The sequence below is a fragment of the Gymnoscopelus braueri genome, assembly GCF_963280865.1.
Source record: "Gymnoscopelus braueri genome assembly, chromosome: 12".
NCBI classification, from domain to species: domain Eukaryota; kingdom Metazoa; phylum Chordata; class Actinopteri; order Myctophiformes; family Myctophidae; genus Gymnoscopelus; species Gymnoscopelus braueri.
In genome coordinates this window covers 19,467,629-19,610,871 of record NC_137614.1, presented here as the reverse complement: position 1 = coordinate 19,610,871, position 143,243 = coordinate 19,467,629, and the positions used below count along the sequence as shown (strand labels likewise).

The following is a 143,243-nucleotide window of genomic DNA, read 5'->3' as shown; positions in this document are numbered from 1 at the left end:
CGCGTTCGCGTGTGGCTAAAGCTCGCTCCTCCGTCTTCACTTGATTTCCTGAACGAACCTGATCACTGAATGTAGCGCTATTGTTGAAGGCTACTATCCCTTTCAACACATTTCAACACACTTTTAAATTGAGTGACTGTCTGTAGGCTATTTAAATTTGACTCTGCATGTAATCATGGGTAAGCGGGCGGACAACGGGTCCATTATTTGAGGCGCGGTTCTGGTTCGTATTTTGAAATAATCACGGCTGACGGGGCGGTCTACGTATCTGATTATTGACGGACGGGGCGGGCGCGGGTTCTCAAAATTGGACCCGTGCAGGACTCTGCTCCGCAGCCTGTGAATGATCCAAGCACCACCAAAGAAGAGTACACCCAGAAATCACGTGATCGCAACCAAAAAAAAGCTAGTTTCCATTCATGCTAAAGGATTTATAAAAGTAATTTTTTCTCGGTTTTCAGTTGTTTTTAGCCAAAACAAGCCACATTGAACTGGCCATAGCTCCGGAATAGAGGATCGCGACCGGCCATTACCCCCCCCCCCCCCCCCCCCCCCCCTTGATTCTACCGGACCCCCGTGCGTGTAATGAGACGATCTCCGTGGTGCGGGCCTGTCATAAATATCAAAAGTCCCTAAAAAGCCAATCTTAATTACTTCCTGTCCAACGAAAACATATTGCGTGATGACATGCGTAGATTGACTGTCATGAATATGAATGAATCTTGATTTCATTCACCTGTTTGATTCCCATAGCTCACGTTCCTCCAAACACACCTGATATTACAGAGCTACTCCATTTTTTATCTCATTCAAGATGACGTCCAGATGTATTACGGTGTATTACTAATTTCAAACATAATCAGCACACTAAAATATGTATCTGAAAACAATTTAGGTTCGAAATAAGCAACGTAGTAATAAACACGCTTCACACTGGCCGTCTCTCTCCCTTGGGCAGCATGAGCGGCAGGCTACAAATGCTAGTCCTCTGCTGCACACAGCTGCAGTGAGTGAGATTCCATCGTTTACATAGCCTGAAGGGATGCGACCTTCTGATTGGTTGACCAGATTGAGACGACATTTCAAAGTGAAATTTCGAAATAAAATGACAGAAAAAGCCATTTCACCACGACTTTAAGTGCAGTGGTACTTACATTTTAGTGTTTTGAAGAGTGCTCTGCGTAGGGCTTTTGTGAAACTTTCCTGTGGAATTGTTTTTTATGTAAGGTTTGATGGTTGTACCAAGCCTTCCACCACTGGACCTGCGTAGACTTTCAACTAGCCTAGTAGGATCTATTCTAATCACAGCTGAGTGTCAACCTTCTGTGTCCCTACTTACTGTGTCCTCTCTCAACACACAAACTATGACTTTCTGTTCTTCCTGTATCCATTATGTTTCCATAGTGTGTACAGACAGAGATGGATATATACACACAGACCTGGGTTAACTCACCCAGGTGACTTGTCAGAAACAAGGAATTGCATCGCAGATATCGGCTGTCTTAGACCTTAGTGTATTATTGAGCTTAGCTAAACTTAGACTGTCTATAGTTGTATCAGCAGGCATCATCCTATTCTCTGATATTTTAGATGCAGGCATCTTACCTTATGCCAACAAGCCTTTGTATGTGGTCTTGTTCCACATTGCCAATGACTCCTCACATCTTTATGTGTCTGTTCCTGTGTCCTACAGACACAAACTATGTGAAATAATTTAACATTACTTTGGTCATGTTACTGTAAATCAGGGGCACCATATAACCTCAACCAGGAAGTCGAGTAGTTCTGTCATCTCATTCTCTCTCTCTCTCTGCCTCTCTCTCTCTCTCTCAGGAGCTGGAGAGTCAGGAAAGAGCACCATTGTCAAACAGATGAGGATTCTGCATGTCAACGGATTCAATGCAGAGTAAGTATGATCAATACCCGCGATTTTCTATCCATTACCCGTTAAATACGGATAAGGGAGCTGGCGCTGTCCCTAAACGCTATTCTGCACCTGCTATACCCGTTCTCCGTTATGCCGACACCGTTATTTGCGGGTGGAGGTGTGCCCGTGGGCGTGTTATTGGTATATCCCCAAATTGCTATTCTGCCCACACACACGGGTGCAGCTTTGGGGAAAGCGCACAGCGGATTCTAAAACCACCCGCAAGAGCGCACATGGATTCGTGGAGACGGCCAGGACGCACAGCGCGCACCTCTCTCTACTAGGCTATTATTGTCAACAAATCTCTGTGATTTTAATTTTACTATAATCAGCAGAAGGGAGGGTGTCAATTCCTTGTGTCAATTGTATTTATATAAGATGTCTATTTAAAGAAGACAATTTGTGCATCGCGCAATGCAATGCTCCAATTTACACACGTCAGTTTTATTCATCGAGCAGGAAATAATGAACTGATAACAAAAATATAAAATTCTCTCTAATCAGTAACATGTAGGTGATACTTATGTCTATCAAATGTGGTTTTATTGAAAGGCTATTAAAGTACAGAGCTTAGAAGCCAAACATCGGGTGGGTGTGCTCCATGTACAATCCCCACAGTGCGGCTGCAGAGTTGTTGCCAGAATTTGCGAGAAATAAGCAACCAGGTCTATGAAAACAATCCCAAAAGAAGCGACTATAATAGGCCACATGAGCACTTCAAACCTATATATGTTGTCCATTAAACAATTTATATATGTTGGCTATTTGAAAATAGACGATCTACAAGCTCACAACCGTTCTACCATTATTTACACGCAACTTCAGAAAAACAAGCCCAATGTGGCTTATAATAATCAGACCAGGCAACACTGCAGACAGGGAGATAGGAGAGCGTATATTGGATTGGGGATAATGGCTAGCGCAGTCTTCTCTTAAAGGTAATGGCATCTGGCATGGTGATTGGTTTTATCATTGTAACGCCCAAACCACACCTATGCATAATGTAACGGGTAGCGCAGGTGTTTAGCGGGTAAGGGAGGTGTCCCAGAATAGTAACTTTTGCAGGGTAATGCCCCTTGCCTAGTCCTAAGTCCGATATTAGTGGCTTTAGCAACTTGAACCTGGAATAGCTACCTAAATATCCTGTTTCTGGTTAGTGTGAGAAACATCCCTCAGCCATGATGTACAAGTACACCCCTTGACATGATGCTAGTATGTCGCAGGAACTTACCCCAATCCAACCCTTGATGCTGAGTGCCAAGCAGGGGGGCATTAGGTCTCATTTTTATAGTCTTGGTGTGACCCAGAATCGAACTCCAACCTCCCAATCTTAGAGCGGATACTCTAACCACAAGGCCAGTAGGCCACTGAGCTGGTCAATTAATACCAGGGAGTTACCAAGATGGTTGTGTAGAATTTAGGGATTTTGCAATGCTATCCTGGCCTATTTTCACAACTCGTACTGTACTGGTTCATTGTCCTGTATCTTTCATATCTCCTCTACTCTTTTGCTCTCTTTAGCTGTCTGTCTGTCTTTCTGTCTCTCTCTCTCTCTTTCTCTCTCTGATCTTCACTACCTACCTGATATGGTAAAGATTGATTGATTGAGTATTTTATTAACGATTTGCAAAAAAAGCACAGAGGTACAGTTCATACAAAAGGATGCTAAAAGGTTAACCGAAGAAAGCACTATGACTTGTTTCCATTGGGATCCTGTGTATACAATTCAAGATGTAATGTATTCAGATATTAAGATTATTTTCATGCTGGTGCCCTCTCTCTTGACCACTAAACCCAAGAATTTGGTAAGAAATTCATGCAGATTTGACTTGTGACATTGACTTGTGACAAGTGCTGGGCCAAATAGTTTTTGTAAACATTAACAGTAAGGTTTTAGAAGATTATCTTTGGTAGGTTTGTCTGCGGCCACTTTCTCCACTGTTTCAGCCAATACATTGAATTTAAATGTCACCAGACGTATCGATAGGCCGAAATCTCAAGGCATTTATCTCCACTTGTTCCAGTGTAACTGCTCAGTGGAAAAAAAGTTTCAACTGGCTTTCAAAATCATTTTGCCATGTTTTACAGTATCCCTGTGTAGCAAGCAATGGTGGGGGACCCATCCATCTCCAGGAAGATTCAAATGTACACCAAACATTTTTCAAATATTTAACTGTAGGATGCTACATGTAGTCATTGTTTAAGTAGTCATTGTTTAAGCAGACCGCATGTTTCCCAACCTGGGGTCTGGGCCGGTAGTCCAACATCTTTCATTAATCTGCAACTAGTCTGTGCCTATATGTTGTTAACTGACATAATTAATAATGGACATAATTGTTTATGGCTCTTGTGTGGGTGTTGGTGCTGTGTCTGTGTCTGTCTGTCTGTCTATGCACTTCTTTGTGTCTGCATCTGTGTGCTTCTTTGTCTGTTTGTGTTTAGTGGATGTGATTAAAACGGAAGCATCTTGGTTAGACTAGAAAATCGGCACCTGAGGCATACAACGGCGTGTGACACAGCTCGTGACTTCACAATGCTTGTGTGTCGAGTGTTTGTTCATTAACAAGACACACAAACACATAACTACAGGTGCTCAAAATTCAAAGGGGACACAAAAGTGGAACAATATTTTAAAACATCATACACTAACATAATTTACACATAACCTGTTGAATTATATATCAACCATATTCAAACAGAATTTTTTTAATATAATTTTTGGGGCTTTTCTGCCTTATTTGGATAGTACAGTGTATAGTGACAATGGGGTGAAAGGCACGCAGCAAAGGTCATCGGGCTTGGGAATCGAACCCACGACTTGCTGTCAGGCTGCATTAGAGCCTTTATGTGGTATGCGCCTTAACCACTAGCCCATCGGTGCCCCGTAACATGGAATTTAAGACGAACCGCATCGTACTACAGTATGATAGGTCTGGTACCAGTATCCAGACTCCCAGGTGCTTTATATTATCATTAGCCAATGATTATTGTATGTGTGTGTGTGTGTGTGTATATATATATATATATATATATCTTTAAATTGTCACTGAAATATTTGCTGCCTGATGAAGACCTATAAGGTCGAAACGTTGCGCCATTAAATAAAGTACGTTTTGGGAGCTTTAAACCAGTATGTGAATGTTTTACCTGCTTCTCCTTGATTCTTGCCTTGATGTCCAGCACCTGGCCTAAATATAGGTACAAGATGTGCACACCTTCTCCTCTGTTAACAGTATCCAGAGTGACATGTATAATATTGCTGGCCATAAATAAATAAATACAAATACACTTATATACACGTTATATCTCCCACCCTATGAAACAATACTGAGATGAATTGTGTGTCGATGTTAAGCCCATGAATATTGTGCTGTCATTCTAATGTTTATATGTAAGGGCTCAGACCACACATGGGCATACACACACACAGGACCAAGATGCACTGAGAAGGCACACACAAAACTTTGTAATGACCCATGTGATTTTTAATGACTATCAGGTTGAAAATGTAAACAGGGCCTTCTCATTCTCCCTCCTAACACAATAAACAAGAGGGTGAATCTGACTGGCCAATGCTGGACCTCTCTCTTTTTCTCTCTCCGTGTCTGGGTCTCTCCTTTTCTCCTTGTCTCTCTAGTGGGGGCTATTCTCCGAATCTCCGTCCTCCGGCATGGACTTTTTCTCTCTCTCACTCTCAAACCATATCTTTCTTGCAGGCTCTATCTAGTGTGCTTGCTGTTTCCTTCAGCTTGTCGTTGTTGCACTGAATGTGAATTTGTGAGTATTTTAGGGCTGGTTCAATGGAGGGAGTTTTAGATCCCGGACCAATGTGGATGGTGAAGGTGTGTCCTCTCCTTTTCATAATTTTATGGCATGGCTTTGCAGTAGGCTAGCTGTCGGTAATTAGGTTGGTAGGGCTGGCTATCGTTTGGGTCTAATCGTTGCTAAACCGGTACTTTGAAATTGATGCTGGTGCCTACAGTATACTGATACTCTTCAATTAATAACAAAAAAACAACCCAAAAGGGAGGGGGGGGGGCAATGACATGTTTTTTAAATTTCTATTGCCACGGCAAATTTGATTGTGGCATTCTACTGTATTTAAACTGTTAACAGTTGGAGATTAAGGAGATCTACAAGCTTGCTTACTAGTAGTCACACGTTTGTTGCCTGTAATGTCTGCTTTAGAGCACTAAGGGGCGAATTGACAGCTCAGACATTAAGTGGCACCAAAACGAATCACCGAAATCTCCGTTGTGATTCGGTTCAGTAGGTACTGGAAGTTTCTGTACTCATCCCTAATGTTCTGTCTGTGTGTGTCCGGAGCTAATCTCACAAACCGAGTGGATCTGTGTCACATTTCTTGTGCACACTGCCAGTAGGCCAAAGAAGCACCTCCACATTAGTTTTTCTTTTATGTTTTATACCTTTTTTAACCGCATGAGATATTTAACTTTCATTTTATTATGGAAGTGAATGGGGCTCGGTCGGATCAGGCTGAGACCTTGCCTAAATTTGGACTTAGGTGTGATAGTCACAGGCTGGCCACATGAAGTCCAAAATCCTCATGCCATGCCAGTCCTATGTGGATCCCCACGATCCACTTTCTGATTTTCTTTTAATTGGACATTAATAAGGCCAAGAGGTAGGAAGCTTTTCCGGATTGAAACAGGGCAGCAAGGTGCCGGACGAACCATCTTAACCAGTACACCATTGACACTGCTGCTGATTTTTATTGTAATCTGGGAGCAAAACCCTTTTGCATGGCTAAATTTGAATCACGTTTTAAACATTCAGACAGTTAATTTGGGGGATTTCGTTTTTAGACTAGTTCTTGTCAGTAGTCTGTAGTCTACTCGACAGTAAATATGAAAATCATAGAAATATAATCCATTGTGTTGAAATCTCATATTTGTGCTGATCTTATCAGTACATTATTGTTGGTCTGATTGCTGAGACTGTATATATGTGAAAGACCAGTATTGGCCAATCACCGCAACAGTTGTGTGTGTGTGTGTGTGTGTGTGTGTGTGTGTGTGTGTGCGCGTGCACGTGCACTCAGTGCCGCACATGGTGTGTGTGCACGTGCACTCAGTGCCGCACACACATGCACATGTTGTACTTTAGTATAAAATTCTATCAGACAGGGCATTCACGCCTTTACTTTATGCTGTCCAGCAGTATAGTTTACTGCAGTGTTTCCCAGTCTAAACCAGTGGCTCAGGAGTACACAAAAGTAGGTAGCGAGGTGCTTTGGCTTTGATTTTTGGGGTTTATAATTGTGTACAGATTCTAATGCACTTTATATTGTAAAAATAATCTGAAAGTGCTGTACATGCTTGCTGTGCAATACCAGATTTAAACATGAGCCCTACCAGGGGACAAAAAAGAAACCATGGTTTACTAGAGGAATACTGTTATTTAATACATTGTGTTCTGACATGGCAAACTTCAGACCCTCAGTCAAAAAAAATTGAACTACTCGTCTAGGTGATACATAAAGACATTATGACAAATCCCATCTTCATTACTTAAACAAAACCTGTAAACCGTGCATGATGGTCTATCCTCACTCCTCAGCTCAATGTAAAATGATATATATTAACTGCTATTACCGATTGCTTTCTTTAGAAATGTTTCTGCCACAAAGACACCAAATAGGTTGTATAAACACCTATCATTTAGTTGAGAGATAATTACCACACAAACATGGCATGGCGGTGAAGGTCTGTTTACACTTCCCAAATCAAAAACAAATTCTATGTATTGTGCTGTAGTTTACTGTCACGTGCCATCAACACATGGAACTCAATTCCTGTACAAGACTGAACACAAAAACAGAAACGTAGTCCATTATAAGATGAGGTAAGAGCAAATGTGTCAATTTGGCCATTTTATTGGCCAAAAAGTAGGTAAAGCAGCAAAGAGAAGTAGAATATTACAACATATAAAAAAATCTCAGCACTTTAAACATGAGATAAACTACTCTATCTCCTAACTTTACATAGCTCTCCTAAGCAATACTTCTTTAGGATATGATACAATATAAAGCTTATCGTCCACACGTGGAAATGTGTCTATTGGTGGTTACTGGTGCAGCTGCAGTTTAGCAAGAGTATAAAATACAATAATTATCTGGTACACTGTAAAATTGGGAGTGTTAATTAAGTATAAATGCAAGCAAATGGAACCATACATTTGTGCGCTCTTGGAGTTACAAATGGATAGATTAATTACTGTGTAGAAAGACCAGTGCTCTGACCATGTGGTTAAGACCCCATAAACCTCCTGGTTTTGGAATGAGTTCTGAGGGTGCATTTTACCGGTAGTTGAACCTATAGATTGTAACATGTTAAAAATATTCAAGCATCTTCTGCAACAATATGTCAATGTCAATCTTAATGTACTTAACTCTCTCTCTCGGTTATAAAGTTGTGTATTTTGTACCTCTTAATTTTCCTCCAAGCTGTGTTAAGCTTCTTACGTTGCTGTGTTCTGACAGACACAGAACTCTGTATGCAATGTGTGCATCTGTACTTGTCTTGGCCATTAAAGCTGTTTGTGCTTTGGTACTGATTCAATTTCAGGCAGAGTTCTTCAACCCTGGTTCCCAGGAGACCCCTTGTACTGATGGTTTTGTATCCTACCGGGAAGTTAATTGCATTCCCCTGGCCTACTAGGTCCCTAATTAGACAGCTAACATGACATGGGTGAATACAATCAACTTCTCCCTGGTGGCATGAGAAACGAGGCGCTTGTTGAAGAACCTGGTTGTTGGGTTCTGATGAGACTAGTGGTGTATAGAGAGAGTGGCGGAATTCCACTCAATCATTTCCGAGAAATAGTAATAGCTGGTGGGCTATTTGAATGCATTATACAGAAAGGCAGAACTGTGATTAGAAGTCAGTAAATGCATTGATATAGAATATTTACCGGTATACAGTATATCACACCGACGCATATGTGTATTTACATTCCACTCAATCATTTCCCAGAAATAGTAATAGCTGGTGGGCTATTTGAATGCATTATACAGAAAGGCAGAACTGTGATTAGAAGTCAGTAAATGCATTGATATAGAATATTTACCGGTATACAGTATATCACACCGACGCATATGTGTATTTACATCGATATGTCATAAAAAAGAAATTGGATAATATTTGAATGTTAACAGGTACTGTTACCTGCCTTGTTGACATATTTTAAGCCAACATTACTTTTTTAATTTGGCTAATGAGCATATTGCAGTTTTTTATTGCTTTAAACGTCTTACCTTTTAAAAGTGCACCACAAATGGTCTGTTCTAAAGCTAATCTAAATCTACTGCAGTAGCGTTTACTTCTAACTTCCGGGAACTGAACGGAAGCGCCATGATCCTGAAATTGCTGTGAAAATGTTGGTTATTTGGAGTGAACGGAGTTGTTGTCACCACTCTGGTTCTGCTGTATTAATGCCATATTTTGAACCTCACTGAGCATCTGTTTGTGTCTCTCTTTGTCAGGGAGAAGAAGCAAAAGATTCATGACATCAAGAATAATATTAAAGAGGCCATAGAGGTGAGTGACTGGCAAAAAGGTATGCAAGCATGGATACCACTTTAGTCAGTAAAAAGTTTTAAAGGGTTCATTAATGGAGTATATAGTTGGTGTCAGATTGAAAACTTGTATGTCAAAACCTTTCCTTTTTCATTATTTATATTAAATTAAAATAGTGAAAATAGCAGATCTATAAGCTCATAAGGTATCGGCTATTTTCACTACTTTTGTGTGATACTCATGCATGACAAAGCACGGCATTCATTTATGGAAAAACATAAAAAGTTGAAATATGGAGATGAAGGTTTCTACCCGACAGCAACGATATGCACCTATAAATAGGTGTGCCCACCAATGTTTGTGTGTGTCTCTTATATGAATTTGTGTGTGTGTTCAGACCATCGTAACGGCTATGAGTACACTCACCCCACCAGTGCGGTTGGCCTGCCCTGACAACCAGTATCGGATTGAATATGTCCTCAACCTTGTCAACCAGAAAGACTTTGAGTTCCCATCGGTGAGTACACACACACACACACACACACACACACACACACACACACACACACACACACACACACACACACACACACACACACACACACACACACACACACACACACACACGTATTAGCAACAAAAGGAATTTAGTCGAAGCAGCTCAAGTAATAACAATAGTGGTGGTATCTGACTGTAGTAGTTGCATGTGTAGTACTTGTTGAAGTTGTAGCAGCAGCAGCAAATCATACTAGTAGTAGTAACAGTAATAGCAACAGTAGTAGCTTAAGTAGTAATAGTAATAGATGTAAGAATAGTAGTGCTATGGCGCAAGTAGTAAAAATAGCAGCACAGCAGCAGTAGTAGTAGTGTTTGAAATGTGCTATGCATATTATGTTTATAAGTTAAGTATAATTAGTACTATCATAGTATTTGGTATAGTATTATCATTATTACCATTAATAATATCCAGTAGCTGACCGGATTGCGCATCAACCACATAATCACAACGTCCTCCGTTTGATTTCGGGGGGAGACCTTTTAGTGCATGTCCTTCCCCATCTCATTCTCCCGTCAGTGTCCTGTCTGTCTACTATCCTACTGATGTAAACAAAAACTGACTCAGCAAAAATGTATTTAAATTATAGTAGCAGTAGCAGTAGCAGTAGGTTTGTCACCAATAGTATTTGAAGCAGCATTTGTTGTTTGTCCTACACCTGGGAACTTGGATGTGCACTATCCTTTCAATGCACTGTAGCAGAAACTCCCATCATCCCAGGTCTTAACCCCATGACAATGGTAGAGGTGAGGTTTGAGGTATACTAATGACCTGCTATATTCTAGCTCTAGGGTTAGGCTGAGGGATTTGGCTCCCTGTGGAGTGTTCCCATTAATCTAATAATTGACTTAACAAACTGTGAGGTCAGAGTGCTGCTGTTCATTTACAGTTACCTTTGGCTGGCTTGAATCCTCACTCATTTCCTACTTTACATAGAAGTTGTTTATCTCTAATAATACAAACGCCTTAAAGGGGCTGGCGGAGTTTGGTATATTATCGTTTTCTCTGTTATGTTGCAGCTATGTTCTAGCAGACCAGCTGTCCAATTCCCGACAGTAAATAAATACATCTACTGATGCACAAACTTGGACACATCATCAGTGTTGTTTCCTGGAATCACTGGGTGTTTCGGGTCTCGCAACAGACACCCTCCTCCAGGCGACCCGACCGAGGCTGATCAGACCCCGGTCTGTGTCCAAGTGGCATGCTACAGCCCCTACTGTCTCTTGAGGGGAGTAGGAGACAGTGCTAATGAGGGGGTTGGGGTTTAGGGTGGCAGGTGAGATGTTAACAGCAAGTTTTGGCGACACTAAGAGGCTCTAGGCACTGTGGGTTGACTCCGGGCCTGGCTCCTCCTTTGTCTGACCAGAAGTGGGCATTCTTCTGTGCGTTGCGTCGTCATCATTGCTGCTAGGCAAAAAGGTCTCATTCTACCTTGATGGATTTTTTAAAACCCTCCTTGCAGGTTTTACTGCAGTCTGTAGCTTTTGGGTTCTTCCTCTCAGAAGAAATGGTTTGGGCTGCCAACCCACTCCACCCCGGGTCGCCGTCTCTCCGGCCGTCCTCTGTCTCTCCAGATGTCACCACGCTCTTCGTGGTCGTCACCCAGTCTGTTCCTGGTTGTCACTGGTACATATTTAGCCGAAAAATAAATCATACCTTTAGCCTTTGCATCGTGTACTTTTCATTGTTCAGGATACATTTGTATTAGTTGTTTGGGCCATATTTTGCCTCAGTAGCACTGGATGCCTTACGGCACTTTGCTGCCTCCCACAGGTCAGGAGTATAACGCAAATCAAATATAATTATTAATTAATATTGGATAAACTGCTGGTGAAATAATGCGGAAAATAAATTAATATATCTATAGGCCTATTATAGCTTTTAAAAAGCACGAAATCTCGGTGTGTGCGTGTTTGTAGTATTTTAATATTACGTCATTTTCCATCAGGCACAAATGAGGTCGATGCGGATCTATACATCGGATGATATAATGCGGTTGGATGACAGATGGATAATAAACGTGTACACGTGGATTAGGCTGACGAAAAAGCCCATCCGCGCATCTCTACTGTATCTTTCTCCGATGTGCGGGCCAGGCTACTAGAAGTGAGGGCCACGTAGCGCCCCAGACCTCTAGTAGTGTACAATAGAAGATTCTTCTTTTATTAACTAATGTTTTGCTTACATTTTTTTATAATGTTTTGCTGAAAGTGAGCTAAACACAGCCCTGTCCACTTGAACACATAAAAGTTGATTGATTGAAATCAGATACTTATCACTTTCAGTTTACTTCATTTTACTATAAATACTGATCTTTAGGAGGACAAAAAAGGAATGTTTACTCCCTAAAGCGCTTGACCTATGATAAAGAAAGACTGTAAAACATGATGGGTTTGCTGGGGGGTCAAGTCTAAGTGTTCATTATAAGTTATTTATAAAATATTTTATCCATTTAAAAAAGGCACATAGAATTTGAGCCTAGGCAAGCAGGTGATATGTAAGGGTATGGGATGATCTAGAGGCAGGCATACACGTATGTATGAGTTGTCTGTGATCTTACACTTTAAGCATCTTCATTAATTTATTTATACATCAAGTCATGCTGCTGACACTACAGCTTTTTACAGTACAGCGAGCAAAGCATTCAGCGTCTTGCTCAAGACACATATCTGTGGTGAGCATCAAACCTGTGTCTTTTCACTACCGCTAAGTCTCCCTGCTGCCCCAGAACATTCCACATATGCCTAGTTGTTGGGAAACCATTACTGGTTTGATTGTTTTATTTGGAAGCATTTGTTTGTTTGGTCGACTTGTTTGTCAAATGCAAGGCCCCGTTGTAAATCAGGAGGATGGAGATTGGGCATTTGTCCTTTTTGCTAGGAAAAGGAAGCTTGATAGTATGAGGCAGAGCATCAGTAGTAAGCATCTGGAATACTTGATGCACACTGTGGTGTGTGTGTGTGTGTGTGTGTGTGTGTGTGTGTGTGTGTGTGTGTGTGTGTGTGTGTGTGTGTGTGTGTGTGTGTGTGTGTGTGTGTGTGTGTGTGTGTGTGTGTGTGTGTGTGTGTGTGTGTGTGTGTGTGTGTGTGTGTGTGTGTGTGTGTGTGTGTGTGTGTGTGTGTGTGTGTGTGTGTGTGAACAAGATCCTCCTCACTTTATCCTCACTTCCAGTCAGATAATGTGTAACATTATTTCAATTATGTGGTTGCCTTTTTTGTTGACCCAGCTATGTATCTCATTCATATTCTACATTCTACAAAGTCTGTATGACTTTGTGTGTCATAAATCAGTGTACAGAGAGGGAATGAGAAAGAAAGAGAGGGTGAGAGTAACACTGAAATGCAAATAGATATATCCACTCTGAAACCAGGAAGTATCTTGTCTGGCCTGGATTAGACCCTGTGAATGGCCATTACTACCACAAAGTTCCTGTTGCTTAACTGAAACAGGCAACATATAATAGACAGACACTCATGAGACAATTTAGTACCTTTTTTATTTCAGTAAACCATGAATTGGTATAGGACAACTGACTTGAACCAAAAATGGGATAAGAGCAAAAAACACTACTGCTATGAGTCGTGCATGGACTTGAGAAGTTGTTAATTATTTGTATCGCTCTCGGACTCTTTTGAATAGAAATCGTAGTAAATTATTTTCATCAGGACTAATAATTGTGATTAATAGTTGTTATCACACCTACCAGCAAATTAATCGGGGATTACCTTTTAAGCCATTCTGAGCCATACTCATCCTGCATCTGCTCGCTTGTTGTATAAATCACTCTGGATGCGATTATGAGCTAAATTTGTCAAATTTGGTATTAAGCGTACAAATAATGGTGCAGCCCAGTTGGTTTAAAGTGAGCTGTTCCAGTGAGTTTCCTCTGCCCTACTGGTATGTGTCTCTGTCTCCCTCCACCACTATTTACCTTCTCAGACATGTACACAGGCCCCGACCAGGCACAACGCACACTGCATGTGGTGTCAACAAAGCTGCAGTACTAGACCACTAGGCCCTCAGTCACATTCTACGGACGACAGACAAACTCCATATGCTGCTTTCTTATAATCACCCATAAGAAGGGAATTTGCTATGGCAAATTATGTCTGCATACTGTATTTACTATATATACACAGAGCAACATCTGTACATCTTGAAGGCTTGGAAAGTGCTGCATAGTCAATACAATCATATATCCTAACTATTAATAATTATGTGCACACAAACATAGTAAATTTGCAGGCGTGCACTGCACACATTCTCTACTTTTTTTACTCCTTTGATGTGGCTAATGTACTGTAAGTCACTGTCATTGAAGTAAGCAACAGTCACAAATATTTATACCTAAATGTTATACACCTTCTCTGCCACCTCTCTCACTCTGTATGCCTCTATCGCTTACCCACACCCATGCCTTCTTCCCTATTTACCTCTCTTTCACTCATCTCACTCCCTCTCTCCGTCCCTCCTTCCCAGGAGTTCTATGACCATGCGAAGACACTGTGGCAGGATGAGGGGGTCAAGGCATGCTATGAGAGGTCCAATGAGTACCAGCTCATCGACTGTGCGCAGTAGTAAGTAACCCTCGCAGCTGCATGACATCTACACCCACAAGACGTCTTGTGGAAGTTCTCTACTTCGTTCTTAGACAAGTGTTGGTTTAGTATTCATTCTAGCCATTTGGTCTGGTGGACAGATCTAAAGGTGTGTCTCAAACCAGTCCCTAGCTCATTAACCAGTGAACTCCCGTCCCCAGGGAGTCATGTCCCAATGCCAAAATAATGAATGGACTAGAACAGTATCTCCTTAGAGAATTCTTACAATGCAACATAAAAACCAGTAAGCGTCTTTGCTCACTATCCTCACTGACTGGAAGTAACAACTACAATTCCGCTAGTGGGTACACTCGTTAAATGGCTATCGTGGGCATTAACATACCGACTGGTGTAAACTAATGCACCCACACTTGATGAATGTAAAATAACTTTTTTTTTAATATTATTGCAACTACATAAAAAACAGGTTATCCATTTTATTATTTATTTTCAAGGTACTATACCCAACTTGGGGAGCTATCCAGCTGATATTGTTGATGTTGCATTCTTATCAGACCTGATAATTTAAAGCACCTGTGCTGGACTGCCTCAAAGTCCTATGACACATGATTGAGTGTCCCAATCTTCTATGAGTCAGTAACCTAATCCCAAAATCCAATTCAGTGTGGGTGAGTTACTACCAACTGAACTAGAGACCGGTTTGAGAAACAACATGAGTGTGACACCAGGTATTTACTATTGAATAATTGATGTTCCGATGTGGGCGCACATCCAAACCACTGTAAATTGCTGTTGATTGATTCCCATCGCCTGGGAGGTGTTTGGGGGCGCTGATGTGGTGTAGGATAATAAATGACGCATACATATAAGGAGCTACTACTGCGCAGGTGTACGCCCGTGCACGCTCGCGGCTGTGTTATTTTCTGAGATGCTCGTACCCCTGAACGCGCACATGAGTCGCGGACACAGTAACAAACTGACTTTGGACATCACTTTCAAACACTCTGTTGTTAAATGATGCATTCTCACTTTGTGAGACGTGTGCTACAGAAACGGCTAATTATTGTGTGTGTGTGTGTGTGTGTGTGTGTGTGTGTGCGTGTGCGTGTGTGTGCGTGCGTGCACATGCAGCTAATGGATGGCTGGATATTGCACATCGTACTGGTTACATTGTTTTCATGTAATTTTCCGTAATCTGTGTATTGGTCTCTCGCGTGGAAGTGTGTCTGTGACCCCTTGTCTGGCAGATTGCAGCACTTTAGTGTCTGTGCATTCTATCTTGCAGAGATGACTCTACTACGGAGATGAGCATAAATGACAGCATGTTGTGGCCACCAGAGTTTATGTTTGTGTGTTTATAATTGTTTGTTTTAAAATCACCAAACAGCCATGCACCTGCTTACATCTCTGACATTCTGATCCCTTCTACCCATTACTGTAATCTCAGATCAGACAAATTGTTAATCCCCAGGACAAGGCTTGTAATGGAAGGCAATAGGGCTTTTGCCGCAACTACCACTGGGAATGGAAATTAGACCGGCTACCTCAGTGTCCACTTTTAAAAACTCATTTATGTATAATGTCTTTTAATTAGAGGAATGGACACCTAGTTCTACAAAACAGGTGTATTTACTATTTTGTGGTTGCTTATGTTGGGAAACGGCCTTAATTCATCACCTTTTTTTTTACCCACAGCACTATTACGTCCAAGAAGCGTTCATCCATCACATCTCTGTTATTTCATATTCATTTTATTAATTTGACTTCATGATTAGACCCCCCCCCTCCCCTCTTTCTCCCACCTTCCTTGATTCATTGACAACCCTGTCAGAGCATCTTGTGGGTGGCCCACTTTCAGATCCCATACCACTAGTTGAGCAACTGGTTTAAAAAGCTTAGTGCGAGACTGATGATGAAAGGGAAGCACAGCAGGCTGAAGAGACTATTTGGATCTGATTCCAGGCCAGCAGATATGTTTGTTCTAGGACTGCAACTATCAATTATTTTTGTTGTGATTTTTCTATCGATTAGGTTTTAGATTCCTCGAATAATCTTTTTTATATAGATTTGTAAAATAGTTGAAATGATTAGCCACTTAAGTGATATTTTATACTTAAAAATAGTGAAAATCACTGATCTACAAGCTCACATCAAATATTTGGGATTGATTATAAATCAATCATTAAATATTGATTATCAGTTATTTTTTATAATCAATTAATTTGATTACTTTGATTAATTGTTAACACCCCTAGTTTGTTCAGTTTGTTCTTGTTCCTCTAAATCATGGAAGGGATAGGGAAACACTACTCATATGACCACTTATTTTTTATGGAAAATCACCTGAGGCCACGTGTCCACCGGAGAAAAAAAAGGCTCTATAGAAGTGAAGCAGAAGCAAAAAAATGGAACAACTTAATGCTAATGTCTAAACTTGACAACAGGTTGGCAGGTTTTATTTTTTATAACAAATCTCTGGTGGACACTTGGCCAGCTCTTTTTGCTGCCCAGCATCGTGGCTAAGACAAGCTTCCTACTAGTCTTGTGGTTGCAGGGTATCTGAGCACTTGGAGGCACTGCAGCACTGTACCATTACTTGAAGGTCACAACTTCAAAGCTAATCAACAGTTAAGTTTCCTGTTGAAGTGTCCTTTTAGCAAGATACTGGACCCCTACCTGCTGCTCAGTTATTGTGAGTCACTGTTGATAGGAGTGTCACCCAAATGCCTAAGGTCTGTAACATATGCAGTATGACAAATACTTATGGGCGTGGCTATAATAGTATTTTTTTTCAAGTGATTAGTACGTGTTCGACAGTTTTATGGTAGTATGACAACTTTTATAGTAACTTTCTTAGAAGGCAAGTTATTATTTGGTAGCATCAGTCAGTCAGCTTCATTGAAATATATCATACATCAGGGATGGAGAGATGAACTGGTTCATTATTAACCATATGGTTAAAAATGTCATGGTTTCCAAACGGTAAGAATTGTATAAGTTATGTATATAGTATATTCAGCCATGCATTCCACTTCTGGCACATGTGCTGTGCCATGTGACGCATTCATGGATTCTGGATTTGTTTCTGTACGCTGTGGCTCGGTTTCAGATAATGTTCTCAGAACCTACTTTCAGCTCTGCTCAAAAGGTAGTACTAACCTGAGTTCTGAGAACACATGGGAGGAGCAAGCAGTATTGTGGTTTTGGATTGGTCAAGCTGAGATAACGACACTGCAACTAGTCACTCAAGCAACACGCAACACTGCCATGAACCAAAGGCAGAGGAAAGCCAGCTTACAAATGTACTTTCTCATACCAGAGCCTTTACTTTGTCATAAAATTTACTTCAGAGAATATTTAAGGCAAGAAATCTGTGCAGATTTAGAATATTTCCTCATTTCGGAAAACGAATACGGTACCTATTTGGTCCGACTATTTAAGAGATGACCACAATGGAAGTTTTTCACAACTTGCTAAACGGGATGTTTAGAGAATATATAAAACAGATTGATAGCATTGAAGAACCACTTAATGGACATGGCGTGTAAAACAGCTGTAATTTGAGCCAATCTGCAATTCAGTAATTACATTACAGTCAGGGCTTTCACCAACTAGTCGACTAGTCGACACTGCAACTAGTCACTCAAGCAACACGCAACACTGCCATGAACCAAAGGCAGAGGAAAGCCGTAGGATGGCATTAAAACAATGCCCCCCCCTTAAAAAAAATATATATATATATATATTTATTTTTTATTTTTTATTTTTTTAATGTAAATTTCGACTAGTCGACTAGTCGACCAAGTACTAGTCGACTAGTACTTGGTCAAATGAGTCGACTAGTAAAAATCATTAGTTGTGAATGCCCTATTACAGTCATTTAGCAGACGCTTTTATCCAAAGCGACTTATAGTGGATGAACTACGTCGGTCGGTTCTCGAGATACATGAACTACACACACACACACACACACACACACACACACACACACACACACACACACACACACACACACACATAAAATCATTTAACACAATTTGTTATGGCTATTCCCTGCTCATGCATAATACATTACTGATAATAAATAGATCGATAATATCATAATCAATCTGTGAAACAAAGGTATTTCCTCAGACTATAATTGTACCATCAAAAGCTCACACATCCCTAGTATGCATTGAGTGACAGTCTTGGAATTGTTTTATTAATTAATACACCAAATGATACAATTAAGGGCATGCAAGGACAGACAGTTAGGAACTACAAAGTTGTGAAACTTTTATTGTCCACCATGTGAAAATGTGCCTTTGTTTTCACCACAAAATACATAACACATAGTACATACACTAAATATAAGATATTTATAAAACCAAGCAATGTAAAGCACATTTAGGGGATGTTGACCTAGCTTGCTCAAAGTGTCTGGAGTACCACTCTGTACCTAACCTCGCATCACCAGTCTTTCCACCTCGGAGGAAAGCCTGGTCTGCGTTACTAAAGACCCATATGATCCGGTCTAGGCCACGCCTACTGAAAAAAAAAAAAAGAATCCTCTTTCCGGATTCTGCCCATCCGGTTTTGCGGTGCCGCTTTGTTTTGGTTCCCCAATCCCTATTTAAATGGAATAGAATTTCCCCGTGGGATAATACAGACGCTAAATAGTCTCCGGATAGTGCACGCACATTTACATTTTAAAAAATAAGCTAAACTATGCCGCATCAAGGATTTTATTAGGACGGACCTATTTTGGGTTGAGACGTCTTTCCGGTTCTGCCCATCCGGCCACTTTTTCTTTTTTTTACTTCCGCTCCCGACCGGATCATATACCCGAAAAGGAATGCTGCCCAGGCTACTCTGTACCCTAGACTAGACGTAGTCATCATGTAGGTGTGGATACTAGTTTAATTTAGGACATTAATAGCGATTGCAAGAAAACAATTTCTTAAACATATTTCAATTTGCCCTTGGGTCAAGGTTTTTATTGTTCATGCGCTTATAATCTAGCCTGGTTCCAGACGAATCTGCCTTTGCAAAATCGCATCGCACTTTAGCCGTCGGCAGATTAGGTCTGGCCCCCCTCCATAGAGATTCCATTTCTCTCCCTCCGCAGTAGTGCGGAACCAACCAGGGCCCAGTATCCAAATGTGGGCGGGCTTATCACCTTATTTGGAGCAATGACGTACAAGGAAGCACTGCTCTTATTGGTTCGTGAACAAGGAAGCACTGCTCTGATTGGTTTAGGTCTAACCAATAGAGTCTGTTTGGATCTTTTTGTAACCGCCCCTTGGAAAAAAATCTATCGTTGATAGGGACCAGACAGACTAATATCCACGCAGTGTGTCGTGTGATATTGTCTGGCCACGCGAGGCTACTTATAATCAGCTGTGGCAACATTCAGGAAAGTGAAGTTCTTTTTCTTAGAGCCTCCTCAACAGTGTGACAAAAATAACAAACACAATAACAAGAGTTTTGGAGTGAAGAAAATTCAATTAAACAAATTCAATAAAAATGAAATCACATCTGCACAACTGTAGATTGTGAGGATGTAGTCCTGTACCATCTATCTATATACATACTGTATAATCTATAACATCTACATATAATCATAACCTCTCACTGAGGTTAAATGCTCTCACACACAACTTATTTTACAATACACTGATTGAATTACAGTAAACCTGATAAATGGGCAGCATAACCTGAAGTATAGTTTTGTGTCATCCCACACACCGCAAAACACACACACACACACACACACACACACACACACACACACACACACACACACACACACACAATAGCTTATATGTACACTGACAACATGCAACAGCATCTGACTACGTATGTGTCAACACTGCCACCTGTCTTTTGCCCTCTCTCACTTCCTCTGTCTACATTTCATATTATGAAGTCTGTGTTTGATTTTGTTTTCTTTTTTCAAATGACAGAATGTGCGCATGTACTTTGAAAGGGTTTTGTTGCCTAATGAGTCATGAATCCTCCACACAACAGAGATAACAATCAACGCTGTCATCTTCGATTGGGGAAAAACAAGGACAAAAACACCAGAGTTGGAGTTAACAAAGTTTTCATGAACCAGCAGTGACTTGCACTGCTGGTGACTTGCACCCCAAACATGACCTGTCCCCTCTGAAGACAGAGGGACAGATGAGGGGAAGGATTGGGGGGGGGGGGGGGGGTGATGACTGTGTAAGCGTAGGTACACTGCTAAAATTCAAACTGTTTCGCTTTTGAGCAGTGTTGAACTACTGTTCTCATGAGCTTCGAATTAGTGCTTTGTGTTGTATTTTGAACAGTGTAGGGAGACGGTAACCCCCAGGTGATGTAATTGGTACAATCCAGGAGTTTGTTCCCTCCATCTGTCTTTAACACACAAGCTCAAACCCAGCCCTCCCTTGCTTTTTTCCCTTTCTGACATTTCTCTTCTCTATCTTTCTCTCCCTCCACTTAACCCAGCCTCAATCCATGTCTTTCGCTCACTTTCAGTTTCCTGCTGAATCTCTTCATTCTTCTCTCTCTCTCTTTCTCCTTTTTCTGGCTCTAGTCCAGCAGACTACACAGTAGATTGGGAGCTGATCGGGCTATTAATAGTAGCTATGGTTGGGTCTCCATGGTAACCGTGCTGAGGAGCTATTTTTGAAATCTGCTCTGTAATGTCAGATAGACACCAGTACTCTATCATTCCCCCCCCCCCTCTTTCTCTCTCTCTCTCTCTTACTACTGCTGTTTTTGTCCATGTTCCTGTGTGCTTTCTTTTTTAACTCACACACACACACACACACTCACACTCACACTCTCACACACACACACACACACACACACACAAGCATTTTCTCTTTCCTGCTTTCTCCATCTCTCCCTAGTTTCTGTCCTTCTTTTTTTGTCCTGCCTCTCTTCTTCCTTGCTATCTCTTATTCCTTGTTATCTCAAACTTTCCCTTTCCCTATTTTAATAAATATCAAAACAAAATAAATGAATGCTAATTACATTTAATAATTTACATTCTCTTTTAAGATTACACTGACTTTGGGGGCAAATAAGCACTGTGACTTCCCTTGTGTGTTCAGCATTCATTTAGTCCACTATGTGTGCACCAATGCTAAAACCTATTGTATGTTGTAGTGTTCATGTTAAGCGGAAGCTACAAGCTAACATGGTATAATCTCCATTGCATTAGCATATCCACTCTGGCACACGCCATTTCTGTTGCCATAACAAATAAGTCCACCTTAACATATGCGCACGTGTGTGTTGAGGTTGGCGTGTGTGCCAGCAGTGATGCATGTACGGGAACATAGACAGACAGAGAACCACACACACACACACACACACACACACACACACACACACACACACACACACACACACACACACACACACACACACACACACACACACACACACACACACACACACACTTTCTCTCTCTCTCACACACACACACACACACACTCTTTCCATTACCTCCTTACCTCTCCATTCCCTCTGTAATTCTCTGTTTCTATTCTCCCACAGCACAGGCATTGCAGCCCTCCTTCGTTGTACAAAGTAAAATCCTCAGTGTTAATATTTGTTACTCAGAATGTACAATAACTAAATGGACCCTTAAGTTACAGGTCATTTGTATACTCTGATAGCGACTCTAATAACGAAAATTGCCAATCTATAAGGTAACAACACAGATGTGATGCGTGGTGAGCTTGTAGATAGGCTTGTAGGCTATTTTCTCTATTTTTGGAAGTATTAAATAGGGTGGTTAGATTAACACTCGGGATTTTAAAGTGTATCTGGAGTTGCTCCGGAGAGATTAAAAATTTTAAGCACTATGAGATGGTGTTGTGGTTACATCCCTGCCTCATATACCCTTGTTGGCCAAGGATCAAATCCTGTCAGGGCTTTTTCTCCTGTGCCTGGATTCCCTCATCTGTCAGAAAAAGAATACTAGATATGGTGATTAAAATCAATCCCCCGTGTGAATTAAGCAGTGCCTTTGATTAGTGTATTTCATTGAGCTACAGTATATACAGTATAGGACTTGAAGCAAATCACAGGTGTTGCAAATACTGCTAATTAAAGGTCAAAACGCTGCTGGTGTCTCTCCGTGTGCGTTGTGTGTGCATGTGCTTTGGCGCTTTGCCTTCTCATGTGTGCATGCGCGCCGTGTCTCTGTGTGCGTAGTGCTAGTGCATCATGCATGCATGTGCGTTCGTGCTTTGGCTTCTTCCTGTGTGTGCGTGCACGCTGTGTCTTTCTGTGTGTGTGCGTGTGTCATGCATGCATGTGCGTTCCCGTTTGGTAGGATGGCGTTTAGAAGTGGCGGGCGTGTGTGCGTGCACGCATGCCAACCAGTGTATGTGTGTCTTTTTAAGTGGCTCTGCGGTCCTGTTTGTGTGGTAATCACTTGCTAAGCAGTTGCAGGTGTTCGTGCTCATGGAGACAGACATAGTTGCATACATACACACAGTCAGTTGTAGAAGCGGCTGGGCCACTGCTTAAAAAATAACGCACAAATTAATTACATTAAATTTTTTTTACCTCAAATGAAGCTAGCATAGCAGTGAATATTTGTAAGAAAGAATGGAGTTTGTAAGGAGTGTGTTTATGTCCAGTACTTACCATCCTTTTTCCTTTATCTCTGCAGCTTTCTGGACAAGATTGACATAGTGAAACAGAATGACTATACTCCCACAGATCAAGTGAGTGCTAAATTAAACTGATGATAATGTACTAAACATCAAATATGGATATCCTGTGTTTTGCAAATATACTTATCATATCAAATGTTTATCATATTTTAATCTTTTATTGTAACTTCATTTGTTAGCAAGGGATTCTTCTCAACAATACTTTTTCATTAGGATGCTGTATAAAACACCTTTCACTCCAAATTGAAAATAAAGATATACAGCCTAAATAAATACAATAGTTAAACTTCAGTATTTTTCCCACATTGTCTCCTTTTAACTAAACGTGAAGAAACTGTTAATTGGAAGCCAACCCCAAGGACTTGAAGATTCATATTACGCACTTATGTACCCTTTTTTTCTCCTTTTGTTTTACCAGGACCTTTTGAGGTGCAGAGTATTGACTTCAGGTATCTTTGAGACAAGATTCCAAGTGGACAAAGTCAACTTCCAGTGAGTAAATAAAAATTAGTGACACATACATCTAAATATTTGTCTTTAAAACCCTATTGAATCAATGGTTCTCAACTGAAATAAGACACACTGGCATCTGAATTTTGAAATAAAATTATTATCAATAGTTACTATCTTTATTTGTCTATTTATTTAAGCTTTCATAAGCATTTATGCAAGTAGACACCTGACAAGGATTCACATGTAATTTATTTGATCTGTATATCCCACATTGTGATGTTTTCTCTGTTCTCTTCATAGCATGTTTGATGTTGGCGGCCAAAGGGATGAACGCCGGAAATGGATCCAGTGCTTCAACGGTACATTTGATTGATTGGTTGATTGATTCTATGTCTAAATTCCCCCCCCCTTTTAACACATTGGGTGCCAGAGGTTTATTAAAATATTATACGTTCAGTGCCTGCTATTCTTCCATCCACTTACGTTGATACGTTTCGTGCTGTAGAAGCCCCGACGCGGAAGTGCATGTAAACAAAGCGTGCGTGCGAGACGGCGGAGGGTCCCGACTAACGCCTGGAACAATAATATTTCTAACGCGATCCTCCATTGCAGAGTGATCGCCGATCGAAAACGGCTTGCTTCCACCACGTTAAAAAGAAATGGAGATATTAAGCTTTTAGTCAAGGAGTTAACATTGGAAAGGCCGACCGGAAGGATTTTTGACATGGATCCACATCCGGCCTCTCCTTCTCAGAAACTCCTTGGATGATCCCAAAGTTTCGTTAGAGCGCCCCACGTGGGCCCCACGTATAAAAATAAAATTGGCTCAAAAACGGTCCGGACCGTTTTCGGCACTCCTCGTTTGGATTCTCAAAAACGGTCCGGACCGTTTTTGGCACACAATGTGTTAAACCCAACTTCTTTCTCTGATTCTTCCCTTCTATCCCACTCTCTGAGAACTCTCTCTCTCTATCCCCTCCACTCTTAAAGGGTATATACACTTTTTATTTTTATGAAAACTAATAATAATAAAATGATGTAACCACAGAGCTTTTTGTATTTGCGAAGGCTTTTTAAAAGCATTGACTTTCGCAACGGAAAATTACGTGAAAAAATGTATTAAATACATTTGGGGGACGTCAAATTATACGTAATTATTGGTTTGTCCTCTGTGAGCCGTAAGGTTACGGCAGCCATTATCCATCCGTTTCAAGCACTTTTTACCAAATATATTCTTGTAAGTCAGCCATCTTTTTTTAGGATGTTCCAGGCTACATGATTGCTGCCATGATGCGTTTTTTGAGCGGAGGAGTGCTTTGAATATCCTGTCCAGAGTGCTCGCACGCAGCGTTTATTGATGCCCGCCATGTTCAAACCTATCAACCGTTGCTGTGCTCAAACTTCCTGTCATCTGCGTTATTAGCGCAAATAGCTTATAGCTGAAATAACGTAATGAGCCTTACAAAATGCAACATCTAGTGGATGAATGTTGTCTAGTAACCCTTTAACTTTGTTTTTAACCACTTAAACCCTTGGTCTACAAGCTCACAATGCATAACGTTGCGATGCGTTGTGAGCTTGTAGATTGACGATTTTCTGCGAGGTTTCCCCCCAGAATAGGAATGCTAGGGTTCAAGTGGTTAAATGTCTCTTCATCTGTTTAATTTGTTCTAATCTTTCTGTGTTTAAAAAAGAAGTATATATATTATTTTCTATCACTGATTCTACCTTTCTCTCTGTCTCTCACCTTCTACTCCTACAGATGTAACAGCCATTATTTTTGTGGTGGCCAGTAGCAGTTACAACATGGTGATCAGAGAGGACAATCAGACCAACCGTCTACAGGAGGCCCTCAACCTCTTCAAGAACATTTGGAACAACAGGTGAACTTAGAGTCAAATATTTGTGTCAAATTTGTAATGGACCCACTTTCTACAGGCAATGAAATTACACTTTTTCGTTGAGGACAGAAGCTCAATGTCCCTTTTTAATTGTTTTATCTTCTGTATCCTATGCTTTGCAGGTGGCTGAGGACAATTTCTGTCATCTTGTTCCTCAATAAGCAGGACCTGTTGGCAGATAAGGTGCTGGCGGGAAAGTCCAAAATTGAAGAATACTTTCCAGAGTTCTCTCGCTACACCACACCGGACGATGGTGAGAGGCGACAGGAGTGGAGAGCAGAAAGGATTGATAGAAAATATAACAGAAGTTCTAACAGATGGCATAGAATGCCCACCCAGAGTATTGTTTAGCTTCAATTCAATGTGTCAAGTGTTATTTTCTGGGGGGGAGAAGAATGTTTCTGGGAAATAATGTAACTCTCATTTGTAAAGTAGGGTGGCCAGATGTCCCAGATTGTCCAGGAAAGTCCCAGTTTGTAACTCCAGTCCTGACAAAGTTTTTATAAATATTAATATGACCCCGTTTTCACCACCTGTTCCAAATATGACCCAGTTTGAAAGAATGTCCTGTTATTACCCCTTAATCTTAATCCCATTGATATATAGAAGTACAGGTCTGTAACAGTTGGTTGGAATATGCAAATATTTACCTCATATCTTTTTTGCCGTGTGACATTAAGACTTGTGTGTAAATCTGTGCATGTGTTGTACAGTCATCTGTGCTAGTGTTTGACAGCCTTCTATGGTTCTGAGATTTTAACATCTACTGTACCTGAACATCATATGGATAGATAAACCGATAGACAGACAGACAGAGTAACATAGATAAACATGCAAACCCAATTCCTGAAGTAGCATGCAGTTAGTGCTGCCAGCCACAAGAGGTCACTCTGGCCACTCAATCTCTACAACAAGCCTCAAGAGACTTTTGAAGCTGTTTTAACCACTTGAACTACTTTGTCGTATAATATCTAAAATAGACGATTTACTAAGCTCACAACACTTCACATCACGCCGTGTTGTGAGCTTGTACATCACAGCGTGTTGTGAGCTTGTACATCTGAAACATTCTCAAAATATGGATGCAAGGTTTAAAACCGCTTTGCCTTTGTTTTTGTGTTTTTTTGCATACGACTTGTTTATTGCTTGCTTTTTGTGTTAATTGTAAGTATGATTTCACTGATGTTTTGAATTGATTTCACTGATGTTTTGAATATCAGTCTTTATGATCATTGTATACAAAGGCTCTCTGATCATCCTGTCACTCCTCTCCTGCAGCAACACCAGAGCCAGGCGAAGATGCACGGGTCACAAGAGCAAAGTACTTCATCCGAGATGAGTTCCTGGTAGGTTCCGAGGAAATCTGTATCATTTGCTTTTGAGAGCATGTGTGAATTTACTTTGTGACAATTGCCTAATTGTGCCTAATTGAACACAAGCAGATGTGAGTGTTTAGCGTGTGGAAGAGTGTACAAGTGAGTGTTTTATCAACGACCAAATCTAAACATTGTAGATAGTCTTTTTGCACACCTACAAAGGACAGGTGTGTAGGAGAGGAACAGGCATTGTTGAAAAAAAGTAGTAGTCCTGCACACTGTCTTCACTTACAAAGCAATTTATTGCAATACAATGTTTCAGTCAAATGACTCGAGTTAAATCTAAACAATTAGCGACAAATTCAACATTGGCACCTTTTTGTCTCCGCCAGGCCGAAGGCGTGGCCGAGACTATGTTTTGCCCCCTGTCCGTCTGTGTCCGTCCTTCCGTCTGTGAACGGCTGATCTCCGGCACCGTTGGCCCGATAGCCGTGAAACTGTGCACACACACGCCCTGCATCCCAGAGCAGAAGTTTTTCACATCGGCCTGTTATAGCGCCACCAGGAGGCCGAGTTTTGCTGTACAATGTTTTTTTTATTAATCCTACAGATTTTGTCCAAACATCACGCAAATCGGTACACAGTGGCCCTCATTTATCAACGGAGCGTATAAACCGGCTTATATTTTTCCATATATTCGGCCGTACACCAACGTCGAAGTCACATTTATCAAAGGATCCTATACAGCCGATCCTAGCGTATATCAGGTCGGAGCTTTGATAAATCTCACGTCTGAAAACAAACGTCATTTAAATAACACACGTTTAAATATTCTCAAAACGCCCCGATTTTACGACATGAAGATTGAAGAACCAGAATACGACCAAAGACATCCTCATGAAAAGCCAATAAGAAAGAGTTTCCCCCGTTCGCCTCGCCACACACGCACACGCCCCTCTCTCTCACACACACACACACACACACACGCCCGCCCAGCTGTGTTTTTCATGTAATCCGTACCGTAGCGGTACAATCTTTGTCACGTAGGCTTGTAGCCTACATGAATGACATATTATGATACCAATCACATCGCCATGAATGGAATACGTTTGTATATTAATTTATTTAACCCATACCGAGCAGTGCACAAGCAGTCGTGTAGGATATTCCCCGTGAGACTCGGACGGGCGGCAGTGATTCCGTGTGCTTAATAAGAGATTGGAGCGTCGGGTTTATATCCTTAACCCAGCCAGGTTGTAGTCTTCAAAACTCTCTATGACATAACTCCATAACATAGGACAAGCTACTGTAAGTTTGTACACCTCACTGTCCATGAAAAGATCGTCGGGAGTCCCGAAAATGCGCTCGCAGAAGCGCTGTATATTTTGAAAATAGCAGATCTACAAGCTCACAATGCGTTGCGATGCAACCCGTTTTTGAGCTTGCAGATCTGCTATTTTAAAATAGCCAATGCAACTGAATGACAGTTTGTTTAAATTACTTTATAAAATGTTATATTTTCCCAGGGATTATTTATTAGTGTAGTAGATATACATTTAGGAGTGGATTATGTGTCCAGATACCTGTCAGACAGTCAGACAATGCTGCTCCGCAGGTCTACAATGGAATAAACGGGTGCAGCCAACGTCAACAACTGGTCTCGTCCAGACGTGAGATCTCAGCGTATGGTAGGATGAAGCCCACGTCAGGATATATTGATAAATGCCGAAAGGTGCGGTGATCTCGCCGTACGCCCATTATTTGGGCTGCACCGCGTTGATAAATGAGGGCCAGTATCTCTATTGTCATGTTATGTGATCAAGACGAATCTGTCCGATTTTTCATATTCCATCCTGATTGGCTAACCTTGGCTTCCAAAGTTTGCAGGAGTGGTCTGTTTTGAACAAAATGCCCCAAATCATGAACGCAGCGTGTGATTGCCGTGAAACTTTGCACGCACATTCCCACAAGGCCAAGGAAGAAATGCCACCCACCAGGAGGCCGATTAAAAATAATAATGATATTACTCCCACACATTTTTTTCCAAATCAATACACATTATCTCTATAGTCATGTGATCAAGACGGATCAGTCCGATTTTTCATATTCCGTCCTGATTGGTGAATTCCGAACATTGCTGGCCCACATTAACCAACCTGACCTGGCAGAGACCTGTGCTCCGAAGTTTCACATCTTTTTGCCCTTCATAAAAACACTACCGCAAATGCATCCTGTCACATGAAGTCTGCAAAATGGCTTTACAGGCTTGCCACAGCTTACACACTGAGTGCAACTATACAGGCAATATATAGGGCTCCGCCCCTCCAGCATGAAGTATGGGAATAATGTCCACTGTGTGAATGTGGCCAATTACAATATCAGTCTGCTGGTAGTTTAATAAATTGTCTCAATGTGTTTTTTTGTACAGAGGATTAGCACAGCCAGCGGAGACGGGAGGCATTACTGCTACCCCCACTTCACATGCGCTGTCGACACGGAAAACATTCGTCGCGTCTTCAACGACTGTCGAGACATCATTCAGAGGATGCACCTCCGGCAATACGAGCTCTTGTGATAAGGAGAGGAGAGGGTGTGTGGCCAAAAGGAAAACGACAACAAATGAAACCGATTGAACTTTGAACCCTGAATCCTGAACTCCCCTCTTCTGTGGCAGTAACAGTACATGCTCTTTTGTTGAGGGGGAGCGGAAATACACACACACACACACACACACACACACACACACACACACACACACACACACACACACACACACACAGACTCTGAACTTTATTTCTCTGGATCCTGGAACCTCCCGTGGCTCTCAACTCTGATGCAGCCTCCCTACCTACAGCAAGAAGAGATATCATGATGGGAGTGTGGATTTGTGTGTTGGGGTGAGGGGGGATACACAAATGGATTCTCATCTCTACCAATGACCCCTCAGGCCAAACTCCTCTGACTGATGTATGCTGATTTGACCCCTGCGCGCATCCCTGCTGCAATCCCGGAAGGTTTCTGATCCTCAGTTATTTCATCTAATCCCTAAATACCATGATGGCTTAGATTTAAATGGAGGGGAGATGTGTGCGAAGACTGTTTAGGTGGAGATTAAATTTAAAAGAGCTACTACTTCTACATTGCAACCTGGAAAGAGATTACTGTTGAAATACTGCATATAGAGAATTATACATCACATAAAATGAACTAAACTCCACTGTATTTAAAACAAGCACTGTGCTCAGGACTTGAACTGATTTCATGGCGCACACACACACACATACACATGCAGTTTGAACACACAGATCCCTACCTATGACACATTCACTTCACTTGCACACACACACACACACACACACACACACACACACACACACACACACACACAAAGAGTCGTGCACTCATCCACCGCATCTGCACACATAAAAATTATGGACACAATGCTTTTTACTGGACCGCATGGCCGTTGGCCCCACCATTGGCTGCCTGTGAGTCCTCCTGTAGCAGCCATTGAGAGACTAGTTGTCTGGCTGTCTGCACATAGCACAGTGCATTGAGATCGGCTAGACTTCTACAGCCAAGCCCCGGGAAGAAGCAGTGTTAACACGGAGACTGACAAAGGACCATAGAGGGGTGTGTTGTGAACAGTAAGCCACGGGTGTTTCAGGAAGTGGAACAGGGCCAACGCTGATGTGAATTTCTTTTTTTTTCTGGTTTCTTTTTTCTGGTGGAGTTTGGACATCATTTTCAATGGGGCGATGATAATCGTTGCTCCCCTGACTTCTCTTACGGGATTGTTTTACCACCTGACTTTGCCTTGTTGGTGGTGCAGCAAAAAAAGTGAAGAGGGATATATTAAAATTAAAAGAGAAAACGCCAACTTTTACGGAACTCAAGTAACGGAGTGCAAAAAGCATCCTTCTACAGTACAGTACCATATAAGTTAAAGAGAACTCTCATCCTGTCCTGATTGACCTTGTTTTACTGTCTCCACAGCTGTTTCTGTCTGTGTAGACTTTTGTGCCCTGTGCGCTTTTCTTTCTTTAGCTGACTCTTTGTCTCTCACTCATCTACTCCTACCACAATCCCCCCCCCCCCCAACACCCCCTCTATTCTTTAATTATTTTCCTCTGCTGATGTTCCTCTCTCGCGGTCCCTGCTGTCTTTTTACACTGTCCCTCAACACAACCCATTCCTTCCCTGCATCCTTGCTTTACTGGAAACAGTCTTTTATTTTAGAGAAAATTATAATAAACATTAAATTAAAAATAAATAAATATGAACAGCAACACGAAATCGGACACTAATCTTTACTCACTTTCCATCTCTCCAACCTCCCTGCTTTCCTCCCTTCCTTCTTCCCACCACCTCTCCTCCTCCTCACTTCCTTCTTGTCTCCTGTGTATGTCTGTCTTTACTTTACTGCTGATTGATTATTCTTGTACAGACTGTAAAATGTATTATTTTGTACAACTTTATTGAAAAAAAAACTTTTAGAAGATCCCTGTGCCTTGATTACGACTGTATGTGTGTAATGAGCTAAAAGTGGGTGTCATACTGCGCTGTATAGCTTGGCCAACTCCCCCCCCCCCCCCCCCTTACCTATCTCCTTCCTGTTCTCCCTCCACGTAGTGGGAGGGGGAGCAACAATTCGTAGCTAATGAAGTCTTAAGCATAATTTATACATCGGTAGTACGGCTTGTCGCTTGCCGGCAAGAACTGTCAACTGTCTCAAGTTAACGTGTCGTGCTGCTTGAAAATCAGTTATTGGCGGCAAGTGACACCGTCATGCGATGAAGCAAAAATTAAGCTTTAAGCATAGTTTATTCTTTGGTGGAATTGCCGCTGAACAATGTGTCGCTCGATAAGAATGACATTTATTTTTGTCAAACGACATGTTGCATGACATTTCTTCACCAAAACATAATTAGGCTATATTTCTGTCCCTTCACCCTGCAGCCCCACCCTCACCCTCCCCCCTCTCTTCTCTTTATGATTTAAATGTCTATTTTTGGATCCATATACCCCAAAAAGATAAATATATGAAATGTATATGGGTTTTAAGAAAAAAAAGTATTTTATTAGAATCAAATGAATCTTGACAAATTGTACACTTGATAGTGTGCCTATTGCTATAACTTAAATCCTTTCAACTGAAGTTGTGTTCGGGTTTCTTCTGTTCTGATCCCGTACCATCCGCAAAAGACATTTTGATGGGTTAAATGGGAGATAAGTGTTTATTCACCATTTATTATTTCATTCTCTTTTTTTTAGCTTTAAAGTAAAGGTGATGAGAAATAGTCCAAATGCTAAACATTGCTTGTTTCTACAATGATCTTTCTTTATTTTTTCTTTTGCTAAAGGAAGACAAAACGACTACGATAAGAAAAGACAGAAATACAGTTTCATTTCTTTTCAATTTGGGGTGGAGGGGGAATCCTCCTTCCTAGCTTTGCACAACTGAGGCGGCCTGTACAGTATTAAGCCTAATTTATACTTTGTCTTATAACCTTGTTGCTCATGAAAGTACTGATTTTCATTGAACGACACGGTCGTGCGACACTTAGCAACTCTCTCACTTCAGTGCCCTAGTCTTCATTTACTGTGTACATCAAATATGGGTCTCTACTTTCTGAATGGGAGCTCTGAGAAATAAAGGTGTTTTTTTTTGGTGCAGACAGTAACAGGTCTGTCATTACACACGTGCACACACAACACACACACCTCTGACAGCAATATTTTATGACTGGACATGGTGTGATACACCCCCTCTCAAACCATACACACCCAGGCATACACACCCAGGCACTTCTTATATTCAGCCTTTTCCATCATAATTGTAATTGTGCACTTATATAGTCTTCATTTTGCAATTTCAGTAAGGTGTATTGGTTTCTGTTATAGAATAACGAGTTTTCTGTTAAATCTTCTTAACCATATAGCACAATAAATATGAGGAATCTGATAAAGCAAAGACATTGGCGCCATAAACATTATGGTATAGATGCACTGACAATACAACGAAACAGGACCATTGATGCGATTAATAAAACTGATATTAGTCATTCAACAGACGCAAGGGAAATGTGGATGGCAGAATGGACATGGAGGAATGAACCAAGCTACTGTAGGTTATAAATCTGCATTAACATTGGCTCACGTAGTCTCACTGTTACATGTGTGCCATAGCCCTAAGCTCTCATTCAGCCTGGCTAAATGAAGAATGCTGTGTCTAAAATATTACAAATAAGGATCTGATTATAACGATCCACAGCAATTTAACACAAGCCCCATAGAAAACCCCTGATACAACCTCAGGCAGGGCATTATGAAATGGTGAATGATCACTAGACTATACTACTGCACAAACCTAAAATATTGAGAATAGCCCCTGTCTCCAAATCGGAAATCCTGAATTAAAACCAATCAGTTAATTTGAATTACATATTAGCAATATTTCTTCAGGTCTCTGACTCATTAAACAATACTTCTTAACTGCCCCTATTGAGTAATTGTTGGTCATTTTGATGGTGTTATATATATATAGGACATTAACTCTAGCCATACAATAAGTTACAGGTAGAGTAGTGAATCCAAGCAGGGTTTCACAAATCCTATGATTTGACAAGAGATGCAAGATGCCTGATTCTGTTGCTGAGACATCTCAGCCCTACCCCTACTAATGATCAGTGAACTAACGTTCTTCCCGTTTGTTGTTTCATCATCATATGGTAGCACTAATTACCAGTGATTGATTGATTGATTGAATACTTTATTAGAAGTTTGCAGAAAAAAACACATGATGGTACAGTTCAACACAAGGTCAGACAGCTAATAGGAATTTAAAAAAAACAAGAAAGCCATTGGCTTGTTTCCATTGGGGTCCTTTGTACTCAATTCATAGTGACGTTAAAAGAAAGACAGATATACACTACTATGCAGAACATCCTAAAAACAGTTTAGAAACAAACAAGAAAAGTACTCAGATATTTTAGTGTAAAAGTAGGAATACCACAATATAAAAATACACTGTTACAAGTAAAAGGCCTGTGTTCAAAATGTTACTTTAGTAAAAGTACAAAAGTATTGGCATCAAAATATACTTAAAGTACCAAAAGTAAAAGTACTAAAATGTTTGAAAATAGCATCTCTACAAGCTCACAAGGTGTTGCATCACGACCGCATTGTGAACTTTAGATGGCTATTTTCAAATAACCTATGCATAAAATAGGGCTAAAGTGGTTAATGTATGTTTTATAATATAATAACTTATATCTGCAAAGTAACTAGTAACTAATAGTTTTCAAATAATAGTGGAGTAAAAGTACAACATTTGCCTCTGAGATGTAGTGGAGTAGAAGTAAAAGTATTGAAAATTGGAAACGCTCCAGTAAAAGTAAAAAATACCTCAAAATTGTACTTAAGTACAGTACTTGAGTAAATGTACTGAGTTACTTTACACCGCTGCTAATTACCTGTCAAAACATTTCACTTTAGTAGTGAAGTGGCATTAGGGTTTAACTGGTTTCATTGATACAACTGCCAAACAAGTAATCAGCTGATTGACATCCCAAGCGACACGACACCCGCCCCTCATGTGACGTAACCCGGGCTCCTTCCCGTTCTCTCTGCTTACTAGCTGGAATAAAGATACCAAGGATTCGACAGTGATGTCATAACTGTCAGACTCGGGCTAATTTAGTTGCATGACCGTTTGCTGACAAAAATAACGCATTTGTCTGTCGAGCAATCATTTGGGGGGTTTGTGTGAGATTACATTAAATAAGGATACAGTACTTAGTTAGTTAGGTACGTTAGTTACCTCCTTGCCTCACCAGGCTTTCTGAGGTACCTGTGCAAAGCCTGGTTCTATTCACTGCTCAGTGCTGCTCTGGCTTAGACTTATCCGGTCTAGAGCCCGCCTAGGCACCCACTGTATCCCATAAGTTGCTGTGGTCGTAAAAGTACTCAATTTTTTAACTTAAAAGTATCAATACTGCAATGGAGAAATACTCTGTTACAAATAAAAGTCCTGAATAAAAAGAAAAATACTTGAGTAAAAGTCAAATGGCCGAAATGTATATAGGGCTGAAGTGGTTAATGTATGTTTTGTAATAATAATCAAAATCTACAAAGTAGTGGAGTAAAAGTACAATATTTGCCTATCCTCCACCAAAAAAAAACATACCTCAACATTGTACTTAAGTACAGTACTTTAGTAAATGTACTTACGCCATAGTTATAATATCGACTTACACACACAGTTTCTGTCTCTGCTCCAGGCTGGATCTCAGCCACGCGTCCTATAAACTGTGCGACGTCACCAACCAATCCTTGGCATCTTGACTCTCGAGTACAGAGTGTTAGCATTAGCCAGCCTAGCCCCCCAGCCCCAGCTGTCGTTGGCAGTCCAGTCAGTCAGTGGTGCGTTTGTAATCACACCCCTCCTCCTCCTCCTTCCCCCCAGCGAGCCGAGGACGGGTTGTAATCTTCGGGAGCTAAACTTAAACACAGAGAGAGGCGGTTCCCGATTGTTGTTGTTCTCCCCGCAGCAGAGTCCCTCCCGACCGACCGAACTAACTAAGCTCTGGGACATGGCCAGAACAGAACAGGTCCTGGTGCTAGAGCCACAACACGAGCTGAAATTCAGAGGTAAGAAGAACCAGGGGGAGGAGGAGGAGGAGGGCAGTCAGGGCCCTGCTGCTGCTGCCTCTGCTCCCACTGTGTAGTGTTGCCTCTCCTCTCCAACTGAACTGAACCAAGTGCCAAGTAGCTCCAAAGGCTATAGCTTCTACAAGACAAGTGTCAATGACGGCATGTTGGGCACATGTTCAACGTTAGTTCTTTAGCATTTGGGTGAAACATAACGACCATGGTCACTGTGTGCGTGTCGCAGGCGTTGGTTTTGGTGGCTAAGTGGCGATGACAGGTGAAACGACGCTATGGTCTTTTTTAGCTCGATGCTACACGTAGCTCGTTAGCACCAACGCATATATATGCGTTGGTGCTAACTAGCTACACGTAGCATCGAGCTCAAAAGAGCTAACTCATTAAGCTAGCTGTCATTGCACCGTTCAAGGCAGGCAGGCCCGCCCGCCCCATTTCTTTAATCCAGCCATTTAACTATAATAACATTTAACTGTGCATATGATATTCCACATGCCTGTGTCCGAAAGAAAACATCTCCACTTGAACTACTTAGTAAGATAGTGTTTTGTGTTGTAGCAAGCAACCTAACGTTATACCAGCATTTTCTACTACCAAGTGGACTGTTAACAATCATCTATTTCACATTTATCAGCTGACGAGCTATGTCTGAAGTCTTAACAGTTATTATATAGCTGTGCTGGCATCCTAAGTTCTACGCCAGTTATATGTGTTACACCCATCAGGCCTAAATGGGTACAAAAACCGTGCCTGAACGCCCGGTTGTGTCAGGAATAATTAAAACTATCTTTGTGGTTGTGAAATCATTGTTTAGGGTGTGATTGTGTTGAAATGGGGCAGATGTAGTCTGTAGTGTTGCCCTCAACTCAATAGAGGCATGTTTACAGAAGATTGATGCCTATTCTTGTATCTAAAATATAAGGCAAACGGGTGCATCCATCCACTGAGTTACTCAAGACATACATGGGCATGGCACATTTTTTCAGTATTAACTAATTGGAACTAAAGGTAAATTGTATTATTATTTAAATAGATTAGAATAATTTTATGTTGAAGTATTCTCAGCTTTGGTCCGTGAAAGGACAGTGTATTAAATACTGTCTGCCCTCAGACATGGTATTCAGCAAAAAGGAGGTCTTAGCACATCAATGTTGCACAATACATGCTATTGAAGACTATATTTAGTCAAAGTTACAGTTTGCACTGTGCAGTATGAAGTAATTATGTGCAGTTATGTTTCTCGTGTAATAAAGAGGTACAGAAGCCACGCATATTCTATTCTCCTCTTACTATAAACACCTGCCTGCCTACAAATGCACATATTCATCCTAATAGATGCATAATAAGCCCTGCTCCCTGCCTAGGCTCCATCCCTTTCTCTCAAACCAATCCTGGCACACAGCCTTTCCAATCACTGCTTTGATTTATATCTTGTAAACTGAGCCATGCACTGGATGTACAAATGCAACCACAAAACAGGGGGGGGAGTGTGCAGTCACAAAAAGTTAAACCCACAATCACTAATGACATAAGAAAAGTGTAAATGAAAAAATATTTACATTTCTTATCAAAGTTTTGAGATGATTGAAATGACAAACACATTTTGCCTGTCAGCAACTAAACAAGTTTCTAACTTTGCTTTTACACACTGTTACCCTCATAGTCCCTAACACTGTTATATTATTGTCTGTGTTCTGTACTCTGCAGGCCCCTTTACAGATGTTGTCACTGCCACCCTGAAGCTCGGTAACCCCACAGATAGAAATGTGTGTTTCAAAGTCAAGACAACTGCACCTCGCAGATACTGTGTGCGCCCCAACAGTGGCATCATTGACGCTGGAACCTCCATCAGTGTTTCTGGTTTGTAATTAATTACTCTTGTAAGACTTATGAATACAAAAATAAATGATAATGGTAATATAGCTCTGATTCCCTTTTAATGTTATGGTTTTTACACATTTTTAGTATATAGTAGTAGTACAACAGTATAATACAGGGTTGGGCCAAAGTACTTTATAGGTGGAAGTCCAGGTTGACTAATCAGATTCCTTTCCGCAATGTTAGTCACCTGGCATACATTCCAAAACACCCTGAAATTAGACATTTCCTGGCATAATGTGTTTCTAGCACTCTAAAATGGGACTTTGTAATCAACTCACATTATTTGTCATGATTTCTTTCTGTTCTTAGGTAAACAAATGAATAAATTAAAATGTAGTAACCTAATTCGCTACACCGCAGCATTATTGTCATGGAAAACAACAGAATTATTACCGAACCTTTATAACCCCAACCTTTGCACTGGTTCAAGAATAATTATCTGGGGTTCCGGTGATGACGTCACACTGAGAGGGTTGAAGCCGCTGAGCTCCCGAGACGAACCCCCTTATGTTTTAATTTGCTAACTACTATCTGAACCAAACCAACCATGTTGTTTGTTAAATAGTCTCTGACTATGCCGCTCAAGACTGGGATGGCAGACGCGGCCGATAAACTTCAAAAGAATAATTATCTGAATCCATGCAGATGAATAAAAATGCAGTTTGACTAGTTTGCTATTCTTAGTTAGCAGGTTAAGATATGATCTACTGTACATTACATTCTAAACCATAGACTGACCCTCCCCTTTACAGGTTATGTAATACCTTTCTTATTGGGCAATACAGGAAGTTAACACTGGGGCTTTAATGTCCTGCTTTTCCTGTTCCTCTGTTGTTATCGTTCACAGTTATGCTACAGCCATTTGACTATGATCCCAATGAAAAGAGTAAACACAAATTCATGGTGCAGTCCCTGCTGGCCCCATATGACATGACTGACATGGAGGGAGTGGTGAGTAACTGCACAGACATTCAGTTATAATTAACATAGCGTTTAACCCTTTTTTAAAGCAGCATTTACAAAGTGGAAACTGGAATTGACTGCTCATGCTAACATCAACAGCTTAAAATGGGAAGAAGTAAAACAATCTGTGTGTGTGGCCCTGAGCCCAGGTACAACATGCAAATATAAAGAGGCGAGCACAATTTGACAATTGGAAATACCTGCTGATCAATTGACCCTGGCACTGCTCTCTGAGTCACTCCCCCTGGCTCCACCCTCGGCAGTCTTAATTGAGTGAGAGTTCACAAAATGCTAATAAACAGATTAATTTTGGGGAAAGTGAATAATTGGCGTCCTCACTCCCTTCATATGCCAATTGTCACCCGTGTGCAAGTTCAGATTGATAGGTGAACGCACTGAGGAGAAAAATGGATCAGAAGGAAAGAAGGACAGAACAGTTTCCTCATTTTATATTCATCAATCTGAAAAATTAACCATTACCAGTATTCTAAATTTGAATACTTTTTTACAGACTTTTTTGCAAGTCTTTCTGCAAGACTGTTGTATCATGAATCAATCAATCAAGAGAAAGAAAGACATCTTTTTTATTTCATGTTTAGCTTCTGAGATTTTGTGTTGAGTGTTCTTGACAACCAAGTCTTCATTCTTGTCCACAGTGGAAGGAGGCTAAACCCGAGGAGCTGATGGACTCAAAGTTGAGATGCGCATTTGAGATGCCGCTAGAAAATGACAAAACTGTAAGTAGATGGACTATCCCTTGGCCCATGCATCCATACTGTGTACATGCCGCATGATGCTTCACTGTCATTTCTTACCCCTTATGTTTTATTCGTTTTATTTGTTTTGTTTTTTCCTTCGGTTTTACCTTCCTAGTGTTTAGTGCAAGCAGGCTTGTCATTCAAAATTCACCAGCAAATCCTCTCAGTAGATGTCCCACTCATATCAGCATTGTTGAGTTACATGGTTTCTTTTGTGCAGTTTTTCCCATTCATTATGATTTTATCTTCGTTGTTTTCTTCATTTGTTTCTCACTCTCATCTCCACTGCCACATGCATGTCTTTGTCTTCTCCCTCCTCCTCCTCCCATATCCCTCCTCTTCCTCTCGCACCTATTCTCCACCTGTCCCCCCTCCTCCACTCTCCGTCCTCCCCCCCCCCCCCCCCGCTCTCTGCAGCAAGTGAAATCAGAGAGTGAAGGCATCCAACCTGTGTCCTCCTTCCCCATTAAGACGGAGCACTCGCCTTTGCCCAAGTCAGCCAGTGCCTCTCTGGATGACGGAGAGGTGAAGAAGATCATGGAGGAGTGCAAGAGGTTGCAGATGGAGGTGCAGCGGCTACGGGAAGAAAACAAACAGATCAGGGTGAGACACACAGACAGGCTGGTGCAATCAATCCCTCACTCATTCCCTCACTCACCCTCACATGCTTACTCACTCACCCTCACTTACCTCCCTTATTCATTCCCATATACAAGTTAGTGCACTCTATCCCTCAATGGCTCCTTCTCATACCCACACCCAAAGCTGTACATATGACTGAGGCATGCGCCAGTCAGAATCCTGAAATTGTGGCGTGTTCAACCCATGAAGTCTGAAACTTGTATCTACTGACTATATAATACTTTTTTTTTTACATAAAGGTCAATGGGAATCTGGTGTGGATACAAAATCCTTTGGGATCCTTGTATCCTCTGTATCCTTGTATTAAAAACTGAACCAGGCTACCAGAAGAGGGCAAATGGATCCGGGAGGGACAGCGTGCTTATCCATGCTTTACCCCATTTCACCTCTTATTTTTTTAATAATGTACACTGGACATCCCAACCATTAAATAGATTGGATGTAAAACCTGTTACACAGTTAATGTTTTTTCAGCTTTTCTTTGGAGCTTCATATAAAAATAAAATGCATAAAGTATGACACCAGACCAAACAGATTCAGTTAAGAGGGAATTCGCAATGTTTATTTTCAGATAACAAATTGCCGTTAATTTTAAGGCAGGCAGGCATTGATAATTATTAACTTTTTCTTATTAGTAACATACGGTAAGCTGTTCAGTGTTATATGTGATTTTTAAAGTTTTTAGCTGTTTGTTAGAAACAACTACTGTAGATCCATGACCAGTACATCCTCCAACCAACTGTTTTTAATTTTGCTACTAGAAAGATGCACCCCCCTGACCTCTGCTCTGTCTTTCCTCTGTGTCCGGTAGGAGGACGATGGACTGCGGAAGAGAAAGGTGACATCAATGGCCACTCCTCACTCCAGCTCCATGGCGACATCCAGCATGAGGGAGGAAGGTCTAAGCACCCGTATACTGGCTCTCTGCGTGCTCTTCTTTGTCATCGGAGTCATCATCGGCAAGCTAGTCCTGTAAAGTTAGACGGATGGACAGACAGACAGATGGCATGCTCGGGAGGACAAGAGATGATAATGGTGATGGCGGCGATGATGATGTCTTCTCGGTTTATGTTTGTTTATTTTATCTTTGTTTTATTTTTTAGCATTTATGGCAATATCACAAGGGTTTGTTTGAGTAGTGTGGAAAGTATTTAATGTTTAAAAGGAAACAAATGTCAAAACAATACATAAGAAAGATTCAAGTGAATCGCGAGTAGGAACAGTTTCATTACAGAATTACAGGTCTTGGTCATTAAATGTTTTATTTTCTATTTTTCTTTGAAATATCACCATCTCTGCTTTCGTCTTTTCTTCCGTCCATCCATCCCTCCTCGATTTCCATCTGTCCCAAGTTTGCAAAGACAGAGACAGTAGATAATGGAGTGAGTAAGGGGAGCGGCTATGCTCCCTCCGGTTGAATGTCTCACTCAGTCTTTCCTTGATTCCTTATCTAAACCTCTTTAAGTCTTCACATTTCCTGTTTCAGAAGACATCAGGAGAGGCGGTCCAGTGATTCTCTCCTGAGTGTTTATCTTCCACGTAGTTCTGATGATGCGTAAAGAGACAGGAAATGCAGGGAATCCACGAAAGACAAACATATTATCTATTAAAAAAATGTGTTCTATAATGTATCTGATAAAAACGGTGTGAGCCAGTAAAAGCCATGGTTGTGTTCGTTTTTCTTCATTTGAGCTTCTACACAAGTGTCTCTATCGCTGTGTGTGTGAATATTTTAACCGGAATGTCTATTTGTACCCAGGTGTAAATAGCTTTCTCAACACAGTGCAGTAATTTGCACCTGAAAGTCTAATTGTGAATGGTCAATTTCAGGCATTTGAGGGTTAAGAGGGTTATGCCTGATTTATACTTGTTTGCAGCGTGGTGTGTTGTGAGCTTGTAAATCTGCTATTTTTAGTGCGCGACACCGGCGTGCAACTAAGTATAAATCACCCTTTAGGGTTTGCACACATTACAATGTGCGCTGGGATATAAATAGTTGAAGTTCTGCACCCAGCTGCATACTGCATGCATTACTAGGAATACCTGGGTGCAAATATACAGTTTTAACTGTCAATTGTTTTTTTTTGTATTTTTTTTGGTTTCTTTCATTTAAGGAGAGGAAACCAGAGAGATGGTGAATTTACAGGCTGCTGTTGCAGATAGAGAAGTAAGGGAATGGTTAACGTAAATCATATTACCAAACAGATTTCCTGTACACAACAGAAGAAAATGGGGTGTTACCTAAAAATAAAATCTTGAGTATCTGTAAAGATCAGCCCTGATTAGAAAAAGTCATTTGTTTGTTGATTTAGTTTTTCTGTTTAATTCAGTCATTGAAATTTTTACTTGTGTGCTGCACAGTGAACTAGTTTAAATTAGATTAATATTAAGCGGCAGTGGATTTTTCAAGGTGTCTGATTTTCTCATTTTAACGTTTGAATTTTCAGACTGTTGATATTTACTTCCTCAGGTTGACTAAAGAAATGGCACCAGTAAAAAAAAGAACATACGTTCTTAGCCCCTCATCTTAAAACAGTGGACTTTTTATGCAAAACCAACTTGAACATTTAACAGTATATGACTTTACAGTGTATAGGACACTAGTTTTGGCCACCTCGTTTATTTCTGCCCATAGAGTATTATACTGTTTGTGTTCCAGTGCATTATAGCAGTTTTTGTTTTTTACATATCCACTATATTTTTGTTGTTCATAATATACAAATGCACTATATTCAAATGTCCACTGAGCTTACTGCATGAAATGATCTGGATTTATTCTGCTCTCATTTGTTGTGTTTTGAAACTTATATAAGCAAAACAAAAAAGATTACCGTCTTCTGAAAAAGGGACCATCTTGTGTCTGATTTATCAGTGTGTTCTCCCTCTTTGTTTTATTTTATTAAATTGGTTTTCCTTTCTTTTTTGGGCTGGTTATTTTAGAGCAAAGACGGTATAGTAGTGTGTTGCCGCCTTGGCTATGAAATGCCAACTGAGCAACCAACTGTTATGAAGTATTTTGTTTTGTTGCCTGAGGGAGCATGGGGGATTGGAGATGTGGGTGGCAAGGAGGAGGACTGACTTGTGAATATACACTACGTTAAAAAAAAAAGCAGCTTCAGAACACATGCAGGCACACACAGTCACAATGTAACCACAAATTAATTGGATACTGTTTTGTATGTACATAAAAATAAAAATGGAATTCAAAACATAACGAGCAACGTTATTAACAAAATGTAGTCAAAAGAAGATAAAGCAACCATTATGGATCCTGTAGCATCATAATGAATTAAAATACATAAACCCCCAACTACTTGTTGTGGAAAGTTTACTTTTTCTTTTTCTTTTCAATTTTTTTCTACCCATGGAAGGGGATGGTTTCAGCAGTCCTTAGAAATTATTTTTCAGTTGAATCCACTAAAATTGCAATATTATGTCCTTTGGTATATTAATCTGATAGCGCATAACCCATTAAGCATCTGTGTCATTTTAGATTTATTTGGCTATTCAAAAATAGCAGATATACAAGCTCAGATGTATGAGCTTGTATATCTGCTATTTTTGAAAAATCAAATCAAAGATTTGTGCAAATCTTTGAATAAATATTTTTTTAAAGCGAACATTTGTAACTCAATTAAGTCTTTGCTTCTGGGGGTCCCTGGAACAAAATATTTTGAGATGGGGGGGGGGTGGTCCGTGGCCAAATACATATCAGTTTGGGTGGTCCTTGACATGAAAAAGTTTGAGAACCACTGATGTAGCAACATATGTTTTCCAGAAAACTGTTAGGATTTAGAGGACATTTGTAGAATCGGCCTCAGGTCTTTAAGGGTTTATGTTTATGGCTTTCATATTGCTGAAAGTGGTCAGACCATGGTTATTTATCCAACAGGGGGCGACAGACCAGCGACGAACAACGCCCACCCGACAAACAATATTGCGTCATCAGGCCTTATCCAGGAAGTAGAAAAAACAACAAATTCGGGGCCAGGGCGAAGTGTCAGAGTAGCTTAGTAGCTAGATCCATTTTCCACGCGTATTTCGACTATTTCCTAGGTTTTGTAGGTTTTGTGTTGTTGCCTCAGAGATGTCTTTGTTCGCTAAGATGTTTGGCGGAGGGGGAAAGGGAGGAAAGGGACCGAGTCCACAAGAAGCGATCCAGAAACTCCGGGAGACAGAGGAGATGCTAACCAAAAAACAGGAATTTCTAGAGAAAAAGATAGACCAGGAACTGCTCACCGCAAAGAAGAACGGCACGAAAAACAAGCGAGGTGAGATATATATGTCAAACATCCAATACTTTGCCCAACATTTGGCTATTAAAGCACCCAGTGGAACACAAGTAAGCCACTGGACAACTCTAAACTCGATCTGTCATTTAGCATCAACATGCTAGCTAGCTGCTAACTTTCACATCGAGCGACCGTGAGACTGTATCCCGTCTGAGGCTCGTTGTTTACCGGCTGTTGAAGCACCCGAGACCCCGGTGACGGTGGTCGTCGGTGTTCAGCTCACATTACACTGCACTGTTATAAGTGATCGTGTTTGATAACTTTGCGATGTGAATACAGAAACGTGATGCTGTTATCCTGTAGCCACGCGGATTTAACCGCACAGGTTATTATTTGTAACATTAAAATAGGGCTTGTTTGACTGTTTTTATACAGTCAGCTGTTATAGACGTTAATTGAGAAGTTGTTGTCACGGGGTGATCACACAATAATGAGACCAGTGTAACGTTCTGACTTAACCTGGGAAGTTTAATTATAAAAGCATGTGCTAGTTCATGGACATTGGGCATGATAAATGACCCACTGATTTACAAACAACAAAATGTTGCTGTTACATTAGTTGGAATTATTTATCGATAATAACTTTCATTGCAAAAAGTAAAACACATTGAAAAGGCCATCAGTTAGGAATTAAAAGACTTCCCCACCCCTTTTTATCTTGTATTTTGTACAACATGTGGCTTTGGTAGTGTGTATACCGTCCTAACCCATCTTGTGTACATTGCCCTAGGACTGGGTATTTCCTTCCTAAGCCTTACAAAGTTCAACAGAATGACTCATAGTCACACTAGCAGACAGCCACACATTTTCCATGATAGCCCTTTAACTATGTCATGGTCACCTGATCATGGCCTGGCAAGTTTCTATTTCCTGATGTTGTTATCAGTTCATCAATTATATATTTATTACTGCATGTCATGTGTTCATGTTATGTCACTCCACAATTGTTGGAATACAATTAAATTCCCCTAACTTTTATTCTGAACGTGTTGAGCAGGTAAAACCTCCATCTGCTGACTCCAATGTAGCCCTCCCTGTAGCTGGCCTAGCATCAAATTCACCTGGTGGCTCTGAACTGTCTCTGAACGAACAAACAAAACAAAACCCACTTTCCTGTTATAATGACGGTGACATGGAACTAGGAAGTTCCCTTTTTCCAAACTGGATGGATAAAAGTTAGGCCAGAATCATTATCACTCTGGTGTCAAACTAAAGGATTTTGCATCACACAGAATGTTCGACCAGCTCAGGTTGTCATGACAACACACTGGCCTCTCCTGTCTCAGAAAATGACTCTCTTCTTGTTCTGACTTGTCCTTTGCTGTGAGTTATTTCACCCACACTGAAGGCTAAATCCCTGTCACTGCATCTTTATTAGCTTACTAGTTTACCGGCAGTCATTTGCATCTCCCCTCAACATTCAATCAAATTGTTAATCTAATAGTCAATCTATCTGTCTAGCTACTTGTATGTCTGTCTCCCTTTAACCAGCTACAGTATCTGACTGGCTCTCTCCATGTGTCTATTCTAGGGCTAGGCGATATGACTCAATAGCTAGATTATTTAAAACTTATTATGATTAATGATTTTCTTCGGCTATATTTTTTGTACACCACCATTGTACAACGAAGTATGACACAGGGTTAGGTGGTTAATCAGACAAATAGATTTAGTCAAATTTAAACAATCTATTAGAATTTTCCTTGTCAATTCGTTGATTGTATAGGAAAAAAAACGTTCTCCTCGATTATTCGTTTATAAGTCGGTTATTGGTTCTAAATATTGGTTTCGATATATTTTTGGTTAATTGCCCAGCCCTACTATTCACCCATCCATCCGTTCATCTTGTTTGTGTGTCTGGTGTTGTTCCCCTGCAGCGGCTCTGCAGGCCTTGAAAAGAAAGAAGAGGTATGAGAAGCAGCTGAGCCAGATCGATGGAACACTGTCCACCATCGAGTTCCAGAGGGAGGCACTGGAGAATGCCAACACCAACACTGAAGTGCTTAAAAATATGGGCTTTGCTGCCAAGGCCATGAAGTCTGCCCATGAAAACATGTAAGAGGGAAAAGAGAGTTACCCATCTTTATCATGGATGCGGTTGCTTGCATGAATGATCGATTAATTTGTTGGCCAAGTGATTTATTCTGGATTGGATTGGATTTCTTTTTATCTGTCCCTCAGCTATAGACACTGCGTGAATAGTTCCTCTACATGTTGCTTCTTTGGTCTGTTACTCCTTTAGGCGCTAATTAATCGTATATTTCATTAGAGATTAGGGCTCAATGTTTTACAACCGAGATCATATGTATGTATGTGTCCCATCTCTAAGGCATTTTGACAGGATATATCAGGATAATGTCAATGTGTTACAACTAGGCCTGAAAGTATTTTTGACCCATATGCAGTAATACCACACTAATAGACAGCCTTCAGGTTGAAGGTAATTGGAATCAGTGAAATGATTGCATGAGTGTTAAATGTCCGAATTTGCTTCGCACATTTGTCATCGACTGTATAAGTCGTAAGCCGAGGCATCAGGCCCATAGGGCAGGAGCCTATCTCCTGTTTCTGTTGTGTGAGGCAGCTTGATGTACAAGTACACCCCCCCCTGGACATGACGCCAGTATGTCACAGGGACTTGCCCCCAATCCAACCCTTGATGACCCAGCCCTGTATGACCCGACCGAGGATCGAACTCCGACCTCCCAATCTCAGGGCGGACACTCTAACCGCAAGGCCACTGGTGTTGACTGGATATTATAATAATAATAATAATAATATGATTGCATTTGAAATGCGTTTCATTTATTTCTAACGATGTAACAATATTGTCGCTATCGCAATACCGTGGTAAGAAAAATGTTGCGATATCATTGTGGGCCCGCAAATAAATGTATTGACCAGCTCCTTTCTTAAAGGCGGTCGCTTTTTGCTCTATGCTGTCGCCTTCGGTAATTTCTCATAGGATTTCATGTAAAAAGGCTGTGCTTTATTAAAAAAATATTGAGGAAAGTGTAAACATTCCCTTATAACTCCACCTCGTTGTACGCATACCGCAAGTTCCTGTATCTGAGTCCAGCTCAGGACCTGTGTTGCATGTCTACCACTCTCCTAGATTGCTTCACTATAGAAAGTGTTTTAATGTACAGTAACATTAAGCTTAATTTATACTCCTGTCACGTGGTGGTGTCGTTTGCCAAGAAGAACTGATCTTCAAGCTAACAATATGTCGCATCCACGACTTGGCTTGAAAATCTGTTCTCCTTGGTTTGTTAGTAGTATAAATTAGTCTTTAACCTCCCATGCTGGTGTTCGTTTCAGGGACATTGACAAGGTCGATGACCTCATGCAGGACATAACCGAGCAACAGGAGTTGGCTCAGGAAATCTCTGATGCCATCTCAAAACCTGTGGGCTTCGGAGAGGAATTCGACGAGGTAGGAAAAGCTTTTCAGGGCTGTGTTTTAGTTTTTACAGTCATAACTTCCATAGTTATTACAACGAAAGTTGGAGGTGCCACTTGAAATGGTTTAGAAAGCTAAGAAAGTGAAACAAATCTCACTTCAGTGGAATTATCATAATCCCACACCTCATTCCTACTCCCACTTTGAATATCTGTCTAAATATTGTCCTTCGATGAGGTGACCTCCTAGCCACCGCATCAACCTCAGTTTTGAATGTGCTCATTCAGAGAGCCACAGTGAACGATGGCATGCCGGCATCCCTGGATATTGCAATAACAGATACTAGGATAAGTTGCCAGTCAATAAAGTAGGTAGAAGTATGTAGTAGTAGTCTTAAATGGGTAGTCCCAATGGCTACTGCTGAAATATTTGGACCAGATTAAAGCTAGTGAGGCTATATCTAACTTCGCCCCAAGTGTCATGTGATCAGTGAATGCAATACAAAAGAGGGTGTATGAGGATTCACCTGTTTAGCAGGTGAGTCAGCTTACCATGTTTACTGTAGTCCGTGGTTACTCACAGTTCAACCTCTGTACCACAATGTACCTCACCTCCTTTTGTAAATTATGGTGTGGTATTAACGCCCAAGATGGGTTTCTTACCTCTCCTTTACATACACTGTATAGATAGAAATTTGTATTGTATTTTAACATTTGTATGAACACAATGAAATGAAAGAAATTGAGCATGTTGGGTGAAAAGTTGAATAAAAGTTTGATTAATTACTGTAGATGTCTTATAGCTATTAATTAGACAAGGACAACAAAACATTGGCATCATAGGGTGTGCTGGTGTCTCACCCAGTTGGTATACATACTGTAGGTTCAGACCTAGTGACTGATCATCATAATGATAATAATAATACTCTTATTTAGAAAGTGCTTTTCAAAACATGGTTACAAAGTGTTTAACAATAACAAGATAAAACGACAACAGTCAATTAAAAGCAAATGGTAAGATAAAAAACAATAAAACAAAGTGAGCCAGAGATGTGGATGAAGGAGTCATGACTTAGTATGTCACATTTTATCCTGTCTTTCTTTCTTCTCTTTACTATTAGTGTCAAACAGCATAAAAGCATACTAAAGGTAGTGATAGGGAATGATTTATAAGTGGTGTGCTGTGTGGTCCTCAGGATGAGCTGTTGGCTGAGTTGGATGAGTTGGAACAGGAAGAGCTGGACAAGAACCTGCTGGAGATTGGTGGGACGGAGAATGTCCCGCTGCCCAATGTGCCTTCCACCTCCTTACCCGCCAGACCTGGTGAGAAACATTATTATTATTTAACATTTTATTCAATTCATACTGTGTAACTTTTTTAATTAAACAAAGTTATTTTTGATAGCATCTTTCACTGTTATATTCTTCACACAACTTCGAAGAAACTTATCTAAGCACAATCTTTATTCATGAGCATCTGCCCCTGACACACGTGCCAAAATGACCACCAGAAATCTATTTATTTATGTATTTTGTTTCTGAGTTGCTCAGTCGGTAGAGAACTCGCCTTTAGAACGAAAGGTCCAAGGTTTGATCCCGTGCACTGCCAACTCAGCGTATGAGTAGCATGGCACTTAGTCTCGCGTGGCCAGACTGTTGCCTCCCACAATTTTCAAATGTTTCCGGTCATACAGTCTGGGACTCGGAAGCTCTGATCATGATTAGAATATAAACCGGATGTGAAGCCTCCTCCCCACTTCCGTTTCGTCTTTACAGTCGCGCAAATTTATCCTAATATAAATACAAATCATCTAAGTATATATAGCTTGCTGCTTAGCAGAAATGGAAATTAAAAAATAAAATGTAAAGATATTTTAAAATATATTTTCGTGAACGGAAGTGCCAGTTTCCTCTATCGTATTTCAGAGTTGTAGTTCCAGACTCTATATAGCATTCAGAGATTGTGGAATAGTTGTCTGGCTACGCGAGGCTACATGGCACTTAACAGGGCTCCCTCGTAAAAGAGATCTGGTATCTCAATGGGATTTCACCACTATAAATAAAGGTTAAATAAAAAGTATTGCGGCAAGTACTGGGAGCTGATGGTAGGTGTTGCGCTCCACCTCAGCAATCCATCTCCCAGGGGTCTAGCGCATTGAAAAGGGAATAGACACCATCGCTCTCTGCTGATGCCAATTATAAGCCGCTCTTCCCTGCTACTTACTTATGTGTTGAAGTTCAAAAATAAGAGGCTTTGGCTGATTGAATTGATGCTGTCACTATCTGTCACATTTTTATGTTTTTATTATATTTATGAACTAGATTTGTGTTTGTAATTTGTAATTTAACTATGATAATTAGTACAGCCACATGTACTTGCTATTTATCCACAAGATGGATTTATTCTATAATGTGTCATTAACACTCCCTGTATTGTTCACACCCTGCCTCATGTTCTCGTCCCCAAATGAACTAATAAGCACCTCCAGGTTTTTGTCCTTATGAGGGTGGGTAAAGTGTTAGTTTTGGAGGGTCCATCAATTGTGCTTCATTTTATTATCACTTTGTGTTTCTTGTTATATGGATTGCATTGCACCATAACATACAAGTAGTTCAGACTGAACACTACGGATATTGACTCGAGAGTCAAAATGTCCAATTCATCAGGATCCAACATTACGAATGGAATTAATATGCAATCTGACAACAATGTACTGAAATCGCTCACATTACGCATTTGGCTCAATTTATACTCAATTGCACGAAGGTGAGGACATATCTTCAAGCTAACAATGTGTAGCATTGCATTGAGAGCTTGAAGATGTCTTCTTTGTGGCAAGTGAAGTGACATCATCATATGGCGGAGTAGGTATTAGGCATATTATGCAATCTGACAATTTATTGAAATAGCTCACAAACATTGTGCATTTTGTTTCCCCACAGCCAAGAAAGAGAAAGACGAGGAAGAGGACGACATGGAGGATCTACAGCGCTGGGCAATGGAGGCCATGTAGACGCGTACATCACATACAGAGAGAGAAGACATTGTGGGAATGAATGGACTTATGGGATATTGAGTGTGGTTGTTTTGTGTGTCTGAGGAGAGCTGATCATCTTGTAACACTACAAAAAGTGGCAAAAATGCTGTAGAGTTATACCTTTCCCTCCCCTTGGCAACCCAAATCCAGAGAACAGACACACCCAGTGCTCATGAGAGTATGTCATGGTTATTTTTCAAAGCTATAAATGTAGCTTGATAAAATCACTTAAAGTTTGTACCCTTGATTACAATACAACAGTAACACTCCATGGCCCAGGCGTCAGACATCAGCTATCGTGCTAGCCACAGAAATCATATTTATATATGATTGATGAACATAATATTGTGGTTTCCATGGTTTGACAATTGAATTACGGCTAGACTATTGTCTAGGTTGGCTATAGACATGTTGTTGGCTCACATCACCGAATGCCAGAAGAATTTCATGGGAATTGAAGCCCTGAAGGGCCTGTATCTGACATATACGGTATATTTACTTGTCTTTGTTGGCACTGAACTAGCTGGATGTTTCAATAATAATAATACTAATTACTCCTCACACTCTGTTTTGTTAATTTATCCTGAAAATGGGATGCCAACTGAGCATGCACAAGGTGGATAAGAAGCTATAAACACTTAAGATGTAATACAGAGTTTCCCCAAATTTATCATACTGTTTTTTTTACAGGCTTCATCCTCGTTCCCCTGCCTCCTGTGCTACTTTTGTCAGCTTCTAACCCCAAACCCCAACAAACATCCTCACCAGTGGTTGTTATTTGGTGTAAATATACCCCAAATGTTCTTTTTATTTTCTATTTTTGCTGACATCGAAGGGTTTTGTTCATGTTGTGTGACGCATGCAACAACAGGACATCATAACACAGTTCTCACACACCGCACGGCTAGTAAAAGAGATACTATATTAACCCAACCCCTGCATCCTGTTGTCTGTCTGGGTCTTTTGTTTTCTTTCATATGGATTTTTATTTTTCAATTTAAATTGTAAAAAAACAAACGTGTCACACATTAATTTCATCGAAGTTGGCGGTGGTTTATATAAGATGAAGATAGTCTACAATATCAGAGTTTTGGATTTGAGGAATTGACTTTTACTTTTTCAGAAACATGTTGTACATTTTTTACATAGAAAAACATGTAACACAAGGATGGGCAAGCATGTTTGCATTTCTATGTTTTATTTATCCAGATGAGAATATTATTTGGAAAAATCATTAAAGCTCTCAATTCTTTTACAGTGGTGGAGGCAATTTTCTTCTCGTATTTTCATCATGTGATATAATTAATGTGTAGACTATGGATTAAAATGCCAAAAATTGCATTGCATACAATAGTATTTCCTAGGCCCCGTGTTGGAAATTGTTTGGGATCTTTGTAACTTGCCCATAGCCCTAATGTGATAGACTGTCAGTTAAGCACAGTGATTACTATAATTTTTCCATAAAGCCTTATCACCCAGTACCCTGGCTCATATGAATAATATCTATCATCTATCATGTGGATACCCATTAAAATGGCTTTGTGTGTCCACTGTGTAACCAGGATGGGTGACATGGGTCCATATCTGATATGTTGGCAGGACAGCGATCATTGTCTTGTGCCTCTTCCTCTCTGCCATTACTCAACTATGACAGTCAGTTTCCATGTTATGTTTTCATATTCAAAGCAACACACAGTTGGTCACTGGCAAAGAGATCAATATCTGCAAAAAATGTTGCATGAACAACACTGGGAATGGGGACTTGAATGCGGCCCGGCGTCCAGGGTTGCCATGTAGTCTTATTATAAGCGACTTGGGGCTTATTTTTCTGTAAAGTTGCTTGTAAATAAAATATTGGTGAATGCGGTCATTTTAGGCTTGCTTCCAAAAAATATTATTTAAACCAGTGGTTCTCAAATATTTTCATGAAAATGTTTTGTGCCCAGAGGAGCATGTGTGTGTTTCATTTCATTGCAAGACTTTTTGAAAATAGCAGATCTACAGATCTGCTATTTTCAAAGTGCTCATGTTGCTACATAGTTGCTTCTTTTGCGCTTGTTTTCATAGACATCGTTGCTTATTTCTCTCGCAGAATCTGGCAACGCTGCCAGCGTCGCGTGGTACTGACGTAACGAGTTGCCAATCTTCACGCGTGCGCACTGCTCGTCCAACGCTGATGCAAGACATCTTTCGGGCTGCAGTGAGTGAGAGAGACCGTTCTGTTGGAAGGATAAAACCTAACAGATTCCAGGCCATTTCCAGTCCGCAAACATGTCAGGAGACGAAGTGAGCGAGGTAATCGTATCCGCTAATTCCTACCTTAGTCGCTGGCAATAAGATGAAATATAAGACATGATCGTTGATAGAGTGACTTTGGGCCTCCTGCCTCTCCATTGCTCCACTCCCTGGTGCCGTGTTCTCCACATGGTTACAATGAACCGTCTACCTCGAACGGCGGCTGAAAACCGTAGACTGTAGAAAACGTACACATATTTCACTCGCTAGCATCACTGCTAAATCATGTTGTTGATTCGTATTCGGTATGAGACGTCAATCTTCTGTGTCACCGACCATGGTTATTGAAAGAAACCATATCAGGCTAATTTTAAGCTAACTGTTAGCTGCCCCGGCCTTTTGATGATGTGCTCCACTGGCAGCAGTCAATGTGTTCAGAAATGTTGTCTCGTAGTGTTTCATTGTTCAGAGTGTTTGTAAAGAACGTTGACGGGTCCTCTGTCAACGTTCTAGTAGTGACTGAAGTTATTTTTTTAATGTGCAGCCAAGATTAGCCTTGGATCAAGACTGTCATGAATGTATGTGATCGATTTGATGTGATGACATTCATAGATACGGAAGTAAAAGTCAGACTCGATTAAATGCATCCATGATAGTCTTGATGCGAGGTTAAAGGGGAATGGAATACCACTCATTTTCAACATTGAACTATGTCTTTAATACACCTTAGAGCTGTTGTGTAGAAATAAGAAAAAAGTCCTCCCCTTCTATGTTGCCTAGAACTGGATAATTGATTGAGGTCATGTGATCTGTGATCAGTGACATACGCAAGGTGTAGCCAAAAGTACACCTTGCGTATGTCACTGATCACATGACCTCAATCAATTATCCAGTAATTTTCCAATAAAATGAGTGGTATTCCCCTTTAAGCCAAGATATGAACCACATAAACTAAAGCTTTAATTTACTGACGTATGTTTTTGAGCTGAAGTAACCTTGCTAAATTGTGACATACTGAGGTGCTCTATTAACATGACAACCTCGATATTAACCCGTTGCATTCCTCCTCTCCCTCTTTACTTTTAGATGATTTTCGACCCCAACATGTCCAAGAAGAAGAAGAAGAAGAAGAAGCCCTTCATGATGGATGAGGAAGGAGGAGAGGGGGTTGGAGGAGAGGGAGTCGGAGGAGAAGAGTCCAAGGAGATGGAGGTGAAGGAGGTGGAGCCAGAAGGAGGAGAAGACAAGGAGTTTGATCTAGATGAGGATGAAGGAAAGAAGAAAGGTAAAGGGATGACTTCTGGGTATTTGTCAGTGGAGAGAGGGGGCCAATGAGTCAAGGAACTTAATTTAAAGAAGGAATGGAAGCGCTCAATGCCGGGCATGCGCCATTGTTGACACACATGGATGGCAAACTGGAACCGGACGTTCGATGGAATGCATCGCAGTCAATGAGAGCCAGCTGGACCAGCTTAGGAACAAACACTATTTCTGAAGAATTATGACCGTGGTCATATAATCGGTTCAGGAATATGCATCACAGGTTGTTTTATGTTCACTGGTTTTTCGATGTGCAAACTACGTAATTTTATTGAGGCGTCTAAACAGCGGCAGGTATCGTTTAGTAGGTACCTCGGTAGTGTTGCAAGATTTGGTTGTCAGGCTGGCAATGATGGACAGTCTCGCGATAACAGCACATACTTTGGCACTGTCAGAAACATACTTTATGATCTTTAGATACCTCAATAAAATTACTGTGTGCTTATTTTTTCCTGGACCGAGTATTTTACAAAGGTCACAGTCGTTCAGTTTGTTCATAAGCTATATAAGATATACAGTTATATGCCATTGTCTTTAACCACAACCTGGCATCCCTATTTTGGGCATGTCATTATAGCCAAAAGTTTTCCAATATTAAATTAACACTGTGTGAGCTTTAAATTGCCTATTTTCGAAAAAAATCTCTAGGAGAATTGGAGCAGATGGGTGTTCATGTGAAGGTTGAGTTCTCACCATGCATAAACAACCATTGAAATAAAGTTAGAGCTTTGACTCCTGCTAGATGTGGCATTATCGACATGATGGAAAAGTTGCACAATCTGAAACTGGGGCAAGGCACTCGAAATGTCGATGTATGATGTAAATGTATGTAACGATGTCAATCCGAAAAACTGTTCATGAATCAAGCAAGTGAAATGCTTTATTGGTTCATCTCTAGAACAATCTGACGATCTGGATGACCTGAACTTCTTCAACCAGAAGAAGAAAAAGAAGAAACCGAAGAAAGTGTTTGATAATGAGATAATTGAGGAGGGAATTAAGGTCAGTTCAGTTGTGGTCTCTTTTCTGCTTCACCGGCCAAATTGGTACACCTTTAAAATCCTCAGTGTTAAATCCAAATTTGTAACTCTGTTTAAAATTCTCTTAAGAATTAAATAATCTGAGGTTTTTACTGTGTAGGTTGAAATCTGATATTACTGGGTCGGCTTAGAGTAATTCCCCTCTCTGATTGTTCTCCCACACTGAACATGTCTTTTGTTCCATATGAACACAGGAGCTGAAGATTGAAAGTGAGCAGATTATGGAGGTTATCGAGGAGGACGATCTTGATCTCATGCTTCCAGCCAAGAAGAAGAAGCCAAAAAAAGTAGACTTTGAGGAGGGAGAGTTGGAGTTGAAGGATGACGGTGAGGACCAATGACTGAAAATAAAAACATCAAATATTACTGTATCCACAAGTTTCCTAGGGCATTGTGGGCATCACTTCCTGTCGATTTGATACCTAATCAAATCGACAGGAAGTGATGCCCACAATGCCCTAGAAAACTTGTGGATAATACTGTATGTTGTACTGTAAGTCCAGTCTTGTAAATATGTTTTATAAATATGAACCAGGATATAGACAGGAGGCTCTGTGAATGCCGTCCCTCTGTCTTTTGCGGTTTAGTTGTATTGATTTTATTGTTTGTTTTTTGTGTCATCTGTATTCTTTGTTGTACTTTTATGTGGTTATGTATCTCAGTCAATTTATTTTATTTTGTAAAACACTAATGTTTTGAAAAGTGCAATATACATAAAGTTTATTATTGTTAGTACTAATATTATGTTTTTAATTTGACCACAATGAAGCCATCGAGTGGCCAATACACGTTTTAGTGTACTTGTGCGTTTTGTTGTGGCGTGTGTGTGTAATGATGTGTTGCACTCTGTGTTGGCAGCTCTTGAGGATGACGAGGGGAAAAACAATGATGGAATCTCATTTAGCGCCTCCACAGGACCAACCTGGGCTGGTACAGAGAGAGACTACTCGTATGACGAGGTAGGAGACATAACATAAACGTACACACCTGCACAAACACACAAGCTCTCACCTTCAAGTGTCTAATGTCCTCTCTTGTTTTCATTGAGAGTACACTGAGGCAATACATACTGTAGCTATCCTGATCAATATGTCAATAAACTACTGAATTGTGAATCTGTATTTATTATGATGATGACTCTGCTATTCCTCCACTCAGCTGCTCAACCGAGTCTTCAACATCATGAGGGAGAAGAACCCAGATATGGTGGCTGGAGAGAAGAGGAAGTTTGTGATGAAGCCTCCTCAGGTGGTGCGAGTGGGTACCAAGAAAACGTCCTTTGTAAACTTCACAGACATCTGCAAACTGTAAGTCACCCCCCTTCTCCTGTAAAGCCATTGAGCTTCAGCTTCTGTATCTGCGTATATTTGGTGTTTATTTATTAATACATTTTTAGTTTTCAAACTTGCCTATGATGTCTATTACAAAAAAGGAAAAAATCTGTATCGTAAAAGTACCCTGCTACAGTAGATTATCTCCTGTAGTTGGTGAATATTGAGTGGAAAGAGTACTGTAAATAGCCTATTCAAGTAAATATATGTACACTACTAAAACAAATAACAGTTGCGTACTGTGTGGTTACTGGGAAAGAGCCAATATGGCATTCTGATCATAACCATTTCAATATAAATATATATATATGCTGCCAACCAAATCCGTCTCCAATCCAGTGATGGCTCTCAAACGTTACACGATCTTTTTTTTATAAGAAAGCTTTTTCATAGATTGACTTCTTGGAAAACATAAATGAAATATCCTCCTGGTTGTCATTTTAAAAACTGGCATTTTGTGTGGTTTATTACAGTTTGCATCGTCAGCCAAAGCATCTCCTGGCTTTCCTCTTGGCTGAGTTGGGTACAAGGTAATACATGTTATTTACCATCTATCTTTAATTTAATAGGATAATTTATCCATTTAACTATATATTAAAGTCTATTCATATTTACAGTGCTGGGAGGAACAGGAAAGGAACATCTGTTCACATTTATTCTATTGCTCTTCAGCACTTTTGACCATCTTTTTGTACAATATAGACCAGATAAAATGTATTTCTAGTACTCATTTGTCTTGCCACATGCTCTTTAATCATGTTTATTTGTGTGTGGAACTTATAGATCTATTAATCGTACCAATACAACTTCAAATTGATATCTGGTTTACGTTCTTAGACTTTGACAATGATTTTCTTTTTTAACTGTTGATGTTAAGTTTGCTTACCATTTTTTCCCCTTCACCAGTGGTTCCATAGATGGAAATAACCAGCTTGTGATTAAAGGCAGATTTCAGCAGAAACAGATAGAAAATGTATTGAGAAGATATATCAGTAAGTGAGACCTATTTTTCACCATTTATTCAAAGACGTTAGGTGTCAAAAACAAATCAGGTGTCTCAGTTCTAGTTTATTACATTTTCACATTTTGGTATATAATTCTTTGTAATATGTTGTCTCGGCCAGAAATAATAAATTTAGTTTTTAAGTGGAGTTGTAAATTCAAGTAATATGTAGCGGAAGCTTGTTGCCCGTATATATCTTGCAGTGTTTGTTCTCAAATGTATTGTGTACGGTCTCATTCTTATAACTACTACTGTGAAATAAAAGACAAGTTTCCACATGTGGATAAGAAAGAAGATTTCCATTGATCTTATTCTGACATTAATTTTCCCATCACACCCCCCAACAGAGGAATATGTGACGTGTCACACTTGCCGCTCTCCAGACACCATCCTCCAAAAGGACACTCGTCTCTACTTCCTACAATGTGAGACCTGCCACTCCCGCTGCTCGGTCGCTAGCATCAAGACCGGATTCCAGGCTGTCACGGGCAAGAGGGCACAGCTCCGCGCCAAAGCCAACTAAGAGGTCACCTAACCGGGGCTGCCCTCCCTCTCTGGCTCCCCCCTCTCTCTTTGCTAGGGGAGGATGACTTGGGGCGGGGTGGCTAGACGCCCCCTTGTGATTTATAACTGGACTTTCTGTATTGGACAGGTGGAGGTTTGGCTGTTGATAGGCTATGATTCAGCCCAACCATGCAAAGAAGTGTGAGAGAGGCTAAAGTTGAGTGGTTTGGAGAATATATGAAGGGGTTAGGAGTGTTCACAGGCAGGCCCACAAACAGATGATGTGTTTTATGTTCAATTCACATTGGTGCATTCTGTGGTCTCGCTTACAAACCCAGCTCTCTCCCAGTTGCTAGTTTTTTTTCTTCTTTTTTTTCTCCATTTGCTGTTATCCTTTATTCTCCCACCTGGGAATCCTGAATTAACATTACTTGATTCCTTCATTTTCCCCCCTCTCTGTTGTACAAGCACCACATATCAAACCATTTGGATGTGTTTTGAATAAGTCATTTAAAGCCGCAAGTTTTGTCATCCCAACAGAGAGATGTAATTGCAACTGTAACACCCAGGATTTGAATTGGTTAAAATAACAACCACTGCAGATGTGCTAGTTATATTGTATTAACATGCTATACCATATAGATTGGTTAAAATAAGATTTTGTTCATCAAAATAATTTGCAGATTGTAGCTTTAAATGGAGAACCCTCTGAAAACAAAAGTGTACTCTTGCTCAGGTGAACTACAACCAGAGAGTTTATTTGCTCCATAACATCTTGGCCTTAAACGCCTGATATATACTGTGTTGCGCACTGATGTCTCACACCGAAAATTGCCTATCTACAAGCTCGCAATGTGTCGCACACGTTGTGAGCTTGTAGATGTGCTATTTTCGAGGCGAGACACTGTGGGCAACTCGGTATACCTTAGGCTTTAATGAGTCATTTGTCTTTATCAATGTTTTCTCCAGATAATGAATCCATGCTGCCTGTTCTCTGGTAGGTTAATGACCCTAGGTCCCATGAAGCGGCCCTCTACCCTAGCTCATAACGAGATACATCAGAAAGACACAAGGTTACAGTGGGGAGAGTTGTCAACTGTTGCTAGTTGCCTAAGAGAGTCTTTACAAGGGTTTATTTTCATCTAACTGATTAAGAATAAGAACTATCCAAACATGGACTCTGACAGTGAGCTAGTGTGTGAGAAATAGATAGGAAATCTGCTGTGTTAGAGTTCTTTAATGGCATTGATGAGCAATTGTTCTTTTTCTTTGGTTCCTGCAGTTTAGATCAACACATTCTACCTAGGTGGAGAGATTCGGATGCGAGACTGAAAATCAAGTGCCCAATACAAGGTTTTGTCATGTGAAACAGGTTGCCTAGCTAACGTTGACTGGGAATTCTCTCACTGAAATACACATCTTAAGCGACACGCTGCCCTTAGATATCACCTTATTGTGAACTGGCACCTCAAAGCAGATGTCCGTATTGGGTCCTTTATGTCAACTGGGATCCAGAAAACATACACCACAAGCAAGGCAGGAAATGAAGAGTTACATTTTGAAATTAAATATCCATAATTTGAATAAATTGAATACTTTGCCAAAAAATCATTACTGTCATGAAAATAACACTGTTGTGTACTATTGAAAATATCCTAAGACCTTTTCTAATCTGAAATGGATGCATATTTGTTTGAGTGGAACTCTAAATTTAACTGGGTCTTGTTGAATTGGTGATGCATATGGATGAAAAGATCTTGATAGAAATCATTTTAAACCTGGTTTTTACAAATAAAATACTCAACTTGCTCCCTATCACTGTTCTCTTTATTTCTGTACAACTCTGAATTGGTTATAAATGATACAATAATGTGTGAGAGGGAATGAGAACATCATCTAGCTGCTTCCTTGTTTCAGATTTATTACCTCATATGTAATGGCAAAACAAAACCCTTAATTGAGTTGTACAGTGGTACTGTGTCATTAATGTGTAATGAACATGGTAGCTTGAAATGTTACCACTGAGGAGAGGATCTGACATAGGAGCAGCTTGTGTTCATTCCCAGTTATTGACAGTCATCCATTTTGTGTGTGGCGGCTTACAATTTCATGGCTCCATACCCCTATGCGTCAGTGCCCCATACATGTTGTTATGGTGGCCAAGAAAGCAAAAACAATTGCTGGATTCAAACTAACTGATAATGACGCTTTTGTATTCAAAATGTAATTCAAATATATTTTTGACTGGCTTGTCATGATCACTGGCTAGCCTGGCGTATTCCATCATGGTAGCTGTTCTACCATTAAAGGGTGTGTAAGTGATATATTTTTGGTTGAAACGAATAGTTTTTTGTTAAGGCAAAGGTAGGTTGCCAATTTCACCCAACCAGGAGAGAGTACCCATTTATCAACCTCAATTTTATATTTTTCCTATTCCTATTTTGTCTACAATTTTTGGGGTTCCACTTGTTTATCCTTAATCCTGTATGAGTTCTCTCTCCAGATTGGGTGAAATTAATATCCTGACCTGAAAATTAGTTTTATTTTGTTTACTAAAGAGCTAGAGAGAGACAAGGAGACCCCTTATTATAGACCCGTTATTGAACAAACATTGATTCTATAGCAATGATTACAATCAGAATATAGAGCTATTTAACACTTATCTTAACAAAACATTACACTACCTTTAAAGATATTGTAGTGTCATCAGTACTCAACCATGTTAGCTGTAAATATGCAACAATTAATTTTATAGAAGTGAAACATTTTCATTACAGCCGGTGAAATAGTGAAACATTTTTTATTAAATGTATTTAAATAAATGTTAACATAATTATATGTTACACATGTTTACATTTAAATATATTGATATTTATTTAGTCACATAAAAAAATGTGCAGGTCACATTTTATTCCTTTGTCATAAAATACGTGCTTTTATTTTTTAAAGAGAGCGGAAGTGCACCGTGGGCCAGTGAGCAGAGTTGCCAGATTTTGCTAGAGAAACAAGCAACCATATATATGAAAACAAGCCCAGTAGAAGCGACTACAGGTCACATGAGCACTTTAAACGGCGGCTATTTAAAAATATTGAAGGAAATGTGAAAAAAAAAAACACTCTTATAAACAATATTACACAAAGCCCAAAATAAGCAACTACACTTTAGAAACAAGCCCAACGTCGCTTATAATAAGCAGACATGGCAACAATGCCAGTGAGCGGGGATGCTGACTTCCTCTTCGTTTACACTCTTTACAGCAGGCAGCAGCAGGTCGCTCGTGCGAACAAGTTGTGTTGGAGGAGACGACAACTAATTATAACCATGCCTCGTATTTACATCGGACGACTGAGCTACCATGTTCGTGAAAAAGACATCCAGAGATTTTTCGGCGGATATGGAAAGGTCGCGGAAATTGATTTAAAAAATGGGTGAGTTTTTCTTCGTTTGTGCAATTTTTGGAAAACGCGGGTTAGCTTAACGTTAGCCCGGCCATGCTAACAGTGCTAGCTGTTAGCATGCTAACAGTGCTAACTCCCCGGAAGACTCGGTATCTACGCGTTAAACTATTAGTTCATCAGAACCTCGGAATATATGTTGTAGTTTTTGAACACCCATCATTGTTGAAAACTAACTATATTATCATTCAGCGATATATATATATAGCGATATCAACTTTCCCATGCCAGTGTGGCTGGACAATGTGCATGGCCAATATGGCGCTTTGTGTTCCAATGGCGTCGTGTTGAGCCGAGCCATGCAGGCATACATAACATTACTGTGCTCCCTGCAACAACTCACGACGGGGAGTTGTTGCTAGCTTTCCTAGGGCTGTCTCAAATTTAAGTTGACAAATTATGTGAAAGACATAATTGCGATGAACGATTTAAATGTGTTTAAAAATTACAGTGAAACGTATGTGTAAAGACTTAATTTCTGTTTGCCTTTTTAGGCTTAATTGTGACAGGCCTACCTGCAACAACAACTCACGACGGTGGTTTTAACCACTTTCAAACCTGTCCTCCCTGGTAGTTAAACTACGAACGCCAGTTTGAGTTAATAAGTAATAATTGTATTTGTTTCTGCTCATCTGTAGGTACGGATTCGTGGAGTTCGAGGATAACCGAGATGCCGACGACGCCGTGTATGAGTTGAACGGGAAGGAGCTGTGCGGGGAGCGGGTGATCGTGGAGCATGCCCGTGGACCGCGACGAGACCGGGATAGCTACGGAGGAGGAGGAGGTGGTGGTGGTGGTGGTGGTGGCGGCCGCGGCCGGGACGGCGGCGGTGGGGGCTACGGTGGTGGTGGAGGAGGTGGTGATCGAGGAGGTGGTGATCGCAGTAAGTGCAGTCAATTCCTTCACACTCCCTCTCCCCCTTCCCATTGGAGACAGATACGTTCTCGACACACAACACAAATCGACACACAACACACAACTCTCAATTCTTTCTTTAGAGACGCAGTGGAGTAACCATTTTGTTGATTCTTAAATTCGCAGGTACGGCATCAAATGTTTATTTTATGCCAGTAGTGGATTAGCTCTTAAAACATGCCAAGTTTTTTCACTTGACCAGACCTGCAGTGCATGCAAATATCAGTAGTTATGCAAGGCCCGTTGCGTAATAACCTTTAGTACAGGCAGTACTCTATATTGTATGTTATGTAATGATTCTAACAGAGTGAAGTTCACCTGTGGTTTAGCAAAGTCAAGACTTGACTTTTGTATTTATTTAATTTTTTAGGTCTGACCTAACAAAAGCCCTTGTCTGAGGTCCAGCCTCTATAATAAGTGAACACTAGTGAAGCTGTCACGATTACACATCACGTTTACAATTAGTTGTCATTCAAATAATTGCGATTAACGATTTAATTGTGTTTTTGGCATTAAACATTGGAACAAATGAATACATTTTTTATTTCTCTTTGCCTTTTAGGCTTTGTAATCAAACATTCCACAGGGCAGATATGACGAATAACTTAAATATACAAAGAAATTACTGACATAATATAATAGTTTACGTAAGAAATTATATATATATATTTTAAAAAAAGCTGATCTACAAGTTTACAACGTCTCAAATTGACACGTTGTAAACTTGTAGATCTGCTATTTCTGGAAAATATTAAAAGATTTTATGAGAACCTTTCAACATGGAAACTGACAATTATGCAAAGTAATTGCGACTAATTGCGACTATCTCAAATAATTAGGTTAATTAGACTAGGCAATTATGTAATTCTTGTGACAGGCCTAAACACTAGTAGACTTTGTTTTATGTCATGGACTACAAAGCCTTATGTGATATTCGATACTTGGTCAATGCTGTATCCATTTCCTTTTTGTTTTTCCTCCTTTTTTTTGGAAGGTTAAGTTTTCATGGCCTCATCTCTTTGCGTGTTTGCCCTTGAGTATGTTTATTGCAAACACTACTCTGTCATCTCATGTAGCTTGCAGTTTCTAGTCTAGAATATTTTTTTGTCAAATGTACATGTTTTACTTAAGTTTTGATAATTATTTTACATCTATATATATATATATATTCAACATTAACAAAAGTCCTTGATGTTTCAATTTGAAAGAGTCCAGTTGCGGGCTGAGGCTGAGAGTCCATAGAGGCTAAAGATGACTGGCTAAAGATGACTGCCTGTCCCGTTTGGCCTTGGCTTTCACCTTACAATGTGTGTGTCACCTACCTTTGCCCCCTCTTGATCCTTGGCTGACCTAACCGGAAGCCATGATGACAGCAGCCTTTTGCCAATAGACCAGGGGTGATGGTGAGGATTGCCATTGGTTTCTATGTTGACAGCAAAAAAGTGCCGCAACAATAGTAAAACATCTTTTCTCACGCAAGAAATGTTAGTGGATTTTGTAAGTAAGTGAACACGGGGGGGAAAAGAAATTGAACTTGAATGACATCTGGTCATCTGGACAGATGGTACAAAAGAATTTATCTATTGCGGTTGACTCGTTTTTCTTTAATTTGACTGAACGTTGTTGTTGACAGCAACATATGTGGATGCCCCACCCTTTTCATCTGTTTTTCAGGGTTCAAAGGTCTTGCAAGAACATCACTGTCCATTTGTTAATGCAGCTAAAAGCATCACCGGTGTGTTATGCTCGAGTCAGACAAGGCTTTGTGTTGCTGGAAACAGATGCAGTGGTGTTCTTTGCAGCAGTGAACAACTTCCAAACGCTGACCTGTACAAACTTTTAAGAGCCCAAGCAGCAGCTTTGGTAGATCACTTTACTGAAGGTTTGTCTTATTGTTGAAACTGGAAACAAAAGGTCTTTTTTTTTCTCTCACAAGATCCAATCTTATTGGTCAACTTGGACTCTATCTGGCTAGTCACTGGCTCACGATTAATCAATCAGGCTGATCTTTTTGTGTCAGTTTGAGAGAGAAACAGCCTTTTTGTCTTTGTTTCCTCTCTGACAGTCTCCATTTCCTGTTGTGTTTAAAGGTAGCGGTGGTTACAGTAGCCGAAGCCGCACTGGCAGGGATAAGTACGGGCCTCCGGTTCGTACAGAGTACCGGCTCATTGTGGAGAACCTATCAAGCCGCTGCAGCTGGCAGGACCTGAAGGTGAGCATGTTGGACAAGAGTCATTTGAATGACCATGTACAGTAGCTTATACAGCAGTGGTGTGCCTTGGATGTTTTCATTCAGCCATCAACTCTACAGCTTGCCTCACTAATTGGCATACCCTCAACCAGAGAGAAGGGGGGGGGCTAATTAATTAAATGGGCTGGTGTAGTGTTGGGCTGGAATGAAAACCTGCATATTTAAGCTCCATTGCACATGATTGGACACCATTATAATAAGTCTCTGGGAGTTTGGTGCAGTGCATAACCACATTCTGTAACATGGGAAGTCGGGAACCCACTTGACAACATTATGGTACGATGAGACTGTAAAATAGACAGACAACTGTCTATTGTACTGTATGATACAATGACGATATGCATAATGTGATAAGACATTTTACCCATTAAGACCTGAGGCCGATTCTGCAAATGCTTTTCTAAATCGGTAGTTCTCACCCAAAATGTTCAGAAATAGCAGATGCACAAGCATGAAGTGACACACTATTTTTTGAATAGCCAATGCAATAAATTGAGAGTAAGGAGGAATGCATTTGAATTGTTACATTCTTAAAGGATCAAATTTGGTGTGCCTAATGGCACAGCTAGTTAATGCACCAACCGCTCATCAGTCATTCTACGAAAGTAATACTCACTACTAGACAATTTCAAGGAATTGCAAAGTGTCAATATTTTCACTTTTGCCTCAAGTTTAATCTAATGCATTACCATGGCCAGAACAAAATAATTCTGCTCTAAAGTGTTTGGTCTTCCATTTTGTCATTTCAAATGTTAAAATCTTGTCACCTTTCTCATCCTTACCCAGTTTGCATGCCTGAATTGTGAATTTGTGCCAATGTAGCTGCTCGCTTTGCTGCACCATGACCTTTGTAAATTATAACTGCGGGAATGTGTGGGGGGGGGGGTTGGGCAGTATATTTATGGATGGTGTCAGATACGTATGTACCAGAGATAGGGTAGCAAGTGGTAGATTAAGCATCACTAATCTGCTGATAGATTGTTTAGCAGAAGTATTTTTCTTCATTATTCTTTATTCAGACCCATGTACGCCATGGTGAGAACAATTCTGAATAGAGGTGGTAGATATTGTTTTTTGTTTTCAAATCCAAGTTATCATATTTAACTTTATTTAGTTCTTGGCGTGGTCATATTTTTTAATTTGGTCTTCATGTTGGCATGTAAACCAACCAAATCTTATGCCATTCCAGGACTTCATGCGCCAGGCAGGAGAGGTGACTTACGCAGACGCCCATAAGGAGCGCACCAACGAGGGCGTTATCGAGTTCCGCTCCCAATCGGACTTGAAGCGGGCCATTGACAAGCTGGACGGCACAGACATCAATGGTAGAAAAATACGTCTGGTGGAAGACAAGTCTCGCCGACGGAGATCATACTCCGGCAGCCGATCCAGGTGAGTTGAAAGCCTCCAGTGGAAGATTCCCCTCTACATGTTAAACATAGTTTCTGTGTGCTGGTCATATACAGCTAAATATAAGAACACACGCAACAATAATGCGATAGTCTAACGGTAAGAGAAGTATAAAATCAGTGGGTGGCTGATAAATAAATCTACTTAAAATTGAGATTATAACAGACATAAAGAACACTTAGGGCTCAGGGCCTCCAAAAGTCATATACTGCTCTATTCTTAACTCTTGTCAGCTAACACCTGAAAATGTTTTTATTAATTTCCTTGCTCATTGTTTCCTTTTTCCCCATCTGTCCTCCGCAGGTCTCGAAGCCGCCGTCACTCCCGCAGCAGGAGCCGTCGGAGCAGGAGCTCCAGGAGCCGTTCCAGATCCCGCTCCAGGTGAGATTAGGATTGATTTGTATACGCAAGTAAACGTAAAGAATCATAATTCACACCATCATGTGAATTATTTGAACATTTCTCTCCTAAAGCCACGGTTTTAATTACATATTTATACAACTATTCCTTGCAGATCTCGTTCCCGTAGCAACAAGAGGAGTCGTCGTTCCCGCTCCAGGTCTGGAAGGAAGTCTCACTCCAAGTCCCCCGAAAGCAAGTCTCGCTCCCGCAAGTCTCATTCTCGTTCCCGCAGCCACAAATCCCGTTCCCGCTCTGGAGAGCGCAAGTCAAAGTCACGTTCAAAGAGCCGCTCCAAGGTGAAGTCTGAGCGTGATTCCCGCAGCCGCTCCAAGGTGAAGTCTGAGCGTGATTCCCGCAGCCGTTCCAAGGAGAAGTCTGCTGATAAGAAGTCACGTAGCCGCTCGCCAAAGAAGTCACGTAGCCGCTCGCCAAAGAAGGCTACGAAGTCACGTAGCCGCTCGCCAAAGAAGTCACGTAGCCGCTCACCGTCTCCGGTGGAGAACGGCAAGGACGAGCGTGAAGCCAGGTCCGCTTCCCGCTCCCCTTCCCCTCAGAAAGCTAAGGACCAACACGTCACATCTGTTGAGAAACGTTCTGCCTCGCGCTCCAAGTCCCGCTCCCGGTCTCGCTCACGGTCTAGATCAGCCTCTCATGATTAGGCTGTTTCAGCTGCTGATAATTGTTTAGTTTTTCCTTGATTACTATGCTTATTTGTAACAGGCAGTGTTTTGATGAATTGATCATGCTTCCTGAGTTGTCCTATCTGTTCCTCCCACAAGTGTGCACTTGCTTCAACATGTTAAGATTTGCATTTCCTAGATTATATAATACCAATGATTGGCATACATGGCATATGCTAGTGGGTATGTATGGGTTAGTTATCATTTCTTTATTCTCCTGTCCATTAGTATGTCCTAGGATTTGTAGTCATTGTGTTTTTGATTCAGGCTCAAGTGCATGCTTGTAGGAAAAAAATAGATATGGAATTGGGTTTTGTTTTTACCATTTTTTTTCCCTTTTCTCCATGCCTTAATGGGTGCATTCCTGTTGTACCATTCGTAATCTTGTCACTCTAAACTGCATAACCCGAATGCTAAATAACATACTAAACTGCATACTAGAAGGCACAAGGAAGGTTGGAACTTCATTTTCGTTGGTCAACAAGTGGTGCAAAGATCCCAATTTCTTTTTTTTAAATCTTGTACATAGAGCTTACGTGATGGCTTTGTCCATTTCCTCCTTTGCTCCGCCTGAGTCTTATGTTTTGTCAGGTGCCTGCAGTGAGTAGTCTATTTAAAAATGTCCCCACTATTTCATAATTACTTGCAGGATTTAAATTTTCTAGAGATGCCTCGTTTCATGCCATTTAAACTATCTTCAGTGTCTGATTTTTCAGTGATGTGTATTATCTTCTGATAGCGAGGGTTTGACAATCCATAGCCCCCCCCCCCCCCCCCCTCTTTGTTTTCATTTTTTGTGAATCAAAAATATGTTCAAATCAATAGGCATAATGTGCAAAGAATTATGTTCCAAGTGCGACAGTGGCTCAGTATATAGAGTGGCTGCTTGGGTAGCCGAAGGTTCCCAGATCGATCCTCTGCTCCTCCTGGCGTAGTGTCCAAGTGTCCTGAGCAAGACACTTGAACCCCAGATGCTGTTCAATAGTTGCCATCCATCTTCATCCACTTTTTGGGTCACTGAGGTAACAGTTAAAGCAGAGAATCCCAGGCCACATTACCTCTTCTAACTGGGGGATCCCGAGGTGTTAAAAGGCCAGCATGTCGATCTAACCCCCCACCCCATCTGTTCCTTGGTCTGCCCCCTGGCCTCCCAGCTCGATGATAGTTGCCCAGGTATGTGGCCATGTTAGGATATTATTGGCAAATATGACAACCACCACCGTGTAATGTGATTTCTCTATAAATTTGATCTTTCTGTGGTCAAAGAAACGTGTCCATTTTTATTGTACATTTAATTAAAGTTCTTAATGAAAACATTAACTTTGTGGTGTTGCCTTCCTTACTGAACGATTGACACTTCTAGACTGCAGTAACACCGCGACCTATATCTTTCTAATTATATAATAAATGGTTTAACATTAAGGGCTGGGCATTTCTGGAGAAATGAACAGCAGCAATATAGTGTGTGTGTGTGGGGGGGGGGGTTCCAAATGAAAACATAGCTTTTATTTTTAGTATAATATAGACTCCCAAGAACCCCATTGACTGTCTACTATGAATCGACTCTCCATTGTATTTTTATGGTCTTAATCGACCATTGTGGGGCGAATTCAATGCAAGTCTTTGAATGTTATATTGTTTGAGCATAGGCTGTAGTGTAGACGCATGCGCTGTTGGAGATCCGGAGCCGCAGGAGACCGAGCTGGTAAGCCAAATTCAGTTCCTGAATTGATCAGTATAAGCAATAATGCATTTATTTATTTAGTATAATTATCATCCGCTAATCGGTACAGACATCCGTCAAGTGTAAGAATTTCCCATGGTATGGTGTCTCAGTTTTTCTTTGGTTCGCAAATTAGGCTATAGCGCATGGCATGCACTTGTGAATATAATAACAGCAGTAGGCTACCCTATGTTGGTTTAATAAATATCAAATGTTGGCGCTTTTAATTGACATGGTTTAATAAATAGTTGACAATAATGACTTACGTCGTCGGTTTGATTATGATACCCTGAAGGTCTGCGATGTTTTAGGGTTCATTCATTCGTGATCTTGCCAGAATGGATTGCAGGGTTCTTTTTTCTTTCTCTTTTTTTTTTTGGTAAATGGGATTTTCACAGGAATTGAGACCCTGTGCTTTTACTCATTTTTGCTTCAAGGTTTTCTGATCCTCCGCCATTTTAACGGAATTGGTTGGCTTTTGGTGGAATTGATAGCATAATTATGTAAACATTGCAAAGGCTGTGTCACTACTAGCCATTTATTAAAAAACAGCATCGAAAACCATTTCGAAAAGTCACCCAGGGTCAGTCAGTAGTCAGTAGGATTCTGTTTTCCCTTTTTAATGATAGGTTACTTGATTGAATAACACTGATATTTGTGTCATATTTTGAGTTTGATATAATAATCGATATTTCCAACTTGAAAGGACAACAACAATGTTTGTTTTAGAAACGCGTTGGGACAGAATTAAGTACCACAGGAGCATGGGGGTCTTTGAGACATAAAATAAGTCTGGTTCAATAGATTGTAAAGGTGCAGTGGTGGAAAAAGTACTCAAATGTTTTACTTAAATGTAAATGTTTTACGTAAAAGTATCAATACTGCAATGTAGAAGTAGGCTACTCTGTTAAGTAAAAGTCCGGAATTAAAAATGTACTTGAGTAAAGTACAAAAGTATTGGTATCAAAATGTACTTAAAGTACCAAAAGTAAAAGTACTAAAATGTTTGAAAATATCAGATCTGCAAGCTCACAACATTGCGATGCAACGCGTTGTGAGCTTGTAGATCGGCTATTTTCAAATAGCCTAGGTATAAGATAGGGCTAATGTGGTTAATGTATGTTTTATAATGTAATAATTTATATCTGCAAAGTAACTAGTAACTAAAGTTTTCAAATAATTATCGTGGAGTAAAAGTACAATATTTGCCTCAGAGATAGTGGAGTACTAGAAGTAAAAGTATAGACAATTGGAAATACTCCAGTAAAGTAAAAGTACCTCAAAATTTTACTTAAGTACAGTACTTGAGCAAATGTGTTTAGTTACTTAACACCACTGTAAAGGTGGTATGGTATTTTGAGCTACTGTCAGCGGGTTAGGATTAACCTGTAACTGTCTCCTCAGAATCAGAAGCATTTGCTTCCCTAATATGAGGCTCATACAAGGAATTTGCATAGGCATAGAATGCAGTGACCACAGTTGGCCTGGGCGATATTGGCTAAAGCTGTATTGTGACCCACCTATGAAGATTACTTGGAGCCAGGCCCAGTGGTGTAAAAAGTACTCACATTTTCTGCTTAAGTAAAAGTATCAATACTGCAATGTTGAAATACTCTGTTACAAGTAAAAGTCCGGAATTAAAAATGTACTTGAGTAAAAGTATCAAAAGTAGAAAATAGTCATTATGCAGAATGTACCATTTCACAAGTTTTAAAATGTATAAAAATATTTTCAAAATAGCAGATCTACAGGCTCACAATGCATCGCATCACCAGTGCCACGCATTGTGAGCTTGCAGATCGGCTATTTTCAAATGGCCAAAATGTATATAGGACTGAAGTAGTTAATGTATGTTTTGTAATAATAAGTAACTAGTAACTAAAGTTTTCAAATAATTGTAGTGGTGTAAAAGTATATAATATTTGCCTTTTAGAAGTAAAAGTACTGAAAACTTTAAATACTCCAGTAAAGTAAAAATACCTCAAAAGTGTATTTAAGTAGAGTACTTGAGTAAATGTACTCAGGTACTTTACACCACTGCTTGGAGCTTCATAAAAGTAAATAAGTTAAATGTTTTTCCCTTTCCTACCGTATATTGCAAAAGGGTTTGTTGTTTAGTTAGTTAGTTATAGTTACATCATATCCTGTAGCCTATATTGTTAAATCTAAATCTTTTTCAGCACTCCTGAGGGAGGGACAGGGACACCAGTATGAGTGCCAAAGGGGACATAGAAGGCCCAGCCAAAGAACCAGAGCGTACTCCCTCGGACCCTTCATCATCCTCCTCCTCTTCCTCCCCCAGTGAAGCTGTCCTGGTGTGCACTACTGATAGTATAGCTAAGGAGGTGCTCACCCAGCCTCAGGCTACCACAGCTCTCATTATACCAGGTGAGAAAGTGTGTGTGTGTGTGTGTGTGTGTGTGTGTGTGTGTGTGTGTGTGTGTGTGTGTGTGTACGCGCGAGCGCTGCGTGCGTGCGTTGCGTGCGTGCGTGCGTGCGTACGTGCGTTTGTGCGTGCGTGCGTGTGCGTGCTCATACTCTGTTTTTTTTCCATAAGCAAAGCCGAAGCACAATAAAATCATCAGTGTTAATTTTACTCAGAGAGTATAAAAATTCACTGGATCCATTTTTACTCTCTCTGCTGATACAGGTATTTTATCCTACTACGCTGATGTCTTAATCCCTCCACCATTAATTGTGTCTCTGTGCTTCTCTAACTTTTTCATGTCAAGTACCCCCAAATAAATATGTATTTGGACGCGGACCCCCATCTGAAAATATTTTGTGCCAGGGACCCCCATACAAGATTTGATTGAATAACACTGTTTTGTGTTTCCAAAATATTCTAAATTGTCTGAACTTTTTTCAAGATGCTTTGAAAATAGCAGATCTACAAGCTCATGCAATGCAACTGCCTTCTTGGTCTCTGTGTCAGATTTCTGTCTTGTACTTGTACAACTAAATATGAGAAGGACAATTGAAGGAGAGTTTCTCCCTCCTCAGCTCCACTCCCCGGCCACCATAAGGTGGAGGTGACTGCAGGGGCTGCAGCGGCAGAGCCCGGTAAAGGAGGCGGGACTAATGAGACCGCCACACCCACCCTAACAGCACAGGTGGGTGGGGCTTGTAGCATTGTCCATGTGCTGGAGTGGAAGGAGGGGATGGCCATTCTACCCAGCAGCAACCTCAAGGTAAGTGACTGTTATGAAAGCTGTGGAATAGTATAGACTTTAACAACACATTAGAAAATGTATTGTTTTATTCAGTCATATTGCATTTTAAGCCCACTTAAGCCCTATACATACTTCATTGTACGACAAATAGCTGATCTACAAGCTATTCGTACAAGTTGGCAGTGACAGGAAGCGCAGTACTCATCAGGGGATTATCACTAAACATGATCCAAAAAGCAAACATAGGGTGAAAATAACAATAATAAACATGTTAAGTTTTCAATTATATCACAGGATCTTTTCAGACTGTAAAACAGCTCTGAAATGGAAGACGGCAGGTCCATCACAATCATTTTCCATTTTGATATTCCCTTGTAACTTTTAGTGTACTACTGAGCTCACTGTACTGTAGAAATTAATAAGCATATAGGTTCTTGCATTGTGTGTGTGTGTGTGTGTGTGTGTGTGTGTGTGTGTGTGTGTGTGTGTGTGTGTGTGTGTGTGTGTGTGTGTGTGTGTGTGTGTGTGTGTGTAGTTTTGTGTGAGTGATGTAGGAACTCTGAGCACGCTGATCACACCGGGAAGCAGTAGCACCGCTGAGAATGCTGCAGGGACTTCTGGTAGTAAATCTGCTGAGTCAGAAACCATACTCCCAGATAAGTCAGGTAAAGCAAATAGAAAATAGGTTAAATATACAGTATTTTACCCGTTTATTTTACATTCAATTGCTTGATGAAAAGACCACAAACACAAAATTAAACAAACATGTGGGTCCTTTCCCTGGTGGAAGTGTGCACAACAAATATAATTAGCCTAATAGATAGATAGATTAGCTTAATAGATTTGGCCTGAGATTTCTTCCTCGTTCACGTGTAGCCCAAGTTTTCTTCCTCGTTCTCGTGTAGCACTTTATGAACTCTTAGGTATGCTGTATAACTTCACAATCACTTTATTCCAGATGGGCCAGCTCCAGCAGTCCCTGTGAAGGGCTCGAACTTGGAGCCAGAGAGGCCGGCTCAGACCAAGCCAGAGGTCCAGGTGGGACTGGGACTACAGAACCATGAACCCAGAGCTCAAAGGACCTACATGGAGGAGCTCCGCAGAGAGCCTATTACTGAAAAGTATGCTCACAAAAGAGGTGGTGACAACGTACGCTGATGATGCAAAAGTTATTTATCAGTTGACCTTCATTTGAAACACTTATTTAGGGATATGTGCAGCAGGAAATGGGATATTCTATGCTTATGCTTATTTATATGACGATAAGTAAGTCGAAGTGGCTTATAGTCTGTATCGGCCGAGAATGAGGGTGTCTATCCTCTTTTAAATGCGCTACACCCCTGGGAGATTGATTTCTGAGGTGGTGTGCAGCTGACACCTACCATTCAGCTCCCAGTACTTACCGCACAACTTAAGTTACCTAAGCCGCACTACTCATATGCTGAGTTTGTGAACCTTGTGGTCCAATGGCGAGTGCTCAGTTGGGGAGTGGTTTCCCTTTTATTCAGACACACTTTTGAGGCAGAGAGGATGATAAGCAACATAAACAAACCTCAACAAGTCTACTGCTAAACCCCGCCCACGCACTGAAGGAGAGGTGGAGCATTGGCTCATGCATGAATTAACTCAATTGAACTTAATTCTGTGTTACTAACATCTCAAAAGGAGTGGGCATTTAATACATGGTCACTTGTCTTGCCCTGTCTTCACCTCAGGAGGAGTGTTGGGGTAGAGAAGATTCCAGCAGGTGGCAGGGTGTCGACCCTCAACCCCGATCACCTAAAACCCATGAGGAAGAGGAAGAGAAAGGAGTACCTCAGTCCCTCGGAGGAAGACTCAGACATGGATGGAATGGTGAGGACAGACGGCAGAAGGAAGGGATTTAGCCCCAGTAGTACATGCACATGCAAACAACTCTGAGATAATCAAATGTCAAAGTGTGATGTGATTGAATGTGTCAGTAGTTGACATAGAAGTGTTGTTGGTTTTTATTTGATGGTTTCAGGATGAGAAAATAGATGACTGTAAGACAGACAGTAGACATATCAGGGGAGGTAAGAACATTCCTTTAGTTGTTTTCATCTCCTTTCATTCTTTGTACATTTAATGTTTTACACATCTCTCCATCATTTTCATTCGCAACTTCCATGCTTCTTTGCATTTGTCTTCATCGTTCATTTCCTTCATTCCTTACTTTTTTCCTTCCTTCCTGTTTTCATTGTAAGTCGTTAAGCATGCAACGCATTGTGAGCTTGTAGATCGCCCCTTTTCAGCGTGCAATGACAGCGTGCAACACCAGCGTACAGCATAGTATAAATCAGGCTTTACTGTGTGTTATTGTGCAGACAGTAAGACAGAGCAGTGGACATGGGCCCAGTATCTGGACGAGCAGAAAGCTGTAGCTGCTCTCACTAAGCTCTTCCAAGAGGTTTGTGTACTGTTTAATAATATGACTGATCATCTACAAGTTGGCACCAAGTAATTAAGGCTGTACTGAGGTGTTAGGGCTGTATGATTAAGCATGTATAATTGTAATTTTTATTGTCCACAGTACAACAATCAGCAAGTAAATTTTGAACTTATGTGTTCAGTCCCAGAGAGTGCCCATGGTGAAGAGTACCTTCAAACAGGGGATGAAGCTGGAAGGCATTGACCCCCAGCATCCTTCCATGTACTTTGTCCTCACTGTGGCTGAGGTAAGACAGGCCTCGCTTGTAGACTGGATAAAGAGTAGAAGCGTGCACAGCTCCCAGTCCTTTAAACCTGTGGTTCCCAAACAGTGTGCTGAGGCACACTGGTGTGCCGTGAGACAAGTGCAGGTGTGCCTAGGGATTTTGCAACCACCACACATTATTGCAATATATACAGTAGGCACCGGCCTGCTCAGGGGGCATGCAAGTTGGGAACGATGCAAGTCAGGAATACACACCCCATCCATTGTGCAATACTCCTGTTATCTGATGTTCTAGTTGTACCCGTTGTCTGCTCCACGTGCATCGCTTAGCGGCACCGCTTTCATTCTCTGCAACTTCCTTCTCCCAGCCAGACACAGGTTTTGTTAATTAATAGATTTGCGCCAAGGGCATTGGCCATTAGCATAAGCACAAAATAACTAGTTTTAAATAAATAGTTTTTCACTTTCCCAAAATGTAAGCTGTTTATTAGCGTTTTAATGTAAACACCGGAGTTTCACAGTTCGGGCTATGGGATCTTTGTCGCCATGGTTACACCCCCGCAAGCTATGGGATGATCATCTGGAGCCAAACACTGCCGTACTGCGCATGTGCTGAGTTTACTGCTGCTGGCCACGGAGCAGGGACTACACTCGATGCGCTCTGTTCACCTAAGTAGTCCATGTATGCATAATGTGTACCACCTTGAAACAGCTTGACAAGGTCTATCACTCAGCACTTTGTTTTATTACTGGGGATGAACGCATCATTGTACTATCAGGCAGTGGGCTGGCTGTCTCTGGCCACTAGGAGAACGCAGCACTGGCTCCTGTATCTTTATAAAGCAATCATAAATATGCAAACTAATTACCTGACATCTCTCATTACATGGTTAGGTTAATTCTTGAGGTCCCTCAAGTCAACACCAAACTGGGAAAAACTGCTTTTTAGTTATTGTGCTCCTAGAGCATGGAATGAGTTTCTAAGAGACTTGAAATTGGATGCCTTAATCCCTTTCTGTAAATAAAAAAATGTGATAAAGGAATTTGAAGGTTAGGCCTTTTTGTGTTTTAATTTAAATAATTTGTCCATGTTCGTTATCATAATCATTATTAGTTGTACATATAAAATGTATTGATGTATGATGATTTTATAGTTTATATTGATAATGATTATGTTTTTATGTGTGTATGATTGGATGACCTTGGTTTCAATGAGGTTTCCCTGTTTAAATAAAGATAAAATTACAATAAAATATTGTCTAATTTACTGTAGGTGTGTGGCTACCGACTGCGGCTCCATTTTGATGGCTACTCTGATTGCCATGACTTCTGGGTGAATGCCAACTCTTCTGATATTCATCCTGCAGGCTGGTGTGAGAGCACAGGGCACAAACTCTACACTCCTAAAGGTACTGTACATCACTGGTTCTCAAAGTGGGATATGGGGACCCCCAGGGGTCTTTCAGGGGTTTCTGCTCTACATGATTATGTGAGCTTGTGGATCGGTTAGGTTTTTCTTACAAGAAAAACCTGTGGTGTACTTCCAGGCTAGTCTCAAATCTCTTAATAGTCAACAGACATTGATGACACAATCAGCTAGCTTTGAAATATTTTATACAATATATGTAGTGGGTCCCTGCTTTGTGTCTCTCTCAGCTAAGAGGTCCTTGGCATGAAAAACATTTAGGGAAAATAAATAGGTGAGGTGAGTGCTAACGAGAGAAGTGGATGAACATTGTATTGACTTGACTCTCATTGGCTTGCCTCAACATGTTGTCTCTGTATGTATTTCTGTTCTTCAGGCTGTAAAGAAGATGAGTTTACCTGGACCAACTATCTGAAAATGACTAAAGCACAAGTGGCTCCTAAAGAGATGTTTGCCAGCCCCGGAAGAGTAAGTCTTATCAATAAACACAGCAACATCTCACCATACAACTACAGTACTGATTAGCACTTCAGGAAGGAGCGCCCACATCATTCTCTTTGATGGTACACAAATCAATTGCACTGTATTACATCACCTGATCTTATAAATATAGCTTATCCTCAATATATAAAACTGACCACGGTAAATAGACACATTTTTGTTTACTAACTGTAGCACCACAACACAACTTCAACTTCAATTGTATTGTCACAAATTTATTTTTTGTACAAGCTCCGATCATTTTCAAGATGATACAATACATTTTATTTGGCCAACAAGGGCATAGTTTGTATACAGTTAGGGGAACCAGTGGGTTAGATGATTGCATCCTTGCGTGTGTGTGGTACTGTATGTGTGTTTCTGTGAGTGTATTTAAGAAATGCTTCTTCAAATCTGTGTGTTTCCTTAGATAGACATGCAGTGTGGCTTTGAGGTTGGGATGAAGCTGGAGGCTGTCGACCGCATGAACCCCTCCCTCATTTGTGTAGCAACTGTTACCGACGTGGTGGATAATCGCTTCCTAGTTCACTTTGACAACTGGGATGACACATATGACTACTGGTGAGAGCCGTGACACTGGGTGGTTGTTACTATATGGTGGTCATCACAAAAGAGAAAAATTAATAGACAAATAAGTAGGATGGATGTTTTACAGTTTTATAGCTGTGCATAGTTTTATGCAGCTGCTGATAGGCTTAATGCAGCTACAGTCAAGAGAGACTTGAGAAAAAAAATAATTCAGTTCTTTGACAGTAAACGCTCAAGCTCAAGAAGATTAAAAGTAGATGTTATAATAAAAGAAATTATAATATTATTTAATATTGAATTGGGGTCACATTTGGGGTCAGGCGTCACATAGTTTTTTAAAGTAGATGTTTGGTTTGGTTTAGTTTAGTTTCTAAGAATACCATCTATACTTCATGCAAAATTAATTGTCCATTCTATTCAGGTGTGATGCAACCAGTCCATACATTCACCCCATTGGCTGGTGCCAGGAGAGGAACCTCCCCCTTACACCACCCCAAGGTGATGGGTTTGATTCCTTATCCATCGGGCACTTACATACTGTATAACAGGTCATCAACCATGCAGAAAGGGGTTGAGGTGAAACTGTAGTAAAGCAAATGGAAAAGGAAGGTACAAAAACAATGCAGATTGTCGTCATGGTATGTAAAAGGTAAATGGTACATTTATCTGAAGCGCTTTGCAATATGCATTACATTCACCCATTCACACACATATTCACACGCAGAGGAAACCATGCAAGGCACCCTATCTATTTATCGGGAGCAGTTAGAGGTTCAGTGTCTTGCTCAAGGACACTTTGATACTAACCCAGGGGGAGACGGGGATCGAACCGAGAACATTCTGATTTCCAAGCTGCCGCCCTACCTCCTGGGCCAGAGCATATTCTTCTCTAGGCTGTCTCTCTGTCTGAAAAAGCGGAAATGCCTATGAAATAATCTTTAAAATATAAATCTATGAATACTGATTTATGTGTACATATGTTCTGTTCTACTAGATTACCCAGAGGCAGGTCTATTCTCCTGGTCTCGGTACCTGGATGAGACCGGTTCCACTGCTGTGGCTGCTGAAGCCTTCAAAGTGGTAAGAGTACTCACTTTAAAGCAGAGGTTCCCAACCACCGGTCCGCGGACTGGCACACATGTACCACCGGTCCGCGAGAAGGTGGCCGGGAATTCCAAGTTTATGGATTGTACAAAAATCTGCGCAGGCAACGTTGAATCTATAACCTTGCGTCACCAGGATTTCACACACAGCAGAGAAAAGTTGAGTCGGTCACATGACAGTAACATCACTGACAAATCCTTAGTATCTTTGTAACCAGCTTCAAGCATAATGGCGTATTACGTCTGAGCTAACCTCGCGTCACCAGGCTTTCCACCACGGAGAAAGCCTCGTGCCACATTGTTTTTGTTCCCCACATAATGCGAATCAATTAGTTTAGTCTCGCTAGTCGCGCTACGAGGTAGAATAAAAGATGGACATACCAAACGATTATTATACCAAAAGAAACAAAACGATTATACTAAACTAAACCAATTTTAAACTAGGGGAATCATTTCTGGAGGACCCCTGCTTTAAAGTATCGTGTCCACACAAAGCGTTTTTTGAGCTGCCTGCACCTGGTCAGCTGGACTGATACGGCTTGGTCTCGGTCCTTTTGTCACCCCCTCACCCAGGGTAAATATAGTGAAGTGGAAATGCTCTTAACCCATATCTCTGTGTTTTCTACCATCCCCTATAACTTGTGCTCCAGCGTGCACCACATGGGTTTCAGCCCCAGATGAAACTGGAGGCGGTGGATAAGAGGAGTCCTGGTCTGATCAGAGTTGCTACAGTGGAAGAGGTGGAGACTCATAGAATTAAGGTAAGCTAGCTCTCCACCGCACCAATGTCGACCGCGGAAGGTGTTGGATAGCATCTGTGGCCGACAAACTGTTGTAGATGCCCTATTACATCAGCTATTTTCAAAAAGAATCTTGAAAGCAAGCCCAAATAAGCAACTACACTTCAGAAACAAGCCCAAACAAAAGCAACTATGAATATTTACAAGCGACTTTACAAGAAAACAAGCCCAAAGTCACTTCTAATAAGCAGACCTGGCAACACTGGCAGGCCCCTGCAGACCAGTGCTGCAGACTCCTGCTGCCTCCTGGTGTGGAGAGTTATGTGATCTGTTTTCCTCTTAACGCATGCGCACAACAATGTGCCGTCGGCCGACAGTTTGTGCAGAACTTTTGCCAACAGACTGACTGCCTGTCTGTTGTAGTCTGAAGCAGCGTGATCTAATATGAGAGTGATGACACTAGCGTTGACTCCCATCATAAGAATGGAATGCGGAAATGCTCATCTCAATGAAGAAGTTCCAATGTTTGGAACTATCTCCCATAGCAGCCCACTTTGCGGTGAGATCAAAGTGTGTCATAACTCTCTCTCTATGGGTCTGGTCTGAAGTTGTCTGTTTAGCGGAGAGTCACCTTAAGGCTGTGCTGTGTGTCTGTATATGCATGTGTGTAGAGCTGCAACTATCAATTATATTCTTATTAATTATTATGATTTTTCAAAAAAATATATATTTACTTTTGTGATTAAAGCAGCACTACGTAACTTTCCTCTTCTACCCGGGATTTTAACCTGGTTTCCTGCGCAAGTGCTGACATTTTTACCATTGAGCTAATGGAGCCTGCCTGCTTGCTCAGAGGATAAATGTAATGATTCATGTCACATCCTGTGTCTAGGTGAGACATGACCGCTTTGACAGGATCTAAATGTCTCAATAGAAGAGCAGGGAGACAAAATACAACCACCCCAATCGTATAAGTTATAATGTATTAACATACTCTACCATACAGATTGGACAAAATTAAAATGTATTCATAAAAAAAAGTTACATAGTGAGGCTTTAATTGAATAATTGTGATTTTTTTATTATCATATTGTTTTTATAAAGATCAACGAATCAATAAATATATATATATATATATATATGCCTCCTCCAGGTACATTACGATGGTTGGAGCAATGTTTATGATGAGTGGATGGATTCGGACCACCCTGACATCCACCCAGTAGGCTGGTGTGAGGCTACCGGCCACCCCCTCAAAGTTCCCCCTCAAGACTGCAAAATACTGCATCCACACGGTAACAGTCAACATACACTCTCATATTAATTGTATTGTATGTATTTTGCTGTCCCTTATGCTTGGTGTACTGTACACAAGATGATTTTGACAATTTTACCTATTTAAAAAATGTCCACAGTTTTAACAGATTTTTAAAATATTTTAGTTATAAGAATGCACACGTCAGACGATTCAGTAAACCAGGATCACACACTTGGCATTTATCCTAAACAATTTCTAAACAAAGAGTGGCGATTCCAGGGAGTTGAGATCTCGAAGAAAGTCATGCTATCAATGACTTCAGAGCAAAACAATATTTCTCCCCACAGAAGTCACGAGGCTATAATGAAAAACAATGAGTACAATTTCACTCAACCAAACATATGTCTGCAATCCGTCACAAAAACTAAACTTTTAGACATAGTTAAAATTATGTATCTCAGTGCCAAGATTTACTGAAATCTCACTTTTTTTTGTGGAGTGAAGAAACAGGACAGTTTAATTTTAAAACTAGGGTAGCTTTAGGGCGGATTCAGACTATGGTCCCGGGTGCGCACCCCGGACCACATGGCAGATGTTGTGATAGTGTGAACGTAGCAAACCGTTCCCCGTAACGCATCACCGTACCGTACCCGAAACCACCTGGGGTGTGTTTTTAGTCTCGGGTCCGATTGCTGCGGACTGGGGAACGGAACGTTGCAGTGTGAATCCATCCGTACCAAGAGAAGGAAGTGGACTGCTAATCATATATCCTTTTATATTTTTTATAACTACACAATATTTTAGCTGGGTTATACCTTCTCATAGTTCTACTTGAATGTTGACAAGAAATAATAATCCCGCTAGTGTTTGAGTAGCGCGAGCCGTGAAAAATAATAAACAAAAAACACATGTGTAGCGAACGCGTATATAAGGATAAATATACTAAGGATTAGTCCGTGACGTCACTGCTAAAATACCAAGGATGCGTCCGTGACGCCAATATCATATTAACGAGACAACGTTACATTTCGAGGTTTCAAAGACCAGTGCACACACTGCTTTGGTTGTGTATTGTTGATCTGTTGTTATTATAACTCAAGACAACGTCAGGAACACAGTCAAACTTTATTATTCACTCTAGAGTGACTTTTCTTCTGTGAATGACATTCTCTCTCCCAAAGCCCCATAGTCCACAACGCCCCCATGAGGCACATATTTACCATTACTGTTAAATGAAATGGTCTCGAGTACGGAAGGATTTTGGCCAGTGTGAATGCTGGCCAGCTGGGAGAAGTCAATCGTTCTCGGGAACGGTTTGAATCAAACTGACCCAGTCTGAATCCGCCCTTAATGATTTCTTTGTATAATGTTTTTTATTTGGACTTGACATTATAGAAGAAGCAAGAGATTGATATCAACTTGAATGATCGTATGAAAAATGGACTTTACGCGATCACCATACATAATCTAACAATGAAGAAAGAATCCCTGTGAAATGATGGACAGGAGAAAATAACCTAACTTGATGCATTATTTTTATATTTACACACCAATTTCAGTTCTGTCAAGGTGAATAATAGACAAGTATGTGACACTTCCTGGTCTGCTCACTATCATAGGTTATTGCAGATTTCTGCTCATTATTCCATCGCTGTTATTTTTACATTGCAGCGTTTCAACTTTCAAGTGATAAATATCAACAAGTTTGATACAGCACATTATGACCATAACTTAGTCGTGTCTTTATATAATAACTGACTAAGTTATGGTAGTCATACTCATAATGTGCTCTAACACTGAGCTTATAATGCATTATGACCAGCACTTATAATACTAAATAAACATTGTTATAAGTTGTCATACATGATTATAAACTATTATTATATTATAGTTTATAAATGCAATTATGATGCATTATAGACCTAACCTTTATGTAACGTGTTATCGATCATTTTAACAGAAAATAGGTTCAGACCAGTCTCGAATCGGGAATACCCCCACAATAGCTGGGAAGGGCGAATCAGACCATAAATTGGCCCCGGCATCACTTCCATAATTTCTTTATAATAATTAGACCTATTTGATCCTGTGGGGGAAATTCAGTTCTCAGCCTCACCCAGCTGATTGCTGCTCAAGTGGTCAGACTGAGCGCAGGGGGGACCAGTTAGGGCGGGTTTATGCATCTTGCTCAGGTCAGGGGTCTGGTGTCTTGCCTCTACACATTGTTGGGGCCGTAAATCGAACTTGAGACCTTCTGTTTACAAGGCGGCATCTCTACCCATTCAGCTATTGCCGCCCGAATAAATGGTACATTTTCATGTATATGTATGTATTATTACATATACTGTACATACATATACCGGTGTCCTTGAGCCAGATACTTAACCCCTAACTGCGGTGTTTGAATGCGTTTGGATGGTGAATGTAAAGCGCTTTGGAGAAATGCACAATGTAAATGCATCACTTATTTTATTTATCATTGTTGATGTGTAGGTCCCAGAGAGCCTCTCACCATAGGCCAGTCCAACTACTCCTCATCTATTCCCTGTAAACCAATCAGCCACTCCAGGACCAACAAGTACACTTTCCATCACAGGTCAGCACTGGAGCCTTTAGTGCAAATTTAAGTCGGTCGGACAAAAATTGACTTTTATTCTTATTATTTTTCATCCATTATATAGAATGTTTCATATGACAGTTGTGCGAAAAAGTATGAACTGAGCCAAAGCTCAGTTCATAGCCTGATGTTCATAGCCTTGTACTGTACAATACTTACATACCATAATCATCAATCAGTGCATACTTTCTTGATTTCTTGATAACACTGAGTTGAGTACACATTTCTCTTTGGTTATGTAGCTGACCTCTCTCATTCTAACAGGAAATGTCCAACCACAGGATGTGACGGTTCTGGCCACGTAACTGGTCGGTTCACTGCCCATCATTGCCTATCAGGCTGCCCATTGGCTGAGCGTAACCAGGGAAGGTTGAAAGCTGACCTATCAGACACTGAGTCCAAAAGAAGCCTCTTCTTTGGCCAGAGGACCAAAAAGACTCATTACCGTGGCAGGTACAGCTGTGATTTTGTGTGTGTGTGTGTGTGTGTGTGTGTGTGTGTGTGTGTGTGTGTGTGTGTGTGTGTGTGTGTGTGTGCGTGTGCGTGTGGAGGGGGGGGGCAGAGGTTTTTCCTGGGTCTCTCGGGAGTGTACGTGCAAAGTTTCATGCCGATCGGTCCAACGGTGCCGGAAATTCGCTGCTCACAGACAAACACATGGACGGCCGGTCAGGAGCTAAAACTGAGTGTCCGACCTGGTGGAGAAATAAAACAATACAAATGCTGCCAGTAACGGGCAGTTAACTGTTTGTTAACTGAGAGGAGACATTTTCTACACACTTCCTATTGCTATTGGTAAGGATATAGATAATCAGCAAGATAATCAATCTTTAACAGTACTACAGTATGTGTGGGAATACTTTGATTCATTGCTCAGCCTCATTCACCCATTTCTCATTTCCTCTGCTTTCTCATTTCCCTTCTTCCTTGCTTTCCAGTCATTTTTTATCCCTCTTTCTTCAGGATTGGCCGTCCTCCCAAACACAGGAAGAACCAGCAGAGAAGCTATCAGAGTAAGAATACTTCTCTGCACTACCATTGTATCAACATAATGCAGGGGTCACATAGTAAACAATTTTGTATTAATGTAACTCTAAGAATGTACAAAAGTTATATTATTACATTTTGTTACATTTCTACACTACAGTTATAAATGGCTAAATTAACATGTAGGATATGAACAGGAACGCCATACTGCTTGGAAACTGAAAAAAAGGGCCCTGGAATAACATGGGTCCACAAAGCTTCTACAGTTTAAAGTTCCCGTAAATCTATAATAAATAGTATACCCATTGTTTAATCCTAAATAAGTACTGAGGGCCTGGTGTGAATTGTGACATAGAATTCAAAGTGTCTTTCCTAGGTACAGAATAGTGCATGCATATTACATAGGGTACTTGCACAATATAAATACTGTGTATAAATACTGTTCCTTCACTGACCCTGTGTGTGCCTGTGTGTGTGTGTGTCTCCCTACAGGTATTTCTTCTGAGGGTGTGTATCTGCTGCCAATGATGATCATGTCAGCCATTCCCATACTCGCGACAGAAGCACTAACACGTGTGTATGTGTTTGTGTCTCTATCTGTCTGTCTGTCTGTCTGTCTGTCTGTCTGTCTGTCTGTCTGTCTGTCTGTCTGTCTGTCTGTCTGTCTGTCTGTCTACGTGCGAGCATGTGTATGTGTACATATGTATGCATGGGTATATGTGTGTTTGTACATCTTCTCCTGCAGATATGTCATCTGAAGGTGTGTATCCATCACTGTTTATGTCTGCTCTGAGCGGTCAGTCGGAAAGGACTCTGTCCCTATGCTGGGAACAGCACTGTAAGCTTCTGCCCGGGGTGCAGGGCATTCATGTCAGCCAGGTGGCAGCGTGGAGCATTGAGGAGGTGAGACAATCTTCTGGATGGATCTTTACAGCTCTAGGTTTTTAATACGGCATGTATGTTATATTTAATGTAGAGGTTAATTTGGTGGTGTTGGTGGTGTGTGTGTGTGTGTGTGTGTGTGTGTGTGTGTGTGTGTGTGTGTGTGTGTGTGTGTGTGTGTGTGTGTGTGTGTGTGTGTGTGCGTGTACGTGCACGTGTTTTCCAGGTCTTTGGGTTTGTCCTGAATCTAACAGGTTGTGAAGATCAGGCACATCTCTTCAAAGAAGAAGTGAGATTACAATGCACACTATAATCCAAGTAACTACTTACTTTCACATCAGTGTCTAAACTGACAAAAAAGCATAGTCTATTGTACTGTCTGAACAAACAATGCATGTCTGATACCTGATATTTGTACCCTGTTTGTCCTTGTACTATGTTTGGCGATTAAGTCAATGCAGTGTTTTTCGGGTTCTGATTTCTCTCCAGATGATTGACGGGGAGGCCTTCCTATTGCTAACCCAGACAGACATTGTAAAGATCATGAGCATCAAACTAGGTCCTGCCCTCAAGATTTCCAATGCCATTCTGATGTTCAAGAGCACCGACGAAGGGCTCAAGTGATGTCACCTACTCACCTGGCCCTCAGGCCAATCATCATGTGCCAAATTCCATTCTGTTCGGGAACCTCGCCAACCCTTTTCATGTGTTTTGATGTCCTGTACTCATCAGAGATCAAGGGGAGGAGGGAGGGAGAGGGTTGTGGATAGGTTACAGGGTGTGTAGGGGGAGGGAGATGGGGGAGGGACTAGAGAGGTGGATGGGGGAGATGGGGGAGGGACTAGAGAGGTGAAGGCAAGACAGAAAGGTAGAGAGAAATTAAGGGTATGATCAATTTCATGAAGAAGGGATGATGATAGAGATGGGGATATTATGATGAAAGATGGAGCTATGTGTTAGGACCAGGTAAATATTGGACAGAGTAGGCGGGTAAGGAATTTGGTAGACAGCAAGAGGGAGAGGTTTAACCACTTTCAGCCTGGCATTCCTATTTTTGAAAATAGCCAGTGTACAAGCTCACAATGTGTCGCACTGCAACGTGTTGAGTTTGTAGATCGACTATTTTTGCATATAGTGCTTAAGTGACTATGGAAAGGAATATCTGGAGAGATGCGAGCATAGGCGGGGGGGGGGGGGTGAGTGAGGTGTTTCAAAGGGGAGAGCTTGAGAAAATGTGCATTAAATGGAGGGGAGAGATTTGAGGACAGAAAAAAAAGTGTTTGAAAAAAGACTAGGAGGAGATTAGGTATAATTTATACTTGGTTGTACGACTATGTGGCTCGCTAATATCTGCTATTTGGCAAGCGACACGATCGTACAATCAAGTATAAATCAGCTGGTGGAGCTCAGTACAGCTTCACAGTTTGTGCAATAAGAAAAGTTGAAAAAGAGGTTCTGTTTAACACATGTTACTATGTTACAGCTCCTATTTTTCTTATCAAAGTACTGTAAATTGTTACCCAGCAACACAATACAATGTATCTGATTCGTTGATACAGCTGGCTCTGTTGATACCAACAGGCCTAACAGTCACCTTTGACTGGTGAGATTGTTGGAACTGGCTACACCTCGAAAAATAATATGAACACTGGTTCAGAATTATTTTTTATTTATTTTTTATCCACTGGTTGAAAACCACTGAAGTGGAGAGAAAGCCAATACCCAGCCTCTTTTGTTCAGTGCAGAATTATTTGTTGGAAATTTGGTCAACAACCCATAGTTTTCCAGATATTATATTTTGTTACTGTGTAATTAAACTACAAGTGCAGAGATGGAGGAGCTGAAATGGTAAGGCTTATCCTGTGTTTAAGTCTAAGTGAGAGAATAGCATTAAAGTGACACAATCTTTTGAGTTTATATGTCTCTAAATGCAAATGTTCTTAAATTATTACTATTTTGTAATTCGTTATTCATAATAGGAGAAAAGAACATGTTGCATTCATGTTTCAGCACAATTGTGAGAACCAGGTGGATTTTACACGCTAAAGTTTCCCATAGATGGTCACTAAAGAGTGCAAATGGCCACATCTTAGCACTATAAACATTGGTTAAACATGACATAGTCAGAGAAATACTGTTTCAAAACTATATTTAAAGTTTCAGAAAGTTTACAAAGTTCAGAAATATTGTACATGTTTGATAAAAGATGAAAGCTGTTTTTAATGGAATGTTTTAAGGGCTCTTGGAATCTTGATTATCACTTTTTTTGTGTCTCTCTGGTGGGATTTGTGTTGTAAGAATGTGTCTGAATATTTTTTGGTCATAAAAAACTTCATTCATCCATATTAATAAATGTCCAAAGATGTTTTGTCTGATTCAGGGCCTCTTTTGTGTGTGTGTGTGTGTGTGTGTGTGTGTGTGTGTGTGTGTGTGTGTGTGTGTGTGTGTGTGTGTGTGTGTGTGTGTGTGTGTGTGTGTGTGTGTGTGTGTGTGTGTGTGTGTGTGTGTGTGTGTGAGAGAGTGAGAGTGTGTGTGTGTGTGTGTGCTGTACGTGGGCGTGTGGCGTGTTCATGCACGTGCATCACCCCATGATGTATATATTGTAATATTGACTATAAACCACGTTGGTTTACTCTGCTTATATCACATCCCCCTATCGCCTATATTGTCGTCAACAGTTAACTGTGGTGGTGACAACTTCTGCACGCCCTTCTCCATTGACTGCTTATCTTGTTATTCCACTTCACACGCTGTAGCAACACACTCCACTGATAACCTACAGACCCAGCCAAGCCCATCGAAAACTAAAGTGTCCTCTTGGTTGGTTGGTATGGGAGCTAGTAAATGTTTTACACGAGAAATAACAGGAGGCAGCAGCTTAGTGTGTTCTGCCTGTTCATCCCCATGAGAAGCTGCCAAAAACAGAGGCAACACTTCAGGTTTGATTGATTGATTGAGTACTTTATTAGACAGAAATGCAAACGGCACGAGTACATTCATACACTAAGTCTAAAAGGATTTACACAAAAAAAGTCCTAATGGACTTGTTTCCATTGAGGTCCTATGTATTCAATTCATCAACATAACATAAAAATAACACCAACAATCTTTATCATCACAAATAGAACACTATATTTACAGATTAGGGAAAGGGAGGGGGGGTGGGAGCACCTTTCCTTAAATGGCAACTTTTGCCAACCGAATACCAGTCTGTTGCAGTCTGGAGTAGTCTGCAATAGTCTGGACGAGTCTGTTTGGTGCGGAGTTGCCTAAGAGAGAAGTGATAATTTACCTCCCCCTTTGGTCTCCTGACAAGTGGATTTTCAGGCTCAAATCAAATAAGATTGTTATAGATTCTTATTTTAAATTAAATGTACCACTACTTTTATTGTGAAGGCAAGCGGAAGTATTAGGATTGGCAAATGTTTGTATTAATTAAGCTGCGTCACCGCCCCTTGTGGTGTTACATGTGTCATCAATGATTCACCGCCCCTGACGTAGGAGACCCTCCTACCAATAGAGTCCAAGCGGCCAGAGTCAGCCTTCTCTTCACACTTTTCTAACTAGAGTGATTGGTGGTGTCATTCATAGTAACTGACCACAAATCAGCGACGTCCACTCACTACGATACAGGAGAGTCAATTGAATGTATTCTCATCTCATTCATACTGAATTGAATGAACTCTGAGCTGCTTTGAACTGAAAGGGGTTCGGTTTATTCGAACCCATTCGAACTTGCGACAGGTGAGATGACTTTTATTGGTTTTGTTGAGCGAAATAGAAGATCTGCTTAATACCCAAAGAAAATGTATTTTTAAATTGGTAGGAGGAAAAGTGCTGATACAGTGCATGCGTGTTTAGTCACTGGAGACGAGGTAGCAGTTTGACTGTTTTTTTTTTTTGTTGGTAAATCGTCACTCTGACAGAACAGCTGTTTAATACAACATTTCGCTAGATTCATCGGCATAGTTGTCACTAGTTGCCAATGACAGTTCTTTGTTTAATTTTGATGTGAAAAGGTGTGAAAATATCCTCAAAAGAGACTGATGCAGGGCTGCTGAGTGCTATTAAATGTCAATCCAATTTAGTCGGGCAATGACCATGAGTCTATGACTCAAAATTCTGATGCTGAGACACATTTTAATTGATAATTGTTATTATCCATTGTGTGACAACAACATCATTTAGTTATGAATCAGAGTGCCTGTGGACCTATGGTACAGGTACAGGTACTGTACAGGTAGGCCTACACCTGTACATACTGTACCCATATATATCGGCCTATAGATACTGTGCGTGCGTGCGTGCGTGCGTGCGTGTGTGTGTGTGTGTGTGTGTGTGTGTGTGTGTGCGCGCGCGTGCGTGCGTGTCTATCTGTCTGTCTGTCTGTCTGTCTGTGAACCAGACTCATTAAGTCAAGGAGATATTTCCTTGTATAATCTAAGCAGTGATGTTGCACACCATGAATTGTGGGGGGTGTATCAGTAGCCTACTTATGAAAACACATATGACAGAGATCATAGCTGGTAGAATGAAAAGGGCTTGTCATTGGAGTAAAACCTGTGAACTCCTTTTTTATCCTTTTATTTTTATTTTACTTTTTTCTCTTTCATCTGTATCTGTCCTGTGTTTCTAACTGCAGTACTATATGGCAAATTAATTCACTTTGTGGAATCAATCAATAAAGTTATATCTATCTATCTATCTATCTATCTATCTATCTATCTATCTATCTATCTATCTATCTATCTATCTGTCTGTCTGTCTGTCTGTCTGTCTGTCTGTCTGTCTGTCTGTCTGTCTGTCTGTCTGTCTGTCTGTCTGTCTGTCTGTCTGTCTGTCTGTCTGTCTGTCTGTCTGTCTGTCTGTCTGTCTGTTTGTCTATCTATTCTACCTACCTACCTACCTACCTACCTACCTACCTACCTACCTACCTAGTAGGTAGGTAGGTAAGTAGGTAGGTAGGTAGGTAGTACCTACCTACCTACCTACCTACCTACCTACCTACCTACCTACTTATCTATCTATCTATCTATCTATCTATCTATCTATCTATCTATCTATCTATCTATCTATCTATGTATCTATTTATCTATTTATCTATCTATCTATCTATCTATCTATCTATCTATCTATCTATCTTAGTTTGAAGGGGAATTATTCCATGGTTTGGTATGTTCATAATTTTGGACAGGAATATTAAGCCTATTGGTTGTCAAATGGACGCAATTGATTTGTATGTCATAATAGGCTGCTATAACCCTAGTCTCTTCTGCTGTAACCCGATTGTGTCACTCTCTTCTGCTGGAACCCTCATGTGTCACTCTCTAGTGCTGTAACCCTCATGTCATGTGTCACTCTCTAGTGCTACCCCTCATGTCATGTGTCACTCTCTTCTGCTGTAACCCTCATGTGTCACTCTCTTCAGCTGTAACCCTCATGTGTCACTCTCTTCTGCTGTAACCCTCATGTGTCACTCTTCTGCTGTAACCCTCATGTGTCACTCTCTAGTGCTGTAACCCTCATGTCATGTGTCACTCTCTAGTGCTACCCCTCATGTCATGTGTCACTCTCTTCTGCTGTAACCCTCATGTGTCACTCTCTTCTGCTGTAACCCTCATGTGTCACTCTCTAGTGCTGTAACCCTCATGTCATGTGTCACTCTCTAGTGCTGTACCCCTCGTGTCATGTGTCACTCTCTAGTGTTGTAACCCTCATGTGTCACTCTCTAGTGCTGTAACCCTCATGTCATGTGTCACTCTCTAGTGCTGTAACCCTCATGTGTCACTCTCTAGTGCTGTAACCCTCATGTCATGTGTCACTCTCTAGTGCTGTAACCCTCATGTGTCACTCTCTAGTGCTGTAACCCTCATGTCATGTGTCACTCTCTAGTGCTGTAACCCTCATGTGTCACTCTCTAGTGCTGTAACCCTCATGTCAAGTGTCACTCTCTAGTGCTGTAAACCTCATGTGTCACTCTCTAGTGCTGTAAACCTCATGTCATGTGTCACTCTCTAGTGCTGTAACCCTCATGTGTCACTCTCTAGTGCTGTAACCCTCATGTCAAGTGTCACTCTCTAGTGCTGTAACCCTCATGTGTCACTCTCTAGTGCTGTAAACCTCATGTGTCACTCTCTAGTGCTGTAAACCTCATGTCATGTGTCACTCTCTAGTGCTGTAACCCTCATGTGTCACTCTCTAGTGCTGTAAACCTCATGTCATGTGTCACTATCTAGTGCTGTAACCCTCATGTGTCACTCTCTAGTGCTGTAACCCTCATATCATGTGTCACTTCTCTAGTGCTGTAACCCTCATGTCAAGTGTCACTCTCTAGTGCTGTAACCCTCATGTCATGTGTCACTCTCTAGTGCTGTACCCCTCATGTGTTGCCACACATGAGGGGTACATGTTGTTTATGATGTACTAGTCCATACCCGTTTATGATGTATACCCAACAACTAATGGCTCCTTGTAGATGAAAACACTATTAATATAATAATAGAATAGAATATAATTTGATTGAATTAAAATGAAAGGATCTTCGGTAAGACTTTATATTAAGGTTGGGTCTATAATGCGTTATAACCACATTTATAATGCATTATAATGCACTTTTAAGGCATTATAACGCTTGTTATAAATGTTTATAATTATGCATAACAACTTATTATAATGTTTATGAAGTATTATAACTTATAATTATATAATTTATAAGTGCTGGTCATAATGCATTATAAACATAATGCATTAAAACTGGCACAGCACATTATAACTACCAGGTAACACTTTATTTAAAGGTCGGGTCTATAATGCATTATAATCCCATTTACAATGCATCATAATGCATATAATGCACTTATAATGCTTCATAACACTCGTTATAAAGGTTTATAATTATGCATAACATCTTATAACACACTTTATAACTAACTAAGTTAAGGTAGTTATAATGTGCACAGCACTTATAATAGGTAATAAACGTTGTTATAAGTTGTCATACATGATTATAAACATTTATAACGAGTGTTATTTTTTTGTAAATTATTATTATCATTATTGTGTTATTTTTTCTAATTTAGAGTAGCCAGTTATTTTTTACCCCCTTTTTCTCCCCAATTTAGTCGTTATGACAATTAATTCCTCCCCTCATACATTTCTGTATTGTCATTGCTGTTGACTCACCTGCCAACACGGGCCAATTTTGTTCGCACAGATGCCCGACAAAGCCGGATGCACCACTGTGGATTCGAACCCACAACTTCCGTGGTGGTGGGCAGGGACTTTTACCACTGAGCCACCCGAGCGCCTTATAATGCCTTATAAGCGCATTCTAATGCATTATAAATGTGATGATAATGCATTATAGACCCAACCTTTAAGTAAAGTGTTACCGGATCTTCTCTTGTGTGTGTGTGTGTGTGTGTGTGTGTGTGTGTGTGTGTGTGTGTGTGTGTGTGTGTGTGTGTGTGTGTGTGTGTGTGTGTGTGTGTGTGTGTGTGTGTGTGTGTGTGTGTGTGTGTGTGTGTGCGCTTGTGTGTGTTTTGTGACTTCCCACACATGTTGACGGATGCAGAATGGCAAAAGAATATTTACAATGTAAACCTGTCCACTGATACAGGACCCTCAACCCAAAACACACACACACACACACACACACACACACACACACACGTCACGTGCACACGTGCGCACGCACGCACGCACACACACACACACACACACACACACACACACACACACACACACACACACACGCACACACACACACACACACACACACACACACACACACACACACACACACACACACACACACACACACACACACACGTCACTCTCACACACACACACACACACACACACACACACACACACACACACACACACACACACACACACACACACACACACACACACACACACACACACACACACACACAATGTCCTTCACTGCACCTTTAATGTTCCCGTTAAGTGTTCCAAACCAGAAGTACCAGTTACTCTAGATCATGTTGACATAGGGGGGCCAGCAGCATATTTTGAATAACACACACACACACACACACACACACACACACACACACACACACACACACACACACACACACACACACACACACACACACACACACACACACACACACACACACACACACACACACACACACACACACACACACACACAGATAGAAAGACAGTAACAGTTGTAGTGTTACATTTTCTTTCTAACTAGTTCTCACAGAGGGAAGAAAATCATTTTGTTGTGTTGATAAATTGTGGATGATTTTCTCTTCTCTTCTCTGACAGATCTGTGAGACACTGATGTAGTGTTCGTAGTGGGCACGGTATGGACCATAACCATGGCACACAGTAATGTGAGTGGCAGGCTGCACAACTACAGTATCTTTAACTATCATCTCTTAAGATTGTTTTTGTATTTTGGTAAATGGTGCATTTATATTTTTGTTTGTTGACTAAGGTTCATGCTTATCCTGCTTACTCAGATCTCGCACCTGTAAGTCGTTCTGGATAAGAGCGTGATTCCAGGCTGTAATTCCTGGTCTATGTGCCATGATATGAGGCCTACTTATACACAATAAAAATCCTGAGTGTTCAACTAACTCTGAGCGTGCATAAAATAATATGTAAGCAAATGGACCCAACGTGTCCATTTTGTGACATTTGTCACTGTCTGTTACAAAAGGGTAAATTAATGCTGAGTATTTGTATATTTTTCCTACAGTAATGGCATTGTTCAATTCAACTGGGGATGCTAAATGGGAGATAATCACAAGCATGCATAGTATAAAAGTCATAGAATAGTGTATACGCAGTTATACAAAGTAAAATATTCTGTCATAATTTAACTCTGATACCTCTTACATTAGCACTGAGGACACTGTGAACAGTTAAAAGTATACAGAATAAATAATTTTAAAAATAATTTATATTGTTTATATGTCATTGTTATAATGTCCCTATGTTAATGATGTTATTAATGTCAGTTTCAGTTAAAGGACGACTTCATCCATTTTAACTTATCTTCATATAATTGGTCCTCACTAGTGCTCATTATAAGATGGTACCATTTTTTTCTACTTGGTCTGTGTCATCATACCATTTTATTAGTGAGGACCAATTATATGAATATACGTTGAAAACGGGTGAAGTCGTCCTTTAATGAATGAATGCGTCCTTGTTTCACCTATGGTTGATAGTTGTATGTTTATCCTCAGCTTCAGCGTTCGTCATCCTCTACCTCTGGTGATGAGGTCAACCTGGGACCTTCAGCCAATCCACAGTCAGTAACTCTGCTGTTTATTTAACAAATACTGTACATACTGTATCTCGTATCACTTTAGTATCCAATCGTAACCAGAGGTTGATTTGTTCACACTTGAAGGGGAATGGTTCCATGGGGAGGGAATATTGGGGATAACAATGCATTTGAGGACCTTGATGAGGTCTGAGGAGCATGGTGTGCGGATTTCATTTATTTTCAACAATCATTTCAGCTCATCATTTGTAATAACAAAATACATACGTACGTACGTACATACATACGTATGTATGTGTAACGCATATCTCTCTTTTCAGTGCCAGGCCCACTGACTTTGACTTCTTGGCTGTCATTGGAAAAGGGACATTTGGGAAGGTAAGGAGAGAGACACACAATACAAATAACAGCTAGAAATACAGTACATGCATGTAGGAACATTTCGAACGAGAACAAGACAAAATGTGAGAGAAAGAAGAAGGGATAATGAGCTGCTCCTGAAGTGAAGGGGTAGACAGGTCAGAGAGAGAGAGAGACAGACAGAGAGAACGACAGGCACAGACAGACTGAGAAAGAGCAGTCTGCGTTACTCACGTTGTCTACAGGGTCACAGAGATCCTGACAGAATTGCAGAGCGAGATAGACAAATGGAAAGAGAGACAGAGAAAAGAGATAGTTATGTGTGTGCAGATGTGGCAGGTAGATTATGTCAGAAATAGAAACACAAATGGACGGATGTGCCGAGAAAGGGAAAGCGATAGCGGAGCTGTTGCTAATGCTTAATTTATACTCTGTTTTACGACGGTGTCACTTGCTGAAAATAGCCAATCTGCAAGCTTGTAGATCACCTATTTCTGGTGAATGACACCATCATACGACAAAGTATAAATCAGGCTTAACACTGGACAGGGTGCACAGTGTAGACACTGTAGACAGGGTCAGAGGGAGAGAGCATCTGCTGACGACTGTCTGGTCCAAGTGAGCCACGCTACTTCATAAATCATTAACTTTAGAGTCTACTCAGATCTGCTTGGGTTACCTTGACGTCAGTGGACGCAATGGCAAAATATTAGGAAATGAAATGACGGCGGGCTGCCACCAAGACAATCCTGACAACTCATGTTAAACTTCCCATAACATCACTTGGTCCACTATGCAGATTTGTATCTCTAAATAAGAAGTGTCATTTATCATCAAGAGATGCCTGAGTTTTTTATTTATTTCTATCAACAAACCTCTCCGATTTCTCAGTATCATCCTTTTCCACAGATCGCATAGCTGTGTGTGTGTGTGTGTGTGTGTGTGTGTGTGTGTGTGTGTGTGTGTGTGTGTGTATGTGCGTATGCGTGCGTGCGTGCGTGCGTGCGTGCGTGCGTGCGTGCGTGCGTGTCTGTGTGCGTGCGTGTGTATGTGTTCACACAGGGATTTGATGTAACATCTAGATAATGGTGTGGCAAAGTGGTGGTTCTGAGTGTGTAGTAAACAAACTGCTAACAAACATGCTTCCATGCAGGTACTGCTTGCCAAACATAAAGCAGACAAAACATTCTATGCCGTGAAAGTCCTGCAGAAGAAAGTCATCCTGAAGAAAAAAGAGGTGGGTTATGCTGCTCCATTTTCAAATACAGCCCCTTAAAATTAAATTAATTTAAATTCAAATCAATTTAGGTATAAGTTCAACATTCTCTTCTCTTCTCTTCTCTTCTCTTCTCTTCTCTTCTCTTCTCTTCTCTTCTCTTCTCTTCTCTTCTCTTCTCTTCTCTTCTCTTCTCTTCTCTTCTCTTCTCTTCTCTTCTCTTCTCTTCTCTTCTCTTCTCTTCTCTTCTCTTTGCCTCCAATCAGCATTTCTTTTTTAAGCAAAGTTTACTCATCATGCTTGTAGACAGGGCTTTCAATTATAAATCCCACCTAATTATAACCATAACCCTATAGGGAACCTTTTTTATGCAATCTATCAAGTTACTGACTCTGTGTGAACTGTTAGGGTTAGGGTCAGTAACATGATAGAGTGCATTAAAAAAACACTCATAGGTGCAAAATACAAAGTTCTTTTCAGGTCCACAAGACGTGTTTGTCTTGAAAGGTTAGGTTCCTTGAATAATGGGAATGGGAATGAATAAATGAATGAATGAGCACAACGTTAATACTACAGCAACAGGATGTGGTCATCATTGGATGTGCATAGACTCAAGTTGCTGAATAATTCAAATGTTATAGAATAGTTATGTGGATATTAAAAATGGCACGGATATGACAAGTCTTCTAGGCGAAGTAAGAGATGAATGACAGTAAATCTGTGGATTTGCACAAAGACTAGTTAAGTAGTACAATACACTGAAATGAATAACTCATTTGATCTGTGTTCAATATTCCTGTGTGTCAATGCTGCAGTAAAGCAATAGTGCTGTCTGTAGAGAAAGTGACAGATATGGTTATGATCTAAATCTTATCTAATCTACAGCTTGTTCTGTCCTTTGTACTCAAACTGGCCTTTACAACTCCATGAAAATAAGCTACAACATTCATATGTAGGCCTACTGTATGTAGAAACCAGCAATTTATCTCCATAAAATATACATTTAACACCTTCCATTGTGGAGTATCTGACTGAACCACAAACACTTGTAACCAAAACCTCTAATCTGCTGTCAAATCAGGCAACTAATTGGAAGTGCTTTCTCCTGTTTGAGAGGCAGTATGCCAACAGTGTAGAGAGAGAGAGAGAGGTGGTGTTGGATCATGGGTCGACTCAAGTTGAAGTGTTGTTTGACTATCATCACTCTCTGTTCTTTTACTTTTACTTTTTGTTATTGTTCTTTGTCTGCTCGTCCTAAGCTGATGCTGGTAATCATGTGATGACACAGGGAGAAACAGATTTGGTTCCTTTTCTTTCACCGTACTACATATATCCTCTGGTTTAATAATGCTTTGTCTGCTCCCTTCTTCTTCATCCCACTGTCCTCTCAATCGTACTCCCTACCCTTGTGATTCCCCCAAATCTCCCTCCTCCTCCTCAGCTCCCTTATGATCCTTATTAGTGTGGTTGCCCAGAATGGGCAACCAGACTATTGTTTTACAGAAACTTTATTCTCTCTAGATAAACTTTATTTCGGGCTGCATCTCCTCCCACAGTTTATTTTTCCCAATTTAGTGCCATATGTCAAAATGACCGGCTTCACCGGGAATCGTGCACTTGTATTTTGCTAAGAGATTGGTTAAATAGTTTAATTTATATTGATTTATTAGTGCATTAAATTTCCCCATCCACTTTAATGAAAAAGTGAAAAAACTCAAATTCAAGTATTTTTTTCTCTGAAACCGTAAGAGCTAGATTTACCAGATTTGGTGGGGAGGTTCATGATTTAGTCCGAAATTATTTAAAAAACACATTACACCAGTCGGCCTCATGGTGGCGCTATAACAGCCCACTTTACGTTTTTGGCCTATAACTTTTGAACCGTAGGTCCTAGAATAAAAATCTTTTTTCCCCTAGATTCCTTGGGTCATGACGCAACTCCCCATATAGGCCACGCCCATTTGCGTCAGGATAGATTTTCCGCCATTTTGAATTTTCTTCAAAACACACTTTTAGCTCCTCCTCCCACATATTTTCTCCAAATTTCACAAAAATCGGTACACATTATCTCTGGACCCATGCGATAATCTGGATGAAACAGAATTTTGATAGTCCATACCGTTCGTCCGTAAATGGCTTCCAAAGTTAGCGGAAGGGGCCCGTTTTACAAAAAAGGCCACAAATCACTAACGAAACGTCCAGTCAATCCCAAATTTGAGTCACATGTCGAGGGTGGTTTACTCAACGAATCCCCAAAAGTATTTCCACTTTGACCCATAGGGGGCGCCACAAATGCACAAAACGTAACCGTTTGATGCAAAAATATGATTTTTGGGGGGATCAATCCTCTCAAAATGAAATAAAAGTGATATCAGGAGTGACGTGACAATATGATTGGCCCGTTACATTTGTGGGAGGGGCCTATTTCCTAAAATCAAAACGGCATGTATCACGAAGGCAGAATCCGATCGACACCCGATTCGAATGGCACGTCACGCGGCCTCCGACGGTATTCCTCCCAGCGTATTCCCCGAGTCCCGGCGGCAGCGACCCGCGACTCGCGTCGGCGCAACCACACTTTGCAATTGCCCTGAATTGCGACGCGTCTAGTTCTCTTCAATGTTCTCCTTGTCTTGTCTTTCCACTGTTCTTACTCTGCTGTGACTCCTGTTGCAGCACCTTCATCATACGGTAGCTCTCCTCCTCCCTCCTTGTCTCCTTCTCTTACACAACTCTTTCTCCCTGTAACACCCTCCCGCTCACTCTTTTCCTGCCTTTCTTTCTTCGGGTTCTACATCATCTGTGATTAGTTCTCTAAAGGTCAAAGAGTATACTCTATGATAACGGTGGACTTTGGGATTTGGTGCCTGGCCAAGCCATACTACCGCTGCCTCTCTACTTTGGCATTCAAAGTGAAAATAGAGGAATTGAGGACAAGCTCCTGCAGTGGATGACCCGTCTAGGAGAATTCACTTGTGTATCTAATCGGTTTGATTCCAGAAAAAAGAATTATGCTCATCTCATTAACTACTGTATGACACCCCAGCCACCCCCCCCCCCCGCCCACCTTTGCTAGTACAGGACTTACTATCTTTCTTTCTTTCTTTTTTTTAACTATCTTTCTGAAGGACTTACTATCTTTCTGAAGATTATAGGAGAACAATTTCAGGAATGTTAAAAAAATATATATTTTTTACATTTTCAAGAATAGCAGGCCTACAAGCTCTGCTGTGTTGTGAGCATGTAAATCTTCTATTTTTGAATAGGTCTTAAAGTGGTTAGTTGAATTACCCTACACGTTCAGATTTAAATTAGCACTCTCAATATTACTTTGTGCTGATCACCTACTCCTTCTCTCCCCCTGTAGCAAAAGAACATAATGGCAGAGAGGAACGTGCTTTTGAAGAGTCTGAAGCACCCGTTCCTGGTGGGACTCCATTACTCATTCCAGACCCCAGAGAAGCTTTACTTTGTCCTCGACTACGTTAACGGGGGAGAGGTACTGCACACACATCATCTTTGCCTGAATCTGACACAGGAAGATAATATAGCAGTAGAGTTCAATAGATCTGAGCAAACACTGAACAAGCGCGCGAGTGCACATACACACACACACACACACACACACACACACACACACACACACACACACACACACACACACACACACACACACACACACACACACACACACACACACACACACACACACACACACAGAGTTGGATTGACATAATAGAACAGAATTGAATAGAAAACCATGTAATATTGAAGGGTCCATTGAAGGGTAGAACGTTGGCCTTGGGGGGACTTATTAATCTTATGATCTATCTAAATTATTAACTTTTATATTAGCCTACTATCGAGGTAATTAAGTTGTTGCTGAGTGGAACAGTGTGTCCTTCCAAAACTAACACGTCTGAGATAATCTCTAAGCAATAAATGATCTTAATCCCAAAACACATTCACTCACCCCATTTCATTCCTCAACTAAATTAAAACAAATGCTTAGCAGTACGGTTGATTAGGAGAAGCCAGATCAGATAGTTATTTTTGTTAAAATGTATTGATTCTTTTAGTTGTCTTCGATTATGTAACTTCCCCAATACATTTATCAGACCTGATAATTGATAGTACAGGAGAGGCCTTCATTTTAGATGTCTTGTCAGTGTGTCTCTCGAAGTGTGTGCCAGTGTACTGTGACATGCAGTGTACTTTAAATTATTTGCATAAACCATATTCAAATGTAGTTTCATCCTGGTCTAGTTTGAAGTGAACTATGGCTCAGAGTCCTGATTTGGCTCTCTCAGTTGGTTTCTGTTATGTATTCACATGCAATGTGCTTTCCTGTGGTTCGGCTATGGTAGGACACAGCATGCTGGACTGAAACAATGTTCCTAATAAGTAATCCTTTATGTCAAATCAGCCAAGCTGCAATGGCTTGTTACCAATATTGCCCCACTAGTGGCTTGTTTCCAACAGAGAGGCCCTTGTACTACTGTGTGCTAATGACAATCTTCTAACCCCACCACCATACCCAAGGCTTTGAATTGTTTAATTTTATACTTTAAAAAAAAACTATTCTTCCTAATGTGGCTCTTACATTCAACCGTATGTAACAGGAAGCTTTGGAGTATGTGTAATGAGTGTGTAATGAGTCCGCAATGGGTTCTCTTGCCAGATTTTAACATTTTCTACACCCACTAATACTTCAACCATGAATTCTGAAGTAGTGCATCTTTAAACTTTAGTAATTGCCTGTGTGGTTCAAAAATCATAAAAAGTGTGTTGATTTGTGGAGATGATCTTGTTGAACATAATGTGTGAACATCATATATGCAAACCTTAGTTTTTCTTAATTTATCCAAAATCCAATGCAAGACATCGATTTTAAATCTGTGGTTGGCCTTAAAACCTATGTCATCCTTGTGCTATAACTATTTTAATTTCCTCTTGCTCTTCTTTCCTTCTCAATGTCTCTTTGGTCATCATCATGCTGTCACTTTGCCCTGTCTCTCCATCACTGGCTTCTTTTTCCCTCCTTCCTATCTACTCTCTTTCTCTCTCTCACTCCTTATATCTTCCAGTTGTTCTTCCACCTCCAAAGAGAGAGGTGTTTCTCAGAGCCCAGAGCGAGGTTCTACGCTGCTGAGGTAGCCAGCGCCATCGGCTACCTCCATTCGCTTAACATCGTTTACAGGTCAAACATGCACACAGACACACGTCTCATAAAGTACATGCTATGCTGGGCTGGCATGCGACATTTGGAGCAATATACAACCAAATAGAAGAAACAAAGATTTCACAATTGTTATTGTAAAACAAAATGATACTTTTCTGGCTTGATAATTCTGTTATTTTGTCTATTGCAGAGATCTGAAACCAGAGAATATTCTCTTAGACTCACAAGTAAGTTTGCCATAGCTGAGGGGAGATAAAATATTTTGCTAAAAACAAATTTGGACAAATCTGTTTATATGGAACATGAGCATACTGTTGTGTATGTCTGCATATGTGAAAGCACTTGTATTTATATATTTTGCAGGGCCATGTTGTTTTGACAGACTTTGGACTGTGCAAAGAAGGTGTGGAACCAGAGACCACAACCTCAACTTTCTGTGGGACCCCAGAGGTGAGGAAATGACACTGTACATAACACAAACATAATATAATAATTTCTTTGGCTTCACCAAACATCTCATACATAAGAGCTGTGCATCACATAGAAACACCAACCTGAGTTTGGAAACATTAAGGTATATTTAGTGGTGACTCTGCTTCTTAAGAAAGACGTGGTGAAATAAAAAAAATGATTTTCATACTTTCACACCGCATACCCGTGGTAATAATGAGGACATAATTAGATGCCAAAAACAAAATTCATTTTTGTGTTTTTTTATAAAGTCCCTAAAAGTCTAATTTTCCTTCCTGTAAACGCAAACGTACTGCGTGATGACATACATAGACTCTTATGAATATAAATGAATCTTGAATTTCATTCACCTGTTTGATTCCCATAGCTCACGTTCCTCCACCCGCACCTGATTTTAATTAGGGAGACACTCTTGGGCTGCTACGTTCTTTATCCAACTCAAGATGACGGCCAGACGGTGCATTACTCGTTTTAAAACTCAAACAGTACATTAAAATATGTATCTGAAAACATTGGAGGTGAGAAATAAGCAATGCACTACATAAAAGTGGCGCGAAATTGCTCCCCTGTCCCTCTCGTTCTCTGCCTGCCTCTTATCAGCTGCGCTGTACGCTCGGATCAGTACAGTGTGTAGAGTCCAGAGATCCCATAGCCCGGAGGGTATGGGGCAGTTGGCTGACACTGTGATTCGTTACACAAAAACACACCCCTGTTTCTGAGCTAAACTTAACAAAACAAAAAGGTAAGCAATAAAGCCATTTCATGATGTATTTAATTGCCAGTCAGGTGGTAGGTCACTAGGGTCACCTGGAGATTGAAGTCTGATTGAGGGTACGGTTAGTCGGTCACACATGCGGGGGAGAGGCCAACGACTGCCGAGGTGAAATTCACATCAAAGTTCACCAACATTTTACTCCACATGAGGCACACAATTGTGTGTGGAAGTTCCCCCCCTTTGCTCGCATAGAATGGAAGTGAACAGGACACAGATATACAATATGCGCATGTCTGACCATACCCTTTGTCGTATGACAGAGTATAAATTAAGCATAAGTAAGACAAGAATGAAAAAAGGTAACAAGGGAGGAAGTTTCCCTGAATAACACCTGGGAGGCATGGCATTTGTTTCCAGTTTTTCTATTTAGTTTTTTCTTCTTTTTCATTATCGCTTTAAAGTAAAGCACTTTGAGCTGCATGTTTTGTAGGTTAGGGTTAGGGTTTTATACAAATAAAGTGTTTTACTATTAATAATACCTATTGTACCCATTGTCAGAGTACTTAGAGCAGTACCCATTATCATAGTAATTGGAGGCCAGTCATATTGAGACATATGGATCTCCATATATAAACACACTTTTTGCTACTACTCCTACAAATTTAAAGAAAATGTTGAAGTCATGTGATCAGGATGTATTAGATGTGTCAGACTTTTCATATTCCATTCCGATTGGCTATGACTGACTTCCAAAATGTGCGGGCCCTGGGTAGGTAGCCCGGCCTGTTGGAGACTTGCGCTCCACAGAGCGCACTTTGCTAGTTTGATTTTTATATTCATTCTATTTAAGGATACTCGTAGCACCTGTCTCCATTATGAGAAACTGTGTGTACTGAAATACTGCAAACTTAACAGTAATTAAGTTTGCCCTCTCTCTCTCTCTCCTCTCTCTCTCTCGGCTCTCTCTCTCTCTCTCTCTTCTCTCTCTCTCTCTCTCTCTCTCTCTCTCTCTCTCTCTCTCTCTCTCTCTCTCTCTCTCTCTCTCTCTCTCTCTCTCTCTCTCTCTCTCTCTCTCTCTCTCTCTCTCTCTCTCTCTCTCTCTCTCTCTCTCTCTCTCTCTCTCTCTCTCTCTGTCTTTCTCCATAGTACCTGGCTCCAGAGGTCCTGCGTAAGGAACCGTATGACAGGACAGTAGACTGGTGGTGTCTGGGAGCTGTGCTCTATGAAATGATATGCAGTCTGGTATGTTATATCTTACAGAAATTAAATAAGATTCAATATGTAGGCTATATTGTTGCGACTCTCTTATATCTGTAACGTTTACATGTAATATAGATCTTCTGTATATGGGGAATAAGTACGCCCAGTAAGTTGTAATGCATTGCACCTTCCTCAGGGTGTTAAATAATATGGTTTCTCCTCCCTTCTCCAGCCTCCATTCTACAGCCGTGATGTTGGTGAAATGTATGATGGCATCCTCCACAAGCCTCTGCCGATTCCTCCTGGGAAGTCTGATGCTGTGTGTTCTCTTCTCGTGGGCCTCCTTCAGAAGGACCAGCACAGACGCCTCGGTGCCATCGCTGACTTTGTGAGTGTCTCATATATGGCATATTATTGCTGTCGCACGGAAAGCTTTTATGTCCAAACCCTTTTTCTTTCCAGGAAATGGAAAAAATAGCCTGTGTTTCAATGGATCCAATGTAGTTATTATTTAGTCACAAGCTCTTTTTATTGCTTTTCATTGGTTAAATATTTAAAACCCACATACAAGACTTAACCACTTTCAATCTTGCGTCTCTATTTTAGGCAAAGATTTTCGAAAATCCTCCTCCCCCAAAAAGGATCCACAAGATCTGGCGTTGTGAGCTTATAGATTTGGTTATTTTTGCGCAGCACTCTCATGCGCCTAAAATAGGGCATTCATTTAAGAAAAAAACAAAAAGATGACATATGAAGATGCAAAGTTTCTGCCCAACAGTGACAATATCATAACTGCACTCACAATGTCTATTTGTTATATTTTGACTGATTTTTTTATTATAGTCATAGTATTGCAGGCTGGAACTAGACAAGATAGAAACTGGATGTGATGTGGATGTGGTATAAGATATGATAATGTTTTGCTCTTTTGTTTTCAGTTAGAAATAAAGAACCACGTCTTTTTCTCTCCAATCAATTGGGACGATCTTTATCACAAAAGAGTCACTCCTCCTTACAATCCGAATGTGGTAAGTTGGATTTTTCTGGTGTCTCAGTGTGTCCACTGTCTACCAGTTTGTATCACTGCTCCTAAATGAATCCCTCATACTGTCTTTTCTGTGTATGTGTATTCCCAACTTGACTCTGTCTTTATCTATCAACATACCTGCCTGTCTGTCTACCTGAATGACTGATTGCTCCTTTTATAAACCTCTTGAATATAACACTCTTTTAACCTAACCTAATCTGCTTGTGTAAATACCCCTGCATGCGTGAACTCTATGTTCTATCTACTGCACACACACTGGTCTGTGTCTTTCTTTCAATACTGTTGATTTCCAACAAGTCCTCATTTTTATTCATAATTATTTCATAAATATCCAGAAAAAAATACCCCCCCCGAATCTCAATCTCTCTTTCTGTCTCTCTCTCTCCTGTCTTCCAGAAAGGTCCAGCAGACACTCAGCACATCGATCCAGAGTTCACCAGAGAGATGGTTCCAAACTCTGTGTGCCGTACCCCCGAGTTCAATGCCAGCACCAGCTCTAACAATGCTTTCAACGGTTTCTCCTATGTCTCCACCGAGGACAGCTTCCTGTGAAGCAGGAAGTTACTGTCAACACTGTATATATAAGAAAACAAAACTAAGTGGAGCACAGGGTTTTTAAGGCACAGGGTTTTTAAATCTTTTCACCTGGGAAAAATGCAGAATCTTGACTTGGGTTCAAATTAAGGGGTTTAATTCTAGGATTCAGCTTTGACACGCTGGGTCCACAGGTAACACACCATAAGCAGGTGCTTGACCCATTTTGAATCCCGACCCAGAATGAAAGAAACACTGCTTAAATATCTGCCCTACAAAGCCAAAGACCAGTATTATTCACACTGGTATAATTTAAGAGCAACATGGCCGGTGACTGCGGTGAGTGAATATGGTCAATAGCATGAGTAGTCAAGCCAAGCATAATTAGATTGAATATTGTCTCCCTTCCTGGCTGGGTTAGGCTTAGCCCAATCTGGGAACCCATCGCCAACTGAAAATGAAAAACAGCGCCCTCTGCTGTTTGTTCTATGTCTGTTGGCTCTGGGCGGAAGAAAACGTAGAGCCAGAGCGCAAAGGAAACCGGTGTTTTGTATGCCTTCAGCGCGTCACTTCCGGTTGGTGCGACTATGTTTTCATTCCCACTAACAATATTTCTACACGGAACACTAACACCACTGCTCCCAGAGAACATCGATCGTTTTGGTTATAAGCCCACTTGTTTCTATGATGAAAGAGTAAGTTAAAATGTGAATATCTTTCCGTGGTTTTGTCTGCTCCGCGGACGTTATTGTTAAATTAGTTTCGGTTTGTTTCGAGGGGGGAAGGATGGACGGACACGTGAATCCCGCCCACTACATTTGATTGGGTAAAGCGCGGCCCGCTTCCTGATCTGAAGGCACGCCCATGCGCACTTGTTATGACGAACCTCCCCGACAGATTCCAACGCAGTGCAGAATCTGTTCTTGAGAGATTAGGCTTAGCCTTATGAAACCTTGTGAAATCTAAACGCTAATAACTTTAACTGTGCCTGCAACTCATAGGTTTTATTATGTCCTCCTCCTGTGCAACTCTAACACCTATGATTTGAGCCAAGATCTCAAAATATCTATGGCTCATCCAAGTGGGAACCCAAGTAAGTGTCCTACCCAGCACCGGAGTTTCCCCAGGTTTTTCATAGTAGGTAGAGCACCGCAAACCAACCAATGCAGATGTACTAGTTACAGTGTATTAACATACTCTGCCAAACAGATTGATTGGGTAATATAACAATTTATTATTTAAAATAAGTTTTAGATTAAAGCTTTAAACGTAGGGGGTAAGTGATATTTTTTGGTTAAAACGGTGATAAGCTTTTTACAGGCTCTTTTAGAGCGGTTTTGAAGGAGGGTAAAGAGTCACACCTTTTATGACTGTTGGTAGGGCATTCCACATTCCATGGTGACATAGCAGTAGAACGAAATTGACCCAATTTCTGTGCCGAAACTGGGTTCAGTGAGATCAGTGGAGCTCCTTCTGGTGTTGTGCCTCTGTGTGTCTTTTACGCTATTGAAGTATCCCTGTTTTCTTGCGTATCTTGAAGACCAGGCCCATTGCAAGTTGCTTTACTCTGTCCTCTACCCTGAGACATCCCAGCCTAGCATAATGAGCAGGGGTTAGGTGAGTTCTGGGTGTAAGGCCTAGTAATAACCTGTTTGTTTTGATAAGTCTGCTGTTTTGTTTTTAATGCCTTTGAGGTGCTAAAGTACCACGAGGTGCATGCATAGTAGTAACACTTATTTTAAGCTGTTTTCTTTGTTGGGCAGATTTTTCGTGTGGTCCTTGTCTTTAGTACAGTAGGGGGGGAGCAGATGACTGCAGGATTTTTCCATTTCAATCACTTTATTTTCATGGTGTTGCTTGCCATGCATTAGATATATGCAATCTCACAGTAATATCACACAGAAATAAGATGGTAGAGAGAAAAGCAGATGTAACAATATGGTGTGTAGACACATCCTGGCCAGAGTGTAATTAGTTTGACTCAGACCAGGTGTGAATGCTAAAAAATTATCAGCCATCACTCATCCTACATACAGTACAGTTATCTTTTTCTTTGTTCATTTTTGGGGGTTATTGGGAGTAGAATTTACCCAAATCCACATTCCAGTCAGAGTCCATAATCAGTAATCTAGTAATGTTCTCTCTTTAGCTTGACATTTCTTTAGCCTATAGATATTAGTCAATAGGCTAATGTTAATTTTGTTTATTGAACTGTAATATTCTAAAGCAAACGTCTAAAGTTGTAAAGGAAACGTGTATGTTCTGTAAATACTTAAGGTTGAGATGATGTAGTGATGTAACAATATCCATGTATACAATAAAGTGCCTTTCTGTGTTTGATACTTTTCCTTACTGTAATGTAGTTTTGGGGAAATTATTATGATTACAAGAGCAGTATGTTTAGGAGCTGATCATTGTAGCTACATACAGAGTATGAAATACAACATGTATAATGGGCATGTGAAACTCAATTGTCTGTCTTACTTAAACAAGTCCCAATTCATGTTTAGGTTGTTATGTTAAAACCGTCAAGAAGTGTTAGGTCTACAGTATATGCATTATTCTTGTCTTAGGAAATATGCTATAATCATTAGGTTACATTATGTCAGTTTCTCTTATCAGTGGAAAAAAGGATGGGGCTCTATTACAATAGGAGCTACCACACCATGTTAAAGTGTGGTCATTTCAAAAGTGTATGTCACAACATCTAAACTACTGCAAAGGAAAATAAATGCACCATAATAACCCTAGGACTATTAGTAAAATCACATCTAGATTGACTTTACAAAATAATGATGCAACAATAAAAAACAACAATAAAATAACACTTTCTATGACTGAAAGTTATCTATGCCTTCTTCTGCCTCTCCACAGAAGTGGATTGTGCATCGTGTAGTAGTATTTATGGATATGACTTTTGGTGAAATATAATCCCACCATTGTAAAGCCTATTAAGCATAATCCTTCAGGTTCAACCACTATAATAGCCCTGTAAGCATGCCTGCCTTGCTGTAATTCACCCCATGGCTTGGCTTGCGTACTGTAAACTCAGCACGGGTAGTGTTATTTTCAAAAGAACAGCATTATCCACAACAATAAGAATTACATTTATGTAGCCTTTTTTTAAATAACAGTTATGAAATGCTGATATGGTAGATTATGTGAATATGGACAATAACATTGTAAGAAGGCAGAAGAAAGTATGTACTTTAAAGTAAATACAAATGCAACACCATAAAACAGATGGTGCAGGTCCATTACATTTCCACGACAAAAAATAATGTCCTCAGTCTAGAGTGTGATGAAATCCTACAGTAAAGGGAGAGAGGGTGACATTAAAAACACAGTCACGCTGCCAGCACAGTGGCACAGGTCACTGACATCCACTGAAGCAAAGATTTAAGGTTGTGTGTACATAGGAAACTTGTCAATAAATCAAACAGTTCTCAAAACATTTACATGTTCTTTTTGATGAAAGGTTAATTATGTGTGAAATAGAAACAATGTTTTTTTTCACACAAGTGTTGTAATTAACCTATTAGTGTGACTGTGAACTGCTGAACTTAATGCACTATCAACAAATCACCACTAGACCATTATGCTCCTGAGTCATAAGGACCTGATTTCGAAACCATGTTTAATGTGTCAACAAACTGGGCTGTACTCATCCAACAACAGTGTAAAAAGAAAATGCTACAGTAATGGAATTACTGTACCTAATAACAAACAGTAAATACTTCAGTGTCAAGCCTTGTGCTTTTATGTAAACTAGGAATATGATACTTAAATGCCACGTCCAGCTATGTACAAAACATAGAGGAAAGCTATGTTAACCTTGTGTGTGTGTGTGTGTGTGTGTGTGTGTGTGTGTGTGTGTGTGTGTGTGTGTGTGTGTGTGTGTGTGTGTGTGTGTGTGTGTGTGTGTGTGTGTGTGTGTGTGTGTGTGTGTGTGTGTGTGTGTGTGTGTGTGTGTGTGTGCGTGCGTGCGTGCGTGCGTGCGTGTGAGTGAGTGAGTGAGTGAGTGAGTGAGTGAGTGTGTGTGTGTGTATATATATATATATCATACATGTATATGTATGATGTAAATATGCAAATGCAGTATTTCACCATCCCTTGGTGTTCAGTATGTGAGTTTAAATGCAATTTACATTTTAATAGTGTACTTGTTTTTTACATCTTAATTTTACAATTTCATGTTCAACATTACATAAACAACATTACAATGCAGACCAGGAACATTCTCACGCCTGTCCTCAGTATCAAATCAATAGCTGTTTGGGAAACGCTCTGTATATTGACACAATGATGGAAGGTTGAGGTCAGCTCAGATACTATAAGAGAGAGAAGATGGGTCAATACAGTATAATCACTTAACCCCCCAAAAAACTTTTGATAATAATAATTGTGTATTCACGGTCAAATTAATAGATGACTGAATGAATAATTTCACCAAATCTCAGTTGGTATTGTTTGTCTTCCTTTGTTCCCCCTTTTATTTATCTCTCTCTCTCTCTCTCTCTAGCTCTCTCTCTCTCGATGGGTCAATTCATTTGTAACAGTTGACCTCCATCAGAATTATTCCTGTAGGTCAGTACCTGTTCCAGGTGGGGTATGCAGGGTTCGGCTGGGACTGCTTGTTGGCCTGCTTGGATGTCTGGACGAAGCCACTTGCTATAAATGAATGTGGTGAATACTGTAGTGAGTAGGAACTGCCCCAAAAGGCTAATGGTGGAATAGAACTGTGCTAGCCTGATTATTCCAGCTACAGTCAGATGTGCAGAGACAATACATGAGAACTACCAAGTAGGTGCAGCAAGTGAGGTAAAATGACACCTATTTATGTTTATTATGTATAAAAAGTGAGATTTCTACAGTGACTAAATCTACAGGGCTATGAGCACCATGAGAAAGAAATAACTCCTGCCTCAGTCATCATTCTGTAACATTAGCTCAATTGTGTGGCTCCCGAGTCCCAACTGCTACAGAGTGATCCAGAGATCTTATTGTTGACCAGGAGAGGGCAGAAAACAGAGGGTAGTCGCTAATCGGTACCATGGGCACCTGAGACCTCTGGGCACTTATAGGAAAAAAGAAAAAGAAAAAAAGCACATTTGACCTGCGTTCTAACAGAGGTGGAGGGTCTCACACATGGTCTCACATGCATGCAGTGCCAGGACGGACAGACAGACAGACAGACAGACAGACAGACAGACAGACAGACAGACAGACAGACAATGGTTACTCCCCCCTAACCTTAACCCCTGACCCATGCCCTAGCCATTAACCCTGAGTGACCCAATCTAAATGTATCTAGTGGTTAGGATTATGCACTAACTGGCTGGTGGATGTGGCTCAAGAAACACATAAAGAAAATTTTACATTTACAGTAGATACATGCCTTACAAATTAGTTCAAATCAAGTAATAATCATAATAATAACATTGCAATTATGCACTGCATTCAGGTGGCAATGATTTTGTATTACAGTGGATTGCTCCTCTGTAGGTAATAAAAATGTGTTTGTATAATCCCTCCCATTTGTCCAAAAAATATAAAATATATATATACTTTAAAAAAAGGAAAAGGAAAAGGGAAAACAATTTCATTCACCACCCCTCCTGATATTTGTGATTTTACATGTAGGCCTACATACATTATTTCAGAACACTTATTGCAGTACCAGTTTCTTTCTCTCGAGACAGGCTGTTAAGTTAAATTTGGAATAGTTGTCTGGATAGAGAGACAATTCTTCAACAGAAACCGTTGGCGAGCGTTGGAGCTTTCAGATGCGTTACACGGACATTGTTGAACCATCGAATACTGTGACTGCACGGCTCACGTGTAGGCAGATCCAATGGACGAACATCTAGCATCACAACAATGGATAGGTCACACTTTTCGGTGGCAAATACTGGTATTTCCGGGGGAAACTTCTCCAACAGTGGGTGTTCTTGAACACACCTCAGTTATGCAAACTGTAGGATACCTTCCCACCGTGCGCTAAGCACAGTAAAAGCACCAACGCTTCTGCATATCGACATGTAACGTTATAAGTTGTTAATATACCCCTTTACACAAGCGCTTATTCCAGATAAAGAGAGGGTCCATAGTATATAATTCACGACACGTGAGCCTTTCTCAGTTTCTCATATTAAACCATTTGCTTGGCAGAGGAAAGCAGGATGTCGGGCGGGTAAGTAGGGAGAAGGACCGTCACATATTGCTGTATCAAGTCCTACAACCTGTGCAAAATGTCTGAATATGCAATGAATAGTTACATTCCCATCCCATAACCAACCTTACACAGCACACTAGCCTACGTGGTGCATTTTTCTATTTAACGAGGACGTGAGTAAAAACGGTTAGTATCCCCCCCTCTCCATGGTGTCCACTGTCAGTGGTGGAAAAAGTACTCAAATGTTTTACTTAAAGGTAGGGTAAGTGATTTGCTTTGGTTAAAATAAGTGTTAAATAGCTCTATATTCTGATAGTATTCATTGATATAGAGTGTTTGTTCAGTATTAGGTGTCTCCTTGTCTCTCCACCTCTTTATTAAACAGAAAATGCATTTTTGTTTCAGTTTCAGTTTCATTTCCAATTTTATCCAACCAGGACAGAGAACTCAATCAGGATACAGATTAAACAAGTGAAATTGGAAGTGATGACACTAAGAAATGAGCAGGCAAAATTGGAACTGGAACACTATACAAATTAAGCTTAAAAATTGGTACTTTCTCCTGATTGGCTGAGATTTTGACACCTACCGAAAAATGTATCTTTTGTTTATTAAAGAGCTGGAGAGACAGGGAGACATCTGTTACTGAAAAAAAACACTCTATAGCAATGTCAGAATATAGTATTTTAACCTTTTAACAAAATACTTTTTGTTTTAACCAAAAAATATCACTTACCCTACCTTTAAGTAAAAGTATCAATAGTGGTGCAATGTAAGTACAGTACTTGAGTACATGTACTTAGTTACTTTACACCACTGTCCAGTGTCCACTATTTAAAAGCAGCGCCGTTCTCTTGTCAGAGAGTGAGCTGACCACGCTGTATCCTGAGAAATGTGTTAAAAGTCTGGACTTGAGGTACGTTCTATCTTTCTTGACCTGACCTATCATCACTTTTCCTGAGTGGTCGTTGCTATTGTATTAGTCTACGCCTGGACTTGTACAAGTACATTTGGACACTACAATTTCACTACATTTCGTGTTGGTGGAGATTAGAAGCCATAGAGGTATAATATAACGTTAGAAGCAGGTTGAAAGAAGAATGGTTGTGTGATCGGACGTTGGGCGCTCACGCGATGACTTTGGCTTAAACCCACCGCTAGGGGGCGCTGTAACAATTCAACAACAGTCAGAAAACGTTTCACTTGAGAGCGTGTCAGTGGAGCTGACAGCACAGACTAGTTAGCTTATCTTTCTAGCCACAAATGATGTGTAAGACAAGTCATATTGTCTGTTTTTATTAGATAGACATGGCATAATCTCAGTTAAGCGTTGTATAGTGCTGTTAGTTTTCATGTCTCAAATGTTTTTCTTTTGTTTGCCTCTCTTTTGTGCAGTTAGTTAGCTAGCATAGTCTGCAAACTATGGACTCAGTTGACCCCCCATACATACATACACACACACACACACACACACACACACACACACACACACACACACACACACACACACACACACACACACACACACACACACATACCTTTACTGTATTGTTCATTGTTTTGTGGAGACAACTGATACAACTGCTCTACCATCTAAATTATAATTGTTGCTGGTTGATGTTGTTATTGTTTATACAGTTTATAAATCTATTCTTAAATTATAATTTGTATTGGTTTTGCAGTTTTCTTCTGTTCTCTGTTCTCTATGCTCTGTCTTTGTTTAATAGGTCAATATATTAAAACATGTTTGAACTTACACCCTTTTGTCTGTTTGCAGTATGGAAGAGGATGGAGATGACAACCTGCACAGTGACAGTGACTCAGATTCAGATTCAGATTCAGCAGACATGAAAGTTAAATGGACACCAGAAGAGGTGAGGCCTTCTTAGAATCATTACCACATAACCAACACATTGATATTTACATTTTAAAGGTATTGCAAGTGATATTTTCTGGTGACAAACGTTTTTTTTATGAAAAAGTTTAAAGCTCTAGTCTACAGTACATTCAGTAAATCATTGCTATCGAGTGTTGTGCAATAACAGGGGTCTCACTGTCCCTTCAGTTCTTTAATAAACGGAAAATACATTGTCAGGTGGGTTGTCACTTTCATCCAATCAGGAGATTGATTGATTGATTGAATACTTTATTAGCAGTTAGCAAAACAAGGCACAGGAAAGTACAGTTCAATACAAGGTCTACTGCTAACAGGATTGTAACCCCAAGAAAGCCTATGGCTTGTTTCCATTGGGGTCCTTTGTACTCAATTCATCGAAACATTTAATGACAGACAAATATACACTACTATGCAAAACATCATATAAACTGTTAGGGCTAGGCTTTGACTTTTACAGGGGCCAGTTTCGAATTGCAGGCACCTGTAAGTACTCTTTTTGAAGGAGAGTAGGGATTTACACTCCTTTACGACGATTTTTGTGGCATAGCAGGAGAACAAATTTAACCCCTTGTTTGAGCCAAATCTGGGTTGAACGTGATTAGTGGAGCTCCGTCTGGTGTTGTGATTGTGGACTTCATTGACGTTTGTGAAGTACTTTGACAGGTACATGGGTGTCTTTGTGGTGTAGTGTATCTTGTAGACCAGGCCCATTGCAAGTTGCTGTACTCTGTCCTCTACCCTCTACCCTGAGCCATCCGACTTGTTTTTAAGGCCTTTGTGGTGCTATGATGAGAGAGTACCCATTTATGAGCTTCAATTTATAGTGTTCCAGTTAAAAATGTGTCTCCTCATTTCTTTGTGTCATGAGTCATGACTTCCAATTTCACTTCTTTATTCTGTGTCCTGTATAAGGTCTGTCTCCTGATTGGGTGAAATTGGTACCTGAAAATGTATTTTTTGTACTAGCTGGAGAGACGGGGAGACCCCTGTTAATGAACAAACACTATAGAAATGATTGCTAACAGAATGTATAGCTATTTAACACTTAATTTTAACAAAAAATAAAATACTGTAAGTATCACTTACTGTACCTTTTAAGCACTCTGATTTCAGTGATTTGAGAAATGAACTAGGACAAATTATTAATATAAATGCTATGAAGTAGCGAATGGACCGGTGTGTTCTACGTTGCTACATAACAGTCAAATTGGAACTCCCCATGGGAAAGCATTATGTTGTATAGCCACTGCTATGACACCTCAGAGGTTTTTTGATTGAATCCTGTTTCTAATCACTGGTAACTGCGTCATAAAAGCATGAATACACCTGAGGACATGATATATCATGTTAGTGTTGACGGCACTCTGCTTTGCATCGCACCAACAACCCCTGGCCTGTAGCCATGATATAATCACACTATACTACGGCCTCAAAGTAGCATTGCTCATTTAAGTCCCGAGACTAGATGTAAAATTCGAGTTGGCTCATAAACTAGCAAATACTTATCCCTCCCCTAAAATGTGCTTGACCTGGACACTTCACACCCATCAGTACATAGTGTTATAACTTATTAATGATTAGACTGTGCGCTATTGTTGTCTTCCAATTTGCAGGATGAAAATCTCAAGATCTTGGTCCACCAACTCGGAAGAAAATTGGAAGATTGGAAAACTATTGCGAGTTTCTTACCAGTGAGTACTGAGGGGGCGGGGGGGGGGGGGGTACTGTACATCTCTTACTATGTTTGTGTGTGCATTTCTTCTTTGATTTTTGTTATCCATGGTTAGACAATACAATATGTGGGCATTACTACACTTTGAATGCATGGTTGTTTTTAATGACATGATGTTCATTAATGTTCACACGAAGTGTGGGAAAAAAAACTCAAAATACTCACAACTGAGTATTGTTGGTGACGTATGAAGGAGAAGACCAGGGGCCCTACTGTATGTATGAACATTTGTACAGCTTCTACACTAAATAGATGTGTGTACACATTGTTCTGAATTTCTTGATACAAAAGTTTTTTGTCAGATGTACGAAAAATTACGAACAGTTCACCAGTTTTTCATCATAAATCACAACATGGCAGATCATTCAGTGTAAAATGGTGAAATTTTACCCCATCAATACCCAATACATTTCCATGTCTAAGTTCATATAATGTATGTAAAATGTTGAAGACAATGGCTGAGAAAAGAGTGAAAATACAGCATAAACTAGGAAAAGGTCTCTGCCAGCTCAAGTAGGTTATTTATTATCGTGGGCCAGCATTATTACTGTTGATGATGTTATTGCACAGTCAGACACAATATGTTGATTTGTGGGAGTGTAGGATATAGTTTTGTGGAATCACTCCTGCAAACTTTAGATGCCAATCTTAGACAGTCAGGGTGTAATATGAAAAATCGGACAGATCCATCTTGATCACATGACTATAGAGATAATGTGTACCGATTTGCGTGATGTTTGAATCTGTAGGAGTAATATCACACTTATTTATCACACACAAACCTCACAAGACGAAGCTCTTCACCATGGGGGACCGGGCCTTCTGCTCTGCTGCTCCTCGGCTGTGGAATGCCCTCCCTGACCATCTGAGAGCACCACAGTCCGTTGACGCTTTTAAAAGGGGACTAAAAACCTTTCTTTTTAACAAGGCTTTTGCCTAGATGGACCCAGCGATGCCATGTGTGTTTTTTTCCTTAACTGTGTATAGCTGACCTTTGATCTGAATTGTGTTCATTTCACTGTTTTCTTATTATTAATATTATTATTATTTTAATATGTAGCACTTTGAGATTTGGTTCAAATATAAAGTGCGTTACAAATAAAATGTGTTATTATTAATTTATTATCAAAAAATGGATGGACGGACAGGGGGCAAAACATAGTCTCGGCCACGCCTTCGGCCTGGTGGAGACAATTAACAGACTGAAATCAGAGTATTAGTTGAGGATGTAACAAACAATGAACAGCAATTTTATTTGGTGGCGTATCAAGTCAAAATAAAAAGGGAGTGGGTTAAATTGGCTCATGCCAATGCAAATCTTGCATTGGTTGACTCAGGCTCTACCCTCTAAACGTAAATATATTTACGTTTAGAGGGTAGAGCCTACGTTTAGAGGGTAGAGCCTGAGTCAACCAATGCCAGATTTTTGGGTCTGATGCCAATCCCGATTTTGGAGAGTCCTAGCCCACCGATTACCGATGTTTTGACTGATGGTACCGTATGTCAAAAAGTGCTAAATCAATTTTAATCGATATGAAAAACTTGATGTGATTAAAGTTTTCCAAAAATTGAAAAAAAAACATCAAAAACTTTGAGGAAGAAATAAAAAAGTGATGGAACTTCAAAAGGGAGGCCAAAGAGACTGGAAGAGGAGGGGAGATGCAGCACACTATCCACTAAAATGGATTAGTCCATTGATTCATAATTATTTGAACCAGCAGTGGGCAAAGTGCATTTAACTAAAGGATAATTTCTGTTTCATGCAAATATAGTGGGCAATAAAGTAGCAAATATCTAATCTTGAGCAGAATACACTAATTAAAAATGGACAAAAGATAATGTTGTAATGACTAATTGTTTTTGCTGCTACAGGGGAAAACAGACATGCAGTGTACACACCGATGGAAAAGGCATCTGGACCCTGACATGGTGAAGGGGTTCTGGACGAAGGAGAAAGATGATGAGGTGAAGCATGAAACAAACTGATGAAGAGAAAAAAGGGACAAATACTATTTACAAATGTATCCTAGTGATAGTCTTAAACATAATCAGAATTAGCAAGGTAATTTTCTTTATTTTTTTTTGTGAGGTCAGGTGCATTACACTGAATAATGACAGACTTGTGTTATGAAATATTGATACTGTAAATTGTGTGTGTGAGAGAGAGAGAGAGAGACTGTTCATTAGTGATGGGTCGGTCATGATCGATTCGTTCATAAGAACTAGTTCTTTACCGTGAACGAACCCGTTTACTTCTTGAAACTGTTGCGTTCACAATTTCGTTTTTGCCCCCCCCCCCCGAACGAAATCGTTCGTTCACTGAAATGAACGTTTTTTTTCCCACCACTACTGTTCATGTGAGTAGGGGGGAGTTGGCAGTGAGGGGCAGGGGGCTTGTTTGTGAATCTGTCAGTGACGACGGCATCATTGTGAGCCTCACTGCCTTGGGGGGGAACAGTTCAGAGTGGTGCACGGTACTGGTCCTGATAGACCAGTACCTCTTGCCGGATGGTAGTTTGTGGAAGGGCTGGTGTCCTGCGTGAGATGGGTTGGCATTACACTTGCTCGGTTGGAGTAATTAGAGATGGGTGTTTCTACATAAGACTTTGAACAATGAGTGCTAGAGAGATTACATCTATGGTTCTTAAGTTCAGTTCTGGGGACCCAGTCTAATGAGCCAGATGTGCTAGCAGTACTCCTGGAGTTAAGAACCTCTAGATTCCACTATCAGAGGAAAGTTATTGAGATTCAATTGGGCATACTTCTGTGCTCACCTGGTATCCATTGCAGATTAACCCATTTAGACCGGAGGCCGATTCTAAAAACGCCTTCTAAATCCTGACCTACTGTAAGTTTTCTGAAAAACTTCAAATATTTATTCAAAAATTACAACAAATGTATGTTGCTATATACTATACATAGCAACAAGAAGCCCAAAAGGGGTTCCCGTCCAGAAAGGTATAGTTACAAATAGGGGTTCCCGCCCAAAATGGGTTAAAACCAACAATGAGTATTAGTTCTGGACTCTGGTCTGCTCCACAACCAGGAGAAATAGTGACAGAGGCAACATTTGACATAGCATCCCATAGTAGAGGCACTTTGGAAAATGATTAAATCTCATCTAATAAATTATTTCTTTGCAAGTCTGCAGTCCACACCTTTTTGGAATCAAGCAGTATTTCTTTGAAAACCCTTTTTTGTTCTAACATATTATGTGTTTCTGTCCATATGTTTGCTACACAGTTGATTGAACTGGTTTGCAAATATGGCAAGCAATGGCAAATTATTGCAGCTCACTTCAAGGGCAGGGCGGCGAAACGATGTCGTGAACGCTGGCACAACAAACTAGATCCGCTCCTCAGAAAAGCACCCTGGACTGAGGAAGAAGATTTGATCATCTACAAGGCCCATGCCATCCTGGGCAACCGGTGGACTGAGATCGCCAAGCTGCTTCCTGGAAGGTGGGTTGGTTTGCACAGGTTTTGCACAGGTAAACAATCAACACCTGGGATTTTTAGGCTTTGATTGATTGAAAATGTTATTAGGCAACAATTTTTAAAACATCACAATTACATTTATAATACTTTGTCTAAAAGGTCCGTCCAAAAAAGTCCTTGCGTCTTGTTTCCATTGAGGTCCTATGCAATTCTCAAGTCATGTAAAATGTTAAAATATTTTAAATGTCCTGGAAAATAAGTTGTTATCCTGGAAGATATTATTTTATGTGTATAACACACGTTATTAGGTTTTTCGTCAGGCAGGAATCAGGAGGGCTATGTGTGGCGCCTACTGGTGGCGCTATAACAGGCCGATGTGAAAAAAATTGTGTTCTGCTCCTACACACACAGGCCTGGCCGAGACCAATGTGAGGGTCAATTTGCACTCGTTTAAAGGCCAGGGTTGATCCGAGAAGGAACAAGTGACCGATGATGATGCTTGATTATATGAAGACATTTGCTAATAATGGTCATTCTCAATCCCCTGTGCAGGTCAGATAATTCTATAAAGAACCACTGGAACGCTACCATCAGACGTAAGGCTGAGTTGGGAGCCTACAAGGACGAGGCAATGTCTCTGGATCCTGATCAGTCTGGGCAGGGAGAGGTATGCTATCCAGAGACAACCAAGATTAGCTTTGGCTAGCTCTCTGGATTTGGAGAAATGGCATTTTATGGTTTATTTTAATCTACATTAGTGAGATGCATGCATATTGCATATGTGAGTGGATCCCAATCCCAGAAAGTTTGGACAATCTTTATATATTCATTAAGATAACCGGCGGACTCAAAGAGTCTCCATTGAGGTCATCAAATTATTGGCTTAGGAATGCGACAAAAACAAAACAATCTCGATTAATTCAAGGCTTCATGGGGTGTGTAATTGATAGAAAATAAGTCGTTTTTTTGGGCTTTAAGCCCTATTTTATATCTTGTCGCACAACGGTGTTGTTTAAAAACAGTGAAAATAGCACACCTACAAGCTAGCTTGCTTGATGGGCTACATTTTTTATATATTTATATATTTTTACATTGACTATATTGACATGCCCAAAATAGAGATATCAATAAATCGCTTTGACAGTGCCTTAATACAACATGGCGCCAACCATAATGTTGCATTGTGATGTTTACGATGCTATATTATGCTTTGTTGAGCTGGTCTGTTTTTTCAGGTGGACTTTGTGGTTGATATTGTTGTTGACAATAAGCCAGAAGCTCCAGTAGTGGTAAGATAACATAATGACAATTCTTTTTTCAAAACACATTTCATTAAATTAAAATAGGCATATCCCTCTATCTCATTCTCTCTCTGTCGCTCTCATACACATGTTTCTGTCTCCCTCATCCCACAGCCAAAAACAAACATGATCTTTCTGCTTTTATTTTATTTCCCATAGATCAAGAAGGAGAAGAGCAAAAAGGAGCCACAGAAAATAATCAAACAGAAGGCGGCGATCGCTCATCCTCAGACCTTGACATTGAGGGAACAGAGCAAGGTATGAGGTGTAATTGATAGAAAATAAGTAATTTTTCGGTGAACTACTCCTTTAAGCCCTATTTTATATTTCTTCGCACAACTGTGAAAACAGCACATCTACAAGAGCTTGCTTGATGGGCTATATTTTTTATATGTATCTTTTTTTTACATTGACTATATTGACATGCCCAAAATAGAGTTTGATTATTAATCAATTGTTTTATTAAATTATAAATTATTATAATGTATTTGTTTTATTTGATTAGTCCGATTAACTGTTGCACCCCTACTGGTAACATACACATCAGCGATGTGCCCTTGACCAAATTCACAAAATGTCACTTGAATAGAGTGACATGGCTCCTTAATTAAATCAACGGCGCTATTGTCTTCATCACATCTGGTGTGAACTGTGAACGCACCTTAAAGGGGAATTTTGCCCCACGTTATTCTTACCTTTATTATGACGCTTCCGGCGCCTGACCGGAAGTGCCGTGAAAGCTCGGCTTACGGTCGAGCGCGTTCAATAACAACAAGTTGCATAGTGTTCTCTCACTGTAAACATCAGATCTCTGAAAAAAAAAGAAGCTATTAAAATACACGATTTAAAGGTAGGGTAAGTGATATTTTTTGGTTAAAACAAAAAGTATTTTGTTAAAAGGTTAAAATACTATATTCTGATAGTAATCATTGCTATAGAGTGTTTTTTCAGTAACAGATGTCTCCCTGTCTCTCCAGCTCTTTAATAAACAGAAAATACATTTTTCGGTAGGTGTCAAAATCTCAGCCAATCAGGAGAAAGTACCCATTTTTAAGCTTAATTTGTATAGTGTTCCAGTTCCAATTTTGTCTGCTCATTTCTTAGTGTCATCACTTCCAATTTCACTTGTTTAATCTGTATCCTGATTGAGTTCTCTGTCCTGGTTGGATAAAATTGGAAATGAAACAAATGCATGCACAAAAATGCATTTTCTGTTTAATAAAGAGGTGGAGAGACAAGGAGACTCCTAATACTGAACAAACACTCTATAGCAATGAGTACTATCAGAATATAGAGCTATTTAACAATTATTTTAACCAACGCAAATCACTTACCCTACCTTTAAAGCAAGAACCCATAGGCGCGTGTTTTTAACTGTGGCGGATCCGTTATGGAATTTCTGTACTGTACCACTCGTCCTAGGATATCATAACGTCATAATAAAGGTAAGAATAACGTGGGGCGAAATTACCCTTTAACCCATTAGACCTGAGGCCAATTCTACAAATGTCTTCTAAATCCTAAACAGTTTTCAGAAAAACTTGTGTTGCTATATCACCGGTTCTCAAACTTTTTCACGTCACAAAATTATATGTATTTGGCCACCAACCCCCCTCCCCCCATATTTTGTTCGAGGGAGAGGGACCCCCAGAAGCAAACATTTGAGTTAAAATGTTTGCTTTAAAATAATATATATATTCAAAGATTAGCACACATTTTCAAGATTTACAGATCTACAACATAGATAGAAAGAAATCTAAAATGACACAGATGCTCTCCCGGTCTTAATGGGTTAATCGGTGTGGTCTCTTCTTGACATCATTATTCTTATTATGAATTCTCTCACATTTACAGCTTACAGAAATGACAAGTGTATCTTGTTGCAACTATTGCCGTCAGCAAGGTAAGTACGGGCATCCCAAAGGTATGACGTGGCTTAAGCCTATACTTTCAAAAGAAGCTTTTGTTTGAATTCATTAAAAACTTTACATTACACAACTGGAACCAGATCAAAGAGGAATGTCCAGATGAAAGTATATTTTTACTTAAAACACTGAAGCTATATATTTTCATTGTTTTTTTTGTGAAACTGAATTCTACCAGGTATGTGCTTGTGCTACTACAATCCAGTACTGAATGAATACACTATTTAAATCAATCTGTATGGCAGAGTATACATTTTTGGTTAAAATGTGTTCAAACATATGAGTTTTAGCTACAGAATGCTAATACATAAGCCTTATATCACCATAGCATACCACCATAGCATAGACAAGTCTCAGAATTGAATAAAAATATCTGTATGTATGTAACAAGAATAACCCTAGTGTTGGAGCCAAAATACAATTTCTGTTATTGTGTTTATCTAATTGAATGGTGTGGCCTTGGTAATGACTTTGACGTCATGTCAATCACAGTCAGTGATTGACACGGGTGGTTGCTATGGGAACCATGATATACTTGTCAGTGGGTGATTGTGGGCAGGTGTGCAACGGGAGAAGCCACATAGTTTTCGACCGTGTTCACACCGTACCAGGCCGCCGTTCATGTCTGTTTGAGTTTGTCATCGTTATGGATTTAATTGTGTTAATAAATGGATTGACATATCCAAAGATAAAAGCACTCTCTGGATATTGAATGAATTGCATGCGTCAAACAAAAAAGTCAACCCAGTTGCCCCTCACTGTAGTACCTAAAGGTAAAGGCTCTACACCTAGATTATTGTATTGTGCAGCAGTACATTTTAAAAGTTGCATGTCTGTCTGTGTGGTGTTATATTGTGCTTCATGCAACTCTTTGGGAGAGCACACTCCCAAAGAGTGACATTGATCTACTGTCAATGTCATCCAACAGCGAATAAACGATGCGTGCGCTGCAAGGATGCTTTCTACTGCTCCGTTCGCTGTCAGACCCAAGACTGGACAGCACACAGACACATATGTACGGCAGGCTCTCCAGTCTCAAGTGTCACGTAAGTCACCTCCCCTCTTGCCTGGACACAAATTGTCTGGTGTTGTTGAGCTAAGTCAAACATTTTAACAGCATCAAATATGAGTGTCTGTAATCTAAATTATATATTTATGAATAAACCTAGCACTGTCCTCTGCATGAGGGTTTGGTGTAATCCAAAGTGCTGATAGTGATAGATAGACGGTTTATACACAAATATTTAGTACTAGTCTGACATAATTGAGGTGAGGTGATAATGGACCCTTCGCTAAACCCCACCCCAAAAGTGTTTGTCCAATGCCAGCTTAGCAACCGTTGTTAGCCTGGCATAGGTCTGGCAAGCTTTCGTCACCTGCCATAGCTGTCAATGTTATTTCGCCCGCACACACACAATCATTTGCAACATAATAGCAAGAAAGGAATACCACGATAACCCAATGGTGACTATGAACCAGCAACAGATTCCACGTACCCAAAACCGTTGGAGGGTTCTTTTCCCAAGCTGAAATCTGCGCTTAAACTGCAAGGCTGCATGGCTGTGTTAACAACACATACACAGCTTAACGTCGGGAAAGTTACACGACTCACTCGCCAGGTGGTGTCAATAATAGGCTACTAATCACCGTAATCATAACAACATTCAGAATCACAGCGCTGCCTGTTTCGGATTACGCACGTTAAAGTATATTAATTCATTTGTTCGTCTATTTATTAACTGCTACTGTAGTCTTAAGGCGGTTACACACCGGCGAATATGCGAATATACGCAAAATTCGGACTCGTTCCGAATAATTAAAAGACGCTTTTTTCGCTCCGCGAAACTGATGTGGAAGCTTGCATTGACTTTATAAGGTTTTTAAAAAAAAAACGTATTATTCGCATGAAAAAAATCACCCCGGTGTGTAAGGACCTTTACCCTGCGGTACATGAAAACTCCTGTTACAGTCATGGATCAACTTCAACCTGGTGTTTGCACTTTCTCCATTTACGGTCTGTACATCTATATAAACGTTCAGATTTCAAATATAAAGTGCTTACCCCATGGCCACGGATGTTACAATTATGCAAGGGAATGTATCAGAGTGCAATACACCTACCAACCGATAGGGTCGCGTAGTTGAAAGCATATGGAGAAAATGGCCACCGATCAGATTAAAATGCTTTTTTTTTTAACAATACGGATGATACGGGTACTTCTGAGAGCCCGTACATAAATATAACATCCATGGCCATGGGATAAGCACTTTTTATTTGAAATATGAACGTTTATGTAGATGTACGGGCTGTAAATGGAGAAAGTGCAAACACCAGGTTGAAGTTCATCCATGACGGTTGTGACAGTCGACCGTCGTGTATCCATGGCTATTACTCCCTCTAACATTTCCTGTGTTTTTAGTTTATTGAAATAATGTCATGCATTGAATATTAATGTTAATGTATTATGTATTATGTAATGTATTATAACCACACATTTGGACCATCGACAGTAAAAGTCCAACTGAGAGCCAAGGTTCAGCTGTGATGGAGAAGACAGCCACAACACTGCAGCCAAAGGTAACCCAGAAAAACACGTTGTTAAAGCACAAGAACAGTCCAGTATTGGGAGCATTTTCACTAGAGACAACACTCAATGCACCCATCTTAAGCTCCACCGTTCTGGTCCTCCAACAAGTGATGGGAATTACACTCTACACTATAATTACACCACAACTGCTGTTTGACTTAGGTATCAATACATCGCTTTGACAGTGCCTTCATACAACATGGCGCCACTCTTTTTTTTTAAAGATTTGTTTTTGGGCTTTTATGCCTTTTAATGATAGGACAGTACACTGACAGGAAATGGGAAGAGAGATGGGGAGTGACACGTAGCAAAGGTCGTCGGGATCGGGATTCAAATCCGCGACACGCTGTCAGGCTGGCATTGCAGCCTAGGGTGCCTGGACCGCCACACCGCGGCCCAGGCCAACATGGTGCCACTCTGCCGGATTTATTTGACACAACCATAATGTTGCATTGTGATGTTTTACAATGCTTTGTTGAGCTGGTCTGTTTTTACAGGTGGACTTAAGGTGTGATATTGTTGTTGACAATAAGCCAGAAGCTCCAGTAGTGGTAAGATAACACAAGTCTTTTTTCAAATCACATTTAATTAAATAAAAATCACACCCAGTGTGAAGTGGGCGGTGTGGTCATCACAGTGGTCATCACAGTGATGGAAGCTCACTTAAAAAAACTTTTTTTTTTTAAGTCCATAGTCCTATTTATAGGTTATTAATTTCATCATGTGTCTCGCTAGCCAATCACAGTGCTGAATAGAGTCAGCCAATAGAGTCAGCCAATCACAGTACAGCTAGGGGTGTACTAATGCTAGGGGTGTACTAATTATGAGCCAATCACAGTACAGCGAAGGTTGTACTAATGAGGTGTCCCAACCCCACTTATGAGGGCGGCTACACCGCCCAAAAATAGGCATATCTCTCTATCCCTCAGTCTCTCTGTCTCTCTCTCATACCTCCCTCATCCCACAGCCAAAAACAAACATGATCTTACTGCTTTTATTTTATTTCCCATAGATCAAGAAGGAGAAGAGCAAAAAGGAGCCACAGAAAATAATCAAACTGAAGGCGGCCATCACTCATCCTCAGACCTTGATGTCGAGGATAGAGAACACCTATCACAGTCCTGCCTCCAGCACCAGCCCTGGCATTGCACCGGGAACTCAGACAGAGCTCCAGATGAAGCTGACTGATGCAGCCCTGAGAATGATAGCTGAGGACATGATGCCCCTTAGGTAACTGTTAAGCCTGAGTTATACTTGGGAAGTGGGTGTACATGGTGTTGTGCACTGAAAAGGAACAAATATAGATCTGATATTTTTGGTGCACGATATGGCGCTAAACTAAGTATAACTCAAGTTTATGTCTGAGCAAGACCTTTTAAACGAGATATTTCAGATACAAGACAGGTATATAATATAATATGTTTTGTTTTTTTAATCAAAGTTTTATTTATTTTCACAAAATATAAGTAGAAAAGGACAGTACAACAGAATACCAGAAAAACAGGAACAGGAAAAAAAAGAAAGAAATACAAAGAACACCCCAAACCCAGCGACCAGGGGGCAAAGTTCAATTAAAAAGGACGCTCATATCAAAAAGATTTTGATTTTTTTCCAGATATTTCTTAAAACTTTGGGTAACGTTGTATAATTTATTATGCTTCATTCGATCGGGACAGATATGAAGGCACAATGCCAAACTGAATGTGAATACAGAATTATCAGATATGTTGCAGCATAGTGCTTGTGGCTTACACAAATTGTCAAGACACAGTGGGTGTTTTCAAAACAGTAGGTTTACATCAAAGCCAACCATAATTACACATTTTGTAACAAAAACTCCTATATATTAGACTCAACTTTCATCAGCAATGCACACGGAGAGTGGAAACTTGATGAACTACATCTGACTATGCTAATCTGACTAACTATGCCAATCGACTTCTTTCGTTGTCCACACAGCATTGTGGAAGGTGTGGGCTTCAGGTCCTTCATGTCCACCATCTGCCCCCAGTACAACAAGCTGTCTCAGCGCACTGTGGGCCTGCGTCTCTATGATGATGTGGAGAAGAACGTCAAGCCCCAGCTCATCCGTGACCTCAAAGCCTGTCTGGCAGCCACAGACAGAGGGCAGGCTGTCATCCACGTCACCTATGACTTTTGGGCAGGGGGCAGCACAGGTGTTCTCTCCCGTACGATGGAAGACCCCATTGTCTCCGTGCAGCTCCACTTTGTGGATGACAAGTGGCAAATCCGCCGGCCCACTGTGGCATACCGCCACATCACCCACAAGACCCTGAGCACCGGCGTGGCTCAGGAGCTGGAGGGTGCACTGCTGAGCTACGGCCTCTTTCCACACAACGTCGGCTACATTCTTACAAGCCGGGCTAAGGAGGCTGTGGTGGCCAACAACATATTCTGCAACTATAAGATCATGTGCTCCTCGTCTCAGAGGGGGGACCCAGGCGGAGAGGAGATGGGGGCGTTCTTGGAGGATCAGGTGCAGGCCTCCGGCGATGAGCAGACAGAGCTGTCGCCATTCTCAGAGCTGCAGATCGGTACCAGCGCCCACTGCGTGGCGAACAGGCTACAGCTGGTCATCAACGAGGCACTAAAGAACTCTCGGGTGGTGGAGAACTTGCTCTTTCAGGTCCACAATGTAGTGGCCTTCTTCAGGAATAGTGCCTACTGGAGTGAGGTGAGAAAGGACATGCCGTCCAAACTTGGGACATTGAACAAAATATAATCTTGTTGACAGATTAATATAGATTTCATATTTAAAGAAGAGGCAAGAGAGTTGACCATCTTTTGTTTATGAGGTTATTTTGGTGTTGAAGACAAAACATTGTCTTCAAATGTTCTGCAATTATAAATGCTTCGAGTCTTGCACTACAAGCTTAACTGTAACTTTTTTATGTCATCCAGATACTGCTGAAGGAGTGCGGCTTGGCGCTGTGCCCACCTACCCAAAACTGTCGTTGGAACTCCTTGATGTTGTCCATGAGGCGGATGGCGCAGGAGTCAAACTGGAAAGCCATCATAACCCTGCTGGCACAGGCACGCATTGAGGCCAGGGACTCAATCTCCGCCCTGCCCGTGTTGATGGTCAAGCGCGAACGGGTGGTTGACATTCTGGGTCTCCTAATTCCATTTGAAGAAGCAATCAAGGTAAACATTTTTGTATCAGTGCTATTCGTACTCGAATTTACCTTTTTTTATACTTGGTAGCACTGGTGCTACTAATTAAAAAATTAAGGAGCGCCATAAAACATTTAGGAGCACCCACCATCATTTAAGGAGCACCAATATGTTGATTTTTTAAATTAATAAAAACAATAACAATAATTTAGTGCGATTTACAAATAACATAAAATGATAAAAGTAGTCGCCCGTTTTGGTTCACTTGACCGTTTTGGTCGCACCACAGCAATTATTTGCAGTCGCACAGGTGCTCCCAATTATATTTTTAGGTCGCACTGTCACGATTAGTTCAACTGGCGGACCCAAATGCAGACACAACACAAAGTCAAAGTCCAAGGGTGTTTATTGAACCAAAGGATGAATAGTGGAGGTTGGTGGTGTTGATTTGGAGTGGACGATGGGAGCAGGCAGGCACAGCAGGCAGGCAGGCGAGGCAGGTGAGGGAGGTCACTGTAGGACAGGAGAAAGGAGTGAGTCACAAGGAGTACAAAATACAGGTTGAGAAACTAACTAAGGCACTAGGAAAGTCTAGGACTGAATACAGTAGCTGGCAAAAAGCGTTACCACACACGTGAGGTTGTGAAACGATCTGGCATCGCGTGGAGAGAAGACCATGGCTTTATAGACTGGAGGTGATGAGCTGATGGCAAGCAGGTGAGTTGGATGAGGAAACTAGTAACAGGTGTGCCAAGCTGGGAGCTGGAGCCAAGCCTACGCCCACACACACGCCCACTCTTAAAGACACAGACACCAACACATAGATAACACAAGGACACAGACAGAGACTGTGACACGCACAGATTAAAATTCAGGCGCATTTGCGACCTAAACGGTTGTAATTCCGAGCCCTGTATATGTACACTGTGGAAACATAATGTACATTTCCTCTTTGTGCTCCTGACCCAGGTCCTCCAAGGAAATGGTGTCACTTTCTCCGTCATCATTCCCTCTCTTATTGGCCTGGATAAGATCCTGGAGAACCGTACCACTACCTACACCCACTTCTCCAAGGCCCTGCGCACAGGCCTCCACACCCACTTCCAGGCCCTGATCACCCAGAGGGATCTAATTCTAGCCACTTTGCTCGACCCCAGGATCAAACTCCAGGTAGGTTAAATCCACTTTTTGTTCATCCGTGAATGCCTTTTCTGTGGTGTAAATGTGAGATGGCTTAAATAAAATCATTTTTGTAACTGTGACATTTACTCTCTGTGGTCTTTTAAACTGGGTGTTATATTTAAAATCTCTTAATTGTGTTTCTTTTTCCATATGGGGAAAATGGCAAAGACACACTAATGACATGGGATTTCATTTCTTTTCAGCCTTTCTCTGACACCAAAGAGGAAGGAGAGACATTATTCCTAAAAGCTCCATCCAAGTTCCAGGCCCGCTTGATGGCGGAGGCCACATTGAGAAGCCTGGGAGCCTCAGCTTCTATTGTGGAGACCATCAAGGAGCAGGCAGTTGTGAAGACCATCAAGGAGCAGGCAGTTGTGAAGACCATCAAGGAGCAGGCAGTTGTGAAGACAATGGAGGAGCAGGCAGTTGCGGAGACCATCAAGGAGCAGGCAGTTGGGGAGACAATGGAGAAGCAGGCAGTGGTGGAGACCATCAAGGAGCAGGCAGTTGGGGAGACAATGGAGAAGCAGGCAGTGGTGGAGACCATCAAGGAGCAGGCAGTTGTGGAGACAAAGGAGAAGCAGGCTGTTGCAGAGACCATCAAAGAGCAGACAGTTGTGGAGACCTTCAAGAACCAGGCAGTTGTGGAGGCTATGGAGGAGCAGGCTGTTGTGGAGACCATCAAGGAGCAGGCAGTTGTGGAGGCAATGGAGGAGCAGGCAGTTGTGGAGACCATCAAGGAGCAGGCAGTTGTGGAGACAATGGAGGAGCAGGCAGTTGTGGAGACCATCAAGGAGCAGGCAGTTGTGGAGACAATGGACGAGCAGGCAGTTGTGGAGACCATCAAGGAGCAGACAGTAGCGGAGACCATCAAGAACCAGGCAGTTGTGGAGGCTATGGAGGAGCAGGCTGTTGCGGAGACCATCAAGGAGCAGACAGTTGTGGAGACCATCAAGGACCAGGCAGTTGCGGAGTCAATGGAGGATCAGGCAGTTGTGGAGACCATCAAAGAGCAGACAGTTGTGGAGACCATCAAGGAGCAGGTAGTTGTGGAGACCATCAAGGACCAGGCAGTTGTGGAGACCATCAAGGACCAGGCAGTTGTGGAGGCAATGGAGGAGCAGGCAGTTGTGGAGACAATGGAGGAGCAGGCAGTTGTGGAGACAATGGAGGAGCAGGCAGTTGTGGAGACAATCAAGGAGCAGGCAGTTGTGGAGACAATGGACAAGCAGGCAGTTGTGGAGACCATCAAGGAGCAGGCAGTTGTGGAGACAATGGATAAGCAGGCAGTTGTGGAGACCATCAAGGAGCAGACAGTAGCGGAGACCATCAAGGAGCAGGTGGTTGTGGAGGCCATCAAGGAGCAGGCAGTAGTGGAGACCATCAAGGAGCAGGCAGTAGTGGAGACCATCAAGGAGCAGGCAGTAGTGGAGGCCATCAAGGAGCAGATGGTTGTCGGTGTGAACAACGAGCAGGAAAACAAAAAAGCCCCTGGCACCAGCTCAGGCAATGGCAATGAATCCTGCGACAGCAAAGACATCAAGCGCAAGTCAATGTTTTTGCTACAAATTGGCCTCCAGCCACCTGCCAAGATGATGAAGACCTCGACTGAACTGGAGCAGTATCTGGCAGAGCCTGAGTTGGCCAGTGACAGCTCCAGCTTGTTGTATTGGAGTTGCGCTCACAGTTTCCCCAAGCTTCAGGACATGGCCAGGAGGCTGCTAGCCATACCGGCGACCTCGGGGGGTTTTGAGCGGCTCTACCCGATGGCCACATGCATCGTCAAGGCCAAGAAGAGCCATCTGCCCCCTCACACCACAGAGAGGCTTTTGCTTTACAGGGATTCCATAAGTGGGAAGACAGGAAAGAATCCCAACAGTGTCATCAAAATGTGACTGGAGATGACACAGCATAAGCTGTCTTCCAGTCATAGAACTTGAGTAAAAAAAGTATGGAGATACTTTTTGATTATACATGTGTGATGCTTGATACAATTCAGACACTTTACTTTAAGGTTCCTCACAGAAAAATGCTATTATTCGCGATATGATACTTTTATATGGATCAATTATAATGTTTTAGAGTTTCCAGAGTAAAATTTTACACTGGAAACGCTTGACGCTTTTACAAAATGTTGTAAGTTGACAAAAACTGGACATGTAAAGCAAACAATGAAGCAAGTAAAATTGCCATGGCAAACAGCGCTAACATGCTCAGAGGAATGTAAGTATTTGGAATGAAAGACATTAAAGCATGTCACCAACGTGTTTTACTTTACCTAAAGAAAGTTTTACAAATACACGTGCAAATATGCCAGAACAGAGCAGAAACAAACTGAATTGAACCTTGAATTTATATTATAAGGTTATTGGGTTTATGCTATTGTATTTCTTGGTCATCTGGGGTGCGGTGCGGTGTACCTCCTCATGGGTGCTACGCTGTAGCCTTATGACCTGCTGATACTTAATATACCCACCAAGATTCCCAACATTCTTATTCATTCATTAAACCCTCAATTCTAGCTAGGAACTGGGATCATTTTCAGGCATGTTCCTGTAATGAGTGGACATAAAACTGTATAATTTTGTTGTTTTTCCTTCAATCCACACTTTTTTGTGTATGGTTATCATTACTTTTACTGTAATTTACTCTATGAGCGAGTAATGTTTTGGGACCTTTAAAAAGAAGAGCTGGCTTTTAAGGAGGCAAAATAGGCCTTGGAATGTATGAAAAAACTGTTACCTCTGTTAATGGTGTTTATTGTCAACCTGATGTGTATCAGTTTTCTGTGGTAGATGCATACCATATACAGTTTTGTTATATTTTCTGTGGACTATATTAAGATGGATTCAGTGCATTCTGAACTTACTGGAATATGTATTTAATGTGTTAAAATGTTTACTGTACTGTTCTTTGGGTCACCAATGTTTCTGTGAATGTTTTCACTAAGCCTTAATTATTTGTGCTGTAGTGTTAGGCCTAAAATTACACTGGGGGGGGGGTTGAAAGTGAAAAATTAGTTAATCATCAAATGATGTTTAATTGATTTCATATTATCTTCAATCCAGTGAATTGGTTTATCCTAAATATAAAATGTTCAGCATAAAATGTAAGCACCTTCACTGCAAAATAGTTTTGTATTTGTTTTTTTCTAGCTGAAAAAATTATAAAGCTATGTTTTTCTACATTGTTTCATTGTCCTCTTTGTTCTGTGACTCTCCGAAAATGTGTGTGTGTGTGTGTGTGTGTGTGTGTGTGTGTGTGTGTGTGTGTGTGTGTGTGTGTGTGTGTGTGTGTGTGTGTGTGTGTGTGTGTGTGTGTGTGTGTGTGTGTGTGTGTGTGGTGTGACGCGACGCAAGGTTAGTCTCAATTGGTTGCTTAAGAATGACGTCACACCAGACACGCCTCCACTTGTGATTTTCTTCCGGTGTCATGACCCGACCCGTTCCTTCCTCTGCCATGTGTTGTGAATCATGCACGAGCCATCCTCTTTAGACAAATGTGATTTAATTGGAGTTATAAGATCTATAAAGAAAAAAAGATAAAGTTTCCCACAGCCAGAAATGGATATACATGGAAGCATAGTAAGTTGTTAAATGGTTGAAGCAGGCGCTATATGTGGCAGACATAAAGGTAACGTTAGCTGGTAAGCTATCTGTTTCGTTTCCAGACATTACTTCCAGCGGTGTAACGTTTTTATAGCTGTAAAACTCGTTTGAGAACCATGGCACTGTACATGAAAGCTGCTGACATTCTGGAGAAAGTGGAGGCGAAACGGGGCGCGGTGAAAACCTTAGTTTACGAAAGCAAGTTTCAGAACGTCAAGCAGCTCTTCGCCTTGGTAAACGAGACTCAAAAATATTCATCCGTTTTGGAGGAGATCATCGAGTCCAGCAAGCTGCTAAAACAAACTAAACTCAGAATGCATGTGGCCAAGGTGCTGGTGCACGACCTGCTGATCGGCAAAGGGCTGAAGTGTGGCGGATCCTGGAAAGTGGTGATGATGAAGCATCGTTGCCGACTCGAGGCAGAACTGGCCCGCATGAAGATAAAACATAAGGTCAGCAGGAACCAAGACCTGCTCCCCGCCGGTGTCCAGCAGTCTCCAGGGGACCAGCTGCCGAGGTACGTACGTGTGAACACCCTGAAGACGACGGTAGATGATGCCATTGACTACCTGAAAAGGGAAGGTTTCAACTACTTGGGACAGGCCAACAGGATGGCTGATTTGATCCTCAAAGATAAACATTTTGTGAAGGATATGCACCTCTCGGATGTGCTGGTCTTCTCACCCAAGACGCACTTCCACGACCACTTCCTGTACACGGCTGGTCACTTTATCCTACAAGACAAAGCCAGCTGCCTCCCTGCCTTTCTCCTCAACCCTCGTCCAGGTTGCCATGTTATCGATGCGTGTGCTGCTCCTGGCAACAAAACCAGCCACCTGGCGGCCATCATGCATAACAAGGGGAAGCTGTTTGCCTTTGATCTGGACGCCAAGCGTATGTCGACCATGTCCACTCTCCTGCTACGTGCTGGGGTCACATGTCAACAACTGGCCCATCAAGACTTCTTGAAGGTAGACCCTGATAGCCCTCTGTACAAAGATGTGGAGTATATTCTACTGGACCCCTCCTGCAGTGGATCAGGTAACTGTCTTTCTCAACTCATCTATCCTACCTATTATCTCCCCATTGTCTCTTGTTTTTGCTCTCTCTCTCTCTCTCTCTCTCTCTCTCTCTCTCTCTCTCTCTCTCTCTCTCTCTCTCTCGTGTTCTAAGGAAGCTTTCCACTTGTTCCCATGGAAACAACTGTTGCTTGCCACAGGTTGAGCTACCACTGCAGTCAGGGTGCCTGTTCAGCAGGGTGCAGAACTGAGAGGAATAGCGCGTTCCTCCACAGGGTTGCGCTACATCCTCCTGGTGAAACTCCTCACTGTCGGGTGAAAATAAATGGCTGTCGATTTTTTGTTTGTATCGGAGAACACAAGTGGTTGGTGGTTCACCCGCCTCCCCAAGACCAACTGTAGGGGATAGCAGTGACAGAGACTACACGAGACGGGAAATCTGAGAATTGGAAACGATTAAATTGAGAGAAAAAAGGAGGGGGGGGGGGGGGGAATAGTCAGCCTGCCACCTTCTATGTGTGCATGTTGTGCACAAACATGAATGCTTATATTTACCCATGTTTTCCCCCATTATTTGCAGACAAAGCATGTAGGAACACAACGTGATTACATTTTTTTTTTTTCCCAGGCATGGTGTGTCTATCAGGTGATAACTCCTCTGACCAGAAGAAGGAACAGAAACGTCTGGCTTCTCTGGCATCCTTTCAGAAGCACTGTCTCAATCACGCCATGAGATTTCCCAGTGTGCAGCGCCTAGTCTATTCCACCTGCTCCATCCACACCCAGGAGAATGAGGAGGTTGTTGCTGAATGTCTGCAAAAGAATCCAGGCTTCAGGTAGAAGACAGACACACACATTAACATTGACACAACATACCATGACAGACACTTTCTCAAGAGGCAGTGATCTGCTTAGACTGTATTTTCTTATTTTTCTATCTTGCAAGATATCATATACTGTACAGCCTTGGTGCATTAGCTAGGTCATTACTGGAGATCATATTTAATTTCTGTGTGTCTATACCTCTTGTTTTCAAGCCTACTTCTGTACCCTCTATGCTACAGTATTACCTATAACAATGACAGCAACAGCTTAGCTTTTCCAGGACCTGAATGTGTCCATTGTGTTTCTGCAGGTTGGTTCCTGTGCTGCCACAGTGGCCAGAGCGTGGCCTGGAGCCTCTCAAACAGTGTCTGCGTGCCTCTACCTCCAAGACCCGCACCCATGGTTTCTTTGTCGCTCTGTTTGCAAGACGCAGCAAAGAAGAGATTCAAAATCAGGAGCAACTCATTGAAATAATGTAAGTATAAGAACATTCCTCTTATTATATCCTCTGCTCTGTGTACGTGCTAAAAGCCTTAAGTGTGATAAAAAATATATATTAGGAAAAGTTGTACAAAATTAAGTAACTACATTTCTTTACAAAGCAGAAAATTACTCTGATAAATTAATCATAATTACATCACTGTTGACAAAGAAATTTGCCATTCAAAACATTCAATGATTTTTGAATTGGTTTCATGAATATGATGTTTGTGACTCTTACCCAGTAAGAGTCACAGACAATTTAAATGTCAAATCCATCCAAATAAGTGAATAACACTTAAACTGATATTGTGAAGTGATTTTTACACAATCCATATTGATATGACTGATATATCCTTTCTTGGCAGAAACCCCAGCCCAGAACTGACAGTTGATATTACATCTGACATTGAGGAGAAGACGGTGACAGCAGCCACAGAGGAGCCCAGCATTAGTGATGAGGAAATGGAGGGGACAGAGGACCAGTCTGCATCTGTAGAAGGACACACTGACACCATGGTAACCAAGAAGAAGAAGAGGAAAAGGAAGAAGAAGAAGAAAACGGCCATAGTGGAGTGAAAGGGATGTTTTTCAAATGACTGTCTTGATGTCTGGTCTGAAAGAGAGTATTGCTTGCAGGAGTGTGTGTTTGTGTATTTTCATAGTATTTTCTCTGTAACATCATTGCTCTGCCTAAGATACAATCTAAATGTGTTATATACGGTATATGAGTGATAAAGTACGCAACAATACTAAAGAGGTGTAATCCATATCTTTTGAAATGCACTATACAGTAGTGGTGCCTTTCCCACCCTCACCACAGTCTCGTCCACCACAACCACAAGCACAAACATCTCCCAAGATCCTTCATAAATGTGGTATATCCCTGGGAGCTTAGATTGCGGTCACACGTATGTGCATGTGTCACAGCGAAATATAATGCATGCCATGTATGCAAGTATTTGTGATAGAGAAAGACAGAGTAGTTATGTGTAGCATTTGGCTATACTGGACAATGGGGGTAATTGCATAATCCAACAAATTAACTATTGACTGTTGTTTAGATTAAATATGTCTGTCTGTTTAGAAAGCAGAGCTTCAATTACAGCTTGCTGCAGATTGTGGACATTAGCTCCCTCTAGTGGTTGAAAGTAGATGGGATTGAGCTGTTTTAACACATGTGTTTAAAAATACACTATCACACGTGTTTAAAAATACACTATCGTGACACATGTGTTTAAAAATACACTATATTAACAAATGTCAGTGAACACCGTTTCTACTGTAGGCCTGAGACTGGGCCAGGCTTCATCGCCCAACATTAAGTGTCTGACTTCACTAATGCTCTTGTGGCTAAATGGAAGCAAGCAAAGTTCCATGTTACTGCTGAAAAGCCATCCCAGAATAAAGGAGAATGTTTGCAAAGGTGGGATCAACTCCATGTCAATTTCTATGATTTGTTTCTATTTAGCCACAAGACCATGATGAGGTCAGACACTGATGGTGTGCAATTAGGCCTGGTTTGCATTTGGCTTGATTCATTCCAAAGGTTTTTTGGTATGGTTAAGTCGGGCTCTGTGCAGACCAGTCAAGTTCTTCCTCACTCATATCAACAAACCAAAGCATGTATTCTGGAACAGGAAACGAACAGCCTTCCTCAAACTGTTGCCACAAAATTGGCTGCGCACAATTGTCTAGAGTCTAGACTGTCATTGTAGCTGTAGCATTAACCACACGAACCCTACCGTCCCTATTCTGGGCTCAGCGCGTCACATCGTGACCTTAGATCGGCTATTTTAAATGAAGAGATTTGGTGTAGAGGGAAAAAAGGAGGGAACCAAGGATTATAGACCCCTGCGAGAACCCAGGCATCAACGTATAGGGTTTAGGTGGTTATTATCCAGTAGGGCATTCATTAATAGAAACACTAGAAAGGCACAGTCTGTTCACTGACTTTGGTCATAGTGTATTTCTGTTACAAAACATCTGCCCTCATTTATGGTAGGAATGTTTAAACTCGGATGGACTGTTGCTTGTTCATCTGTTTAAGAGTAGAACATTTTGCTTCTGTGATTTCCACAACTGAACTCTATTTAGCTGCAGCCAATGCACACTGTTACCATAACCTCTTAACTGAAAACAGGAGATATTTTTTAACTATGCAATTAAAAGGAACTTTGCCAAAAAACTTCAAAGATGTGGGAAATAGTCTGTGGATTATGTGAAATTAGAGGTCCGGTGAAGAAGATGAGTCAGAGTCAACAACACTGCCATTTTCCTGTACGCATGAACACACCTGTTATTTGAAAACCAAAACCATCATATGAAGTGATGCAATGGAAGGCTGGAAATAAGCCACCATTTGACTTAAAAGCGTCTGTGTAATTTTCCCACCTTGCTGTGATTTGATGTGCAGAGTATAGCCTATAAATGTAGATAACACAATATCACCATTGTTCCTGTGTTGTGGTGTTTGGAACAACTGCCCCCCCCAAATCCTAGTTACACCTAGGCAGGTTTAACCACTTAAGTCTTATATACTTTGTTGTATGACAAATAGCAAAAATAGCCCATATACCTGTTACATCACAACGCATTGTGTAGTTGTAGGCCTAGATCTGCTTTTCTCTATTTTTGAGTAGTGAAGAAGGTGACAGAAAGAGAGAGACAAATATTATGGAGATATCACAGCTATGTACCCCTACTGTCAAAAAAGACAAATGCATGGCACATTTGAAGCCAAGATGACGTCCTAAAATCAAATTTCCCTACAAACGTGAAGCCCAATCATTGTCACACTGTAATAAATGCAGAGTATACTTACCACTTTACACTTCATGGCCACCGATGTTAATTTTTGTATACTGTGACAGGAAATAAAAAGTTCATTTAAAAGGGTTAACAAATCATTAATACCACTAAAGGAAATTCCTTTGCTGGTCTCATGTATTATAATGCAGAGTTTTTTTTTATTCTGTTCCCATGAGAAAGGATGATCCCTTGTAAACACCAGAGGAATGTGATGTATCATGATACTATATTGGGGTAACTAACTGGCTGATGATGCAGGGCCTTACAATAACACATTAGGGAAAACAATCAGATTTGTTTCAAGCCTAGCAAAAACGATTAGGACAGAAAAATAAGTTTCAATTTTATCAAATGGGCAAAAAGGAGAGACTGAGAATGGGCAAAAAGAGTGTTAGTGGGAGAAAGACCATGTTCATTCAGTATCAAGACTGGGTTATTTTTTGTTTGTGGGGATGGGGGAACTAATTTGAGATGCACACCATTTTATTTATTCAGGGGACTAGTGTGGGTGTATAGTGAGTGACCATAGACAAATCATTAAAATAATAATATTGCATAAGGGATTGAGCTGTGCCAAATATTCCCACACTCATATCATATCCGGTATCATACAGTAGCCTATGTCCTTCTAATCTAAACCATATTTAGGCAGGGTTTTTTTCTGTCAGGAAGTAGTAGCCTGGCTCTATACACTTTAACGAACCCTCTCTGGCATGATGCTTTAATTGAGTGATGATTGCACTGATTGAATTGGCAGGCACCACTTTTTCTGTTGTTCTTGTTCAACTATATTTTGACGAGCTGCTATGTCGTGGCATGGAAATAGGGAACAATACAACAGAATTAGAGTAAACAGAGTAATTCGAGCTTAGTGTTTAATTGCCGGCTACAGACGGGGGCTCCCCGTAGAGTAGGCTACGGTACGTAGCTCCGCTGTGTGGCCACGCTGCCTATTAGAGACCAGACCAGACACGAGACACTATGGCACCATGAGGGCGACACAGTAGGTGACCCCCGTCCCCAACAACAGGAGGACCTGTCATTCGGCCGTGACTGGAGAGTCGTGAAGACCTCTCTCAGTCTCACACCCCGCCGAGTAGAAACAGCTGATGAGGAAGAAGACGCTGACTTTCAAAGTCTACCTGTCGACGCAGCATTATATATCCAGAAACTACAGCAGACGAATGCTGGTGTTTGTTGCTGACAACCTCTACGACCTATTAGCTATTTCGACTTGAGCGACGCACTAAAGGTAAGCGCTTGTTAATTTCGTATTGAGGTTTTTGAGTAATATAAAGTTCTAGTCCAGGGGTCTTCAACGTTTTTCAGGCCAAGGACTTCTTAGCTGAGAGAGAGAAGCAGGGACCCCCCACTACTTTATATTGTATAAAATTGTGTTGACAGCATTGTAATTCGTGTTGTGTAAATGTGTATTAGATTGTTAATTATATTTTCAGACATGTATTCACTTAAACCTTCAATACTTAATTAACTTGACCTTTCACTCTGTGCTTGGTCTGCTCTTTTTTTCCCTCTACACCAAACAGAAAATAGAAGATCTACAAGCTCTGTGAGGCGTTGTGTGCTTGTAGATCTGCTATTTTTGGCTAAAGTTCTTCTCAGAATAGGGATGTTAGGGTTCAAGTAGTTAGTGTAAAAAAAAAAGTTCCTATCACACAAAGATTTGGCGGATCCCCTGTTGAAGACCCCTGTTCTAGTCTATAAATGTGATACTCGAGCCTATGGTAAAATGTTTGCTGTTTGAGGTTTGCATCATATTTGCACAGCCCTGAGTTGTAGACTTGTCTCATGGTGATGTAAGCTTCAACCCTAAATATTGCCTCTAGTAGCCTAGTCATAATAAAGATGAACATTTCGTAGAACTATATCCTACTCATACTTTATAATGTGATGGATGTCACGTCCCATCATTAGTAATAAATGCTTTTGCACGTTTACAGCCTAATGTATTTTGCATTATAAAACAAAAATGTTGAGGCCTGTAGTATTTGTTTTAACACAGTGTTGTTGTTGGTATACCTACCCCCAAACTAGGAACACAGTCAGAAGCTCAGTCACCCATTGTCTCTGAATCCATATGTCAGCCTTATTTTCAAATTAAGCATCTCACTGATATTCATTATAATAATGTCAGACCTATGTTAACTTTAGAAGAGTAGAATAGAACAGTCTCATTGGTCACACTTGAAAATGGCCATTGCCTCTATGGTACAATTTAAGCGCAACAATACAGCAACCTTCAAACACTGGACAATATAATAATAATAATAATACTAATAATATATACATTTATTAATGTGTCCTCTTTAGTTGTTGGGGTATTTGCTACAGTATTTATTTGCAAATAGGCCTATGTATAATTTGTCCTCTTCAATAATATAGTAGCAGAGCTTCCAGCACTTGATTATATTCATGATTGCAAAGTAGAATGTATTTACCTTCATGTGTGAACCCATCTGAAACGGACATTCTCCTGTTGCATGCTACATGTGTGAAAGGACAACACCGGACAGTGTCCCGACCTGATTTCCCGGACATTTTCCAGTGTTCAAATGAGAAAGCAGATCTCACTGAACTCCAAACAGCTGGACAGTTGTTCTGTGGCCTGCTAAAACTGTCCAGTAACAGAAAGGTCACAGGTTTGGTCCCTATTACAGCTGGCGTTTCCATCAAGTGCCACGTCACATGACCTATCAGAATATCATTGAGCAATACACAGCACCTCTGTCTGCACCTTCACTGTATGTCGCTCAGAGGAAGAGTATCACATACATGCCTGACATGTATCCAGCATGACAGACCTATATTATCTCTGTTTATAGAAGAGTAACAGATATATGCCTGACATGTATCCAATACGACAGACCTAGTATATTATCTTTGTTTATGGAAGAGTAACAGATACATGCCTGACGTGTGCAGTATGACAGACCTATGTATGTATTATCTCTGTTTAGAGAAGAGTATCAGGTGGGATGGGGGATGGCTGATTTAAGCAGTCATATCTGGCCTGGGTCCAAGTAATTGGACTCAGAGCGAGGTGTAATTGAACACCTGTTGCATCAGGTTAATTGATGTACACAGGATAAATCAGTCATCCCCACAAATATTCAAGGAGCTCAGGCGATATTTTTATTGACAAATAAAAAAAAACATCAATGTGAATAAAAACAACGCAAAGGATTGTTTGCGTTGTGGTCCATTAAAACACCCAACATTCTATCACTAGACAAACAAATCACTGCCGGCTACAGACAGGGCACATGTAGCCATTCCCCATCCCACAATCAGGTACATGCCTGACAAGTACAATATGACAGACATACGTATTATCTTTGTTTAGAGAAGAGTATCAGATACATGTATAACATGTATTTCAGATCATATCTGCGAAGGCATTGTTAGACTTCACACAAATTGCATAGCTCAAGTTCAACCTCATGAAGAATTTGCAAGATATGTTGTTATATATAGTCAAAGGCCAAACACACACACACACACACACACACACACACACACACACACACACACACACACACACACACACACACACACACACACACACACACACACACACACACACACACACACACACACACACACACACACACACACACTATTGGTAAAAGTCGCAACATGATGGATTTAGTTACATTTGCAATGTAACTAATGCATAATCATTTATTAGAAGCACTGATTTATAGCAGTTGATTTATAAAAAAAAATCAAGCACTTGTCAACACAGGGATTGAGTGTCTCTCAAGTGAAGCTACTTAAGTAAGGATCTATTAATCAGCAGATATTCATTTAATCTGAGGCCAAGGACAAGGTGATAATGTTAACATATTTACTATGCAAGGGGGTCAGTTACATGAACCTATGACAGATGATGTGATGACATAGATATATAAAGGGATGTGTACACTCAGTAAAATCCAATTTTAATATAACTCGAGAGTCGTCTCAGAGTTAAATTAACACTGGATGTTTTGTGTATAAACACACTAAGAACATGCACATAAACAACCATATATAGACCGATGAATGCACATGAACACAAACAAACACAGAAGCACATTCACATTCACACAAACACACACACACACACACACACACACACACACACACACACACACACACACACACACACACACACACACACACACACACACACACACACACACACACACACACACACACACACACACACACACACACACAATGTAAACTTTAAACAAAGTGAAACCTATATAGAAATACAGTTTAGATGTTTAATTCTTAAGTTATATTCCCAATAGAAGGGTATAGAAGTACCCATACTGTTACCCAGAAAAATATAGATAATAATGATAGCCATATCACAACTTTTCCCATACACACAATGCAATGTAAAAAGGTAACAACTACCCTCAGTCATTCTCACTATGTGAGCCCTCCACACAGTAGCACTGTTCTAAGGACAGCTGCTACTGTCCATCTCCAGTTCTCCAGGGGATCTTCACTAATGTGTTGGCCAGGTTATAAATAAGAGACTAAAAGGTTTTAGTGCTTGTGTGTGTGTGTGTGTGTGTGTGTGTGTGTGTGTGTGTGTGTGTGTGTGTGTGTGTGTGTGTGGGGGGGGTGGGTGTGTGTGTGTGTGTGTGTGTGTGTGTGTGTGAGTGAGAGCGCCCGTGCATACACATGCGTGTAATGTTTGAGTGTGTGTGTGTTGTTTAGCCAGCTGCTGAGTATGTGTCTGCGTGTCTGTGTTTGTTCTTGGAGTGCAGGTGTAGTTGCTGGTTACTACATGCTGATCTCAGACTTGCTTTAATGTTTTGGTGGTCTTTGAAAGGTAGCGTGGTTTGTTTGTTTTCGCATGGCCCTCACCTGTCAAGAGTACTAGCATGTGTAAAAGAGGAATTATTTTGAACTTTGATTTTATTACTAATCAACGTTCAGAAGCATTCTGTTTCTTCAATGCGTGTATATCCATATCTGTGTCTGAAAGTGTGCTTATTTCCCCCCCTCTATGTCCCCCTCTATCTCTGCTACTACTATGGCACAAGAGATAGTTACATCATATCCTGTTTACTGGTAAATAGAGCAATGAGAAAATAAATGTTTATTATTTTAGGTAAACGGACGTGTGTGTGTGTGTGTGTGTGTGTGTGTGTGTGTGTGTGTGTGTGTGTGTGTGTGTGTGTGTGTGTGTGTGTGTGTGTGTGTGTGTGTGTGTGTGTGTGTGTGTGACAGTTCTGAGATTGTTCTGCGTGCGTGTGTGTCCTGTCCTCCAGCCAGACTGATTGGAGCATGGGAAAGCTGGTCAGACATTGTAGGGCAGACCACCAGCAGTGTCACATACACAAATCTATATTTGAGGACTTCACATCCGCATTACTAGGGAGGATTCACTTTGTGGCTTATAAGATTTTACATTTATTTCTAAATGGCTTCCATTAAAAAAAAAAACACAATTATAGATAAAATGTTATGGTTATTGATTGATGTGATATAATTTTTTGTCAACATTTGCCTTCAATGAATAAGGTCTACTCTTGTTTTCCGTCCGACTTGTGTCTTCTCATGAATGTCGACATGTTCTAATGTCAACAAGACAAATCCCTGTATATTTACTGTACTTAAGAGAGGAAGTGACTCTCATTTTAGCCTTTAGGCAGTGAAGCCCGGAAGTGTAACTTCATTCAGGAGCAAAGCAGACCACCTAGCAGCAACTGTCCATGGAGGCCTGCAATAAAACAACCCAAAACAAAGTAGGGTGTGTTGTTTGAGTGATAAGAATAATTCAAAACATTGAAATCAATGGGGGACATACACACTAGCATCTCCACTTCAATTTGTCGGTGTCATGGTCATGTTGCTCCACAGGCCTACTTGACATTCAAGTCCGGGGCTGGTATTTGAATCACGCAGGAGTCACAGCATTAAAACCCTCTCTGACAGGAACCTGTATTGTATGAGTCAACTGTAGCTCAATGTGATGTATTGTGGTCAGCCGGACAGTGCTGGGGTCAATGTTAAGGTCTGGCCACTGGGAATTATGCTAAAGCAAGCGGAGCCAGAGTTGGTCAGTTGTAGTAATGCTGTATGCTGTGGTAAGAATAACATGAGGTTGTTAGCCACCAATATAGGGGTTTTGGAAGAACTTTGTTTGATGCTGTGGTTCTTATTTTTTTTCTTTAAAAAAAAAAAAAATCCTCAATGTTTTTCTCTCTCTCTCTCTCTCTCTCTCGCTCTCTCTCTCTCTCTCTCTCAGTAAATCTCTCCATTTCAGGAGAGTGTCAGTTATTATCACTTGCTATCTGTTAGTTACTGTAGGCTTCTCTCACACATGCATGCTGTTGACACACACACACACACACACACACACACACACACACACACACACA

The 143,243-nt window shown here is 40.8% G+C and overlaps 9 protein-coding genes across 15 annotated transcripts in view; all 9 read left to right on the top strand.

The window, feature by feature from the left end:
* LOC308096181 (guanine nucleotide-binding protein G(s) subunit alpha) overlaps window positions 1-32,077 on the top strand; it is a 41,088-nt gene extending 9,011 nt beyond the window's left edge. Inside the window, exons 2-12 of the mRNA XM_080443511.1 lie at window positions 1,834-1,906; window positions 9,432-9,486; window positions 9,863-9,982; window positions 14,504-14,601; window positions 23,246-23,300; window positions 23,668-23,741; window positions 24,003-24,061; window positions 25,465-25,585; window positions 25,726-25,856; window positions 26,882-26,949; window positions 29,348-32,077. Coding sequence (XP_080299637.1) covers window positions 1,834-1,906; window positions 9,432-9,486; window positions 9,863-9,982; window positions 14,504-14,601; window positions 23,246-23,300; window positions 23,668-23,741; window positions 24,003-24,061; window positions 25,465-25,585; window positions 25,726-25,856; window positions 26,882-26,949; window positions 29,348-29,494 — 1,001 coding nt within the window. The 3' untranslated portion in view covers window positions 29,495-32,077. The remainder of the gene's footprint in view (window positions 1-1,833; window positions 1,907-9,431; window positions 9,487-9,862; window positions 9,983-14,503; window positions 14,602-23,245; window positions 23,301-23,667; window positions 23,742-24,002; window positions 24,062-25,464; window positions 25,586-25,725; window positions 25,857-26,881; window positions 26,950-29,347) is intronic.
* A 3,284-nt stretch (window positions 32,078-35,361) lies between these two features.
* LOC308096187 (vesicle-associated membrane protein-associated protein B/C-like) lies at window positions 35,362-42,748 on the top strand. Of its 2 annotated transcripts, none has more exons than XM_080443520.1 (6): window positions 35,362-35,571; window positions 37,294-37,446; window positions 38,315-38,418; window positions 39,087-39,167; window positions 39,660-39,791; window positions 40,642-42,748. In XM_080443520.1, the coding sequence occupies exons 1-6, from the start codon at window positions 35,514-35,516 to the stop codon at window positions 40,804-40,806; spliced, it is 693 nt and encodes a 230-aa protein (XP_080299646.1). In that variant the 5' UTR covers window positions 35,362-35,513; the 3' UTR covers window positions 40,807-42,748. The 2 variants fall into 2 exon arrangements, with proteins under 2 accessions (XP_080299646.1, XP_080299645.1); XM_080443519.1 differs by having other exon boundaries at window positions 39,606-39,791.
* Window positions 42,749-43,792: 1,044 nt separating this feature from the next.
* On the top strand, window positions 43,793-51,822 carry LOC308096189 (charged multivesicular body protein 4b). The gene is made up of 5 exons (XM_080443521.1): window positions 43,793-44,101; window positions 46,000-46,177; window positions 47,444-47,558; window positions 48,721-48,847; window positions 50,468-51,822. The coding sequence occupies exons 1-5, from the start codon at window positions 43,918-43,920 to the stop codon at window positions 50,536-50,538; spliced, it is 675 nt and encodes a 224-aa protein (XP_080299647.1). The 5' UTR covers window positions 43,793-43,917; the 3' UTR covers window positions 50,539-51,822.
* Window positions 51,823-52,710: 888 nt separating this feature from the next.
* LOC308096184 (eukaryotic translation initiation factor 2 subunit 2-like) lies at window positions 52,711-59,810 on the top strand. 2 transcript variants are annotated; one of them, XM_080443515.1, is made up of 9 exons: window positions 52,711-52,848; window positions 53,884-54,082; window positions 55,016-55,119; window positions 55,352-55,484; window positions 56,016-56,116; window positions 56,316-56,464; window positions 56,962-57,018; window positions 57,395-57,480; window positions 57,839-59,810. In XM_080443515.1, the coding sequence occupies exons 1-9, from the start codon at window positions 52,834-52,836 to the stop codon at window positions 58,012-58,014; spliced, it is 1,020 nt and encodes a 339-aa protein (XP_080299641.1). In that variant the 5' UTR covers window positions 52,711-52,833; the 3' UTR covers window positions 58,015-59,810. The 2 variants fall into 2 exon arrangements, with proteins under 2 accessions (XP_080299641.1, XP_080299640.1); XM_080443514.1 differs by having other exon boundaries at window positions 52,714-52,857.
* A 1,439-nt stretch (window positions 59,811-61,249) lies between these two features.
* srsf6a (serine and arginine rich splicing factor 6a) lies at window positions 61,250-68,427 on the top strand. 3 transcript variants are annotated; one of them, XM_080443509.1, is made up of 7 exons: window positions 61,250-61,424; window positions 62,090-62,334; window positions 64,457-64,578; window positions 65,807-66,009; window positions 66,331-66,408; window positions 66,542-66,866; window positions 66,900-68,427. In XM_080443509.1, the coding sequence occupies exons 1-7, from the start codon at window positions 61,318-61,320 to the stop codon at window positions 67,086-67,088; spliced, it is 1,269 nt and encodes a 422-aa protein (XP_080299635.1). In that variant the 5' UTR covers window positions 61,250-61,317; the 3' UTR covers window positions 67,089-68,427. The 3 variants fall into 3 exon arrangements, with proteins under 3 accessions (XP_080299635.1, XP_080299634.1, XP_080299633.1); XM_080443508.1 differs by having other exon boundaries at window positions 62,090-62,325; window positions 66,542-68,427; XM_080443507.1 differs by having other exon boundaries at window positions 66,542-68,427.
* Window positions 68,428-71,042: 2,615 nt separating this feature from the next.
* On the top strand, window positions 71,043-85,386 carry l3mbtl1 (L3MBTL histone methyl-lysine binding protein 1; the record flags this gene model as incomplete). Its single annotated transcript, XM_080443836.1, has 21 exons — window positions 71,043-71,220; window positions 71,836-72,023; window positions 72,541-72,670; window positions 72,964-73,126; window positions 73,721-73,859; window positions 74,011-74,059; window positions 74,327-74,433; window positions 74,597-74,701; window positions 75,953-76,088; window positions 76,482-76,573; window positions 77,016-77,167; window positions 77,556-77,632; window positions 78,129-78,214; window positions 78,888-78,998; window positions 80,131-80,272; window positions 82,729-82,831; window positions 83,117-83,305; window positions 83,813-83,862; window positions 84,582-84,739; window positions 84,945-85,007; window positions 85,208-85,386. 21 exons carry the CDS (start codon window positions 71,043-71,045, stop codon window positions 85,340-85,342), a joined length of 2,553 nt encoding a protein of 850 aa, XP_080299962.1. The 3' UTR covers window positions 85,343-85,386.
* Window positions 85,387-88,238: 2,852 nt separating this feature from the next.
* sgk2a (serum/glucocorticoid regulated kinase 2a) lies at window positions 88,239-107,058 on the top strand. Of its 2 annotated transcripts, XR_013934113.1 has the most exons (14): window positions 88,239-88,462; window positions 93,026-93,093; window positions 93,955-94,019; window positions 94,316-94,373; window positions 95,509-95,592; window positions 98,939-99,070; window positions 100,659-100,771; window positions 100,944-100,980; window positions 101,117-101,203; window positions 103,086-103,181; window positions 103,372-103,527; window positions 104,078-104,167; window positions 104,584-105,137; window positions 105,652-107,058. XR_013934113.1 is itself a non-coding variant. In XM_080443512.1 (13 exons), the coding sequence occupies exons 2-13, from the start codon at window positions 93,079-93,081 to the stop codon at window positions 104,737-104,739; spliced, it is 1,089 nt and encodes a 362-aa protein (XP_080299638.1). In that variant the 5' UTR covers window positions 88,239-88,462; window positions 93,026-93,078; the 3' UTR covers window positions 104,740-107,058. The 2 variants fall into 2 exon arrangements, 1 of the variants encoding a protein (XP_080299638.1); XM_080443512.1 differs by having other exon boundaries at window positions 104,584-107,058.
* A 3,652-nt stretch (window positions 107,059-110,710) lies between these two features.
* Window positions 110,711-130,254, top strand: mybl2a (v-myb avian myeloblastosis viral oncogene homolog-like 2a). Of its 2 annotated transcripts, XM_080443491.1 has the most exons (17): window positions 110,711-110,914; window positions 112,674-112,770; window positions 114,407-114,484; window positions 116,398-116,490; window positions 117,769-117,986; window positions 118,515-118,629; window positions 119,198-119,251; window positions 119,423-119,521; window positions 121,118-121,166; window positions 122,117-122,234; window positions 123,700-123,766; window positions 124,274-124,327; window positions 124,789-125,006; window positions 125,736-126,471; window positions 126,699-126,941; window positions 127,881-128,081; window positions 128,297-130,254. In XM_080443491.1, exons 1-17 carry the CDS (start codon window positions 110,904-110,906, stop codon window positions 129,986-129,988), a joined length of 4,143 nt encoding a protein of 1,380 aa, XP_080299617.1. In that variant the 5' UTR covers window positions 110,711-110,903; the 3' UTR covers window positions 129,989-130,254. The 2 variants fall into 2 exon arrangements, with proteins under 2 accessions (XP_080299617.1, XP_080299618.1); XM_080443492.1 differs by lacking the exons at window positions 110,711-110,914; window positions 112,674-112,770 and having other exon boundaries at window positions 114,439-114,484; window positions 116,398-116,546.
* Window positions 130,255-131,564: 1,310 nt separating this feature from the next.
* nsun5 (NOP2/Sun RNA methyltransferase 5) lies at window positions 131,565-136,538 on the top strand. The gene is made up of 4 exons (XM_080443500.1): window positions 131,565-132,742; window positions 133,349-133,556; window positions 133,856-134,020; window positions 134,394-136,538. Exons 1-4 carry the CDS (start codon window positions 131,818-131,820, stop codon window positions 134,602-134,604), a joined length of 1,509 nt encoding a protein of 502 aa, XP_080299626.1. The 5' UTR covers window positions 131,565-131,817; the 3' UTR covers window positions 134,605-136,538.
* Window positions 136,539-143,243: the final 6,705 nt, after the last annotated feature.

What these genes read in the sequence shown, in the direction of transcription:
- LOC308096189 (XM_080443521.1), top strand. Translation starts at nt 43,918, where the DNA reads ATGTCTTTGTTCGCTAAGATGTTTGGCGGAGGGGGAAAGGGAGGAAAG. An exon ending in TCGGAGAGGAATTCGACGAG is followed by an intron (nt 47,559 to 48,720) that starts GTAGGAAAAGCT and finishes TGTGGTCCTCAG; the next exon opens with GATGAGCTGTTGGCTGAGTT. An exon ending in CTCCTTACCCGCCAGACCTG is followed by an intron (nt 48,848 to 50,467) that starts GTGAGAAACATT and finishes GTTTCCCCACAG; the next exon opens with CCAAGAAAGAGAAAGACGAG.
- LOC308096184 (XM_080443514.1), top strand. Translation starts at nt 52,834, where the DNA reads ATGTCAGGAGACGAAGTGAGCGAG. An exon ending in TAATTGAGGAGGGAATTAAG is followed by an intron (nt 55,120 to 55,351) that starts GTCAGTTCAGTT and finishes ATATGAACACAG; the next exon opens with GAGCTGAAGATTGAAAGTGA. An exon ending in TGTATTGAGAAGATATATCA is followed by an intron (nt 57,481 to 57,838) that starts GTAAGTGAGACC and finishes ACCCCCCAACAG; the next exon opens with AGGAATATGTGACGTGTCAC.
- mybl2a (XM_080443491.1), top strand. An exon ending in CCACAACACTGCAGCCAAAG is followed by an intron (nt 123,767 to 124,273) that starts GTAACCCAGAAA and finishes CTGTTTTTACAG; the next exon opens with GTGGACTTAAGGTGTGATAT. An exon ending in GAGGACATGATGCCCCTTAG is followed by an intron (nt 125,007 to 125,735) that starts GTAACTGTTAAG and finishes TTGTCCACACAG; the next exon opens with CATTGTGGAAGGTGTGGGCT.
- nsun5 (XM_080443500.1), top strand. Translation starts at nt 131,818, where the DNA reads ATGGCACTGTACATGAAAGCTGCTGACATTCTGGAGAAAGTGGAGGCG. An exon ending in CCCCTCCTGCAGTGGATCAG is followed by an intron (nt 132,743 to 133,348) that starts GTAACTGTCTTT and finishes TTTTTTTCCCAG; the next exon opens with GCATGGTGTGTCTATCAGGT. An exon ending in GAGCAACTCATTGAAATAAT is followed by an intron (nt 134,021 to 134,393) that starts GTAAGTATAAGA and finishes CTTTCTTGGCAG; the next exon opens with AAACCCCAGCCCAGAACTGA.
- LOC308096187 (XM_080443519.1), top strand. Translation starts at nt 35,514, where the DNA reads ATGGCCAGAACAGAACAGGTCCTGGTGCTAGAGCCACAACACGAGCTG. An exon ending in CGCTAGAAAATGACAAAACT is followed by an intron (nt 39,168 to 39,605) that starts GTAAGTAGATGG and finishes CGCTCTCTGCAG; the next exon opens with CAAGTGAAATCAGAGAGTGA. An exon ending in AAGAAAACAAACAGATCAGG is followed by an intron (nt 39,792 to 40,641) that starts GTGAGACACACA and finishes TGTGTCCGGTAG; the next exon opens with GAGGACGATGGACTGCGGAA.
- srsf6a (XM_080443507.1), top strand. Translation starts at nt 61,318, where the DNA reads ATGCCTCGTATTTACATCGGACGACTGAGCTACCATGTTCGTGAAAAA. An exon ending in GAAATTGATTTAAAAAATGG is followed by an intron (nt 61,425 to 62,089) that starts GTGAGTTTTTCT and finishes GCTCATCTGTAG; the next exon opens with GTACGGATTCGTGGAGTTCG. An exon ending in CGTTCCAGATCCCGCTCCAG is followed by an intron (nt 66,409 to 66,541) that starts GTGAGATTAGGA and finishes TATTCCTTGCAG; the next exon opens with ATCTCGTTCCCGTAGCAACA.
- sgk2a (XM_080443512.1), top strand. An exon ending in ACTACGTTAACGGGGGAGAG is followed by an intron (nt 99,071 to 100,658) that starts GTACTGCACACA and finishes TATATCTTCCAG; the next exon opens with TTGTTCTTCCACCTCCAAAG. An exon ending in CTCCTTACAATCCGAATGTG is followed by an intron (nt 104,168 to 104,583) that starts GTAAGTTGGATT and finishes CCTGTCTTCCAG; the next exon opens with AAAGGTCCAGCAGACACTCA.